Below are 144,179 nucleotides of genomic sequence, written 5' to 3' on the forward strand. Positions count from 1 at the left end.
AGCAGTAAAAACTGCGATACAAAACAAAATCAACCCACACCCTACATACCGCTGGCACTCAGAAAACAGAATTTTGACCACCTGCATGGATTGTCACATCCCAGCAAGCGTGCAATAGGCAGACTCATTGTTGATCATTTTGTTTAGTCAAACTTTAATTCCGACATCCGGAATTGGGTTTCAGCATGTCTTGAGTGCCAAAAATGCAAGGTACAACGACACACAAAATCTCCACCAGGCACATTCAGTTACCCTGATGCACATTTCAATCACATCCACAGTGACATGATCGGACCTCTTGTAATGTGCCAGAATTACCAGTACCTCCTCACAGTAGTTGACCATTTCTCCAGATGGCCAGTAGCAGTACCCATTAGAGATACCTCTGCTAACACTGTAGCAAAGACAGAAGACTTAGAATGTTCTCCAGCAGAAACAGTCTTAGGAACAGCACTTTCTTTACCCGCCCATTTTTTGGCGACACCATACTCAACCTCAAGTCTTTTCATTCAGGAACTATGCCATAAAATGGCCCAGGCAACCCTCACCAACTGTCCACATTCCACAACAGCTCCAGGACTACGAGTTTATTTTCATCTGAAATGATTCCTCTGACACCAACATACCAAGGTCCTAAAACGCTTGGAGAAACACTTCACTACTGAACAAGGGAACCGGAGAGAGTAACATTGGCTCGTCTGGAGAAATCTCCACAGGACACAGAACCCAGCTCAACATATCCAGAAGTCCTCCTAACACAATAATCACACAATCATAACCTGCTCGATCAGAATCAGTGTAAAATCTGGAAGCACCCACTTTTCAAACCAGGCGGACATGTTTAGGAAGGAAGGTTACTTTCCCAGAGAAGTAAAAGTCATATATTTACTTCTCATTGATAATGATCAATTATCCAGGGAAAGGGCCATGTTGCGGTGCGTTTACATCAATGTGTGTATTTTTAATATGCTGGCCATTTTTATTTATAAACATTCTCACAGATGCCGTCTGGTGGCAGACAAACTGAACTACTGACCTTGGGTTACAAATAACAACACCCCCTTTCCCTATTTCGAACTGAAAAGAAAGAAACCTGAATTCAACCTTTTTTTCATTAAACAAGATAGATCCTGAGCTGAATCGAACATTAACATGATAGATTTAAATCTGAAACTCTATTTATTATGATTGATTTGGTGAGGATTTAATTCTTTCATTGTCTTGTTTCTAATAGCAGTGGTTCTTCAAACAGAAAATTTTTCCTCAACAAAATCAGAAAGATTTTCACAAACAGCCCTTTTCAGGGCTAACCTTCCTAAGTTTTTCATCCTCCACTGCCTGCACTCTGCACTCTGAGGTTCCTGCCTACTCCTCCAGCTCCTTCCAGCAACCCTAGTTGCCTCTTGCAGCCTTCCAGCCCTCAGTGCCTCCTGCAGACGTCCAGTGTCAACATCAAGCCATCACAACAAAGCATGCCAACGTCTGGTTACCTGTTCCAGTGCTGGTAGCCATCAAGCTACCCCTTCCCAGTGTCGGTTGATGCCAGACTACACACTATAGAGCCTGCCAACGTCCGGTGACTGATTCCAGTGCCCACTGACATCCAGCTCAGCAGTCCGCTGACACCTACCTTCCAATGCCCACTGACGTACGGCTCCTGATCCTGACAATCCATCTTTTTTTATTTTATGTTTGTTTTTATTTTGCCTGACGATCTCACGTTTTTGGTTGTCAATAAAAAAAGGACTGTTCCCACCGTTCTTTTTGAACTGAAATCTCTGTGTTTTTCATTCTTCTTTGTCTTTGTTGTTGCCTTCTTTTGTCTTGTGTCTAATATTTAATTGTATGGTCAATTGATTTAATCACTGGTCGCTCCCCTCTGCAACACTACTTTCCTTTGAATTTGAGTCACAGTAAACTTGATCAGGATCCCAGTATTTTACATGTCCTTCAAGTCGATGTCTGGATGAAGAGCTCTCTCTCCTCGGTTTTTCCATATTGTCAGACTCGCCACACCCACTTTCTCTATTACTAATGTTTTATCTTATGAACGCATATAAAAATATTAGGCATTAATATCTTTTTTATACTTAAAAAAAAAAATATGTATACAAATCTGTTGTTTACATCTCTGACAACAAAACAATGAAATTAGTAAACAATAAAAATGAGTAATCATTTCTTAAAAGTGATTTATTAAAATCATTATGTAAATTAGATGGATCTCATGTATTGCTTTATTGTGGCCTGTGTTCAACTAATCGCTCCAATAAATTATTAACAATAAGTATTGTGTTTCAGTATTAAATAATCCGATAAGGGTTGATACGCCATAAATCAGACAACAAGTCAGATACATAGACATTCTTCACTTTAATCTTCATTTTTCACATATACGTTGAAACTGTGATGATACTGCATTAAAAAACAAACAGGGTAAAGAAATTGAATTATAATTTTCTCATGAAATGTGTCTATTATACAAATACATTCAAACGTCGTCATGTCCTCTTCTTTTTATCTGTATTCGCATATAAAATGATGTCGATATCAGTTGTATTATTTCGACTACTTTTCTCATCACGATTTTTCTTTTCACATGTTCAACTAATGTAATCTCGGCCTTCTTCATGTTGACTTTTAATTTAATTGATGGAGGTAGATTGTTCTCATTCCGAAAGCCAGTAATTCTAGGTAATGTACTTCAGTGCAATTTATCTTTTTAAAGACTATAATCCAGCTTAGATGATTGGTAATATGAAACATTTCATTTTTTTATATCGTAGATAAAGGATTAACATTTTGTGTAAAAAAGTCTTTTTGGTCTTTTTTGTTAATTTATCTCTTGGAGTTATGATTCTTGGTTTCTTGAATTTTTCGTGTGTATCATGGTAGTTTAAAAAATTGTCGTGTGTATCATGCTAGTTTTAAAAAAAACAATGTTTTAAAAATTAAATTTCAAACAGAAATATCATCATAGAACGATTCCTACATTTATTTTGTTTTGATGCATTCGCTAATTCAAAAGGGATTTTTCTAAATGACAAAAAATGCAAGTAGATATTCATAAAGATAGTCTGGATATTAACATTTTTCCTTTGACGAAAAGAGTCTTTTTTCGTCTTAAACCAGCTTCCAGGAAGCATTAAATTTCCATAATCAAATGAACAATTCTTTTTCTTTAGTCTAAATGAAACTACTGTTGAAGAAAGGACATTATCAAATGAAAGAATGCCAACGTCTCTCCATATAAAATAATTTTTTATTGAAAACTTGTTAAGACAATGCAGAATAAAGTATTGGCAATGATTGAGAGTTCAAAGATTCCAAGAAGGTAAAAGAAGAGCGTTTGTCTCTAACGAACAATGTGTGCTTCAACTGGCGCCAGATGTGTTTCCAGTTGTATAAATGGGATAAGCCTTGTAGATATTTCAAACAAGACTCCACTGTCAGTCACTGGATGAGACCGATCATGGTGTCACAGTTTCCATAGGATGAAGTGGCTGCAAGGAAACACCATAGAGAGTTTACAAACATCAATTAATATAATGCATACCTAAACATCAATTAACTATTACATACATTACAATTTGAGAGTCATATTGCTTAGTGAATACAAAACATGTCATACATCTATCTTTATCTAGCCTCCACCTAAAAAAAAAAAAGAGAAGATGGTCTCATGGCAACAAAATAGATACTATATTACCCCTCCCCCAAAGGAGGGAGTAACATTACTACCACCCCATTAAAAAAAGAGGAGATAATTACTGGAGAAAGAGGCGGTCTTTTCTTTTACTCACATTCATCTCAAATAAGGCATATCGCCACTTAGATGAAAAGTGGCTACTATTTGGGACCATGCTTAGAGAAGATTAACTAGATATTGGTTTATGTTACGTTTAAACTTCTGCATATCAGTTCAGTCAGGGAGCAGGTAGAAGAAAGGGAATTTCAAAGTCTAGCTGTTCAAGGAAAGAAACTATTAGAGTAGAAAGTTTTCCGGCATTTAAGGACCTCAACACTGAAGGAATGTTGCTAAGCGAGTTTGTCAGGGATATGCACGTTGAGTGGTGCAACGAGTTCATCATTCCCTTAAAATACTTGTAAAACAGGCACAGGGATGCAACATTGCGGCGATGGGACAGGGGTTAGAGCTTAGTTGACAAAACGGAACTTATTAGATAGGAGACTCTTTTCTTTTTAACTATATCTAAGAAGGATAGACTAGCGGTAAATGCACTAGCCCAGATGTGGCAACAATTCTCCATGCACGGGCGAATGATGGCTTTGTAGAGGTACAGGATACTCTCGGCTGTGAGTTTTCTAGCATGATAAAGGGAATCCACCTTCTTTGTAGCAGCCTTCGCAATGTTCTCAATGTATTTGTTCCAGTTCATATTGCCTATGAATGTTAAGCTGAGGAGTTTGAAGGAAGAATTCTCAGGCAGGATGTCATTTATCATGGATGTCGATGGTTGGGGAGGCTTCTTGTAATTGCTACAAGAGAGCAGCTTAGTCTTACTAGCATTAAATGTTACCATTCATTTATAGATACTTTCCACTAGAGTCTGGAGATAATTTTCTAAGGATTCTGTCATTGTCTTAGATTTGTGTACATCCGTTCTTCCGTCGTGCATGTTATAGAGCGTTGGATCATCAGCAAATCCACCCATTTCGGACACAATATCATCAGGGAGGCTGTTAATGAATATCATTACATTATTACATTTGGTAAGTGGTATCTGCTAAGTTAAAGTAATGGTTGAATGCTGCATTGCTTGGCAAAAAGAACTTCACTGTATGTTGTTATAGTGTTAAATTCTAGACAATATTAAAAATAATAGTAATAACGCAATACTACATATGATAACCTAAAAGTGATCAAAAGAAAGGTGTCCGTCTCTAAGTGGAAATTAAGTAGTCATGTATGTTTTAGCTGGTACTACACGAGTTTCCAAATGGGATAATCCTTGTAGACATTTCAAACAAAACTCCACTGTCAGTCACTAAATGACATCTATGTGTCATTTAGTGACTGGCAGTGTGCCTAGGATGAAGCAGCTGCAAGGAAAAACCATAGTGTACGAACATACTAATACAATAAACACAAATTAAGTATTACATGCACCACAATTGGAGAGTAATATTGCTTAGTGAATATAACACATACCATTCATCTATCTATAAGTGCTTTCTGCTTGAAAATTCAATTTCATTTACATTTGAAAGTACTCTTCTAAATATTTAACAAGCATTCTTTTCTTGGTGTCTTGCACTTAAGGCCGTTCTTAATGAAGAACCAAGAGAATGGCACATAGAAAAAAGATAGAAATTCCAAATACTCAAGAAATGCGTTACAAATGTTAATTTTGACTTTACATCACTAATCAAAACGGATTCTATTGTTAATGTTTATTGTCTGTGTAATTGTTTCACATACACTTCTTGAGTTTGTAATGGAAAGTCATGTGATCAATATGGCTGCCAAAGTTGTCAAGCAGGTTTTCTGAGCCATGGCCATTTGTTCACTGCCAGTCACAGAGCTAAGTAAACACAGACATATATTGGATGTAAGTACATTTTCATGTATATATTTTATGTATCTGTGAGCTTGGTAATGGGTTCTGTGTGAATGAGTTACACAAACTGTCAATATTCACAGGAAGTAAATAGCGGCAGTTGTATGAACAGGTACAAATATTCCTAATATATATATATATATATATATATATATATATATATATATATATATATATATATATAATCCCTACGTTCACACACACATACATACATATACATATATATATATATATGCACATAAACTAATATTCTTACCAATTCACATGAAATAAGTAATTAGTGTATACGTACATATACATATATATATATATATATATATATATATATATATATATATATATATATATATATATATATATATATATATATCAATACTTGTACAGTTTTCAAAAACAAAATATGTATTTTACCTATTTATAGACAATCACTCTCGCCATGCACGGAATGAATTGATAGAAACAAAAGTCCGATTAAAAGCCAGCAATGTCGACTTGATCTGGCGGAGGAAATGACATTTGGATTACATTGTTTTGTGGGATATCGTTGAAATATTATAAAAAGGGTAAGTTAATGATTTATTTAATTTTTTTATCTTTATTTCTTGTGACTATTGTACATGAATTTAAGTTCTATAAAAATCTTAAATAAGCGAAATTAATAATGAGAACTGGCTGCTTAATTCATGTGTTAATATTTTTGAATTGAAACAACCTTTTTGTATGACCACTTGTGGAAGGGAGACATTTTATTTTGCAGAAAAATAAAACCGAATTTTTAAATTTAAAATCTCTATATACTAATGCTAAATGTTTACCTAACAAACGTTATTATGTAAACTAGTATCTGTATACTATATTAGTACCTACTTCTCTCTCCCTCACTGTCCGAGACTTATATAGTAGGTACTTGGCACTTTGGTCTAAGATCACAATGTTGTATCTGTTCTGTGTTGGGGGATGTTTATATGAGTCAGAGTTTACTTTGACATCATTCTGGTATTTAGGTGTCTGGTGACCATTGCTCCAGTCTCCTTTTTTGTCAGAATAAAGTATGATTCGGCTCAATCAAATAAAGTGCACCATCCCAGGTATTACATTCTCCTTCGAAAGAGGGGATGGTTATTTGCAAGTTGCTTGAGGCGCTCCCACTGCATAATGCCAACAGGTTCATTCTCAGCTATTTTTGCATTCAACCAGAGAGTCTCCCAAGGGAGCTGAGTTGACTATCCTCTCATGTAATAACTTTGTAGCACATTGCACATAAAAGTTCCGGGATGAAATAAAAAATAAAGCTTTATACCAAGATCAAATGCAACTTTTCTCAAATAAAATTTTACAATTAATCTAGTGATGGTATTAATTTTGTATTAATCATTTATTTTTTACAATAATATCGTGGGGTCTGCGTTTATATCAGCCATCCATGAACACATTTTATTTTATCTATAATTTGAAAATGAAAAATTATAGAAATTTAAAAAAAAAGAATAAAAATAGTAATATAAAGGTCCGGGTTACTTACAGGAGTACAGAGACGTCTACATTCACTCTTCAACAATGTCAGAGTGGTGTATTAATTAACTAATATGGGGGAGAGGGATGGGCGTGCAATAAGTAATGCCCCTGACCCACTTCCCATAGCAGTAGAGCAACAAAACTTGGCACAGTTATTAGTCTTTCTCTACATAGGAACCACCCAGAGTTATGCATTTCTCCCATCGTTTGATGCAGCTCTGGAGACTATTTTTGTAGAACACCCCAGGTTGGTCCTCCAACCACAACGTGACTTCAGAAATCAAGGCTGCATCATCTGGGAAACGCTTTCCTTTCAAAAACAACTTCATGGCTGGGAAGAGGTGAAAGTCAGAGGGTGCAAGGTCAGGAGTAGGGAGGATGGATAGGGTTTTCATAACCACACGCCTGTGCTTCTGATCTGGCGACATGTGAATTGTGGACTGGAGCGTTGTCCTGCAGGAGGAGGGTATCTTTGCTGATTTTGCCCCGCCTCTTGATTTTGATAGCTTCCCTTAATTTCTTCAAAAGTGAAGCATAATAGGCTCCTGTAATTGTGGTACCCTTTGCCAGGAAATCTGTCATCACTACTCCGTCCTGGTCCCAGAAGACTGTGAGCATGGCCTTGCCAGCAGAGGGCTGCACCCTTGTGAGTCCAAGTGCTTCCACTGCATTGACTGGGCTTTGGTCTCTGGATCATAGTGATGGACCCAGGTTTCATCCTGTGTAATCAGTTTTGTGAAAAACTTTGACTCATCTTCTTGGCACATCAAATTCATCCTCGAGCACTCAACGTGTTCTCGCTTCTGGAATGGTGTGAGCAACCTGGAAATCTATCCGGCAGACACCTTATGCATATGCAAATGGTCATGAATGATAGTTTCCACAGACCCTCTACTAATCTTGACATCTTGGACTATTTGGTGAATAATAATGCGCCGATCTTCCAAAATGGCAGCCTCAACTTGATGGACAGATGCCTCATCAATGGCAGAAGATGGGGGCTGACCAGGTCTGGGAGCTGTTTCCACAGACTTCCAGCCATGTTTGAATTCACGATGCCAGCGTTTTACAAGATTATATGATGGGGCATTATCACCATAAGTTTCTTTCATTTCATCAAAAGTCTCCTGTGGTGTGCATCCTTTCAAATACAAAAACTGGATCACTGCTCGACATTCAACAGGCTCCATTTCACACCTGACTCAGTTCAAACACCTGTAAAACAGAAACCACAATTAGTTCAGAGCTGTAATTTGCCACATAACCCGTAGAGATGTAAATCATGGCGCATGCAAAATTTCAGCTAAATCAGACAACTGGAAGTGGATCAGGGGCATTACTTATTGCACGCCCTTCGTAGAAATACTTAACTGGACTTTTCTTCTCTTTTTACGGTTTGAATGTGCTGAAAAGAGAAGAAAAATAGTAAAAATAAAACTAATAATACAATTAGAGTTTATCAGCCAAACTTTAAAAAGTAAGAATATATAAACATGTAAGAAAAAAAAACATAATATTTAAAAGGATCATCTAAGAGTAAATAATAGAAAATAATCTTTAGGAAAACTCAATGTAATAAACTAATAATACTACATAGTTACCTATCTCTGTTAATAAATACTGCATTTTTTTCTGTATTTTTTAAGGTTTTAACTTACAAATGTCTGTAGAAATAAAAAACTAATATAAAATTTTATATATATATATATATATATATATGAATATAATTTCATTCGCTGAACAGAGAGGCTTCCTTCGCATGATGCTATACTTAGCATTGTGTGAAGCTCTTTGTTTGTTTGTAAATAAACAAGCAGGTCAAGCACTGTAAAAGCGGTAAGCAAGTCTCTATATAAATGTACATTTGATGAGGTCATTTACAGACACCAATCTCATGGGATGGAGATTAGAACTGCCGACTATCAACTAGATGGTTGTAGTTCTGTCCCTGGTTAGGGATGCGTGCTAGTCTAGCCGCACTGATGAGCTGTGATATAGCGAAACAGTCTGTATGGGGATGACTACACACACACACACACACACACACATACACACACACACACACACACACACACACACACACACACACACACACACACACACACACATATATATATATACATATAATACATTACTTGTTTACATTAGACTTGAAGACGACCATATTGCAGTAAGATGGATTGCAAGCCAGTGGAACAGAGTTTCACAGGTGGGCAGTTCCAGGAAAGCAGCTTTGTTCATGGAATTTAGATTTTGATTTAGGCACAGATAGAGAGAGGGGGAAATTTTTGATAGTGGTTGTAGCTAGAGGAGTGTTTTCGTGAAAGTTTGGCAAATGAGGACCATAGATTGAAGCTCAGACGAGCACTTGCCATGATAATAACGATTGAGCAAAGACAAGTGCACCACATCTCTTCTGTGGAAAAAAAGATGCAGGAAAGGAAAAAGGGCATCACCTATTACATTTCAAATTCAATTTTAAATGTTCTCAAGTCAGGATAGGGTGCTCTGAACAGTTCCTGCCAAAATGTGGCAACAGTACCCCATTTTAGGACTACATAGGGGGAGGATTATGCCAAGAATGAGATACCTTCAGTCAGGATTAAAGATGAGATTTTATGAGCTTTTATGAGACAAGAGCCATTCATATCAATTGGGGCAAAGCGAAGATCAGAGTGTTTATGGTAAAAAGATAAAATGTTGGTTTTTGATGCGTTGAAATTAATCAGCTATCTTTTGCCTCATTACACTACATGTTCAAGGTTGAAGATTATAAAGATTTTGATTAGTGCTGCCATAGATGGTAATACCATCTGTATATATATCAACGAATGAACTTAGAATATTATTTGATAGATCATTGATAAAGATAAGGAAGAAAGTTGTATCTACATAAAATTTTATGTATTTATTTTCAGTATTTACTTCAACAGTGCTCAATACGTAAGTAGAGCTAGGCAGTAAGTTTTAAAAATATATATGGTAATTAAGCATCACAGAATTTTCTGCGTTTCATAAGGAATTGTCAGCCTATTGCATGGAAACAATATTCCTGTGATGCTTAGTTTGGTAGTTAGCCAATCAAATTCTTTATTTTTCACACACCTATTCATTGCACCCAATATTCATGTGTTTATCAGGCAGAGGATCACTTGAACTCTAATTCGACCATTTTTTTGGAGGGGATAGGCCCTTTCTTTTCTTTTTGTTGTAAATTAACCTAGTTTTAATCTGAATGTTTTTTTGTATTTACTTGTTTATTTATAATTAGCAGGGCTACCCGACGTTGCCTGGGCCATATAAAAAAGAATGATGAAGATTTCGCATAGTTTAACGTTTTGGTCGTAATTTTTAGAGAGGTAGCAGTTGGGACCAAGGTTAAGGAATTGTTTTTGTTGTTCATTGGGGGGGGGGTTGGATAAGTTTAAATATTTTTCTTTAGTGTTGGGAAGATAGATGTGTCGTTTGTATATATATATATATATGTGTGTGTGTGTGTGTGTGTGTGTGTGTAAATTTCTATATAACTGTATAATATCTCTCTTTGTCTGTTTTTTTTAACTTTTTCTCAGAAGCTATTGGGTACATCTGGCTGAAAAGTTATATGAACCTTTGTTATGATAAGATGCAGCGAATTAAGTATTATGGTATTGTCGATGCACGGTTAAAGATTGATAGGGATTAGTATTTAATGCAGAAATAAACATAAATTTAACCATATTCAGCCATCTATTTGACATAAAGCATTAACTCTAAGTCAACGGACTATAACATTTTCTCGTTTTCAACAGACTAAAATGTCTAGTATATTAATAATAGTGGTCCATGAGTATTTCTGTTTTAAGATGCTATTGGAGGAAATAAATAGTAAAAATACGTCACTTATAGATAGCTGAAATTCATCGTTTTATTTATTAAATGGCTCTAGTTTTACTGAACTTGTTTTAGAAGTATAATATATATATATATTATATATATTATATATATATATATTATATATATAATATATATATTATATATATATATAATATATATATATATATATATATATATATATATATATATATATATTGTTAAATATGTAGTTTTATTTCGTTCTTCTTTTTACATTGTATGACTGGAAATTTTCGTCAACTCCTTTTTCAATAGAATATGAAATTATGAAATTCATTAAAGAAACACTGTTATTTAAAAAAAAATGTGTAAGAATGACGTTTGATTGTTTAAAATTAATGCCAACCGTTTTATACTTTTTCTTCTTGTGTTAAATGTTTTCGTCTATGTACATTTGAAAATATGCTTAAATAATGATTGTTCACCAATACTTCTGTTGTAAGATGCTAATGTAGGAAATAAATAACACTTATAAAGAAATGCATATTTATTAAAGTATCAACGCTTGGCTCAACTCTCTTCCTGATCTTCATCAATGATATCCCAAATCACATTCTAAGATCTTTTGTTGACATTTACGCAGACGACATTACACCAAAGGCCAGCAATGACCAAGATCTCTTTGAGTTTCTCTTTTTCGACCTTGAGCACATGATGCAATGAGGTAAAAGATGGCTGGCTAATTTTAATGCATCCAAAACCAAGCTTCTATTTTTTCAACACCAACGCTCTGATCCTCATGTAGCCCTAATTGAAATGAATGTCTCTCATCTTGAAGAAGCACTCTGCTTCAACAAGCTTCTGGAACTGACCTTCATCCTAACCTGAAATAGAAAGCTTACATCAAATCTATTACCACGGTCACAGGAAAAATGATTGAATCATTCTATCACTCCAGAAAGTATCTCACTCAAAGCTATACTTTACCTGTATAAGAGCCAAATATGTCCAGAAAGTGAGTACTGTTGCCATATTTGAGCAGCTCTTACTCAGAGCACACTTTCCTGCATTGACAGGGTTCAAAGCCGGCTTGGAAACATAGGTAGTTTCCTTTTCTCCTTCTTGGAACCTATTCCTCATAGAAGAAGCATTGCGAGCCTATCTCTGCTTTATCACTATTTTCATAGCAAATGCTCACATGAGTTTCAATCTTCTGCAAAATATACACAACAAACACTTGTCTAGGTACAACCACTGTCAGCAGTTTCTCCCATCTGTGTCCAAATATAAACGCAACTTCCATGAACAAAGTTTCTTTCCTAGAACTGCGCTCCTGTGGAAATCTGTTTCCAGCTGACTACAACATGGTTGTCTTCATGTCTAATGTAAACAAGTTCTTGTTAATCCGCCCTCTTAATAAATCAAGTTCTGCCCAATTTTTACCACTACCGATCATTACTCTGTTGTCTCACTGACCACCTTACACTCATTAATCCTTATCCTTGAGTGGCCTTCAGGCTTTGATAAGTGGTGATTGACTCTCTTGTAATATACAAATATATAGATAGATAAATAGATAGAGAGAGAGAGTGAAAGAGAGAGAGAGAGAGAGAGATAAGTTATGAAAATATACCATATATATTTTCATAACTTACTACCTAGTTCTACCTATGTATTGAGAACTGTTGAAGTAAATACTGAAAATCAATATATAAAATATCATCTTCTATAATATAAATCTCACCTGTCTGTTTAAATGTATGTATGTATCTTTGTATATCTCCCTCAAACCTTTGACATAGGAAATGGATTTTCACGAGATTGGTATCATTTTGAAGCTCGATCCTTCGGATGACAAATATCGAAAAATTGGCTAAAAACATTAATTCCTTCACCCTCAACTGGGTACTTTTCTACTGGGAGGGGGTCTCTTTTTTCGCCGATATTTTCAAAAGTCATTCCCTCTTTTCGATTGTCTAGCCTTAAATTCAGCCTACGTCACTCCCGGTTTGATGATGGACACAACAGCAAAGACGTCACGTTTTTTTTTTACGTAGGTATCTTTCATTGCTGCGTAAGTTAAACTTTCACACGTTGTCCATGCTAATCTTTCGTTTTCTTCTGATATATTTGCTGCATTCAAAACAAAAAAATGCTTGGACTCCTTCCGGCAGAGAAATTCCGTATTTACGTAATTTCTAGTCCAATAAAACATAACGCGCGTGCGCACACACACACACACACACACACACACACACACACACACACACACACACACACACACACACACACACACACACACAAAAAAAAAACCCTTTTATCCAGTAGACATTTTTTAGGAGTAAAATTCCTTGAATGACATGTATGCCATAGTGTTTTTGTCCCTTAAATATATCTTGTCCAACTTGTCTGTAATTATTTTTAATCCGTTAGTTCGGCCGATATCTGTGATGTCCAAGGGTCGAACGCATTCTCGTATGTTTTGTGGGAGTGACAAAAATACTGTTGGTTGGACCCTGTTTTTCCTTAGGTAAATCCGTGAAGATAGACTAGTTTTGTTTCCAGTCGGTATACATTAGGGTATGCCAAAGAATTGTGAAAAATGGACCGCATGTTTCCGTGACGTCAGATTTGTGTTAACTATACGAACTATGGAAAAGCAGAAGCGACTTAATTATTTTTTAAAACCTTTTTATTTCTTCTTCAAACTGCAATTAATAATTAATCTTTGTTATAATTTTGTTAGGTTTTAAGATTTACACAGTTTAACGATTAATAATATTATAAACATTTGTATATTAAATATGAAATACGGTTTTACTGAATGTTCATTTGGTTACCTACGGAGTTCCATATTTTGTTCGGTAAAAAGAGACAAGCAAAATATGAGAGGGGGCTACAAAATGCTTAATACTTGTGCAATAATATTTTCAAATTGGTTTTAATCTGACGATAAAATAGCTGAAAAGAGTCATGTCTATATTAAAACTTAATATTAAAAAAAAAATTTAAACACAATTAATTAAAAATCTATGTTGCAACGGAACATTTTGAAATAATGGAATTTTAATCGTTTTAATCTTTTAAAAATTAATTATGTTTACGAAGTTTCTTTTTCTTGGCAGTTCAACTGATTATAGTATATATTAATAAAAAAAAACGCTATTTAAAAAAAACATAATAATATTAAGTTTATATCAATTTTTTAATTGCAACTTCAAGGTAAATTTTTGTTCAATACGTGCATTTAAACTTAAAAAAACTAAATATTTTTTACTTATTTGAACTCTTATGTTTCATAATAAATAGAAATTTCGATAGATTTAAATATATTTTGTTCGAATTTCGAAAAAAATAAATAGGGGGGGGGCACGCACTAAAAAAATATTTCCCCTCGTATATTTTACGAAAACTGCATTTTATATGTAATTTCATTCTAAAATGGATTAGTATCGAAAATTTCACGAAAATCTGACCATTAATTGATTTTAGCTAGATTTATTAAATACGGGTATGTTTTCACGTTCGGAATGTCTAATACATGGGAACGTTATTTTAAAGCGCCGATTATGTAAACACGATTTTCGTCTCGCAATTTCATTATTTTCGTTCGATGAAAAAGATTTAAAAAATTATTACTGGTTTATTTTGCCCTTCTTCTTTTAAATGGTACAAAAGTTATACTGATAATATTAATTCATAATAAGGTTACATCGTGTTACATATAGGGTGGGATAATTATGTGGTGAATTTTGGCAGTCCTTAGTGTACATTTCTTTACTCTGCAAGATAGGTGGCTGTTTCGTAAATGACGCCATCTTTCTTTCAATTGTGTTTCAACGTAACTTGAACGGATATAATATCTGTCACACAAAAGAAGATGCTCTGCTACCAATGTTAGTTAGTACACTTAGTACTTCCTACAACGTAGGATAAGCGCGTGTTATTTTGCCGGACGCCATATTGAATATCCACTTGAAACAAGGGACATAACTAAATCTATAGAAAAAAGCCACCAAGTTCGATAACTCCAACTTTAACATGAAGGAAATCCGAAGAAGTAATCCTGATTCGGGCTCCCAAACAGGGAAATTCTCACGAAATAAACGTATATTAGTGTTCCTTGTGCATAAAATGTATATTCATGCATGCATTCTGAAAGGATTTCAAAGCGATGCAGTATTAGTTCAAAAAAAGTGCCAAGCGCAATGTAAATATTAGGGTGTCCAGTTCAATAGAGAGGAATAGTAAAAATAAGGCGAAACTCCATTTATAACTTGAAAAAAAAATCAAGAAATCCGTTCTGTTAATGTACGAATGTCAGGATGCGATACTGAATCCTTTTTAAGGTGTATGTAACAAAACAAATCTAAAGAAAAGAAAAATGCCTCCGTACATATGAATGGCGTGAAGTGTATGAGAAAAACTGCACAGTGTGTAAATATGTTGCATGTATAATTGTGTATCTCTGTTTTCGATGAGTAAAGTAAATGATTCATTTAAGTTGCGGTTTTATATGTGAAAAAAGTAAATTAAAAGTAGGAAAAGTTATAATACGGTATGCAAGAAGAAGTTTTTGTTTGGTTAAACGTATTCAAATGCGCCACTTTGAATGGTTTTTCTGTGTTGGAAAATACAAAGTTCTAATCTGAAGAGCGACTGGTTCTCATGTTAATATGTATGTCGAACTGCTGATTGCCGTTGCTGATTCGAGTTCCGTGGGAGGACTTAATTGAGAGTGGATATTTGCTATTACCTATGTGTGATTATGTATTTGAAAGAGAGAGAGAGAGAGAGGGGGGAGGGGGGAGAGAAAGGGGGGAGAGAGAGTTAAAGAGGATAAATTGTAATATTTTCTAAACTGTGACGAAATATACAGATTCTTGCATGAAAACATGCTACAATATTTGTTGGAAGTGGTAAGTGTCAAAGATATGCAAAGGAAATTTTCCTATAGTGTCGAAAGTGATTTGGAAAAATCGATGTCTTTTTATTAATATAGAGTGATGAAGTGATGAAAAGTAAGATATATGAGGATTGTTCCAAAATTAAAAACTCCAAATGTTGATAAACTATGCAAACGGAAGTGGTGCCATTAAAAAGAGCAACCTTTTGTGTCCCAGGATTTATTTTCTACATAATCACCATCATTCTCAATGCACTTTTACCAGTGATGAACGAAGACTGTGCATCGGCGTATAAAGTTCACTTTGTTATACGAGGGTCGTGCCAAAAGTAAAGTCTCCTAATTTTTTAACTAAAAAGTTGAAGTGGTACAATTAAAATGAGCGACCTGTTCTTCACCACTCTCAATGCACTTCTGCCAGGAATTCAAGGATACATCTCTGCTTCTGACGCACGTCCATGACAGGGGTTGCTTTCTTAGAGTCTTACACCGTCAATTTCTGTCACAGAGAGATGATCAGGCCATGAATGCATACGTTCAGTCCTCATAGCAATGCAATTTGTGATCCTCTCTGATCCATTCGGACAGAATAAAAATATAAGAGGCATTACTTCTGGAACGCCCCGCTTGTGTATATATATATATATATATATATATATATATATATATATATATATATATATATATATATATATATATATTCTCTTCTCTTCTATCTTCTATTCTTCTTCTTCTTCTTCTTCTATCTATATATCTTCTATTCTATTCTATTCTATCTATCTATCTATCTATCTATCCAAATAAAATAAACTCATTTTTCTCGTCTGACTTTGACCTTAATAGACATTTTATGTATATGTACTATGCACAAACTGCATCACGATATCTGAGGTGTGTTATAGGCATATTAGCTATCCACTAACTCGCAGATCGGATCTTCCTATATTATATCTGGTGAGAATTCACTGCCAAAACCGGTTACGATCAATGGAAGTAGTAAAGTCATCTATCTCTAAAAAATTCATACTTCAACCGCCACTCACTTACACCGTCAATGACCATTCACAGGAGACAAATAAAGACGAACGCCGGTTTAGGTGTTCAAAAAACTTGGACTGCAATTTAGGTGAAACGCACCACGCTAACTTTTACGTTGGTTAAAAATAAAAACAAACCAAAAGACTTTACATTTTTTTTACAGTGCAATAAAACTTATGATACTTCAATTCCGTTTTATTTCGCATTCTTCGGCAATTACAACATCGTTTTGTTTGCTTTGTTTTTTTTTTGCGGGGGGCATGTATCTTTCCTCTGTTTTTCGTTTTCTCGATCTTTCCCTTTCTCAAATTTATTTCTTCTCTCTTTCCGTGTTTCCTCTTTTTTCGGCAAGTTCACCATCGTTTCTTTTCATTTTTCTTTCTTTCTTTATTTATTTTTATTTTTATTTTTATAAACTTTCATCTTTTTCTGTTTCTACGAACTTTACATTTTGTTTATTCATTTCTTCTCTCTCTTTCCATTTTCCCTCTTCCTTCGGCAAGTTTAACATCGTTTCTTTCTTTGTAATACAGCCGGATTTTTTAATACTAAAAAAAGTAAATTACATGGAATCATTCCCTCTTCTTCCGTTTATTTGCACTTTGTTTGCTGTCTTTCCAATCTCTTTTATTTTTTTCTCTTTTTTTTTATAAAAACATATCATAGATCATTTCCGTTACATTTCGCTTTGTTCGATGCCTTTCTCTCGATTTTCATCGTTTATTTATTTATTTTTTCAAGTTTTCCCTTAGAGGCGGCACTAGGAACCCATTTTTTTTCATTCTTCTTCCTTTTTGTCCTTCTTTTTTTGGGTTGTAAAAGTCCGTCTCACGTTCGTATATAATAACTTATTTGCTGGGTAGATTTCGGGGTGCTAAAACAGCTGGAATGGGGATTCTTCCATTACACCAACTCGAGCCACAGCAACGCGTGCCAGGGTACAGCTAGTATATATATATATATATATATATATATATATATATATATATATATATATGTTTTTATTTGTTTTTGGTAGCGATACTTTCTTGAATGAATTCAAGTATTTATATGAAAGTGCATTTTTACCTAAATGCGTGTTGGGAATAACTTTCCCTTTGACAAATTTGGTACTCCTTAAATGGGGAGCGGCATCTATATTATTTTTTAGAATATAATTATCCACTGACACGTGTTTCGTCGTCCACGACCCATCAGAGTGGCTGAATCTATATATATACCAAAACCCCTGGCCTTAATGGAGGGGACACTAAAACTTGCTGCTATGGTTTCAAATGATCTGAAATAACAGCAAATGGAGACTGGATTGCAAATGTTTCTCATATGTTATACTCCCCTCCTTTGGAAATAGGGTACAATTATGAATATCTTCAGTATCAAATAATCCTTATACACTATGAAATTTACTTCATGTATGAAAACCAAAGAAGGGAGATATAACATATGACGAATATTTTGAATCAAGTTTCCCCTTACTGTTATTTCAGATCATTTTAAAACATAGCAGAAAGTTTTAGTCTCCCCTCCATCAAGGCCATCGAGATTTTGAACTCATAAAATTACCCAAAATGAGGTATTAGGTTGATGAAAAAATAACGTCACAAAACGACATTATTTTTGCACCAACCTAATATATCTATATATGGGTATATCTATACTCATTAAATTGAATATTGAAATACTCATATCTTTGGATCTTTCGATCAAAACTACATGAAAATTTGCAGGCTTATTAGAAGATTATAATACTATTCTATGATTAAAATTTTATGACAATTGGTTAAAAAATACCTATATTTTCAAGCCAATTAAACATACCCAAATTAGCATACATTTATATATATATATATATATATATATATATATATATATATATATATATATATATATATATATATATTATCCCAGCAAGCCTGCTTTAGTTTTGCTGCTTTGAGATGAATTTTGCTTCGGATTTTTTGCTTGATTGCCTCCCTTGTGGCCTTTTTATGGATATATCTATACTCATAACGAAATTGAATATTGAAATACTCATATCTTTGGTTATATGAGACGAAACTAGAAAAAAATTTGCAGACTTTTTGGAGATTATAATACTATTCTATGGTTAAAATTTGATGACGATTGGTAAAAAAAACAAACTATATTTTCTAACCAATAAAATATGCCCAAATTTGCCTGCATTTTTATACATAGTGTCCTAGTAGATCACCTTTTGTTTTGCTGCTTCTGTTGTCTCAGCTGTGGCCTTGCCAGGCCAGTAATATATATATATATATATATATATATATATATATATATATATATATATATATATATATATAGAGAGAGAGAGAGAGAGAGAGAGAGTGATATTAGTGTTGGAATGATTGCAGGGTGGAGCGATACACTCGTCGCCTTAGAAAAGATGACATGATTCCATTTCCATTTGATGAAAACCAGTTTTGTTGTTGCAGACCATCTAATAGTTGTCCAGTTGTGTACAAATCCCAAGAGCGATAGAAGCTTTCTATCATGTCTGAAAGTGATACAATGATGAACAAGCAAGACTAGTGATGTATCACTGTACAACACATGCTCTCTACCAATCCAAGTTATGACAACAGAACCATTACCAGCAACCTCAAAATGCATGCTGAATTGCCACAAATAACAGAGACGTGCCATAGTTATGATCTTTAGTGTGGTTTTAAATCAGGGCCACATCATGCCACCTCACATCTTTGAAGTCGGTTGAAAGTCAACACTATAGTGTATCTGGATGTGGTGAAGAGTGTGGTGACCCCTGATGCAATCATGTGGCTGCTGACAGCCTCTGGGTGTGGCAGCAGGAGTCAGCATCCGGTAAGTGCATGTTCATTGGCTGATAAGAAGGGCGCGGTGGATACTAGAAAACTGATTGGCTAACTAAAATCTCAATAGATGGTGCATATATAAAAACGACAGGCAACCACAAAATTCGTGCATAAGCCTGAAGAGTCCTAGAGTAGACGAAACGCAGAATATTCAGTGTAACTTAATCGCCATATATATTTTATAACTTACTAACTAGCTCTACCTACATATTGAGCACTTTTGAAGTAAATACTTAAAGTATGCATAAATTTATACTTTCGTATATTAATTTTATGTGAGTAAATGAAGTAGTTATATATATATATATATATATATATGTTTTGCACAATCACGTTGACACACCAGTTTTCACCAGATCACCGAAGTTAAGCAATGTTGAGCCTGGCAAGTACCAGATGAGTGACCATTTGTGAAGGTTAGGCACTGTATGTACCATGCCGAGTCATAGAAATTTCCAGGTTGGTATCTGGGAGTGCATTAATTCATTGGGAGAGATGCATCCCCAGTTTTCATTAAGATATGCATCTAGGAGAAGGAGACTCTGATGTAAAAACCTGCAGTCTACTGTATACTCTGTCCTGTGGCAGTCATCTGCATGGACAAAGGTTAGCAGTAATACCAAAAAGTGTGATTGGTTCTACACAAAGCCTTTACCACTACAAACAAATCATCTGTGAGAGTTTCCGACCAACTTAGTTGTTGTGGTAGAACCTCATACGTCGAAATCGAGAGTTCATCATATATGTATGTGTGTGCGAGTGTTTGTGGGTGTAATACAGGGTGACCCCACAAAAACGTAGGAGATGTCCTTTTCTCCTCCTTGCAACCTCTATCTCACAGAAGAGATGTTGCGAGTTTGTCTCTGATGTATCGTTATTTTCATGGAAAGTGTTCAACTGAGCTTCAATCTATGGTCCCCCCTCGCCAAACTTTCACAAGAAACACTCGTCTAGCTGTAAACACTATCAATAATTTCCCCCACTCTTTATCTGTGCCTAAACCTAAGCGTAGATTCCATAAACAAAGCTTCTTTCTTAGAACTGCACGCCTGTGGAATTGTCTTCCGTTTTCCTGCTTTCCGGCTGACTACAATATGGTTGTGTTCAAGTCTAAAGTAAATAAGTTCTTGATGAGCCGTTCCATATAAGTTATTAAATTTACCAAATTTTCATTACTAATGATTACTATATTGACCAATTTCTACTGTACACTCTTTAACCCTTATCCTTGAGTGGCCTCTGGGCCTTGATAATGTGGTGACGCCTTTGTAAAAAAAAAAAAAAAAAAAACGGGCCCCAACTCTAATTAGGCCTCGTTTCTTAGTGCTTTGTCCGAATGAAATGAAACTTTGGTCATAACTAGTTTGTTATATTCAAAACATCACATCAAAACACAAGGGTATTCGGCCTTTTTTTTCTCCGTTTTACAGCATATGGTCTAGATGGCCTCGATTTAGCTTTTGTTTTTTGTTTTTTGGTCTCCCCTGTATTAGAAAAATGCCTGCTCCATGATAGGTAAAATAAAAGATTTAAACTTAAAACACTCAAAAAAAATCAAATTTGGAGAATACTTATTAATTGAAAATATTTTTTGTTACATTTTCACAAAAGTAGGAGATACCTGAATTTTCATGAATGGCTTCCATTCCTTTTTTGTATAAACTAACTTAAACTAAATATGTTATGCTTCTGAATTTTTGAGATAAGGATTGATTGTTCGTATTATTTGGATTAATTTTGAGTGTGATTTTCCTGTTAAAATTCTGTGCAGATTCCCGAGTTTGACAAAAAGCTTCTCGAGTTTGACAACATATCCCTGAAGATGGTCGGAGGTTACATTGACTAAAACGTTGTGAAAATAACACTGAAGATGAGAACAGTAGCCCAAAGAATCCCAATAATACAAATAAACTAAATATAGCCAACATTTAGACCCATCCTGCCTAACAGTTGTTTTCCAGAAATCATAATAATCTATTAATAAAGTTAAGAGTACATTTTGTACATACAAATATATAAACATATCTGATCCACAACAATGCCTGATCTCATGTGGCCAGAGTATGCAGGCAGTTCCTGGAGGATAAAGCAATTAATACCATTGACTCCCACGTTCACATAAACTAAACCCATTAGAACACATCTGGGAAGTTATGTTTAGATCCATCTGGTATTGCCAGGTTGACCATCAGACTGTCCAGGAGCTCAGTGATGCACCGGTTCAGATCTGGGAGGAGATCCCTAGGACACTATCTGCGTCTCATTAGGAGCATGCCTTGACATTGTTCGGGCATGCGTACAAGCACATGGAGGCCACACAAGCTATTGAGCGTCATTTTAAGTTTCTACAATGACATTTTGGTGAAATGGACCAGTCTGTTTCATCAATTTTTCACTTTTATTTTTGGTGTGTATTTGATTTTTACCCTTACGTAGGCGTTTTCATTTCCATCAAATTATGTGGCATCATTTTGTTATTAATACATCACCTATTTATTATCATGAAAGATATTTGTAGTTTGGTATCGATTAATTTGCGTATCAATGAAATAGCTGCACTGGTGAGAGGACAGAGGTTGAGTGGTTGGCAGCGAAGGATACGAGACGAGATAAAATCGTGCATACGATGTCAATTACTTTTTTCCTAATTAGATTACAATATTCAAAATCATTTTTTCAAAGTTTATATCTGATGTGTTCCTCTAATGTTTTTGAGCAGTGTATATATTAATTTCCAGTTCAAATTTATATTTTTCATAAAACTTTTAAAAACACAGAGTTCTATTAATTTCTACAATGATAAGATAGTTTGTATGTGACATACGGTAATAGGATAATATGACTTATATGGAGTTAAATCATGAGGAAAAAATCTTCTAGTGATGACTGTAAATTTAAAGGAGCAGATTTTTTTTTTTTTTTTTTTTTACATGGACGTCACATTGGAAATTTGATAAAGTGTCATTACTTAAGGGGGCCGTTCATCAGGAATTTGTTTGTGTTGGACTTGAAGACATCCAAGTTGAAGTCGGGGGGGGGAAACAGGCAAGCGGCAGAGAGTTCCACAGGCGTGCAGTTCTAAGAAAGAAGCGTTGTTCATGGAATCTACGTTTTGATTTAGGCATGGATAAAGAGTGGGGAAAATTATTGACAGTGGTTTTAGCTAGTCGGGTGTTTTTCATGAAAGATTGGCGAGGGGACCAGAGAATGGAGCTCAGACGAGCACTTGCCATGAAAATAATGATAAAACAAAGATAGGCTCGCAACGTCTCTTCTGTGGAAGAGAGGTTGCAGGGAAGAAAAAAGGGCATCCCCCACCAAGCCACAAAGTCTATTTTGTACTCTGTCAAGGCAGGATAGGCTGTTTTTAGCAGCTCCTGCCCAGATGTGGCAGCAGTACTCCATCCTTGGACGTATTTGGCTTTTATATAGATAGAGAATTGCATCATTAGTGAGATATCTTCTGGAGCGGTAGAAGGATCCCACCATTTCCCCAGCGACCTTGGCCATAGACTTGATGTATGTATTCCATTTCAGATCAGGAGTTAAGGTCAAACCCAGAAGCTTATCAAAACACGGGGCCTCCCCTAGACGAGAGCCATTCATTTCAATCGAGGCCAGATGGGGATCAGAGCGTTTATGATGTAATGATAGGAGCTTGGTCTTAGATGCATTAAAAGTAGCCAGCCACCTCTTCCCCCACTGTACTACGTGCTCAAGATCTGAGAAGAGAGAATCAGAGAGAACTTTGTCATTTACGGCCTTTGATGTGTTGCCATAGATAGCCGTGTCATCAGCATAGATGTCAATGAATGATTTTAGTATGTGTTTTGGGAGATCATTGATGTAGATCCAGAAGAGAGTTGGTTGAGAAAATATTTCCAGTTATACCGTAGCTGGAAATCTTGTGAAGTAGGTTTTTGTGCCATACCTTATCGAAGGCCTTTGATATGTCTAGAGCAATTGGCCTAGAAATGAAGCCTTTGTTGAGAGATTCGCTAATTCTATGAGATATAACCATTAGCACATCTGCTAGAATGGAAACCATATTGCGTGTCACTAAGAAGGTTTTTTTCTGCTGAGGTGCTTGACTACTTCTCTATTTATTGTGGATTCCAGCAACTCATGACACACAGGAGACTTATTGGTCTGTATTGAGAGGAAGATGACTTTTCACCTGAGTTCTTAAATACAGGGCATACTGATGAGGTTTTCCAGGGTGTTGGAAAGCACTTCTCCTTAAGGCAACACTTAAACAGTTTGTTAAGTATGGGGGCAAGTTCTGGTTGTAGCTTTTTTAACACTATAATTGGAATACCGTCAGGGCCAGTTGCTTTACTGAAATCAAGGTTCTTGATTAGCTTGGCGACCTCATGCACAGATATTTGTATGTTACCTAGCGTGTTGTGTGTGATAGGAGGAAATACGGGGAGTTGATGGCCTTCGTCGCATAGGGTAGAATTTGCTGCAAAGTTCTTGGCAAATAGTTTGGCCTTGTCGGATGCTGACGAGATGACCTCTGGTCCATTGATAATGGTTGGGATAGAACGCACGCTTCTATTCAGGATCCTATTTGCTATTTGCCAGAACTGGTGGGAACCAAGCCACTGCTCAGCTACTTTGGATTTAACAGATTGAGCATATAGCTCTCTTGCATTTTTTATTACTCTTTTACAGTGGTTGCTGGCGGTCCTGAAAGCAGCTTCAGTCTCAGTGCATCTATTACGTTGGTAGCTATGGAAAAAGTGATTTCTGTGCGCGATGGCAGCAGCACATTCAGGGGAGAACCATGGATGGCTGTTAGGTTTTTGTTTGAATTTTTTGGATGGTATGAATTGGTCTATGCCTACAATTAACCATTCTGTCAGGTCTGATACTATAGAGGACACATCCTTTTTAAACATGGAATGGAGAGGGAGATCAGATATGAATGTACGGAAGCTATCCCAGTCAGCCATAGAGTATCGGTATACAGTACGGTGGTGAGGTATGTCGGTAGACTTATTGTATTTCATTTTTATCTAAACAGATACAACGGAGTGGTCGGAGGATCCCAGAGGAGATAGAACGGCACATGAGCATAGCTTAGGGGAAGTGGAGAGAAAAAGGTCTAGAAGGCTTGCGTACTGATAGGTAGTATTGGGCACACGGGTGGGCTCGCGAACAATCTGAGTGAGGTCATAGGCAATGGAAAAATCATGACAGAACCTCCTTTCATCATCAGTATTATTTGAGTGGGTCAGCCATTCCAATTATGAACATTGAAGTCACTGCAAATGTGAATGTTAGCCGTGGGATGAGCAGATGTGGTCAATTTTCTCTGATATGCTATAGATTTCAACAAAGTTTTTCCCTATAGATTTTGCCTTTTGTTTTTGTTAGTATCGGAGCACTAATGATGGCCTTACTAAGGAAAACAGAAGCACATATATAGTGAACTATATATATATGTTAGTATGGGCTGAAACAATTATTTGCTCTCATGAACAATAAATGATTTTTTGATGAATTCATAATGATTTGTGTCTCTGTATATTAAATATATGTATATATATATATATATATATATATATATATATATATATTAAATATATATATATATTAAATATATATATATATATAAACGGTCATCTGCCTGTCTGTCTGTCTCCATATTTTCAAACTCTATCTCCTCCGACACTAAAAGTTGAAGAGCTGTGCTAGGTACCTCAAATTACTGGACTTTTTTACAGGTTGTTGTTTTATGGGTCTTTAGCGGTTAAGATTGTTTTTAAGGGGTCAAAAATGGGTTAAAATTGAAAAAATCGTTAAACATTTTGTACATTCATCTGAGTTCATTTTTAATTTTTAATTTTAATCGGTTTGTATGCATGTCACATTGGTACAGTAGTAATACCACTAGCTTTGAATACTACAGTCTCGGTTTCGATTCTACCTGATGGTACCTAAATACTTCTATTTTTACTTTTGAAATCATGGCTCTATAATAATATATACGAAATCTGGACAAATTAAAATATCATATTTAAGCGTATTTTACATCCCGAGCAAATCCCGGTTACCCCCTCCCCACTAGTGTGTATATATATATATATATATATATATATATATATATATATATATATATATATATATATTGCAGAAAACTTTGATTAAATTCGAAAAATGTCAAAATAGTTTGTTGTTAATATAATGAAAAAAACTTACACATGTTTCACTAGAGAAAACAAAAATAAAAATAACATATGACTTGTACTCTCAGACTCATTATTTTTTCACAGTCGCACATAATGAACATATCTATAACAGACTATGCAAACCACCACGCAAAACAATATAAAAAATCGTATTAAGAAATATAGAAGCATTGATACTATCTCTACAATACAAAGTTGCATCTATACCATACCATATAGCTTTTGCAAAACTATTATATCAGTGAAATGCAGCACACCCTTGACAAGATGCTATATAAACATAAAAGAGTCTTTAAATTTGGTGATGACAAAATGTGCTTTGCATAGGGTTGATAACAGCCACACATTAAATTTTATTTATTATTATTTTAAGGCCACCCTAATCAAAAATATGCATAGTTCTTGATACAGATGTCTCATCAAAGCAACTGTTATTGTGCATTTGAACATTACAATAAAACAGATACTCAGGTTCTTTCAGTTATCTCCATAGTTACCTGAAGCATTTATTATCATTCTTTATTTTCATTGTTTTTGTCTTTATGTCTCAAGCATAAAGTTAAACGTTTTGTAAATGACTTCCAACATTTCTTGTCTGTTGCCATTTCACTTGTGTCGCCTACCAAGATCAGTTCATTATTAACTTATCCCCTCCATGTCTAAAGCAGCCTATCATGTGGCTTTGGTCCATCAACGTTAATATTGGACACACTTTGAAGCATTTCGAATGACTAACGGCAGGCAATATGCCCATACCAATTGAGATGTTAGTCTGCAGCATACCTTCTTGTGGAGGTCTGTTTAGTGAAACCACCATTTTTTTCCATCCAATCTATTACAGCCAGGATCATGTCTTTCTGATGTTTCGTTGTTAACCATAATTCATATGCAGGAGTACAGATCAGACATGTGTGTTGCATGCTATTACTCTCACATGATATGATCCCTGTGTCTTATTGACAGTTGCCTGAAAACTCCCCATGTGGCAGATATATGTCATATTATAATTGTATTAATTTGTCCATCGGAATCAATTGTGTTGCCTAGGTAGGTAAATTTAGTAACTCCTTCAATGCCTGCAACAATTTCTCTTTCCATGGGAGTCTGATTTCAACAGTTGCTGCAAATGAAATTAGCTGCATCTGCTGCATGTAGCACTGGCAGATTGATGCACTTTCAGTGACACCACTTATTGCATGTTCTGCATTAGATGGAGTTCAAGCCAGTTCCAAGCTTACAGATGCTGCATAAGTATTTTCCTTGTGAAACAGATATTTCTTTAGAGTCAGATGTCACATGCTTTATCTTTGTTGTATTAACCCCGAAGCCCCCTCTTTCAAGCACTGATTACTAGGGCTATGACAACAGCATATTCTTTTCATTGTTTTTACTCTCGAGTATATAGCCGACACAGTTAGGCACAATCAACCGAGGATCACATCACTCTATATAAAAAAACATATAAGATATAAAAACATATAAGAATCAAAACAAGGAAAAGAATATGCTGCTGTCATAGTCCTATTGATTACCACCTGTTAGATGTTGTACTCACTTCTGTTACACTGGTTGCACTAATGACGATATTATATACATAGAAGACCTCCCACAGAGTACCATTTTCTACAGGTTTTTAACTTGTTAAGGACAATTTCCTACTGCAAATGCTATTTCTCTTGATAATGCCACCATTTTCTCCTACTCTTCTCTCATGTTTATTTTGCTTCTCCTTTTCTTTCACTGACCTGTTTTCACTTAATGATGTTTGTTTTGTTTCTATTTTTGTTGTTGTTATTGTTTATTTTTCCTTTCGCATTTTCTTTGTAATTGTCCAAGTCTTTCCCAGGGGAAGACGGTCAGAAATTACGTCATGTGATTCACACTGCATCATTCTGCATGCAAAAATACATTCAAAAGATGTTTTGCTCGATTTTTTTTTTTACAAGGACAAATCCCTTTTGTAAATTATGAACTCTGCATGTAAGAATAATGTTCCGCATTTTTTAAAACATGAACTGACAGAGATATTTTCAATTAGCTTTTTTGAGCTGTCCTTAATTAAAAAATCAGTGTGACTAGAATGATTAACATTGTTGTGTGCCACATTTTTGGCTATTAGAGATGATTTTTATGCCACTGTGTATAGTAAAGTCCTATAAAATGGCTACATGTGTTACCACATATGCGTCCTATTTTTTGAAGGGGGTAATGTGGTAAAATTATATGATTTTTCCTATCTATAGTTGGTTTTGTACACGTTTCCCAGTACTCCTTGCTTCTCTTAGTAACCATTGAAAATCACCTTGCATTCTTACAACAACCATTCACTATTGATTTCTCATTGATTTCTGTTAGTTTTCTCTGGATCCTGTTTTGCAATATCCTCTGTAGAATTTCAGTTCTTTTCGTGCCTCCCGTCACTGTCTTTCCATTCTCCTTATTCCTTCATGACTACTTCCTGTGGCATCAACAGAAACTACAGTGTTTTCTGCCTATGTGATTTTTTTTCTATCTACAGGGTGGACTGTTACAATTGTCTCCCTATAAAAGACATGATTCCATTTCCGTTTGATAAAAACTGGTTTTCTTTTATTGTTACAGACCCTCTACTAGTTAGCCAGTTGTGTACAAATCCCAAGAGCGATAATAGCATTCTATCATGTCTGAAAGTGACACAATGTTCAACAGATGAGATCGGAGATGTGCCACTGTACAACTCTTGCTCTCTACCAATTCAAGTTATGACAACAGGACCATTACCAGCACCCTCAAAATGCATTGCTGGATTGCCACGAATAACAGGGATATGCCCAAGGTGATGAAAACAAAGTTTCCGGCTACGATTATGGTCTTTGGTGTGGTTTCAAGTGAGGGCCACATCATGCCACCACACATCTTCGAAGTCGGCTTGAAAGTCGACACCAAAGTGTACCTGGATGTGCTGAAGAGTGTGGTGATCCCCTGGTGCAATCAGGTGGTTGCTTGCAGACCCTGGGTGTGGCAGCAGGAGTCGGCACCGGCCCACAAGTCCAAAGATACCCAGGCTATATTTCCGGATGAGTGCTATGACTTTGCACCCTTCTCTCACTGCCCTCCCCCTTCTTCCCCGGCCTGAACTCGTTGGACTACTTTGTTTGGTCATACGTTGAGAACATCACCAACAACATCAAAGCTCGTATGATCACTACCATCTGCTGAATATTCGCCAACCTCCCGCCGGCACTTGTTGAAAAGGCATGCTCCCAGTTCCAGACCCATATTGAGGCGGTGATTGATTCTAAAGGCGAATACATCGTATACATGTCAACTGTACTACATAATCAAGTTACCTGAATTGATTTTTTCAATAAAAGTTTTAAAATAAAACCAGTGTTTTTTGTTTTTTTTTTAGGGTAACACTATCGTTCCACCCTGTACTCTGATAATTTAAATTTTGTTGGTTTCGTGTAGCGTTCCTTCTGTGTGTCTTTACTTCGTGTGTCATTCCTTCTGTGTGTTTACACAGTGTTATTGTTATTCTATTTCTGTTTGTCTGTTGGTTGGCATTGTCTGGGTATGTGATGTGGTTTCTGCACTGGAAGGTTTAAAGAAAAATATTTCAACTGTTTCCATCCATGCTTCATATGGTGTATATCCTTGCTTTTATTGCTGTATACTTATCCTCATCCGGGTCTCTCTCAGAAATTATTATTATTTCCTGTGACATTTGATGCATTCTCATCTTCATCCGGGTCTTTTCATAGATCTATGATCAGAATGATTTGAATTTATCTACACTGTAAAATTCTACATAAACACACACATATGATGGATCAAGATCTACGTAGGTTGTAAGCACAATTATTTTTGTGTTTTTTTTTTCAGACACGGCCTGACAGATATTTTCCATTAGCTTACTTGAGCCTTTCCTGATTAAAACCAATGTCTTAACTAGAAACTGGAATGATTGATGTTTGCTATTTCAAGATCTTTGTATTTTGATATTTTAAAAAATCTTACCAGATACATTGAAGTCTGCAAATTTTCAAAATGCAGATGATTTACTATCAGGGAATGTTTTATTGAAATAATAGTATGTGAAAACATAATGATATATCTTTATTGTCGGTGGCGGTGAGGAAGCAAAGTACATTCACAGGATTTTGACAGGGTGAGTTTTCTTAAAATAAAATCGCCAACTAAATCACTAAAAAGTAGAATTTCATTTTTTTTTGGAGGGGGTGGGGAGCGCGGCAGAGTCCTCATCTACTTTTATATGTAGATATAATTTTCTTTACAATTTCACAAACTTCTGTTTTTCTTTCCAAGAATTTTCTAAATTCATTGTGAGTTTTCGTCTATATTTTGATTTGTACCATTTTTTTTCTATTTATTCACCATTTTTACCGGTGACATTTTTACCAAGCCATTTTTTTTTCGATGACATTTTTACTGAAATTCGTCACTATCATTTATAAATTTTAATTTCACTGTTAGTTTTTATTCAATAAATATTTATTATTTTATCATTAGTACCCAATTTCTTCTGATTCCAATACTGTTCCAATATCCCAACAAGTTGAGATTTTTTTCTGAATCTTGATTCTGATTCTGATTAATCGTCCCAACACTAGTCTGGACTAAGTCATTTAAAAAGTAAATTGTAGCTTAGTACGTTATTATATTACTAACAACTAAGGTTGGGACAACAGCATATTCTTTTCCTTGTTTTGACTATCGAGTGTGTATCCGTTGATACCGTATGTGCTTTTATATGGAGTGATGTGGTTCTCGGTTAATTAACTGTGTCTGTGTCGGATATATACTCGAGAGTCAAAACAACGAAACGAATATTCTGTTGCCATAGCCCTACTAATAACACAGTACAAAAATAACAAATGAAATCTGGCTAGTCAAAAGTAAAGTTTAATTTGTCAGCTTGAAGGCTATTTGTAAATCTGGTAAGATAACTTTATATGGTAGATTATACATTTAAAAGTATCTAAAAATGATCAGTACTGTTATATAACAACAATATCCTTAATAATAACTAGATAAACATTTCTTAATCTTCGTGATTTAAAATAAAATTATTCAAAATGTGAATATGACATAATGTCTTAAGGAATGACATAATTTTGGTTACAGACGGATAGTAAATAAATGTGAGGACATCAAATCTCAACAGACTTTAAAGAATAAAAACATATCGATTGCTGTCAAAAAATATGTGTGAGAATATACCCTTTATGAGTTCAGAATAGTTTTAATATGAAATTTAAACCATAGTTAAATCACACAACTTTTTATAGATTCTCAGAATCTATAAAAAGTTGTAATTTTTAAATCTCATTAAAATCGAAAGTAAACACGTTTTATGAAGGTCATGATGACATTAAGAATATTTTCACACTGTTTTTTTTTTTTTTTTTTTACTAATCAGTTACCAACTTATCAAAGCTAAAAGCCATCTGAGTATAGTGATTAATGAGAGGGATAGCTTTTCAGTGCATGATGAATTATTAGTGGACGGAAAATAATGAATGGAATTAATAAACCGGTATTTATGCAGAATATAGACGGTACTGTTTTTTAGATATGATTTACAAGTTAAATTAAATTTTTAGGGTGTCTTTTGTTTATTAAATTGTTAGTTGAAAGTACAGAATAGTTAATCCCACTCTCCCCATGTTAAGAATGGGTTTCTAAATAATAGCATTATTATTTCAGCACGGATCATTTTCTACATTTTTCTGTACCAATAAACCTTATAAAGATGGCTTATTAGAAGTATTTATCAACATTAGATTTAAAGATGACCATGTTCTACCCCTCAGGGAAGAAATCTTGTAATTTAATTTTTTATAATTAATGAGTCATCACTTATCAAGGCTAAAAATTATTCATTGATAAAAGTTTATGATGATAAAGTTTAATTAAATCCTCCACTCTAAATAAAAGTTCATGTATGTTTACAACTATCAAGTTGACAAGAAAGTTCCTGCGGTTTTTTACTTTTAAATTCAGATGAATATATCTCGGCTCAAACAAAAATTTACTGATCGAAATAAGCATGATCAGAATCAATACTTTTGCCAATGCCAAACAAGTGTATAATAACATAAAAATCTTTCGTTCTGGCGGCGATGAAGTCACTAAATGCGTTTTTGATATTGCTTGGTTTTTGAAGCATTTCTCATGCAGAAAGTTGTCGAGATGCTTGAAAAAAAAATGGTAGTCGGTAGATGAGAGGTCTGCAAAGTGTGGCAGATGAGGCAGAGTTTCATAGCCTAATTCATTCAACAGACACGGTCAGTTTAGCTACATGCAGTCAGGCATTATCATGGAAGAGAATTGGGCCTTTTCTATTGACTAATGTTGAATGTTGTCGAAATTTCTGATGCATTTCATCCGTTTGTTATGGTTTCGCCTGCATTCATAAAACTATAATGGATGAGAGCAGTCACATTCATAAAACTATAATGGATGAGAGCAGTCACATTCATAAAACTATAATGGATGAGAGCAGTCACATTCATAAAACTATAATGGATGAGAGCAGTCACATTCATAAAACGATAATGGATGAGAGCAGTCACATTCATAAAACTATAATGGATGAGAGCAGTCACATTCATAAAACTATAATGGATGAGAGCAGTCACATTCATAAAACTATAATGGATGAGAGCAGTCACATTCATAAAACTATAATGGATGAGAGCAGTCACATTCATAAAACTATAATGGATGAGAGCAGTAACATTCATAAAACTATAATGGATGAGAGCAGTCACATTCATAAAACTATAATGGATGAGAGCAGTCACATTCATAAAACTATAATGGATGAGAGCAGTCACATTCATAAAACTATAATGGATGAGAGCAGTCACATCCATAAAACTATAATGGATGAGAGCAGTCACATTCATAAAACTATAATGGATGAGAGCAGTCACATTCATAAAAATATAATGGATGAGAGCAGTAACATTCATAAAACTATAATGGATGAGAGCAGTCACATTCATAAAACTATAATGGATGAGAGCAGTCACATTCATAAAAATATAATGGATGAGAGCAGTCAAATTCATAAAACTATAATGGATGAGAGCAGTCACATTCATAAAACTATAATGGATGAGAGCAGTCACATTCATAAAAATATAATGGATGAGAGAAGTCACATTCATAAAACTATAATGGATGAGAGCAGTCACATTCATAAAACTATAATGGATGAGAGCAGTCACATTCATAAAACTATAATGGATGAGAGCAGTCACATTCATAAAACTATAATGGATGAGAGCAGTCACATTCATAAAACTATAATGGATGAGAGCAGTCACATTCATAAAACTATAATGGATGAGAGCAGTCACATTCATGAAACTATAATGGATGAGAGCAGTCACATTCATAAAACTATAATGGATGAGAGCAGTCACATTCATAAAACTATAATGGATGAGAGCGGTCACATTCATAAAATTATAATGGATGAGAGCAGTCACATTCATAAAACTATAATGGATGAGAGCAGTCACATTCATAAAACTATAATGGATGAGAGCAGTAACATTCATAAAACTATAATGGATGAGAGCAGTCACATTCATAAAACTATAATGGATGAGAGCAGTCACATTCATAAAACTATAATGGATGAGAGCAGTCACATTCATAAAACTATAATGGATGAGAGCAGTCACATTCATAAAACTATAATGGATGAGAGCAGTCACATTCATAAAACTATAATGGATGAGAGCAGTCACATTCATAAAACTATAATGGATGAGAGCAGTAACATTCATAAAACTATAATGGATGAGAGCAGTCACATTCATAAAACTATAATGTATGAGAGCAGTAACATTCATAAAACTATAATGGATGAGAGCAGTCACATTCATAAAACTATAATGGATGAGAACAGTCACATTCATAAAACTATAATGGATGAGAGCAGTAACATTCATAAAACTGTAATGGATTAGAGCAGTCACATTCATAAAACTATAATGTATGAGAGCAGTAACATTCATAAAACTATAATGGATGAGAGCAGTAACATTCATAAAACTATAATGGATGAGAGCAGTCACATTCATAAAACTATAATGGATGAGAGCAGTAACATTCATAAAACTATAATGGATGAGAGCGGTCACATTCATAAAACTATAATGGATGAGAGCAGTCACATTCATAAAACTATAATGGATGAGAGCAGTAACATTCATAAAACTATAATGGATGAGAGCAGTAACATTCATAAAACTATAATGGATGAGAGCAGTCACATTCATAAAACTATAATGGATGAGAGCAGTCACATTCATAAAACTATAATGGATGAGAGCAGTAACATTCATAAAACTATAATGGATGAGAGCAGTCACATTCATAAAACTATAATGGATGAGAGCAGTAACATTCATAAAACTATAATGGATGAGAGCGGTCACATTCATAAAACTATAATGGATGAGAGCAGTCACATTCATAAAACTATAATGGATGAGAGCAGTCACATTCATAAAACTATAATGGATGAGAGCAGTAACATTCATAAAACTATAATGGATGAGAGCAGTCACATTCATAAAACTATAATGGATGAGAGCAGTCACATTCATAAAACTATAATGGATGAGAGCAGTCACATTCATAAAACTATAATGGATGCGAGCAGTCACATTCATAAAACTATAATGGATGAGAGCAGTCACATTCATAAAACTATAATGGATGAGAGCAGTCACATTCATAAAACTATAATGGATGAGAACGGTCACAGACCACTAAACAGTCAGCATGAGCTCCTCTTGGTGCAACTCTGGCTTCAGGAAGTGTTGTAGAGTTTCATCAGCATCTAAACACTTAGCATCGTCAGTTGTCATAAATAACTCACTTTTCATCGCAAGTAACAACACGATCGAGAAATGGGTAGTTCTTGTTGCGTAAAAGAAGAGAAGATGACACTTCATAATGGCGTTTCTTTTGGTTGTCGTTCAATTCGTGAGACATCCATTTATCAATTTTTTTTTTGTCTTCTTAATCTATCAAGCGGTTGGAAATCGTTGTATCCATTATGTCGAATTCAGAAGCAAGTTCTAGGACAGATGTGCAGGTATTGACTTCAACTAAGGCTCTTAATTGATCGTTGTCAACATCCGATGGCCAACTACTACAATCATCTCTTGTCGCCGCCATGAAATTTCTTAAACCACCATTGTGCTGTGATGTGCGTTCATAGTGATTTTTGGACCAACTGGTTTATTGATAATGCGAGTTGTTTCTACAGTTTTTCAGTCTAGCTTGAATTGAAATAAGAAAATTTTGTGAATTTGCTTTTTTTCCATCTTGTATTACACATTCTGAAAAGGAGACATAATTATTTTAAAACGATTGCAGTTTAAATGATTAGATGGAGTTAAAAACGCTCTTTAAAATGATATATAAAGTAAAGGTATCATAATGAAAACTTACTTGAAAATACAAAATTAAAAAATCTGCAAGAACCTTCTTGTCAACCTAATGTGTGTGAACATGACAGACTTATTATTTAAAAAGGACCATGTGTACTGTCAATACCCCTAATTATTATGGCAGCTGAAAGGAACTATTTAGCATAACACCATATCTAAGCATGTCACTAAAGCAGGACATATTTCCAAATGTAAGAGAAATAGAGGGAATGTGTGTGTGTGTGAGAGAGAGAGAGAGAGAGAGAGAGAGAGAGAGAGAGAGAGAGAGAGAGAGAGAGAGAGAGAGGCCTCCATTTACTCTACAGAAAAAAAAAATGGATAACCCCAGTAAGGAGACTTGCATGAGAAGTGTATTGTGAAGCAAGGGTTGCATAATCTCTTACCACAACTCTCCTGAATCAGCGCGGCTTGATTCTTGTGGCAGTGAGAATTCCAAGAATATTGGAAAAATGCCTGTTTAAGCCGAAAGCTTTCACACATACAGCACCTGGTCGTCCATTTTAATACTGACTAGTCTTAGTGTTGCTTAACTTTGGTGATATTACAGGAACTGGCATGTCAACGTTATTATGGTGTATATAATATAAACAAAACATGTATAAGTTCTTTAGGATTTTCTTATGAAAAAATATTTCTATGAGGAAGTCGATTTGAACATGCATATTCTACTTTTGTTGTTTATGTACGTATAATGAGGTACTAAAAATACATCAAGTCCGAAAAAAATACTTAGATATTAATAGTTTAAGATAATAATAAGAAGAAATGAGAAAGGAGTTGAATTTTTAGACATTGTTTATGCACTAATTAGAAGGTGGTGATGTTGAAATGGATAATGATTTAGACTGATGACAGTCGGTTTCAAAACACCACGTTTTAATGGAAATAGCTTTAGACAAGGCATGAAGCTATTTGATGTAAGGAGCTACCAAAAACTCTTAAAAGTCAAAAACTAGCCAATGATAAACGTTATATGGAAAGATTCCAGCTCATAAAACAGCCATTTTTCTCCCTTTGTCAGAAACATCGTTCATGGAATGTAAGAACTAAAAGGCAAAATAAGGGAAAGTAAAAGTTACAAAGTCCATCTTCTACTCTCCGCTTATACTTATTGGCAACTTTCATATGGCCCCCCTTGAAAGAACCAGGAAACCCAATGCCAACAGTAGAATTAAGACGAGGGGATTTACTTTCGTATGATATTTGTGCTGATGAACTTAATTTTGTTTTTCTATTTCTTTCTATATTTTCAGGCACATTACAAATTCTATGAATCTCCGAAACCTCAGGCCTTGATCTCATGAAATGGAGTTTTGATAAGATGGCTTCTTTGGGGAATAAAGATCTGAAAACTGCGCCAGTATATCTGGGAAAGAAAAACAATCTTTCCCGCTTGAAGGAAGCAAGTAGTTCCAAAGATGTTGAATTCTTACTCAAAGATATTAAAACGGCCGCTTTAAAAAAAGTCGATTTGATTTCAGAAAGGCAAAACCGCAAAAAATGCCGTAAGGACTCTCACAATAAAAATGGTGGCACTGGACATGAATCGCAAAAAAACTCTCCACCGGTGAATACAGACCAAACCCGTTTTTTAAAACAAAATGGAAATTCTTTTATTTGTAAGAATTCGAATGGGTGCTCGGATAACAAAAAGAAGCACTCAGAAAATGGTACAAAAAATGGAGTTTCGGCGCTTATCAATGAAAAGCAAAATTCTTCAATTTGTGAGAATGTACATGAAAACATTAACCAGACTTCGGAGACTGTAGAAGATTCGTGTCTTCAAAACGGAGAAATAACTTTTTATTCACAGGAAATTATGCACAGCAAGGAAGATGAAAAAGGTCCGAATAATTCAGAAAAAAAGAAAATTGATAATCATGGAATCGATGTGTTGAGAGAAGAGAAAGATTTAAGTACGAATAAAAACTTAACAGATTTAGAAAAATCCGAAATGATGAAAGTGAATGAAATGATTTCTTCTAAGATTGGTAAAAATAGCATCGAAGAAGAGACGACAGGTGAGAATCGCCAACATGTAAAGAGTAAAGTAAAAGATATCGAAGAAATTATTTCAAAAAATAAAATGCTTAAAAATCCTGCAGAAGGACCAGTTCTTTCTGAGAACAGCATCGCCAAAAAGCAACCGGAAATCATTGCAACAATGTCCGACAAGGAACCAACGGACAGTGAAAATGAAGACAAAGATTTCACTTCAAGTATTTCTGAAGAAGAAGATCCTATGGTGGAAGGTATATGTATTATAATAAATGGCAAACGGCTTCCACCTTCATCGGAATTACAACTAGAAAACCTAAGAAACAGTCAAGAGAGACTCACTGTTGCCTGTAAAGACGGAACTGATCTAAACCAATGTGGAGTCTCTGCTTTTGAAAGCATTAAACACACTCTAAATGTCTCAGACTCAGCAGAGTCTGCATTAAACATATCAGATCAAGAATCAATTCAACAGAATTCTACCGACCAATCAAATACTGATATCAAAACCGACATTTTATCCGCCATTTTGGACATGACAAACAAAACTAAAACAGAGAATAGCAAAATTTTAGACGGGTTTGATACGCTGGCAAGAAATAAGAGATCCATCCGGCCGATAATCCATAATTTTCTTGGAGACCTGCGTCATAAACCAGCTAGAACGCAAAGCTTGACTATGAAGTCGGTGACGTTTTCGCAAGATACAGTGTTTAATGAAGATAAAACTAAAAGATATCGAAAGGAACGTGCGAGTCTTCGAAATGTATGTCGTAATCGAATCGGGGGTTTTGAGACTTACGGTAAGATAAATCCTCTGTTTGAAGATGATTCTGACGAAGGCGAAGGCTATGCGAGAGTTAATCCCAAATCATCTTCAGAAAGGAAGGGGAGTTTTATCTATCATGGAGATGATCAAAATAGTTCGGCTGAAAATAGTGACGATGATTCATCCATTGACGTAAGTAATTTCCAATTCTTTATACATTAACTTAATTGTATTGTTTAATGAAAGGCTTTTTGTGTCGTAAAATTTTTAAATTGCTATGATTTGCAAATATATTAGAGTTTATAGCAGTCATATAAGTACTATTTATTTTCTTTGGCGCTAGCATGTTCTCATTTGCGGAGTAATTGATACGTTGTGTGGTTAGAACACTTTTGTGTGGGAGGCACTTCCGCCCAAATATTTTTCTACTCCTTTTTTAATCAGTCAGTTTTTAAACATAAAGTTGGCAAACGTTATATGCTTCTCTCACTAATTTGGGTTATACAAGATGAAAGACTCGGACTCAAACTTAATTTTATAATACATGCATTTCTACTGACTCAACATATTTTTATAGTCTTGTCAACAAAACTCTTTTCTGATCATGTCAGTTGTGTTGATAAAACTATAAATAAAATTGATTTAAATTCGTGTTACTTGGAGTCATTGGCGAGAAGAAAGACTCAACCTCAATCTCACGTGCATTTCTACTGACTCAACATATTTTTATATTCTTATCGACAAAACTCTTTTCCGATCATGTCAGTTGTGTTGATAAAACTATAAATAAAATTGATTTAAATTCGTGTTACTTGGAGTCATCGGTGAGAAAAAAGACTCAACCTCAATCTCACGTGCATTTCTACTGACTCAACGTATTTTTTGTATTCTTGTCAACATAACTCTTTTCTGATCATGTCAGTTGTGTTGATAAAACTATAAATAAAATTGATTTCAATTGTAGAAAAATTAGTTTGTCTTTATAATCAAACTATGGTAACCCGTTTTCTTCATGCCCAGAAGAACAGAGGACAGATATCTATGCAGCAACCCTTTCCAAACAGGACAAGTTAAAACTATATATATTTTACAACAATTTTTTTTAATTAAGGATATAAGTAATTATTAGTAGTCAATTCATCTGATTGTATTGCTTTATGAATGACAGTTGGATAAAAGAGATGTCCACCTTTATTATTCTAAAATTGTTGTAATATGTTGACATTAGTGATGTGACAATTCCAATATTTCCCAACTACCGATTCTGTCCTAAATTCCAGATTCTGATACAATTACCGATTCTTTAAAAAGTCTAAATATTTAGCTGCAGAGTCGCTTTCTTTTTTAGACTATCGTAAAAACCTATGTAATATGTGCATATATTTTTGCAAATGTAAAAATACACTTGCGTAACGTTACCCAGGATATATACATTTTATTATTACTAGTATTTTAAAATCAATGAACAGAATTTTACCATTCGTGCCAGCAATGGAAAATTAAGTTTTGCACAAAAACAAACATAAAATAATTAAAAGAATCGTTTTTAGCAGCGGAAAATAGACACAAAATTTTGCTACTTCAATACCGACTCCGATACCTGAAAAAGTTTTGATTTTTACGATTTCCACTTCTAATTTTGATTAATCATACAATATAAATGAATAAATGCGAACGATTGTTTTCTGTCTACCCTAATCATATGACTAAACATAAACTTTTGTAATGTCATATATATAGTCATCTACAGATTTGTCTATTATTAATTTGCATATTAATTTCATAAAAATAGAATGAAGTCTTTAATATACACTTTTAATTTGTATTGTCATATTTTATTATATTATATGGAATACTTTCGTTGATAGTAAAGCATCTAATGTCGATGGGATGCCGAGAACAGATAATACACTTTGATCTTAGCCAAAAAAGTCAAAGAACCACAAAAATAATGTTTTTATAATTAGGAATTTTGAAACAAATGTAAAAAAAAAACTGGCTTTATTTGTTATTGTATTATCTTTTAATAAGGCGCATAGTGTAGCATCAGTTCTGTTGTCAAAAAATAATCCTTCCAGGAATTTCCTCCTCCGTTGTTATTGAGGTGGTGTTAATCCTCCCAGGCATTACACCCTCCTTTGGGGGGGGGGCGAGAGATAATGCAATATATGTTTTGTTGTCATAAGACCATACTCACATACTCCTTTTTCTGTACTACTTCCTCTATTTATTTTGGAGAGTAATAGTGAACTATTCCATTGTCATATCATTCTCTAAATCATTACCTCCTCCTTTGGAGGTCAGTGTAGTTTATGTTTTCTCGCCATGATATTATCCTCTAAGGTTAGCAAACATTTATAACCGACTAGAGGCAGCATACATTTTTTAAATAAGGTAAATTTATGCCCACAGAGTATAATCCAGTGAATTATAAACATACTTAATAATGAATAGAACCGTATATTATGTTTAAAATCTTTTATTGATACAAACGTTTTCGGTTACACATTTGCAGACATGTTTCGGTCCTAGTAGGAATAACTGGTTTTATTAGGTTATTCATGAGTGTCATAAAACAGCAAGGTTGACCTAATTCCTAAACAATGTGATCTTGCTAGATAGAAGTAATAAAAATTAAAAAAAAAAAAATGAGAAATCAAAAAAAAAGAACAATAACGGAATTAAAATAACTGAACAGTTTTTAATTCAAATAATTGTATTATGAATCAGTTGTGTGATTAGTAATATATTACTTTTTGAAAGAATTATTCTTTCATTTCTTTACATCCATTTCAAACAGTGACATGAAAAGGTTTAGTTTTCATTTAGGATTGAAATATGTCTGTAAGTGCGTACCCAAAAATGTTTGTATAAATAAAATGTTTTATATATATATATCATTTTACCAAGCTATTTGAAATAATTAAAACCCAAAATTTAAATAATAATATTTTTATTTATAAGTTTCTTGTAAACACAAGACAAAACTTTTGCCTTTATTCATATATTAATACACATTGGCATTTGTTCATATATCTGAAAATACACTATGTGGCATACAAATATCTTTGCGTGATGTTGCCAAGCTAATCAAATACCTTAATTCCAGTAAAGTAACTGGCTCTGATCGCATTCCAATTATAGTGCTGAAAAAGCTTCAACCAGAACTAGCTTCCTTACTTACAAAGCTGTTTAAGCATTGTTTTAAGGAGAATTGTTTCCCAACACCCTGAAAAACGTCAACAGTATGTCCCATATTTAAGAATTCAGGTGATCGGTCATCTCCCTCTCAGTACAGACCAATAAATCTCCTGTGCGTCATGAGTAAGTTGCTGGAATCTGTGTTAAATAGAGAAGTATTCAACCACCTCAGCAAAAATAACCTCTTTAGTGACATGCAATATGGTTTCCATTCTGCTAGATCTACAGAAGATGTGCTAACGATTATATCTCATAGAATTAGTGAATCTCTCGATGGAGGTTTCCTTTCTAGGGCAATTGCTCTTGACGTATCAAAGGCCTTTGGTAGAGTATGGCATTAAGGTATACTCCACAAAATCTCCAGCTACGGTATAGCTGAAAATGTCTTCTCAATTATTAAATTATTTCTCTCTGGTAGGTTCATAAGAGTAGTGGTTGATGGGCAGAAATCGGAAGCTCACAGTATTAATGCTGACGTGCCTCAGAGGTCCATCCTGGACCCAACTCTCTTCCTAATCTACATCAATACTCCCAAATCACATCCTAAGATCATTAATAGACATTTATGCTGACAACAGTACCATCTTTGGCCACACTTCAAAGGTCATAAATGACCAAGTCCTCTCTGATTCTCTCTCCTCTGATCTTGAGCATGTAGTACAATGGGGAAAAAGGTGTCTGGCTAATTTTAATGCATCTAAAATCAAGCTTATATCTTTACATCATCAACGGTTTGATCCCCATCTGGCATCAATTGAAATGAGTGGTTCTCTTCTTATGGAGACGCCATGTTTTGACAAGTTTTTGAGTCTGACCTTCACTTCTGATCTTAAATGGAACACGTACATCAAATCAGTTGCCAAGATCGTTCTACTGCTCCAGTAGATATTTCACTGCTGATGCAATTCTCTACCTGTATAAGAGTTAAGTACGTCATGGACAGTTAGAAATAGCTTATCCTGCCTTGACAGAGTTCAAAATAGATTTTGTAGCCTAGTGGTGGATGCTCTTTTCTCTTCCCTGCAACCTGTTTCCTACAGAAGAGACGTTGCAAACTTGTCTTTGTTTTATTATTATTTTCATGGCAAGTACTCATCTGAGCTCCAATCGACAAACTTTCACAAAAAACACTCAGCTAGCTGAAACTACTATCAATAATTTCCCCATTCTTTATTTGTGCCTAAACCTAAACGTAGATTCTATGAACCAAGTTTTTTTTTTTAGAACTGCACGCCTGTGGAACTCTTTTCCGTTTTCCTGCTTTCCAGCTGGTCGTGTTCAAGTCTAACATAAACAAGTTTTTAATGAGCCGTCCCCTTAAGTAATCCAATTTACCAAATTTGTGCTACTAACGATTACTACGATAATGTCCCATTGACTACTATACACTCATTAACCCTTATCCTCGAGTGACTTCTTTGTAAGAAAATATATAAATATTAACTTTTTGATAATTTTTTTGCAAATTTATTTATATTTTAAATAAAATCATAAAGAAAGAAAAAGAATAAAAAATCAATTCACCTGAAAAATGGCATAAATACCATTGCTCAGGCGAATTTATTTTTTTGTAGGTGGACTTTGTTTTTTTTTAACTTATAATTAAAAAACGGATGGTAACTTGTTAAAAATGAAGTCAGTCTCCCTAAAGGCCGGTAAGGGACATTAAGCTGAAACGCAAAACGTTTGTCTGCCTGCGTACGAAGATGAAAGTGTCTTAATGTAGTATTATATCGATAGTAATGTTTTCTAAAAACAAATTCTGAAGATGATTTTAGAATAATCGAAATTAAAAGTTTAATTTGATGGATTCAATTAAAAATAATATAACTTAAAATTAAACTCTACAAAAATGATAAGAACGTGTCATAGTTGTTTTTCACTCTCAAGTTCAAGCGACAAAGATTAAAATAATTCAGGTATTTTATAGCGACCGGGATCAATCTTGATTTTCTCTGATGATTCAATGTCAAACTTAGTTCATTCTTTCTCTTATTATTGCGTCGGATTTTGACCTAGAAATCAGTTCGTCACAAACAATACATTTTTATATTTATCCCTTTTATTCTTTCACACATTTGTTCAGCTTTAGTGGGAATCTTTAGCTCCAGTCGAGAATATCCTATAAATTGCTAAACTTCAATGCAAAAATACCAAATGTGTCTAGAAAATGCAGCTACGATGGAGACAGTAAGTATAGCAAACTAAATCTGCTGTAAAAATAACTGTAAAACTGTCGTTCATCTGAGCCGATAGTTCTTCACTTTTGAACGTCATCATATGATGTTCAAAGTACATACTTACCTTTGCATACACTATAATGAGGTGTTGGTTTATTGTATGTCGTCTACTTAAAAAAAAATGAAATCGCTTCTAACAAAGCATGAATCCACTTGATGTTAGGAGCTAAATAAAGAAACACTTCAAAGTCAAAAACAGCCAACAATAAATGTTATATGAATAGATTTCGAGCCAAAAAACAGCAATTCTTCTCATTTTATCAGAAGCATCGCTCATGGAATGTGAAGATTAAGGGACAAAATAAGGGAAGTGAGAGTTATGGGGTTGCCAAAAGTAAATCCAGGGTCTAGTTGCTAGTCTTCTATTCATAGAGGATCAATCGCGGTTATACTAATTACTGTATTAGCGAAGCCAAGAAAATTACAAGACATTTACTGCATTCTTCTAGCATGTAAAGCAGAAAACTCAGTTAATAATAAAAAGTCAGATATTGGACTATCGTTGTGGCGATAAACGTCATAAGATTTGATGATCAGCAATCTCTGAATCAGACTTGAACGAAGTCAGAACATTCAAAATTGATCTCTCTACATGAATCAGTTAATATTCCATCTTATGGCACAATTGAGGCCAAATTTTGTATCAGAAATATTCACCCTTCACCCCCCCCTCATATATCTGCATTATTCTATGTAGATATATTGAGGATCTGCTTGAAGTAGATCAACTTCATAAACTAAAGGATCATAATGACTGCCATGAAGCTGATGTATTACAGATCATTGTATTGTAATATACCGTTGGTGTTCATACATAATGTTTAAACCTTCGTTAAAAGTTTTCTTCGTTCACGTTATGGCATATGAAATCTTTATATTTTCGTTAAACTTATATTGGCATTTGAACACATAGATTTTCAGTAACCAGATAATGTTCATTATAATATGTTTACAAGTAACGTACATTATTCAGGAACAAACTAACAACTCTCTTCCCTAATCTAACTTCGAGACAAACATGATATCGTCAACTCTCGTTCTCACAAACTGGGGCCCTACTGCATTTGTCAGCACTTGTTAACTTTTTAACGTAACCACATAAACCTTTCCTTTGTCAACACCAGCCATTTGCGGTTGTGTTTGCGACAGGTTTGAAATTAATAATATCTCAAACGAACATGGAGTCCGTTTCTAAATCTATATACTAGCTAAAACTGCTTGTCTGCTAACATAGGGCCCCATTATATAACTATGGAGAGTTAATGAATGATATGAAAACAGTCTCACAGGAAGTGTAACATTTGTGGCAGTACAAATTAGGGTTCTGATTTAGTGTAATGCATTGGGTATTATTTGCTTAAATTTTTTTTTTAATCTTCACCCCAAACAAGGCAAGTGCCACTTTGAAGTACTATCGGGGACAATTTGCGGGGCATTATGAAGGGAGATGAGTAGAAAGATGTTTGTTCACATTACACATGAACTTCTGTATATCAGTACAGTTGAGAAAGCAGTAGATTCAGATTTCCATAGTTTTTAGATGGTAAGTTAAGTGTAATGTTGCTCCAGATGTTAACATTATATTCTCCATTTCTTCGTGGGTTTTAAGGTATTGTTTGAGTAGTTGCAATATCTAATTATATCAGATACTCGTTTATTTACTTTATTTATTTATCTTTTTTTTTCACAAGGGTGTCATATTCAAAGCCATTCAAGGTTAATGAGTCTAAGGTGGCCACTGAGACCACAGCATAGTGAATGCTAGTGATGGAAATAGGTATAATTTAATTATTTAAGGGGTGGCTAAACAAGAACTTGTTTACATTGGACTTGAAGACGACCATAGTTAGCTGGAAAGCAGGCCAGCAGAATATAATGGATAAAGCCATTGATTAACAATAATAAATAAGAATAACATTAATCAACTCGTGGCTCATGGGACAAGAACAATCTAATACATACAGATTCCAATGTTTAGAAAGATGCACCTGAAGAAGGTCGTAAGTTACATTAGTCAAAACTTTGTGAGAATAATACTTATGATGAAATGAAACAGAATAACAAAGATTCTATTTTCTAACATAATGAGCCAGTATAGCGATTTCTAAATGTAAAGACACTTCTAGAGCTTTGATAATTTTTCCTTGTTGATAACAGCTGAAAAATGCATTCTTGATAGTGTAACATCCACGATATTATTTTTTTCACGTTAATAAATGATACTTTACTCACAGCATCCCAATTCCATCCTCCACCATAGTTTTGAATTTTTCTCAGTCTTTTTGAGTTGAATATATAGTTGGCAACCTGTTGGTTTGTGACACTTTTGAAGTGATGGGTTCTGTGTTTTTTACTGCTGCTGTTATAACACTGACCGACTTTTCAAGAAATGCATGTTTGCAATCTGTGGGAGTTAGAGTGTGAGAAAAGAGACAATCGAATGATCTGTTTGACTCAGAGTAGCTGCAATGGCGGTGTCAGAAAGATCAGTTTCTACTGCAAACAATATTGGTTAACCAATAAAATTCAGCAATTATTTCTCAAATTGCTTCTTTGAAGTCATTAAATGTCATTTATGCCACCAGGTTTAGAGGAATTCTTTCAGTCGATAGTCTAATTTTAATAGAAATTTTGAAATCCACTGAGAACAGTATAGAATTATTTTTACTAATCTATTATTGAAGGAACATTTTTTTTTTTACATGGGAGTCACCACTTATCAAGGCCTGAAGGTCACTTGAGGATTAGTGTTAATGAGTGTATGGCAGACACTTAGACAGCAGCATATTAATAACGGTGGAAATGGGATAGAAAATGGATTATTTAGGGAAGATGGCTCAACAAAAACGTTTAAATTGGACTTGAAGACGACTATGTTGTAATCAACTGGAAAGCAAGCCAGTCGAACAGAGTTCCACAGGCGGGCAATTCTAGGAAAGATGCTGTGTTCATAGAATTTGCATTTAGATTTAAGTACATAAATCTGATGGTCATGGTAGCTAGAAGAGTGTTTTTTGTGAAAGTTTTACAGGGGGGGGCATAGATTGAGCTCAGACGAGCACTTGCCATGAAAATAATGATAGAGCGAAGACAGACTCGCAATGTCTCTTCTGTGAGAAAGAGGTTGCAGGAAAGAGAAAAGAACATCACCTACTAGGTTTTGAAGCTGGTTTTGGACTTTGTCAAGACAAGAAAGAGTGCACTAAGCAGCTCCTGCCTAGATGTGGCAACAGTCCTTGATTTCAAGACATATTTGGCTCTTATACAGGCAGAGGATTGCGTCAGGATTTAGAACTGACGCAACCATTTTTCCAGCAACCTTGGCAACAGATTTGATGTATCTTCTATTTCAGATCATGAATTAAGGTAAGACTCAGAAGTTTGTCAAAATAGGGAACCTCTTTTAGACGAGAGTCATTCATATCAAGTGGGGATCAAAACATTTAGGGTGAAAAGATAAACGCTTAGTTTTTGGATGCATTAAAATTTACCGCCATTTTTTATCTCATTGCACCATATGCTCAGGTTCAAAGGAGAGAGACTCAGGCAGATTTTGGTTATTGTTGGCCTTTAAAGTGTTGCCATAAATGGTAATGTCATCTGCATATATGTCGACGAATGAACTTAGAATGTGATTTGGGAGATCAATGATGAAGATGAGGAAGAGAGTTGGGCTCAGAATTGATCCTTGAGGCATGCTAGCATTGATACTTTGAGCTTCAGATTTTTGCCCATCAACGACCGCTTGTATAAATCTATTGGAGATAAAAAAAATTGGTTGAGAAGACATTTCCAGATATTCCATAGCTGGAATTCTTGTGAAATAGACCTTTATGCCATATCCTATCAAATGCCTTTGATATGTCAAAAAAAATCACTGATCCTTTGTGAAATTACAGTCAGTACATCAGTTGTTAATATCGCCGATGGAAACCTTAATGCTTGTCACTGAGTAGGTTATTTTTGCTGAGGTGATTGACAATTTCTCTATTCCAAGTTCTTGATAAGTTTGGACAGATATGTGAATATCGCTCAGATTATTTTTGGTTTTGGGAAGAAATTTGGGAGGTAGGTGGCCCTGTTACTGCAGGATTGATTTTGATGCAAAATTCTTGGCAAAAAGTTTGAGTTTATTAGATCTTAACGAAATCACCTCAGGCCCATTGATGATAGTCAGGATAGAAGACACTAAAAGAGTATCTGACATTCTATTGCAACGAACCAAACAATTCCTTATTATTCATGAGAGAATGGACAATGTGACTATTTTGTTTTTTACATTTTCACCCCAAACAAGGCACATTGCAACTTTGATGTAGGGGGCTACTATTAGGGACACAAGCTACAGGGGCACTATGTGGGGAGTTGGGCAGCAAGATGTCAGTTCACGTTACACTTGAGCTTCTGCATGTCAGTATAGTTGGGGAAGCAGGAACTCGGAAGGGAATTCCAAAGTCTAGTGGTCCTAGGGAAGAAACTACCGGAGTAGAAGGCTCTCTTACATCTAGAGATCTCAACTGTGAAGGGGTAGGATTTTACTGCTTGTCAGGTTTGTTGAGGGCATTTACGTAGAGGGGGTACAAGTACTTGCAGTTCGTCAGAACATTCACCGTTAAAGTACTTGTAGAACAGGCAGAGGGATGCTATATTTCGTCGATATGACAGAGACTGAAGCTTGGATGACAGTTCAGGATCTATCAGGTTAGTGACTCTCTTTTGAACCTTGTCTAGGAGTGAGAAACTAGTAGCATTACAATGTCAACATCCAGAGCAACATTACTCTTGACTTACCATCTAAGAAACTATGAAAATCTGAATGTGAACAAATAATACCTAATGTATTGCACAAAATAAGATCCCTAATCTGTACTGCCACAGATATTACATCTTGTGCAAAACTGTTTTCATATCAGTGCATTTTCACTATGCTCGGAGTTGACTTTGAATACTAGAACCTCTCCTACTATGTCATCACGTTCATTCCACTTATTAAAACTAAAAGATACTTGAGAATGAGATTGGAAGTGATAGATTGTCAGTTGAATAATGAAGAATATTATGAGAAGACCACAAACGATGTATGGAATGGACCAAATAATCAAATGTTCGCTAGATTCATCATTTTCAATCCTTTAATAATATTCTTCATCATTCAACTGATAATATATCCATCTCATTTAAACTTATCCTTGAGTATAAGTGGAGACTTATTAGTAACTTTAAAAAAAAAATGGCCATAATAGATCTGATAGGATTTGAACTCGGCATATTTGATTCCAAAATATGCAACATAATTCATTACACTAGTCATTTGTATGCCTCAGACAGAAATTGCATTTTATTTGTATAGGTTTTCCTTTGAATGCAACAATAAATCCAATATCAGACCAGCTTTTACCATATGATTTTCCATTGTTAACAACAGTGGCTTTCTCTAGAATTATTATTTCTCACACAATAAGAATTCTCACATGAGTCATTATTGGTGATCTCACACCAATAAAAAAAATGGAATTGGAGTGACAGTAAGTTTCTTTAGAATTCTAGTATACTTAACTTTTTTAATCATGATTGCATCTCACTTGATATTCTAATACCATTCGGAACCATTAAGTTCTTATTTATAGAATTCTCTGAATTTCTTGAGTTTTATCTCTTAATTTTGTGTAGTTCATTCTGATTGCTTTGTTTGTATGCCTGTTGTTGCTTCACAAGAGAAAAGAGATGAAATCAACTCAAAAGAAAGAAACAAAAAATATTGCTGTCTCACGTGGCAGTATAACAGAAATAACTATCAAATCAACGTAAACAATACTTTTGATATGACCTGACACAGTACCAAACACCTCTGTCAACACGATCAGGCACGGTCCCAAACAATGCTATTGACATGACCTGACATGATCCCGAACAACTCCATTAATATGACCTCACACAATCCCGTGCAACTTTGTTGACACGGTCCGATATGTTCTCAAACAACTCTGTTGACATGACTCGATACAATCCCGAACAGCCCCATTGACGCAACCTGACATGATGCGAACAATTCCGTTGATACAACTCAACACATTACTAGACCAACTTCAGCAATTACTCACTGAATGACTCCAGCGTCGTTTTATTATAGCCCTTGGACGAACTTATTTTCACTGTGAGTCCGACTAAAACCCTGACACACAATTCTTGATCGCTTCCGTGTATACCCATCACACCTGTGAATAGCAATTCGATTTCTCCATTGAAATTATCCTTTTGCAGTCCTGTCCATACTTTAGTCATCCATGAAGCTGTTTTTTCATTGTTTCTTTTTTTTTACCTTTTTATTTCCATTTATTTACTGCTTTTTATTTAAGCAGTCCTTTTTGCAGCGATAAATCATTGTTCTGTATTTTAAGTTATGAATTTTCCAGTTCTTTAATTGTTTCATCTATACAGTTTTCTATACTATCTTCTTTACTCTTCCCTTTTACATAGAGTCTTTCGATGTTGTCCTTTAAATGCAATGTATTTTGCACGTTCATGAGTTTTCATGAGCGTTCTTTGGTCTTGTTGCTTGAGTTCTTCTTTTGTCTGGAGTATCTTACTAAGGATGCTGTCGACTAGGTATTTATTATTAATCTTTTATTATGTTTCTACCATATAATTTGGTTTCAAGAAGCTTTTTTGTTCTTAGGTATTCTTTTTTAATTTTATGCTGTCCACTTTTCCATATAGATGCATTATTTTCTCCAAGTGCCCTCATTGTCTCTTGGTTGAGCAGTTCTATATACTCTTGTTTCAAATTTTCTCTTTTTCATCACTTTTAGGTTCTAAATTCCATTTGAATGTTAAGTTAAATATTTTAGTTGAATTTATTAGATTTTCTAGTTTTTTCTTTTATGAAAATAGTTTTTGGTTATCCATATACATGAGGTATTATTGCACCTCATGTGTATGTTGCTAAGTGGCTCTATAGCCATGAAAAACGTAGTGGCGATAGAAAGTCTCCCTGAAAAATGTCTCTCTGCATCCTTATCTCAGTCAGTTCCTCTCACCTAGCTGTCAGTTCCAGTCTCCATGTTCCCATTAATTTGTGAATAATTTTGTTCAGATATTTTGTACATTCCTAAGAATTCAATCATCCATGTTTGAGAGTGTGTGTTATAACATTTCTTGTAGTCAATCCATGGTACAGCTATCTTATTTTTCTGCTTTTTAACACATTATGCAATAAGTCCCATGCCTATCTAATAAAGCAACAACTTTTAGGTAAAATTTGACCTTATTCATTGACCTAGTCTCCTTCTATGGTAATACACTGATTCCAACACTTCTCTAACAATTTGATGCCTTTTTTGTAGAACAATTTGTCTTTGGCTTTCCAATATACTCCAGTTTTTTATATCCCTTCTTCATTGGAGTCAAATCTATTTGTTTTGAGGACTGCAAACAGCCAGTAATCACTTGCATCCAGATAAAGAAAATAGAGTAAGTGTGGAAGCAATTAAATATGCTATTCATAAGTTTTGCCATCATTGCAATCGACTTATGACATGATGCATTGTCCTGGTAAAAGTTTTTTCTTCTTCATTTTTTATAAATTTTGACAATTTTTTCCTTTTAAATCAATAATGCTACATAATATTACCTAGTAATGGTTAGTGATGAACAAAATACTTGCACATCAAAAATACTTACCTTGACTGCTGTTGCTTGTATCTTTTGTTGCTTTGGTCGGATTTCACATTCTTCTGTCTGCTCAGCTCATCATTGATTTGACTCTCGAGTAAAGTGGTGGTTCCATGTTTCATCCATTATCACTTATTGATGCAGAATCTCTTTTTTGTTGCATTGAAATAGTTTTGAACAATGCTCTGAATGATTGATGTATTATTGTTTTTGATGGTGAGCAAACGTGGCGCCCATTTTGAACACAATTTTTTCATTGACAAATCTTTATCCAAAACGGTGAATATACTGCTGTCTTTTATCTTGAACTCATCTGCTATCTCACGCAACTATAATGTAGTTATTGATCTCCCAAATCACATTCTAATTTATTGGACGAAATGTGTTTGCCAATTTTTTTAATGTTTTTTTCAGGACATCTGCTGAATTTTGGGTGATTTAAGCATTCAGCATCATTTGTGTCTATACGACTGCATTTAAAGCCAACATATCACTTCTTAACCAATGTTTTTGATGGAGCAGGGTTCGAATTATATTTATCAAGCTGCTGCTTTGCTTAAACAGTATTTTTTTCCCATCAGAAAGCAATGTTTTATCAATATATGAAATTCAGATTTTTCCATTGTTTTGAAAAGTAGCCATCTGAAGATTAGTACTTTATAAAAGTCGTATAGGTTTGTTTTTATTAATAGTGCCATCCGGGATTTATTGAGTGATGTGTTACCTCCTTCAGGATCAAGGTGTCATTCTTGTTCCTTTCTGACATGTTTCTGTTCCTCGGAGAGTAATCCATGGATATCAAGGAAGGTGTTTGCTCAACTCTATTGTTAAAATTTTACTTATGGTTAGTAGGTAGGTTATTGGTCTATAGTTGCATGTGATTCTTCCCGTCTTGCTGTCGTTTTTTTTTTTTTAATTAATTTGGTTCTTCCTTTAATCATCCAATCTGTTTCGTGCATAAATCGTTTTAGGTTGAGTGTTAGTGTTACATATACACCCATAAATGTGTTACAACCAGAATGCATGTATTCCAACGTGGCATTGTGCTTTCTAATTTACCATTTTTTAAAGACTGTTTTCAATTTCCTCTTTCATGTCTTTCAATTATCTCTGTTGTGTTCTATTCGCCTTCTTTATATATTGCCCCAGAATTACTGTATTTCTCTTCAATCTGATTATCCTATGTTTCATTTTCCTCTATTCACGTTTTGGTAAACTTGGATTTATTGTTATTTACTCACTAGGAGCTTTCAGACAAGTCATCAATGGTGATTGCTCACTGGCGATAACAAGGAGACTCCTCATAGTCTGAGTGACAACAAGTCTCCCCAGATTTTCAGCTCTCTCTGCCTGTTTTGATAACCGTTGCAAATCACTTTGTGTTATTGCAACAGTCGTTTACCATTGTTTTCTCACTGGCATCGATCATTGGTCTTCTCTGAAATTTGAGTGGCAATAAGCCTTTTCAAGATTCCAGTACTCTCTGAATCTTTCCAATACTAGCCAGTGCTCATCATCCTCTGTGTTTCCATCCTCCTTAACCCTTTATGACAGTCTTGTGTGGTGCCAGCCGGAGTTTGTGTTACTATATGTATGTGTGTATGACTGAATCGTTCCAGATATCGCATCTAGTTTTTATTCTAGATTAATTGTTTTTTGCTAACCTATATGTTATTAAAGATGTTCTCCTGTGTATATTCAACAATGAAAATTGAATTGAACAGTTTTTTTCTAACAGCTGATACGCCTGTCTTTTGTAATGTCAAATCTACTCCAGGTGAACAAGATCAACAGAATGTTGACCTTGAATCGTTGAATATCCTGAACAATAAAAATTCCATCTGCCTCTGTAATAATCTCTACCCACTCCGTTCTCTCTGTTGTTGCCCCCCCCCCACCTCATATCAATCACTCCTCTTTCTCTCTCTGAGTACATCATGGTTCACACTCTGGGGCAATTTAAACGGTGACAAATAAATCCTTCATTTCATGTTAAGTAAATAAAATCCAAGTTTATTGTTAGTAAATGAAAACACTGATATAGTAAAAAAAAAAAAAAGTGTTTACATAAAAAGATTAGAAATGTCTTGGCGTGGGTTAGGGTCATTGTTTGTTCTAAACTGTGAGTATGCGCAGCTGCAAAATGTTGCCACGAGTGTTAATCTACAGAGTATTTACAAATAAATGAATTCATTGTTTTTATTATTGAGTAGAATTAACACTTCAGTTCTACTACCCTGTGTAGTTGGGGATCATTGTAGCTGCTGGTATCTATAGATCCATGTGTATACGAATGCATGTATATGTCTGTATGTGCGTGTGGGTATAGCTATTATTGTATGTAAAGTTATATGTTTTGGATTGTTTGGATTATTTGAATTATTCAGACTACTGTTCTCATCTTGAGTGTTTTTCTCACAACATTTCAGCCGATGTAACCTCCAACCTTCTTCAGGTGTATCTTGTCACACTCACGAATTTTTCTGTTGAACTTGAGAATCTGCAAGGAATTTCGAAAGAAACCGTTTATTTAATCCACAGGCTAACATGTTCTCGTTCCTTCGGCCATGATTGAGTAGAAGCCTTCAGTAAGTCACAATTGTATTTTTAGTATCGCCCACATTGAGGATTGAATCTTCAACTCCAGAAGAGTATCACTCAAAACTGAAATTTTACTCAGTACTTTACCTATTATGCTACAGATCATCGTGGCCAATTCTAGTATGAATGCAGGCGATACTAAGAATACATGAAACATTGTGAGAATAATACTCAAGATGAGAATAGTAGCTTGAACAATTCAAATAATATAAATTATTGTTGTGTCTACTCACCCATGCACAAGATATGAACTATTCCAAACTGTATAAATAGTCTGAGATATACTGATTCTTGTGGTGTGTGTATACTTTATAGTATGTCATATTGGCATTAAATACTACAACTCTTGTTCTCTGTATATTTTGTTTTGTTCTCAATACCTTTTTTCTAACGGATATTCGTATTCACAACAATTATCAATTCTCATCTAAAAAAATTCAGAAATTTTATGTTTTGCTTGGGTATGTATATGTGAATTGAGATTTTAGTTAAGTATGATTCTATGTTTGAATTGTGCGAAAGGTTGGAACAGTTATATCTACACTGGTGATCTTGCATTCATGAAATATATACTATGTAGACAGCATTTAACTATATATATAGATATGAATATTTAAATGTTGTCTACATACGTATATATTTCACGATTGCGGAATATATATATATATATATATATATATATATATATATATTAGAAATGGTAATTAATAAAAATCTGAAGAAAGTGCTCAATACTATATATATATATGTGTGTGTGTGTGTATTGTATATATATATATATATATATACTTATTTATATATATATGCATTGTGTATATATATACATATTTATATATATATATATATATATATATATGTATTGTGTGTATATATCTATACATATATATATGTGTTTTGTGTTTATATATATATACATATATCTGTATTGTGTGTATATATATATATATATATACATATACATATATCTGTATAGTGTATATATATACATACACTATACAGATATATTTATATATATATATATATATATATATATATATATATATATATATATATATATATATATATATATACGCACAATGCAGATAGACAAACATTAACATCTTGGTAATTAGATACATCTTTTAAATGTGACCGTAAAGAAAGGAAAAGAGAGGAGAAGTCAATTTTCCTTTACACTCGCAATTTAGAAATACATCACGATTTGTTGAAAATCAAGTCGGTCCTTCTAAAGAAAAAAACATTTGAATACAAATACTAAACATAAACAGAACATAAGACAATATTGTGAAACATTTCTATTTGTTACATTAAAACAAAACAATCATTGAATTAAAAAACAATAACAAATAATAGTTAATTAATAAAATGTCCTTTTTCGAAACCAATATGCAAATTAGTTACCCTTGTAACTGACATTAGCAATATATGAAACAGATCGTACCTGTATTGTGTAATATGGTGATACTATATTAGGATGTCTGAAGATATTAGCACCAAACATTCATGTTATTGTTTTTCTCCTTTTCCTTTGCAAAACTCAATCATATTCGTAAAAGTCAAAAATACAGGCAACAATTTTTCTCTACAAAGCAACCAAACCAAAAATAAGAATAAATATTTGAAGATTTAAGAAATTTTTTCAAAATTTTATATCCTAAAAAGTTGATATGCTATAAAACAAGACAATTAAAACAAACTGTTGTGTTAAGTTGAATTAACTTGAAACAGGGCGTTTTACATTTAATGTTAGTGTGAGAAATAGTCCCGAAATTTGCATTTATATATATATATATATATATATATATATATATATATATATATATATATATATATATATATATATAGGTTAAAGAATTGACTTTTGTAAAAACGACATTGCTTGATGAAGTCTCTAGTTATTTATAATTAGTTGACTGAAACATACTCGTGAATGCGTAGTGATACCTAAATTTTTATGTAAAAATGAATAAAAAGTATATCCTGCACTACTTTAGTATTGAGCACTTTTGTATGAACGTCGTTAAGCTCATTGGATGTTTCACCTCTGAATAATATTAATCTTGAATAATTAAATATATATATATATATACTTCAAAGAAGAAAGTAATGCCTCGAAGGATGGTGTCATGACAACAGACAAAATACTACACTGCCCTCACCCTTCTAAAAAAGAATAACATATTCCTCGGGAGGATGGTATCATGACCACGAAACAGATATTACACTACCCGCCCAAAAAGAAGGAGATATGGAAGGATGGTTTCATAACAGCAAAACAGATACTATCCTATCTCCACCTATGAATTGAGCATTGAAAGATAGTGATAGTGTAGTTTCGACTTCAGAGAGATACCAAATCTCCATTAGAAGTAATTGTATATTTTCAGCTTCTGACAGATACCAATTCTCCATTCGTAATAGATATAAATGCATACACATTGGTATATACCAATACTTAGAATCTCAGAAAATATATAATAATACGGATAAAATTCTATAAAGCATTTAATCAGATCGACCCCATAAATGTCCGTTTAACATCGTTTTTAAAGTAATCCATTTCATTCTTAAAAATTTCTATACAAATATTACTTTTAACTTGATTAGATAATTTGTCCCAAAAATATATTATTAATAATACAGTCGATAATACCTGGTATTGTGTTTGCCCTTTGAGGATTGAGCCAGCTTCTTCTTAAGGAGGAAGTTTCTAGGGAATATCAACTTAACAAGCGCCCCTCCCCTGCTGTATGTATATTCTGGTCAGGAGAGATGACATACTACCTTTGGTATTCCCACATGGTTACCCATCTGGTACTGACCAGACACAACATCACTTAATGCCAGTGATCTAACAAGAACTGACATGTCAACGAGATTATGCTGTATAAAAATATATTTCTCTATTAGAAAAATATATGTCCAGTGTGATGAGAGAGATATGAACAATTTAGGTTTCATTGTTCAAAATCTCATGAGGTATTTTGATCTTTGTGTGTCTTTGAAGTATATGATCATTAGGGCTATGACAACAGCATATTCTTTTCATTCTTTTGACTCTCGAGTATATATCTGATACAGTTAGACACAGTTAATCAACTGAGAACCACATCGCTCTATATAAAAGCATATAAGATATCAACGGATGCAGACTCGAGAGTCAAAACAATGAAAAGAATATGCTGTTGTCATGGCCTTAGTGATCATACGGCAATTTTCTCCATTGCATTATGCTAGATCTTTCAAGCTGCAAAGGTTGGGAAGTAGAGAACAATCAAGGCAATATTGCAACGTATGATTCTCCTATTCACACTCGCAGATAGTTGGGTCGGTTCTGTAGCCTCATCTAGCCATAGTAACTTTGATTGACCCATTCTCACATTCAGGCATATTTTGATGGTTTCAGTTAATTCCCCCCTCCCCCCTCTCTCTCTATCTATCTATCTAAATAGTTAAAACTCAGGATTTGTTTTATAATCGAGATCTTTTACTTTTTTATTATTTGGATACCTAGTTTTAATATTATATTCCAATTCCCATATCTAGCTAAAATTGCCCCGGCTTGAATACAATATTCTATTTCAACAATTCTATGCATCATGGGAGACATTCGGAAAGTAACGTTTGTTTAATATCTATTCTCCGTGTTGGTTGACAAAAAAACCTGTTCATTTTTTATTTGCAACAATCTCCTCTTCCCACAATTCCGCATTAAAATACACCACAATGGTTCTCAACTAGAAATTATCTCTTCTTTTCTTCTTCTTCTTCTTCTTCTTCTTCTTCTTTGTGTGTGTGTGTGTGTGTGTGTATGTGTGTGTGTGTGTGTGTGTGTGTGTGTGAGTTCGTTTCCTATGGACTCGAAAACGGCTGGACCGATTTTTTATGAAATTTACACGATTGAACTTTATGACCCTGGCAGTGTTCTTAGATAAGTTTTGTATTGGAATGTTTTTAATAAGTATCGATAATTGATAATTGAAATAATTCGATGAAAGAAGGAACAAGCGATTTTTACCTTACACAGCCTAACATCACAAGTGCATCTGAGAAGTTTTATTATCACACAAGCCGAAAGGCTCAACATATAAAATCAACAGTAGGTTCTTTGATATGACAGAGGTGTGTTCGAAATGAATGTTTCTGTTGAAAGCAAAATTGCACCATGATACTTGACGTTTTCATTTTAAACTTAAATCCAAGCCATTATCACCGCACAAGCAGTAAGGACAGGCATATAAAATCAACAGTATGTTCTTTGATATGACAGGGCCACGTTCCAAATGAATGTTTCTGTTTAGAGACCAATTAAAATATGATACTTGACGTTTTCATTTTAAACTTTAATTCAAGCTATTATATAGAAAAATAATTTTATAGAATCAACAGTTACTTCTCTACAGTGCAATGTAGACTGCAATGTATTGTTAACTAAGTCATTGTGAGAGTCATGTGAGGCTTCCTCCCAGTGCATCGCGATGGGTCCCCAATTAGAGCAAGCAGTCGATCGATTTCATTGAAAAGTAGGTGATTTCACTGATTTCGATGACAATAAAAATATGGGAATGTGAAACATTCGTTGATCTCATTCAATTCCGAGCAACGTCGGGTCACCCTGCTAGTCCTGAAATAAAAGAAAGAAAAATACAATAAAAAATAAATAAAATAAAAAAAAATAATAAAATGTCCAGTTTCTCAAACACAACTTTCACAAATAAATATTCAACAACTTCTTCATGAACAACTGCATCAGAAACAGTGAGTGACTTAGAATACTGATTGAAATACATTGTTTTTTGTTTTTTTTAAATTATATTTTTAAATTCTCTTTTTCCTTTGTTTCAGAAGGCAGTGTTAAATTTCCCATCATATATGCAAAAGTTCCTCCAGAATGATACTAACCTGACAGCAGCTGTTGCCAAAATAACCACAGAAGATAACTTTGAATCTCAAGTCTCTGAAATTCAGAATCATCAGTCAAATGAAAACGCTATGCTTTCTTCAAATTCGTGCGGAAAACCTGAAACTGTAGAAATTCCAAAAATTGTGGTAAGTTTTTACTTATATCATTTTTTGACTAAATCTAACTTAGAATTGTGGCAGGAGGGGAGAAGAGAGAATGTTGATTTCTTTTTTAACACATTAAAAAAATCTGGTACTCTTGCATAATTTGACCCGAATTCTCTGAAATTCTCGTCAAGCATGGATCGGGCGAAATCGGCAATCATCGGTTTAAGCCGAGCGTTGTTAATAACAAACAAACCGGCGGCGGAAAGGGGGGTACAAATGTAAATAATTAAAAATAACAAAAACCTACCTTTAAAGGACTGAAAATATTTTTATTTATTTTATGCTGTTTTTTTTTTTTTTTTTGCAAAATATTTATCAACAGAAATTTTTTTTTCTTTTGGCTTCAAGAAAAGATGACAGTTTTACTTTTTTTTTTTTACCGTAAATTGTTAGGTGTAAGTACAAGTTTTTTTGTTTCGTTTTTTCAAGTCTTTTTTGTTAGTCAAGTTTTTTTTTTTTGTTGGTGAGGAGAGGTTTCCACAGAAATTTTATATATATCTTTTTTCGAGAAAATACCTAAAAATATGTTTACGAAAAGCGTAAATTGTTAGATGAAAGTACAGGAAAAAATTTCGTTTCTTTTTTTTCAAGAAAACTTAATATTTTTATTATTATTATTATTTTTTTACGGCTGTTCATTGCCGGCGGAAGAACTTTCTCGAGACAAGGATATTCTTTTAGGAATCTTTTACTTCGATCGACTGTTGAACGGCCATCGACGTCAAAGAGAGAGGGAGATGGGGGGAAAGGAAATGAAAGGAAGCTCCCGAAGAACCGGGTAGCTTTCGGAAATATGATTTATGATGGAGACAAAAGGCTCGTTTCCGAATTTTTGCCTCCACATAAATTCAAGTAAATATGTACCCAGAAGCTCCCGGTTGGTCCCGCATTCTTGCTTGTTTCGCTGCTTTGCTTCTTTTCACATCCTCTCGATATGGTTCGTTGTTGTCTTCATCGCAGGGTCGACACAACAGATTGACGACAAGGAATCGAAACGACCATCATCCATTTTGTGTAAAATGCATGCTCCTATGCCATAGGAGCTGGCATCGCTTGCAACTATAATTTCATGCTTGGGATTATAATGTGCCAGAAACAAGTCAGACGTTAAAGTCTCTTTAATTTCCCGAAATGCTTCTTCACACTCTTGCGTCCAGACCCATTTTTGGTCTTTCCTTAACAGTTCCTTTAAAGGTGACCTTAGTTTATGCATATTTGACACAAATACATTGTAGTAATTTGCTAAACCAAAGAAACTTTGTAAAGACGCAATATTTTCTGGAGCAGGCATATTCTTTATTGCACTCAGTCTATTTGGATCCGGCCTTCTTCCATGTTTATCGATTATTTGCCCCAAGTATTTTATTTTCTCCATGAAAAATGTACATTTTTCCTGTTTTACTTTAAATCCATAATCCTGGATCCTTTTGAATACTTGGTTTACATGAGCTTTGTGTAGTTCTTTGCTAGCGCTTTTCATTAACACATCATCCAGGTACCCTACTGCGAAATCCAACCCATTTAACATAATATCCATAATTTGCTGAAAAATCGCAGGGGCCACTTTGACCCCAAAAGGAAGTCTGTTAAACTTGTACAATCCCTTATGGGTATTAATACATAGCAGCTTTGAACACTCCTCATCGACTGGAACTTGTAAGTACGCGTCACTGAGGTCGATTTTAGAAAAATATTTCCCTCCACTCAGTTTCGCAAATAGCTCTTCAGGGCTCGGAAGAGGATAATGGTGATCTTGTAATGCCCTGTTTAAGCCTGTCGCGAAGTCGCCGCAAACCCAAATCTCCTTACTCTTCTTTTTGATGTAAACCGTTGGTGCAGCCCACTCACTGTGATCAATTTTTCCGATGACACCCATGTTTTCGAGTCTTTCTAATTCACCGTTATCTGTTCTATAGCGGCGTATGAAACATTTCTTTTCTTTCTGAACACTGGCTGTTCATTTACTTTTACGTCAAATTTTGCTACCGCTTTTGTACACCTTCCCAAACTGCCTGAAAATACGTTTGGGAAATTCTCTTTTAACTCCCTCTTAAGATTTTCTTCCTCCACATTCGAATCTTCAACCTTTTGGCAAAATGAGCTTAAAGGCAGATCCCATAGTCTAAACTTTTCGAACAGATCAGTTCCAAAGAGGTTGTTTGATTTTCGTATGACAAAAATTCTTGCTTTTTCGGCCCTGTTCTGGAAAAAAATATTCGTCAATAATTCTCTTTCGAAGGTAATTTTTTCTCCACTGACGTTTCTCGCCGTTTTATGTGATTTAATCATAGTGGGTCTCCTAAGCCTCTTCCATGGCTGTACATTAATAATGGAAATGTCAGACCCACTATCAAGCTGTAGCCTTACTTTCTTTTTAAACATTTTGACCTGTATATATTTCCGGATATTTTGTTCCTCAAGTTCAATTTTCGTAAGTTTAATGGATGTCTTTCTACCAGATTTTTTTTCTACAATGCGATGTTTTATGCCCTTTCTGGTGGCAGTTGTTACATTGTTTGAATTTTTAGGGACACTCATTGTACCAATGTTTATTTCCACACCTCCAACATGGTCCAAGTGTATCTTTTCCCTGTTTCTTTCTCTGGTTATTTTTTTAAATCGAATTTTTCTTTTGATGGATCTTTTAATATGCGACACTCCGCTTTCCTCTATGTCATGACTGTCTTGTTTCAACGCAATAAACCGGTCACAGTCTTCCGCTAAGTTTTGTAGTTTTACATTCAGTTCATTTTCGATTTTATTTAAAATACGACGTCTGATTTCAGCGTCGTTATTTAAGACTAGCCCTTGCACAAATATTTAACATTTAAAATTATCTGCTGATAATTCCTCCAGTTTAAAATCGTCGCAATGCTTGTTCACTATACTTGCATAAGAAGTGTAGTCGTCTTCCTCTCTTCTAGTAACATTCATACATTTATATCGCATATGGAAAAGAAACGTTTTTGCAGAAAACAGTTCTGTAAGTAGCGTAACTGTTTCTTGGAACCTCAACTCACTGAAATTTTTGGGGAGAATAAAATTTACGAACTTTGTATGCTCGGCTGTTCTCAATTTCCTTAGCAAAAGCCTAACTTTTTTTTGCATCTGACCAGGTACTACAATCCGATATAAAAATATCCTCATATCGTCTATAGTACTGGATGAAAGTGACATCGTCTTCTGGATTATAATTAAAATTTTCAATAGCGGCCCACACAGCTATTTGAGAAAATGTGTTATTATTATCGTCCGCTTTATTAACTGTGTCGCCTCCGGAATTTTTATTTGTTCCTCCTGTGTTTTTATCAATATTTCCTTGAAGCGTTTCTGTAGTTAAAACATTTTTTCTTCAAATGCTTGTTTAAATCTCTCTTCTCTTTCTACTTGTTGTTGGATTTGCTGCTTTTGCAACGCGAGATTTTGCTCTGCCTGGAATTGGAACTATTCCAACAGCGAATCTTTGAATTTTGCATCCATCATACAAATTCAGTTTACAATTTACGCTTGTACTAAAGAAATATTCCTGAGTAAAAAAAAAAATCAACCAAGTTTTCTTTCCCAATTCTTTTGTTTGAAGAACAACAGTTTAGCAGTCCTTTTGTAACTTAATTTGTTGAACGCAATATTTCTAGTCTTACTACAAACAATCCAGCGAAATAACATTTGTTTAACATTTTTTTTTTGCACGCGTTTTTACGTAGCAAAAGTAAAATTCGTCGCTTTAAATATCCGACGAATTCGTATGGGGAACTTTTAGTTTTTTTTATTTTTATTTTTTTTTTACCCTTTTTGCCTTTTGCAAAAATGACTTGATTCTTTACGTGTTTGCTAAGCACAAATGATGTACGCGAATAATTATTTTTCACGGTCTGTCTCTTTTTCTTTTGAGAAAGTCAAGTATGTTTTTGGGTTTTTTTTTTTCAAATCCCGGATGTTATCGAAATAACGATAAGCTTATACGGTATTTGCTAGTTGGTTTTGGACATTTAACTTTGCAGAAGAAAATTCTTACCGTAGGAAAAATGGCTTCTGGTACAGAAAAAATGAACCCTTTTTCCCTTTCTAAAACACTTGGTAAGTGTGTTCAATTATTAAATAATTCACAACATTCGCGTTTTTCGCTGTAGATTTTAGTAGCAAGTTTTTTCCCATCGCCAAATTACTATTGTAGTAATTAATTCACTGTTAATCCTTGCATATCCAAATATCTGTTGAAATGACGAAGGTGTTCTGCCGCAAAGATTTTACGAATCTTTATTCCAATCACTTATGGTGATTCTCTGCAGTGACGGTCGTTTCGATTCCTTGTCGCCAATCTGTTGTGTCGGGGAACAACAGTGAAAATAAGAACAATCAAGTCGAGGTTCGGTTAAGGAACAGGTGTATTAACAATAATGTACAAAGATAGGAAAGCGTGTATATCTGCTGGGCACTCGGCTAGCAGTTGAAGTACAGTCGCATCTCTCTCACCGGTATAACAGTAACGTTCAACACTGCCAAGACAAAGCTCGTTTCCTTTAATAATTACATGAAACCTTACCAACCACCAATAGCTATGGCTAGAGATACTTTATCTGAAAGCACTTCGTTCAAACTCCTTGGCTTAATGTTCACAGGAAACATGAGTTGGAATAGATACATCGAGATTATTGCTAAGGCTGCTGCAAAGAAGGTGGGCTGTCTCTATCATGCTAGAAAGTTACTTACGCCTGAAAGTATCCTGTACCTCTACAAAGCCACCATTCACCCATGTATGGAGTACTGCTGTCACATTTGGGCTGGTGCATCTGCTACTAGTCTCTAATTCCTGGACAGTGCCTAAAAGAGAGTCGCCAACCTAATAGGTCCTGAATTGTCATGTAAACTTCAGCCCCTGTCCCACCGACGAAATGTTGCATCCCTCTGCTTTACAAGTATCTTAATAATGGATGCTCTGACGAACTACAAGCCCTTGTACCCCCTCGACGAAAATACCCCCGACAAACCGACAAGCAGCAAAGTCCCACCCCTATACAGTTGAGATCTCTAGATGTAAAAAAGCCTTTTACTCTAATAGCTTCTTCTCCAGAACTGCAGGACTTTGGAATTCTCTTCCGGTTTCCTGCTTCCCCAACTGTACTGACATGCAGAAGTTCAAGTGTAATGTGAACAGACATCATGCTGCTAAACTCCCTACATAGTGCCCCTGCAACTTAGGTCCCTGATAGTAGCCCCCTACATCAAAGTGACAATGTGCCTTGTTTGGAGTGAAAATGTAATAGAAAAAATAAAAAAATAGGACTTAGACTTGAATCTTTGGGATATACAATCAAAAGTTGGCCCCAATCATCAACAAACTTCTGTATGCCACTGTCGCCCAGTATTTTTCCATTGTTTTAAGTGCATGCTGTTTTTCTTATAAGAAAAAAAGAAATAAAGAAAACAAGAAAGGAAAAGTAAGAATAAAAACAGAATGGAAAACGAAAGAAAAGAAGTACAAGCCCGTTGTCATCTCATTTCCACACGTTCACTACAATATGACACCCGCGATTCATGTTCACAATCCATAGTTCACACGAGAAACTACACATAATGTAAAGAAGCTAATGTGTTAGTGATTTTAATCACCTCCCCCCCCCAAAAAAAAACCCAGAAAATTATTCAATTTTAATAATTATCCAATCTATCTTTCTATCTATCTATCTATATATATAAAAAAAGTGAAAGTGTCTGTGTGTGTGTGTCTGTTTGAGTACATTTCCCTATGCAATAACTCTGTCAATTTTTAGTCTACACACTCAAAATTTGATATATAGGGTACTGAGATTTGGAAAAATCGATGTGCTCGGTTTTCGGCCAGAAATTTTGCGATTAAGGGGTTAAAGTTCAACAATTTGACCTTTGAGAACTCTAACAAACTCCTGCGACAATTTGGGTCTAAACACTTGAAATTTTAGATATAGGTTCCTTGGACATGGATCTAACTTGATAACTTGATTTGAGCCCAAAACAATAAATTTTAAGGGGTCATAATAGGGGTCAAAGTTAAAAAAATTGACCGCTTTTTTTTTTTTTTGCTCAACATACACCTCCAAATAACCGGGCAACGCCGGGCACCGATGCTAGTATATCTATAAAAATGAAAGTGTCTGCCTGTCTGTGTGTGTATCTGTGTGTCTGTGTGTGTACATTTCCCTACGCAATAACTCTGTCAATTTTTAGTCTCCAGACTCGAAATGTGATATACAGGGTACTGAGATTTGTGAAAATCGATGTGATCGGTTTTCGGCCAGAAATTTGGTTGTTAAGGGGTCAAAGTTCAATGATTTGACCTTTGAGAACTCTACCAAACTCCTCCGACAATTTGGGTCTAAACACTTGAAATTTTAGATATAGGTTCCTTGGACATGGATCTAACTTAATAATTTAATTGGAGCCCAAAACAATAAATTTTAAGGGGTCATAATAGGGGTCAAAGCTAAAAAAAATAACAGCTTTTTTTTTTTTTTTTTGCTCAACATACACCTCCAAACACCCGGGCAACGCCGGGCTGACATGCTAGTTTAAGATATTTACTTCACTAGCAATCATAAGGGTGAATATGTCATGTTGACATTAAAGTGGATCAATTTGAATAGAGATTTTACTACTTATTGTCAGAGTATTCATTCAAGAAGAATAAGAAATAAAATTTTCAAATTTAACATCCTATTGGTTTTCCAAATCGTGGATGTCTAAGAAGGTTACGTTTAGGCAAGATTAACACATATATTCAGTAACATTTTTGATGATGATGATGATGATGATGATGATGGTGGTGATGATGATGATGATGATGATGATGATGATGATGATGATGATGATGGTGGTGGTGGTGGTGGTGGTGGTGGTGGTGGTGGTGGTGGTGGTGGTGGTGGTGGTGGTGGTGAAGGTCGTTGTTGCCATCATTGATGGAGTAAGTTCAGGAAAATTCTACCATTATAGGCGTAATTTTTGGATATAATCATTTAAAAAATATGAGGAATACATAGATACCATTGTTTTTATATGAAATTCAGTATTATGATTTCCAAAATTTCGTCCTAAATAAAACAAATATGCAAAATACTGTTAAAAACTCACCGAATATATGTCAGCCTATATCACGGTAACATATATTGAGCGAGTTTTTAACCGTATTTTGTCTAGTTTTTTCTTTATAACTCCTTTTCCCAAACTTACCGTGTCAAAGAGAGAGTCGGCCGCCATTTTAAATTTTCCAATACATCAGTAAACATTTTATGTTTTTCGAGCTGAATAAACATGTTACATTAAATAAAAACACTAAAAACATATCCAGTTTGGTAGAAAAGTAACTTAACTTGCCTTTGATAACATTTATTTGTTATATATTTGTTTTTTGACAACTTTTTCGAATCTATGTGTACAGTAATACAAACTCAGAATAACATTGGCTGTTTGCATTTATCGTAAGTATGATCATTAATAATTAAACCTTGCCAGCTATCCAGTGTTGCTAATGTTATCGGAGGTTTGCACGGTAGTATTTTGTACGGACCAAAGATTTTGGTCACAAAACCAAAACAACTACTACCATCCTCTTCAGCACTATATTAAACCTTCCTCTTCCCTACAGTGTAAAAGACAATTCTCAGTCCTTAACTCTTCCTTACACCTAGTCACCCTGCTTACTAACTCCTTCCCTACCAGCCTGCTGCTACCATCCAAGTAGAGCACGCTGGAGCCTTTTCAACGAGAACGAAGCAGAATTCACTGAGTCGACGTCCAGTACACATGTATTTTGACGACTGTTATACTCATGTCATCTTACCATGTTCGCAGTGTTAACAGAAATTAAAATAATCCTTCAAATTAGTATTTGTGTTGTGTCTTATTCAAACGAGATAACAGCAAATATTACAATCTCTTCTAGAAAGTTTTAGAATAAAAGGTTCTAACACCGGTATGACTTCCCCAGAAAAATAATGCATGATTAATTACCAAAAGTAAAAATTAAATTTTAAAACCTGCAAAAATAGAAAATGGCAAAAATAATAGAGTGCATTATTGTTGCAAAATGAACAGACAGCCGATGCTCAAAATGTATACCCCCCCCCACTTTACTTACCAATAATCAGGAAATTAACTAATTGTAATGAAATTTTCAGATTTTATCAAATGATAATCACGGAATATAATGAACCCATTATTTTTATTTGTAAAGTGGAAATGTATTGTTTTTTAAACAAACCACCTTTACTAAAATTATGGTTTTCAGTAGTAAAAAAAAAAAAAAAAAAGAGTGAATTTATTTTTGCTTTTTTATGAAAATAAAGCATCGTAAATTGTAATAATAAAAAAGAAAAAAAAAATTTCAGGTACATTATGCAAAAATCCCATCGTATTAACGAAATCAATATAACTCAAAGAAAAAGTAATTTTTTCGGATTACTACTTATCATTGAATTACGCATTGCTTATTTAATATTTTCACACACAAAAAAAAAATATTGCAAGAAACATTTCCTGTTTTTTTTAAGATTACATTTTTAGCCTAATTTTTATTTGTAAGATTCTAATATTTCCATTGCCTGAATGAATGTATAATCTTCAGCATAACATAATTTTTATATGATCTTGAAAAATAATTTTTTAAAAAAATGAAAAAATTTAAAAGCAGGAACACAGAAAAATAATTAAATTAAAAAATGGTTAAAATTATACAAACGTTCTCGATAGGAATATACGGACCCACAGCTGAGAAATAAAAAGAAACTCCGTCGGTTTTGCAATCCCTACCTCCTTCCAACTACCTGACATCATTTTCAGACAGCCTTTTAACATTTTGGGCTTGCATAGAATCCATACTTAGACGACTTTGTTTTGTTTTGTTTGCACACAGCACAAATCTCTCACTTTTGGGAACTAATTAAGCTATTCTTTGTATGAACAAGGTGTCTTTTTTTTATTTAACTCAATATCTTAAGGCTTTACTTTACTAATTATCTTTGACATAGACCCAGAAAATAAAGGGATTTTTATAATGAATTTATTTAACAAGAATTTAGTTGAATTTGTCAGCGTCCGAATGTCACCGTGAAAACATTTTTCATTATAACTTTTTTTTTTCACGTGAACAAATATTTTTTTCTTTTTGAAAATTAACCTTAGGCTTTTCTCTGTACTGACCCAAAATTTTGGTTACAAAACCAAAACGACTACTACCATCCTCTTCAGCACTATATTAAACCTTCCTCTTCCCTACAGTGTAAAAGACAATTTTCACTCCTTAACCCTTCCTTACACCTAGTAATCTTGCTTACTGACTCCTCTCCTACCAGCCTGCTGCTACCATCCCAGTAGAGCACGCTGGTGCCTTTTCAACAAGAACGAGTCAGTATTTATTTCAACGATGCTGAATACATTGAGTAGAACTAGGTAGTAAGTTATAAAAATATATATGGCAATTAAGCTACACAGAATATTCCGCGTTTCATTCTCATGAGAATTCGTCAGGCTTATGCGAAGAGTTGTGGTTATTGCACATTTTTATATAAAACATGGTATTGAATTTGCTATATCGCATAAGCCTGACGAATTCTCATGAGGATGAAACGTGGAATATACTGTGTAGCTGCTTAATTGCCATATATATTTTCATAACTGACTACCTAGTTCTACCTATGTTGAAATAAATACTGAAAATTTACGCATAAATATTATCTTCTATATTAATTTATGTGATTAAATGAAGTAGTATATATGAGGATCGTTCTAACACTAAAGTCTATTATTTTTGTAACCCAAAAAGTTGAGCAATTACGAAAACAGGAGTGGTGCCATTAAAATGAGCGACTATTTTTGCTCTATAATTTTTTTTTTTTTTATATATATGGTAGCCACCATTCTCAATGCACTTTTGCCAGGAATTCGCATGTCTGCTTCTAACATAAATTTATGACAATGATTGCTTTCTTAGAGTCTCACACCATCAATATCTGCAATAAAGAGATGAAATTTTCAGATCATGAATGCATAATTTTAGTCAATGTAATTTGCAATCCCTTCTGATCCATTTGAGCGGAATAAAAAAAATAGGAGGTGTTACTTTTGGAACGCCCCTCATATATCATTAATCCTTGGCTTGTGTATCCTTCTCAACAAAATCTGTGGAAGAAAAATTGAAGAATAAATTATTTTCTAAGGTTTTATTCAATAACACAATTAAAAACATTGTTTTATCTTAACAAAATGGCTACCGGATAATCAATATTATTAATATCTTTTGTAGGGGAAAAGAAGTTTAAGACAAAATCTTTAAACCAAAGAAGATGGATTAGAAGAGTAGTGGCCATGTTGTTAGCGTTAATAATGTTGTGTTTGCAAATTATATGAACAAAGAAATATTGAAATGAAATCACGAGCACAATGGATGGAAAAGGCGAAGGAATGACTCAGAAGAAAAAAGAATAAAAGCGAAGGAATGAGAAAAGTTTGAGATACATAAAATTACAGATAAAAAAAAAACAGCTCACATCAACCAATTAACATAAAACAATAGAAAAAAAACTTGAGAAACTCGAATGCGTTTATCAAAAGAAAGAAATAAGAAGAAAACAAAATCATATGAACCAGTTTTTCTGTTGTTTATTTCTTGATTTAAATGTTACTCTATATTATACTAGAAAAATAGCCGTCCCTGGATAGCCTTATGCTATCAAAACTGAGGTATTTATAACTAGGGGTGAGGGACTATTGGAGATTCTGAAAGAAGTAGTCTTGACAGTGAGTAAAAAAGCCTTTAGATTTACATGAGATTTAAACTCCGGTATTGACGTCGTAAAACATACTGTTTTAGTAATGTGCATTCTGACTATTTCTGTTTTTGACAACCAATCGCATGTTTCTATTCACATATAAACAGACAAACGCCATAACTTTTTCATAGTATATAAATAAGAAAGATTAACACAAACTGACATAGAAATATATTCATATTATTTGGATTATTTGAACTACTGTTCTCATCTTGAGTATGATTTTCACAATGTAACTGCCAACCTTCTTCAGGTGTATTGTGCCAAACTCGAGAATCTTTTTGCTGAAATCTGAAATCTGCATGGAATTTTGAAAGAAAACCTTAATTAATTCACGGGGGTATCATGCTCTCATTCCGTCAGCCAATATTGGATAGAAGTCCTAAGTAATTCACAATTGTAGTTTCAGTTTCCCTCACTGATGGTTCTGGACAGTGGTTAGAGTACTTGGTAAAATTCAGATGTAATAGTTACATTCTTTTGAAGGTTCAATCCTCAGTGACTGATGGAAGAAGAGCATGCTACCTCCATGAATTCAATAAAGATTTTCGTTCAAAATTCCCTGCAGATTCAAGAGTTCAGCAGAAAGATTTCCAAGTTCGACAATATACACCTGAAGGTCAACGGGTCAACGGGTGTTGATGTGAACACTAGTCCAAAGAATCCAAATGATATGAATAATCAATCCTCATTTCAAAAATGCAGAAACATGCCACAAGGCTCATTCTTATAAACTTTAAGTTTATTTTTAATTTAAATATTACATATTTTTAGTAGCAATCGTTCTTTCTGTTGAGTAGATATTATTTTCTTCATAACAAGATATACCGAAAAACGTTATACCTGCATTAATAGATTAGTATACAGATATTATTATAATTAGGTACTCATTAGGAGTTCTCACACAGGTCATCATCAGAGATTACTCACTGATAATAATCGGTAGTGTTCCCTGGAGTCTGAGTGACAACAAATCTTTCCAAATTTCAGTACACTCTAGCTTTTTTGAATCTTTGCAAATTATGTGTTATTACAACAGCTGCTTGCTATTGATTTCTTGCTAGCAGCAACCATTAATCATCACTGAGATTTGGATGGGAATAAACCTCCCCACATCACAGTCCTCTTTGCACGCTTTCAGTAGAGGTCTGATTAGTACTTTCCCTCTTCAGTTTTTCCATCCTTCTTGACCCTTTGAAGCTTTGAAGCTATTCACTCAAGATCTTAGTATCTTTTTACTTTTTAATTCATAAAGAAGAGTTTCATTATTTTCAGAAATACATTTAATTAGACTTTCTTCCCCTTTATTTACAACTTCTTCAACTACTTTTCTAGGCAGATATAATCGATTAACATATCTTTCCTAAGCAAAAGCCTCATAAATTGTAAGCATTTTATGTGCTTTTGTGTTCAAACATTTTAATTCATCTACATCTCCAGCCAAGTATTCCAGTGGTATATCGAATGATAGCTATTGCTCTGGCACTGATGGCATATATTGTTTTCCGACTGTGCAGGTGCAATTTAAGAATAATCCTTAGTCTTCTGTTGTACTTGGCTGTGACCTGTATGTCCTTTATCTCATCAACTTTCACTTCAAATATTTGTAACCTCTCTCGCTGTCAACATTCTTTATCAGATTTGTTATCAAAAGTCCAAGGCCTTGCCTCTATTCTTCACAAGAATAACACAGTTGGTGATGCCAAATTCCATCCTTATGTCATTACTAAACAACTTAATCATATTAATTAGGATACTAAGCTGTTCTCATTCCTTTCAAAGATTCATCCATGAATATTAAATGATTTACTGCAGGAAGTCCAATTCCAAGTTCACATCTTGTTTTCATATTCCATAAACGAGGGGTCAATGGAATCAAGCTGATTACAAGAAGCAAAGGGGAAAGACTATTGCCCTGGAAAATCTTTCTCTTAATTTTCACTTTGGCTAATACAATATTACCTGAAGTTAAATTGGTTTCCCAATCTTTCATGCTATTCTTTATAGATGTTTAGATGTTGGGAGCTTTGATTTGAGTACCCATTAATGGGGCACCATGTCAAATTTAGTAGATCTTCATTTGCAGTTTCTTAGAATCATTTTATCGATCAGAATCTGATCCTTGGTGCCTTGTTATTTTTTTCGGCAGTGTTTCTATTCCTCAGGCAGCAAATAGTTTTGGTCCAAATGACCATAGATACTTTCAGACAATATATGGATCAAAAGTTTCCACATAATGGAGAGGCAAATGATTGGTTTAAAGTGTGTCACTTCACCTCCTTTTGTTTTATCTTTCATGGTCAAGACTATAGTGCCTTTTGAGAAGCTACATCTTGTCAAACAGTATTTAACATGGATTCAAGTGTTGGATGAAGAGCTGGAAGGTTTTTGAACCAGTATCCCTGGACTCCGTCAGGTCCAGGCACTTTCCAATTGGAAAGCTTTTTAATCTTCACCTTCAGCATATCGATGGTGACTATTATGTTCATTTATCACTGTATTCTAGAGAACACCTTCCTTTCAATATCTTTGATCCATTCTGCATCATCTTGATGTTTTACTTCCTTTTTCCAAATGCTTTTTCCAGAATACACAAGATTGTATAACGTCTTTCCCTCTTTTAATCCATTCTAGTTATTTAAAAAGAATAAAACAGTTTCCGGTTATTTTCGAACAGTTTATCTGCCGATACCACTCAGTTCTGTCATTGTAACATTTAAATTTGACAGTTTTAACTGCGATACACTGTTTCAATTCTTCAATTACACATTTGAGATATTTTGGTGTTTGTCAAATTTACAGATAAGTCTTTCACAAGCACTCTGACTTTTGAGTTTTTGCCATTTCTGGAAATGTGTACTTAAATCCTTTCTATGTTGTTTTATTTGCCATTTAAACATTTCCGTCATCAGGGCTCTTTCTTTACTTCTTTTTTCCGTTTTTATATTCCGCATAGCTTTGACATAGTATTGCCAGCTGCTTTAATAACTTTAATGCAATGATCTAAATTCTTTACTGATAAAAAATGGCAAGACTTCATTCATTTTCATAGTGACAGATTTAAATCTTTTCCAATTGACAAATCGATGGTTCAGCAACTGTTCTAAATTGCTAGCTCTTAGCTTCTCATCTAACAATCTGAAAATATCAATATCTTGTTTTGTCTTCCCATCAATCATATGTTTTAAGATTGCTTTTGTGGAAAGAGTCTGATTGTTGTAAGTTACAATATTTTCGTTTACAAATTTAGTTGTTTCTTCCACCCTCAATACTTAAGTTTATTGACGCCTATACTCTTGTTACAGAGGGGCGAGAGGTAATGAAGATGCCAATCAGCCATACAACTAATAAAGTAGACACAAGGCAAAGAAGTAATGGCAATAGCAAAGAAAGATGACAAACACAAGTGTTCATTTTAAGATGATCGGATATTGTTTACCAAGAAAACAGTAAAATGTACGGCAATGGATTCAGGATCAGCTAGAGCCAAAATGTGTATCTTGCAAGGTTGACATTCTTGGATCCTTGAGTCAGTAGTCACTAGAATGGATAGCTGGACGTAAGTGGGCACTGGTATGGGTAACTGGACGTCAGTGGGCACTGCAACTAGTAGCTGGCTGTCAGTGGGCACTGGAGCAGGTGCTTGGACTTCAGTAGGCAGAGAATTGCTAGAAGCTGCCAAAGTTATCTGGAAGCTGCAGGAGGTGACTAGAGGCACTGCAGGACTAGGAGTCGCTGGAAGCTGCAGAAACTAGTGTGGCAGGCTATAGGGGGAGAGTTTCAGGAGGCAGGCAGGCAGCAGTAGAGTGTATATTGCATTCTGCTACCCCTGGTCTCCACAACAACAGCATAGACTTGACAAGAGTCAAGACAAGATGGGAGCATTCCTAGCTCCCGAGCTGAATTGAAGATTTGCTGTGAAAGCTATTAATTTTATGGAGAGCCATTTGTGATACAGGCTCTATGACCAGTGATGGTGTCACTAAACAATGGATGACTATATTTAATTTCACGCCGTATTTACAGTTAAGTGTTTTTGGTGTTTATCAATTGTATTTATTTTAATCTAGGTTCGGAATAATAGTCCTTTGTTTTCGTTTAATTTGTGAAAGATGAGATTTTTGTGTTTTCTTTTTGTTGTTTTAAAACAGTCATTATTTCTAGCGCATGTGGTCAAGGCATATTTTGGGAGTGCTGGGTTTCAGATTTTTTTTTTCTGCTGACTTTTTTGGTTTTTTTTTACAATAACAAAAAAGAAGAGTGATTTATGACTGCAACACTTTCATAGTAGTTTTCCTTCTTAAGTTTTCTTTTCAGTTCTTCAATTTCAATAGCAGATAACCATTCATTCGTTCTTATCACTTGAGCTTGGCCTGCAAGTTTTTGCTTTGTTAATTCAAACAGGCTTAGCTCATTCCATCTCTGATGCATTCCTTATTTATATTGCATCTTGGAGGGATCACTTTTCGAATAACATTTTATGACAATTTTATTTAAAGCCTTAATCCAGTTTATTTTAGCAATAGTGTTTCAAGGGTTTCTCTAGATGTCTGCCTGGGAAGTCTTTTTAATTCTCTTGCCAGACATGGGACTTGCACTTGATGCCCTCGTTTTTAGTTTGATAGTTTTGAACACTCATATTGGAATAATACAAGAAATGGTTTGTGTAAGGTTTTTCTTTCTTGCTATTTTTTTTTTTTTTTTTTTTTTTTGAGATACCATTTCAGAATGTCTGACTCAAGCTAAAGACTTAATGTTGACCATGAAACGCCGTTAAACCCTGCCAGCTGTCAACCTGGTATTTAAAACAGCTGATGCTTAACATCCTTAGAGATGTTGTTTCCATTATGGTTTACTGGAGACGTTCTACCATCTATGCCATTTGACCCATGGCTGGATTAATTATAAGCATTTTCACTGTTACTATGATTATTCCTAGTAATTTTTTTTTTGTTTAGAATATTTTTATTCGTTTTTTTTTTAACCTTTTTTCCCCCTCAGTTCCATTTCATCATACTTGTTAAGATGTTAAGATGTTTTTAGTTATGATTTCCTCCACATCACGCCTATTCAAACCGAATATTATTACTATTATTACTATCGTCATTATAATAACAATAATAATATTCATTTCAATATTTTTAGTTATTATTAGTTGTTTTTATAATAATAGTTATTTTTTCTTTTCTATTTTTCAGATAACTAATGCGGATGAAGATGAAGGTCATGTTACGCTTGCTTCCCAAGTACCCGGTTATGATGTTCTTATAAAAAAGACAATAGCAAAACAACAGCATCATTTCTTTATGAAATGTTCAATCACTTTCCTTTTTGTATGTGGGTTGCTTGCTATCATTGCCATCATTGTTTATTTCCTCATCATTAAAAAGTGAACACGATTCTTGGAACGAGACTTTGAAGAAATTTTGTTTTTTTTATATCATGTCAAACTTTGGCATTCATTATTTTGCCTATTTGGTGTTTTGGGCCAAGTTTGATATCCCACATGCGGATATTTTGTTTTCATAGCAGAAAACAACAAAGACACACAAAAAAAAACATAAATGAAATATGCAGACGATAATAAACAATCATGGCTACTTGCAATAACATGACAAAATCTTACATTTGTATTAATCAGACTACTGTTCTCATCTTAAGTGTGATTTTCACAATGTTTCGGTCGATGTAACCTCCAACCTTCTTCAGATATATGTTGTCGAACTCGGGAATATTTCTAGCGAACTTGGGAATTTGGACGGAATTTCGAGCAAAACCCTTTATTTACTTCACGGGGGTAGCATGCTCTTGTTCCGTTATCCACTCATGCATGTTATCCATAACATGCGTACTAGAATTGTCTGCAAGAGCCTGTGGTGTAATGGTTAGAGTACTTGGAAAAATCAATTGTAAAAAGTGATATCCTCCTAAAGGTTGAAGGTTCAGTCCTCAGTGTGGGCGACTGAAAAATACAATTGCAAATTACTTAGGATCTCTACCCAGTCATGGCTAACAAGAGCATGTTACCCCCATGAAGTAAATAAAGGGTTTTGCTTGAAGTTCCAGAAAACTTCCCGAGTTTGACAAGATACACCTGAAGATACACTCAAGATGAGAACAGTAGTCCGATTAATCCAAATAATACGAATAACCAATCCTCATCTCAAAAATTCAGAAACATCAAAATCTAAAAGACAGTGAACCAGAATCTACTATTAATCTTAACCTAAGCAATAAATAAACCTAATTAAAACACACAAACAAAAGGCAATTGGCTTTAAAAATAATGGACAAGGCAGTTTATTTGTAACAAATATGGTTGGATTGCAGAAATGATTATGAATTACAATTCACAATGATTGTATAGGTGATATTTTGTGTATGTGTGTGCAGGATTTTTAACCTAAACATTTGTTCATTAAACTTTTTACCTTATTTTGTCAATATTGAAACAATTAAGTTAGAGTTGTCTGGCCAAAAGAATAATACAGTGTTCTGGTCCAAATCCTGGTCAATCCTGGGTGAGTTGAATCAGCTTCCTTCTTCAGAGGAAGTTTCTAGGGAATATTTAATTCATAAATGTGTATACCTTGCTGAAAGGAAATGGCGATGTTAGTTTCGCAGTTTTTTACAGGCAGATGTAGCCTTCCTTCCAGATACAATATATGGTATTCTGAAATGGTCACTTATCTGGTACTGGCCAGATTCAATGTTGTTTTACTTTCGTGATTTAATGAAAACGGATGTATTAATATAATTATGTGAAAATGCCACAAAATCATTAATAAAATTCACAATCTTTTCTATAATCAAACAATATTTCGTACAAATTCAGTCTTTGCATGACTTGGCCACCAAGTTTCAATCATGAATGTCTAACATTTTATTTTAATGTCGTTTAATGATACGTAGGTACACTTTAATGATCGCCTCATCAGTAGTAGGTGTGAACCTGAATGGGCCTTACACTCATCAGAATATAACTCGCTTGCATTTTATCTGTGAGGTTAGCTAAAAGAATCCCCAAACTCATCTTCAGGTCATCCCACACAAAATCCGGGTAATGCCAAGAGAAAAGTGTCAGTTTAAACATTTTATTTTTTTTATAATTTTGCATGTTGTATCCAGGTGTGTTTATTAATAAATATCAATAAAATAAAAACTGTTTGGCATTGGTGATTAAAACTTCATGGACAAGACAGTTTATTTGTAGAAAATATGGTTGGATTGCAGAAATTATTGTGAATTACAATTCACAACGATTGCATAGGTGATATTTTGTGTATGTGTGTGCATGCATGTATGTGTGTGTAGGATTTTAAACCTAAACATTTGTTTATTAAATTTTTTACCTTATTTTGTCAATACTGAAACAATTAAGTTATTGCTACAGGGTTTTCTGGGCATTTACAGTTTATAATTATTAATTTTGCTAATTTGGTGTTTTTGGCAAAGTGCAAAGTCAAAATTCTAGTTGTTTGTTTCCAATAGTAGAAAGTTACAAAGTGAATCACAAAATAAAAATCAAATGAAGGATGCAGACGATAACAAACATACATTGCTATTTGTTGTTGCACAAAGAAAATATTACCTTCTACCTAACAACAAAGAGTGACTCTGAACCTGCTACGAAGTCTAATTCAATAAATAACATATACAATGAAAATTCTTTACCGACATCAAACTAATCTTTAAAAAAGATCTTGTAAATGACTAACTCATAGAACAAAAATACTTGTAAATATGAATTATTAAAAAAAAAAAAACACTTGTAAAAAAATTTACTTGCCTAAGCAGTAACAGTTTTGCAGAATCAATATAGAAAGCAAAATTTGCTGTTGAAAAAAAAATAGTGAAAACCAACATTTTTGTTTTCAATTATTTCAACTCATTTGTGTCTGGTAAAAAAAGTGTCTATATTATTTGGATTATTTTCATCTTGTTATTTTCACGAAAAAAATGAAAGAAAGAAAGTAAAACTAGAATCTCAAAACAATAGGCCACAAAATATTATTTGATTAATGAATTAAGTTTCTGAATTTTTCAGATGAGGATCGCTTATTCGTACTTGGATTCTTCAGACTACTGTTCTCATCTTGAATGTCATTTTCACAAAGTTTCAGTCGATGTAACCTCCGACCTTCCTATAATGTATCTTGTCAAACTTGGGAATCTTGACAAAATTTCGAGCTCAACTTTGTGGTCACACAATTTTATTGACATAGATATTGTTTTTGAAACAATAATTTGTAAAAAGGATTTGTATAGTTACAGTTTTTATTTTCATTGTTTAAGGAGAAGATGGACCCAATATTTAAATAATTCTATCGATGAAATTACGTTTGAATATGGTAATACCAAATAATATAAATCTTCTATTAAAGGAGATAAGACATTTTTATTTGTATTATTATTCTAAAAAAAAAAAAAAAAATGAAATACGCACAATAAAGGAGAAATGGATCTCAGCAGATTTTTGTAAATGTTTTTATGAAATAAAAATAATCAACAGAATTTGAAAGTAATATTTTCATTTGTCCTGACATAAACATTAGCAAATTTACAATTTTGGGACCTTTAACTTTTGAAGTGTTATGAGCGTATGAAAATTGTAATAGGATTGCAACAATTAAGTCTCTGCATAAGTCTCTCCAGGAAATGATCATTTAGTGCAAAAAAAAAACAAAACAAAAACAATACATATTGTTAACAATTAATCGTATTAGCACGTTTCTGTTGGTTACATCTTTTATTAGTATAGATGACAAGAAGAGATAATGCCTGGGAGGATTGTCTCGTAACCATATTAAAGTGTATCAACATTAACACTGCACACGAATAAAAACGCGCAAGACAAAATTAACATTATAAATGAATGAGCTGTTAGCACGTGCTGAAACAAAATGCCTGTTCCACGCTCACTTTATTTACAAAAACACCGTAAGAGACTGTTACACCCTCTAGTGATAAAAGGCATCAATAGTTTCATCGGAGTGTAAAGGAGATAACCCTGTCCAATATATATATTGATATTACACTTACATCCCTTCAATCTTACTCTGGATCACAAACATTACTCTGGATCACAAACATAGTCTTCAAATTTTTTTGGTGATCTCCGAATACGTCCTGACTTGCGAGAGGGTGGTGATGCTGATTTTCCTACCACTGCTGGAGTCCCTGCAACTTCTTCCATATGCCTGCTCTCAGGTACTAAACTTTCCTCAGGAACTTCAGGTGTGCTGGAAACTTCAGGTGGGCCGGAATTCTCAAGATTCTCTGCAGCGTTATCTGCTTGTATCTCAGGCGTAAGTTCCACTGCTGCCAGTGATGGGAGTTTCACAAGCTGGTCCGCATGTCTCCTTACTAGCCCTCTACTGGTTTCCACTTCAAAATTCACTGCTGGTAATGGTACCTTCAATCCATCGTTGAGTAGATCCATAGTTACGCACAAGTACAGGATCAGTTACTTTAAATTCATGAAGCGGTACCATTACTTTGCTCCCCCTTTCCATTTTATTTTTCACATCCAAAGCCCTGTACGTGTCTGGCTTTGCCAAATGAAATGCCGTTCTTAACTGTCGTTTGAACATCAGCTCAGCAGGAGAAACCCCAGTTGGTGAGTTTGGAGTTACCCTATAAGTGAACAAAAATCTGTTCACCTTGGTTTCAAGTGTTGCCTTGCAGTCCGTTTCCATCCTTTTAAGTGCTTCCTTGAAGGTGCGTACACTGCATTCGGCTTGACCATTTGAGAAAGGATGGTAAGGAGCTGTGAAAATGTGCCGAATTCCATTGGCATTTATGAATGCTTTGAATTCTTCACTTGTAAAATAGGGACCGTTGTCACTCACGATAAATAGTCCATGAGTTGCGAAGATCCTTCTCAATTTCTCAATTGTGGCCATCGTTATGCATATACTTTGAAGGAGCATGTGCCCCAAAAATGGACTTGCATAATCTAAGTGGATTCTCTCCCATGGTGAACTTGGATATTCCCAGCAATGAATGGGAGCCTTGCAAGGGTTGCTTTGATTAAGCATGCAGGTTCCACAAGCTTTACCGGCTCTCTCAATATCTGCATCCAGATTTGGCCACCACACATAGCTGCAAGCAAAGGCCTTCATCCGCACGATCCTTATGTGTGTCTGATGCAATTGCTGCAACACTTTCGTTCTAAGTTTAGCTGGAATTACTCTACTTCCCCATAATACTGCACCATCTTCATGTGTCAACTCTGTCTGCTTGTTGAAATAGGGCTTCATTGCTATGTCTGGAATGCACCTGCTCTAGCCACTCAGGATGTATTCGTACACCCGACTCAAAGTAGGGTCTCTTCTCATCTCCATTCTCACTGCCGCCATAGTCACTGGAGCGTCAATCAAGTTCATCATGTGTATCCTGTTAGTATTTGGTGTGGCATCTTGTTCCTGCGCACTGATTGGAAGACAACACGCAATCTGCATTTCCATTAAGGGACCCGGCACGATACTCCAACAAATATAATTGTAGGCAATCAGAAATATGGCCCAGCATTGAACTCTGGCAGAAGCAAGAGAAGGGAGCAGCTTGTGTTCAGCAAACAACCCCAATAACGGTTTGTGGTCGGTGAACAACATAAAATTATTCCCATACAGGTATTGGTGTAACTTTTTCACTACAAAGACTAGGGCCAGCCCCTCCTTCTCAATGTGCGCATAATTCTGTTCTGCCTCAGACAGCGTTCGTGATATGTAGCATACTGGTTTATCCCTTCCATCTTCCATTTTGTGATCCATTACAGCTCCCAGTCCATAGGGAGATGCATCTACTTGCACTAGAATAGGTCTAAATGAGTCAAAATGAGTTAAAAGTGGAGCATCTTCTTGGTTTTTTCAAAAGCCCTTGTTTGTCCAGCACCCCATACCCAGGGAGTACCCTTCCTCATTAAGCTATGAAGCAGTTCCAGTATTGTTGATAAATTCGGCAAATGACTAGGATAATAGTTAAGTACCCCGAAGTAGGCTCTTAATTCTGTGATGTTTTGTGGCCGAGGTGCCTCTGTCATGGCGGCTACTTTGTCTGAAAGAGGCGCTGTGCCTTCCTTACTAATTCTGAAACCCAAATATGTTACTTAAGGAAGGAGAAACTTGCACTTACTTTTCTTTAATTTTAATCCAGCCTTATCCAGAGCAGCAAATACACTCTGTAAATTCTGTCATCACTACCTGAAACCAAGATGTCATCCACACTCACCTTGCAAAAAGGGATGTTCTTCGCCCTTTTGTCCATCTCCCCTTGAAAAATCCCTGTAGCACTGTGTACCCCAAATTGTAGTCTGGTGGGCTGGTATAATCCTTGGTGGGTGTTTACTGTTACCAGTTCCTGGGTTTCTTCATCCAATTCCAGTTGCTGATAGGCATGGCTCAAGTCGAGCTTGCTAAATTTCTGACCCCCTTTCAAAGTAGCAAATATATCTTCTGTCCAAGGAATGGGGTAGTTGTCACATGGTGATGCTCGGTTTACTGTTTGCTTGTAGTCTTCGCAAATCCGGATGTCCCCATTATCATTTTTGGCAACTGGGACAATGGAGGCAGCACACCTAGAGTACTCCACTCTTTTGTAAATTCCCTGGGTTTCCAGGTGATCTTTCTCCACATCCGCTTTTATGGCATAAGACACTGGTCTTACCCGACAAGATTTGGGACTCACCATCTTATCAATGGGTATTTTCACCTTAAAATCTTTTAAACACCCCATTTCTTCACTGAACAGCGATTCAAATTCTTTAAGAATCTTTTTCAACTTCGAAGGGGAATCTTCCTGGTATAAAGGAAACATGGCTCTCCAATCTAGCTTTACCTTATTTAACCAGGTCTGCTTTCTTCTTGTCTACACTTCCAACGAGTATACTCGACTCGCCTACATTTAAAACATTCTTTGTTTTTAAACTGGCACTTGTCCGCCTGGTGGCCAATGCTTCCACAACAATAACACTCTCGTTTTAATGGCAACCTGTGTATGGACGTTTCACCTGTGCTCCCAACATCAACTTGGAATATTTCCTTGCCGATTCCATGGACACTGCTATTTCAATGGCCTTGTCCAAAGTTAGCATCCTTTCGCCAAGCAAGCGCTCCTGTGTCTTCTCATCTTTCACTCCCACAACCAAATGATCACGTATGTGTTCATTTACTTTTTTTCAAAGTTGCAATCCTTCGACATTTTTCTCAGTGTGGCCACATATTCACTGATGGACTTGCCTTCTCGTCTTTTCCTCGTGTTGAATAAGAAACGTTCATGTATCTCGTTGGGGGCCGGCCTGATGTGTTTCTCCATCAGAATACCCAGTTCTTCAAATGTTTTCTGCTCAGGCCTGTTTTCGGCTAAACCCCTGAGAATAGCATAATATTTTGCCCCAATAACCGACAAAAATATAACACACTTCTTACCTTCATTCAACACATCATTGGCAGTAAAAAAAACTTTACTCTCTTAATATAGTGCGACCATTCTTCTTCTGTACTATTCCATTCTTGAATTGTACCAAGCAACGCCATTTTTATCCGCACCTCAGCAACTTTTACTGGTTTGTTGGGTTGTGGGGGTTCACCGCTTTTATTTTTAAATGGTCTTGTTACTCTTCTGCATTATTCATTCCTCATCGCCAATTAAAGTGTATGAACATTAACACTGCACATGAATAAAAAACGCGCGAGACAAAATTAACATTATAGATAAATGAGCTGTTAGCACGTGCCGAAACAAAATGGCTGTTCCACGCTCGCTGTATTTACAAAAACACTGTAAGAGACTGTTACGCCCTCTAGTGATAAAGGGCATCAATAGTTTCATCGGAGTGTAAGGGAGATAACCCTGTCCAATATATTACACATATAGATATCACACTACCGCTCTACCCCCCCCCAAATGGAGATAATGCCTGAGAGTATAGTATCAGGACAACAGAACTGATATTACACTACCCCCAGTGGCATAGCAAGGAAGAAGGGGGATGCGGTCCACCCCGAGCGGCACATGTCAGAGGGCGGCATTTTGAGAGGGTAAAAAACTAAATAAAAATAAATGAAAGCTAACAAAAAATCCGAAATTTTATGCTGAAAATGTTGTAAAACATCGGGACTTTTAGAGAAATCAGAATCAGAAAAATGTGTCTCTATTTTATGAGCGACACACGTCAGCGGCGGCATTTTGAGAGGTTAAAAATAGTAAATAGATAAAATTAAAAAAAGCTAACAAGAAATCGGAATTTTTTAAAGCGAAACTTTTGGAGGTATCAGAATCAGAAAAATGTGTCCCTATTTTACAAGCAGCCCACGTTAGAGGGCGGCATTTTGAAAGGGTAAAAATAGAAAATAAATGAAATAAAATAAAAGCTAACAAAAATTTGAAATTTTATACCAAAAGTTTGTAAAAAATCGGAACTTTTGGCGGTATTGGAATCGGAAAAATGTGTCCCTATTTTACGAGCGGCACATACCAGGGGGCGGCATTTTGTGGGGATGAAAATAGAAAATTTAAAATAAATAAAAGCTAACAAAAAATTTGAAATTTTATACCGAAATAGTTGTAAAAAAATCGGAACTTTTTGAGGTATCGGAATCGGAAAAATGTGTCCCTATTTTACGAGCGGCAGATGTCAGGGACGACATTTGGAGATGGTAAAAATAGAAAATAGAAAAATAAATAAAAGTTAATAAAAAATCTTAAATTTTATACCGAAAAGTTTGTAAAAAATCGGAACTTTTGGAGGTATCGAAATTGGAAAAATGTGTCCCTAATTTATGATTCCAAAACCGATTGTTTTAAATTTTTAATTTGATTTTTCATTATTGGTACTAATGACAAAGCATCAAAATATGATTTTTATTTTATTTGTAAAACAAAGTTTTAAAAAAAGTTGCATAAATTCTCTAGGTAACCTTTCAAAGAAAGTAGTTGATGTTCCAAAAAATGTTGAAAAATTAAACAAAACATTTTTGTCAAGAAAAATACTTTCAAACATCACTGATAATCAAATGATAAAATGGAAATTAGCAACAGAAAATTACGTAATTTTGGAATTGTAGAAACATTAAGCAAGTACAGAATAAAAATCGACTGTGAACAGATTTTTATGATCGTCATATCGGGAAATATAATTTTAAATGGGAATTAAGCGCTACACCTCAAATACTATTTAAGTGGCTTCGATAGTTTAAGTTTCGAACAATCACAGAGTAATTGATTTTTTTCAAACTATTAACAAAATTTTATAATCACTGACGTATTTATGATTAAACCGAAATTTATTATGATGAATTAATTCTGGTAATAGGATTTTAATTGTTTACTTTTTTTTATTAATATAATAATTGTAAAAGATAATACAAGAAAAATCTCCTTAGAACTCGTACCTAACTTAGAAAATTTGATTTACTTGCTTTCAAACAGGAGTAAATATTTAAAGATATGTATGTTTCTGTGAGAGGTACTTGAATCTTATTTAAAACTATATCATCTTTAAGAATGGTCTGAAACTCTATCATCAATTGACATTTATTCCGTAGATTAGATACTTAATTTTCATACTTTGCCAAATTTAGTTTGCCGGTGTCTAATTTTCCTAAATTTAATTAAATTAAAATAAAAATATAAAAAGTGATGTTTAATGTTTTTGATTCATTTGGGATTTTATCTGTTTTTGCTTTAATTAGCTGGTGGGCTTTGTCCGGTGTCCTTTTGTCCGATCACCCAGGTGTATATATGTATGCACGTATGTTTATATATATATATATGTGTGTGTGCGTGTGTGTATATACTAGTGATGAGACGATTCCAAATTTTCTCCCGATTCCGATTCAATTACCAATTCGGTCTTAAATTCCCGATCCGATACAATTTACCATTCTGATTCTTTTAAATTTCTAAATATTTAATTAGTGATTTGTTTTTTCTTTTTTTTTTTCGAATTACTTTAAACCCTCACGTATTCTCATTTTGCAAAAAGAAATAAAATAATGCACTTCGTGTGTTTGTGGAGTATATTAAATATACGGCGGGGGGGGGGATCTAAATATTTTTTCGAATGTTTTCCTTTTAATTGATTGAAAATAATTAAACAACTAAAGATGCATTTCTCTTTTAAAACAAAGCCGATTTGCATCTGTCATTAGTTGGCAAAATGCTATTTGAATATTTCATAGACAATTGAAAATAATTAGCGATTATTATGCAAAAGAAAACAGTATAGCAACAAAATAGTTAACAAATTCCTCTTTCCATTTTAAACATGAGTATCTAAATAACATAGTTACTATATAGAAAATAATTCTTAACTTAAGAACGGATGTGAATGTGTTCTTAATTATTCTATACGTTCTCTCTACAAAACAATGTTCATGTGTTTACCCTAATCATCAATATTTCCTTGTTATTATTACTAACAATGTTATAGATATGTAGTAGATTGATTTGTTTCAATGCAAAAAAAAAAAAAAAAAAAAAAAAAAACGAAACAAAAAACAAGATACAGATAATTATAATAGAACTACTTTTTACTAATATTGTGATAATTTTAGACTAGCATCCTTGACTAAAAATGATATTTTTCTTCTGTTTTACCCGACTTTCATTTTGTTTCATGCGATTGCATATGTACACCTTGAAAATCTTGCTGGAAAAAGCACGAACAATTTTTAAATTTAAACTTTCATACATTAATTTAACCTAAAATGATGAATAATCATCATTTCCAGGCTACGCTAACATTGTAGAAATGTTCCCTAACTCAAAGTCTGACTGACAAGATTGTAAAACTATGCGTTTTTGGTTGGTGTTCTAAAATGCTACAATGTCTCTGACATGAAAAATCATTTTACGGCCAATTAATATTGAAGCGGATATCACCACCCTAAATTCTTAAATTATTGTTTTGTTTGTTCATCTTTTCACCAAGTTTTCTTAAGGCGTTAATACGTAATCGCCTAAAAAATAGAATCTTGTTTTATTTTTGAAGGGTGACCTAGCCGAGACACTCAATATACTACTACTACTAGTACTACTACTACTACTACTACTACTACTACTTGTAAGTTCTTATATATTATAGGTTTAAATATGAAATAATAATAAAAAGTTATAAAAAATAGTAATTCTTTTTTAATCTATAAAACAGTTTAAATGTATTTAGAACAGATTTTTAGAAATACACTTACCTTTTAATGTTGGCAAAATGTCCATGTCTTTCAGTCGAAACCCAAAGTTTTCACGAATTTACTAATAGCTTCGATTTTATTGCTTCTATACCCAGCCAAGCTTAATTTTACAATCAGACCAGATCGGGTGTGCAGAAATGAATCTCTGAAATCAACTCAAAAGCTCTATTTGTGTCATACACTAACCATTCATTAAATCTCGCTTGTGTACCTGCCGTTTCTGTAGCAGTTCACTTTGTTACATTTTTTGGCATACTGGACCGGTTATTCTTATTCTTTTCTGCATCGCTGAGACGTCGTGATTCAGTTGACCGGTCTAAGTATCAAGCGGACTGTGGAAACTAGATGGAATAATCGAGCAGATGCTGTAAATGTTGTGGTAAAAAATTATTGGAAGTCGTCATTGCCCTAGAACATCTCACAGAAGAAGGAGAAAATGCAACCACAAGATCAGACGCATCTTTAATTCCCAACTCGGTATTATCATCGTTTCTTTTATTTCTAAGCCTTTGGAAAACTATTCTCCTATAAATCAATGATGCCCAGAGGTATCTTCAAGAAAAGGAGCTGGATCTGCAACAAAGTTCTGTCAGGCTGACTGCGTTGAGAGATTGCCTTCCTCAGAATAGAGAAAAGATGGTGGACACTGCAATAGACGAGTAAAAAAAACAACTCTGCTCTGAAATGGGGTAAGCATGGAGCATCGTATCCGCAAAAAGAAATGAATAGGTAGTAAACGATTGACTGATGCAGCACTGGGGTTTGATACTGAGTTGAGACGGGAAATGCTGTCTGCCATAGACAGGTTGACTGAAGAAATATCTTGCAGATTTCAACAAGTTCACAATCTTGTAAGTAAATACGCTTTTCTTACACAGTCAAATTTGCTTTATGATAATTATGATTGTCATCTTGGTGAAGTTGATGAAGGTATAGAAAAAGATTAAATTCTTTGCCAAAAGGAAGAGATTACAGTATTTTGTGAAAGCTTCTGGAAAAGACAAAATCAATTGATCTCTTGAACTTTTGAACTTTATACAGAGATACTACTTTGGGGATTCCGTCCCTAATATTGTGATCTTGTTGCACATTTTCCTTACCCGAGCTATTAGTTGCCAGCTGTGAGCACTCTTTTTCGAAACTGAAACTCATAAAAAACTACCTTCGATCAAAAATGAGCCAGACAAGGCTTACAGACTTGGCAATCCTCTCTATAGAGAGGGAACTTATTGATAGAGTTAATTTTGATAGTTATTGATAACTTTGTTGAAAAAAAGCGCGAAAACTATGTTTGTAAATTTTCAACTGACTTGATACCTTGCGATAGTTCTCTCATAAAAAATAAATTTGTAGCCTTATTTTCAATTCATAAATACATTTATTTAAAAAAAATTTTTAAACTATTTTAAAAAGATTGAAACATTATTGACAACAAAAAATGTCTTAAATTTCATGCTTAACCGAGCGATTACACACACAAGTAAATAAAAATGATTTTATTATTTCTTAACCTTTTCATGCTTTCAAATGTTCTCATTTAAATTTAAAAATTCAAATTTCAAATATTCTCATTTAAATTTATAAAAAATGTTTTCTAAAATGTGTGACTTTCAATTTCTAAAATTTGGCGCTTAAATCGAACGATTACACACAAGGATTTCAAAAAGTGCTGATACAAGACATTTTTTTCTCTTAGAGAGGCTCGGCCTCTTAATAATAACATTATGAAAAAAAGAAAAGAAAACTACACCGGACAATCCTCTCTTTGACACAGCCATGTTATTTAGCGAAAATTCGGACTTTAACAACAAAAAAGTAAATAAAAATAATTTTATCATTTCATAACATTTTCAGGTGTCCAAATGTTCTCATTTAAATTTATTATATTTGTTTGTGTAGCCAATTAATTTAATTTCACATTTTTTTTTAAATTTGAATTATACGTTTTTGTTTTGAAAAAATATTTGGTTTCTTTTGTTTCATATTAACGTTTACATAATTCCCTTCAGTTTACATACTTATTATTATTCAAATTATTGAAAAGAAATTGTTAAATTAAATTAAAATGTAAAAAAGGAGAATTGTGTAAACATTAGTTCAATGAAAATAAATATTTTGAGGGCGTTTTGGAATTTTGAAAGTTTTAACAGGTTGTCATATGGCAGCAGTGGGATGGGGGGAAAACAGATAATCATATGCCAGCGGGAGGGGGGCCAAACCATGTGATTATACGCTAGCAGAAAGGTGCCAGCGGAATGGTAGGGGCAAAAACATGTAATTATATGCCAGCGGGAGGTGGGTGCTGAAAACAGATAATTAGGGGGAAAATTTTACGACCCCCCCCCCGGACAGCAAAAACTGACAATATGCCACTGACTACCCCACACCTCATTTGAATTTAGCATTGAAAGATAGTAATAATATAGTCTGGATAGAGATAGATACTAAATCTCCATTGTGATATGATTAGTGGAACACAAGTTGCAATTTTGCTCATAGTTTGGAATTTAAAAGTAGATTCATAACTTTTTCAAGTGCATTAGTGCTTAATCGAATACAACATGATTTGAACGGGACTTAACCAATTCCATAGTCCTTGACAGTATCCATTAGATCGATTATCTTCCCCCCTCCCACATTTTTAATAGTTTCTTTTAATTTTATCGATTAATTAAATTAATTTTGCCGTATTTTGGACAATTATTAATTACAATTTTTCAGTCCATATTTCTGAATCTCTAGATTAAATATAAAACCCCTAAATAATAAAAGACATAGGTTTTTGTGTAAAATAGGGGCAAATAAATAACGAAGCTTGTTCAAACACTGCACAGAAATGTTAAAAGTTGTATTTAGTGATTAGCTTTAATGTTAAAGTAGAAGTACATGAAGGTTTTGTACTAAATTCATTGCTTTGTCTCTTCAGGGAGTTTCATGCAAAAAAGATACTGATGGCAAGTTTACTTGTTAAGTTAAAGACTGAAAGTAAAAAGCCAAGCGTAAATATTACAAAGATCAAATGATTATATGTTGGAAAGCTCTCAGAAAGAGGAAAGGTCCTCTGCTCAGTTTATGGAAAGGAAGTTGAGTGCAATTCAATTTTCTGTGTAACTTGTAAACATTGCCTACACAAGAAGTGGAATTACTGATAAGTTGAGAGATGATATCTAATTTGTGTGTAAGACAATGGAGACTGCTGATACAGAGAAAGTATTTGGATGACAAGGTTATTGGGGTTAAGAAGTTTTGACTTTGCTAATACAATTGGAGCACATGGACGAGCTGGTGTTAGCGTGATTGCAATAATTTGGATAGAGTAAATTCAGGAAACTTCTGTCATTACTAACCAGCAGAGCATTATCATTGTCAACCAAGAGGAGAGTCTATCAGGCATGTGTACATTAGGGCAGGTCGATTTGAAACTTTTTTCAGAAAATCAACATGGCACTGGTGATGATAGTTGGGATTTGATGTGATAAGAACATATACCTGTAATATATTGGACAGGATTATCTCCCTTGCACTTCAATGAACTACGGATTATCTCCCTTGCACTTCAATGAACTACCACTAGAGGGCGCGACAGTCTTGAAATCTGTTCTTTTTGTAAATAAAAGGACCGGGAGACGATCTTTCCCTACGAGACGTACCGTCTGCCGATCCATCTATAATGTTATTTTGTCTTGTGCATTTTTATTCATTATGCATTGTTAATGTTGATATACATTAATTGGCGACGAAGAACGAATAATGCGGAGGAGTAACAAGACAATTTAAAATTAAAAGCGAACACCCACAACAAATCGAACGAGGAAAAGTTGCCGAGTAGCGGATAAAAATGGCTTTATTAGGCACCATTGGAGAATGGAATAGTGCGGAAGAAGAATGGTCGCACTATATTGAGAGAGTAAAGTTTTTTTTTACTGCCAATGATGTGTTGAATGAAGGTAAGAAACGTGCTATATTTTTGTCGGTTATTGGGGCAAAAAATTATGCTATTCTCAGGGGTTTAGCCGAAAACAGGCCAGAGCAGAAAACATTTGAAGAACTATGTATTCTGATGGAGAGGCACATCAGGCCGGCCCCCAACGAGATACATGAACGTTTCTTATTCAACACGAGAGACAAACAAGAAGGTGAGTCCATTAGTGAATATGTGGCCACACTGAGAAAAATGTCGGAACATTGCAACTTTGAAGAAAAAGTAAATGAACACATACGTGATCATTTGGTTGTGGGAGTGAAAAATGAGAAGATACAGGAGCGCTTGCTGGGCGAAAGAATGCTAACTTTGCACAAGGCCATTGAAATAGCAGTGTCTATGGAATCGGCAAGGAAATATTCCAAGTTGATGTTGGGAGCACAGTCGAGTGGAAGTGAAACGTCCGTACACAGGTTACCATTAAAACGAGAGTGTTATCGTTGTGGAAGCACTGGCCACCAAGCGGACAAGTGCCAGTTTAAAAACAAGGAATGTTTTAAATGCAGGCGAATAGGGCATACTCGTCGGAAGTGTAGGCAAGAAGAGAGCAGGCCTCCTAATGCCGCAAAACAAGGTAGGGAAAGCAGGATGGTGAACAATGTGGAGGAAAATTGTTGTGAAGAAATGGAAATAAATATGGAAAGGCTAGACTTGCACACAGTTGCTAACCTGCGGACACCACCAGTATTAGTGGAACTGCTAATTAATCAAGAGAAAGTGGTCATGGAAGTGGACACTGGAGCTGCATGCACAGTAATGAGCCTAGAAAAATTCAATAAAATTGGCCAAGTTCGTGATCTAAAGGAAAGCCATGTCAAGTTGAGAACGTACACTGGTGAATTAGTGAAACCACATGGGACCACAGACGTGGAAGTAATCCAGGAAGGGTTAAAGCATCGACTACCTTTGCTGGTGGTGAAAGGTAATATACCGACACTGCTTGGCCGCAACTGGTTGAATAAGGTAAAGCTGGATTGGAGAAGCATGTTTCCTTTATACCAGGAAGATTCCCCTTCGAGGTTGGAAAGGCTTTTAAAAGAATTTGATTCGCTGTTCAGTGAAGAAATGGGGTGTTTAAAGGATTTTAAGGTCAAAATACCCATTGATAAAACGGTGAGTCCCAAATTTTGTCGGGCAAGATCAGTACCTTATGCCATAAAAGCGGATGTGGAAAAGGAGCTAGATCGCCTGGAAACCCAGGGAATTTACAAAAGAGTGGAATACTCTAGGTGGGCTGCCCCATTGTACCGGTTGCCAAAAATAATAATGAAGGCATCCGGATCTGTGGAGATTACAAACAAACAGTAAACCGGGCATCACCATGTGACTATTACCCTCTTCCTCGGACAGAAGATATATTTGCTACTTTGAAAGGGGGTCAAAAATTTAGCAAGCTCGACTTGAGCCATGCCTATCAGCAGCTGGAATTGGATGCAGAAACCCAGGAACTGCTAACAGTAAACACTCACCAAGGATTATACCAGCCCACCAGACTACAATTTGGGGTACACAGTGCTACAGGGATTTTTCAAAGGGAGATGGTCAAAAGATTGAAGAACATTCCTTTTTGTAAGGTGCGTGTGGATGACATCCTGGTTTCAGGTAGTGATGACAGTAGTCATCTGAAGAATTTATACAGTGTATTTGCTGCTCTAGATATGGCCGGATTAAAATTAAAGAGAAGTAAGTGCAAGTTTTTCCTTCCTGAAGTGACATATCTGGGTTTCAGAATTAGTAAGGAAGGCATAGCGCCTCTTCCAGACAAAGTAGCCGCCATGACAGAGGCACCTCGACTGCAAAACATCACAGAATTAAGAGCCTACCTAGGGGCACTTAACTATTATCATAGTCATTTGCCAAACTTATCAACTATACTTGAACCGCTTCATAACTTAATGATGAAGGGTGCTCCCTGGGTATGGGGTGCTGGACAAACAAGGGCTTTTGAAGAAACAAAGAAAATGCTGTGTTCTGCACCTCTTTTAACTCATTTTGATCCATCTAGACCGATTCTGGTGCAAGTAGATGCTTCTCCCTATGGACTGGGAGCTGTAATGGCTCACAAAATGGAAGATGGAAGGGAGAAACCAGTATGCTACGTATCACGAACGCTGTCTGAGGCAGAACGGAATTATGCACACATTGAGAAGGAGGGGCTGGCCCTAGTCTTTGCGGTGAAAAAGTTGCACCAATATCTGTATGGGAATAATTTTACGTTGTTCACTGACCACAAACCGTTATTGGGGTTGTTTGCTGAAAACAAGCCGATCCCTTCTCTTGCTGCTGCCAGAGTTCAACGCTGGGCCATATTTCTGGCTGCCTATAATTACAGGTTGGATTATCGTGCCGGGTCCCTTAATGGAAATGCAGATTGCCTCAGTCGTCTTCCAATCAGTGTGCAGGAGCAAGATGTCACACCTAATTCTAACAGGATACACATGATGAACTTGGTTGATGCTCCAGTGACTGTGGCGGCAGTAAGATTGGAGACAAGAAGAGACCCTACTTTGAGTCGGGTGTACGAATACATCCTGAATGGCTAGAGTAGGTGTATTCCAGACATGGCAATGAAGCCCTACTTCAACAAACGGACAGAGTTGACATGTGAAGATGGTACCGTATTATGGGGGAGTAGAGTAGTAATTCCGGCTATACTCAGAACAAAAGTGTTGCAGCAATTACATCAGACACACATAGGGATCGTGCGAATGAAGTCCCTTGCTCGCAGCTATGTGTGGTGGCCAAATCTTGATGCAGATATTGAGAGAGCCGGTAAAGCTTGTGGAACCTGCATACATTATCAAAGCAACCCCGGCAAGGCTCCCATTCATTGCTGGGAATATCCAAGTTCACCATGGGAGAGAGTCCACTTAGATTATGCGGGTCCATTTTTGGAGCACATGTTTTTGATAGTAGTGGATGCTCATTCAAAGTGGACTGAAGTTTGCATTACAAAATCATCTTCTGCTATGACCACAATTGAAAAATTGAGAGGGATCTTCGCAACTCATGGACTACCGGTATTAATTGTGAGTGACAACGGTCCCTGTTTTACAAGTGAAGAATTCAAAGCATTCATGAATGCTAATGAAATTCGGCACATTTTCACAGCTCCTTACCATCCTTCCTCGAATGGACTAGCAGAACGCAGTGTACGCACCTTCAAGGAAGCGTTTAAAAGGATGAATACAGACGGCAAGGCAACACTTGAAACCAAGGTGAACCGATTTTTATTCACTTATAGGATAACTCCAAACTCATCAACTGGGGTTTCTCCTGCCGAGCTGATGTTCAAACAGCAGTTACGAACAGCGTTTCATTTGGCAAAGCCAGACACGTACAAGGCTATGGATGTAAAAAATAAAATGGAAAGGGGGAGCAAGGTAATGGTGCCGCTCCGTGAATTTAAAGTAGCCGATCCTGTGCTTGTGCGTACCTATGGATCTACTCAGCGATGGATTGAAGGTACCATTACCAGACAGTTGGGAGCAGTGAATTTTGAAGTGGAAACCGGTAGAGGGCTAGTAAGGAGGCATGTGGACCAGCTTGTGAAACTCTCATCACCAGTAGCAGTGGAACTTACGCCTGAGATACAAGCAGATAATGCTGCAAAGAATCTTGAGAGTTTCGGCACACCTGAAGTTTCCAGCACACCCGACAGTCCTGAGGAAAGTTTAATACCTGAGAGCAGGCATATGGAAGAGGTTGCAGAGACTCCAGCAGTGGTAGAAAAATCGGCATCACCACCCTCTCGCAAGTCAGGGCGTATTCGGAGACACCAAAAAAATTTGAAGACTATGTTCGTGATCCAGAGTAAGATTGAAGGGATGTAATATATTGGACAGGATTATCTCCCTTGCACTTCAATGAACTACGGATTATCTCCCTTGCACTTCAATGAACTACCACTAGAGGGCGCGACAGTCTTGAAATTTGTTCTTTTGTAAATAAAAGGACCGGGAGACGATCTTTCCCTACGAGACGTACCGTCTGCCGATCCATCTATAATGTTATTTTGTCTTGTGCATTTTTATTCATTATGCATTGTTAATGTTGATATACATTAATACCAAAAATTAGATTCCTATCTTGAACAGAAAATTGAGCATTTGATTTTAAAAAACGTGTAGAAAAATGCTGAAAAATCCTTCATTTTCATAGCATTTTTCACAACACTGCCTTTGAAATTTCACAATTTTTATAAAATATTCGATTAAAATTGATATATTTATATGAAATACATTGAAAGAAAAGTATATACATGAATTATAATTTTAATTATAAATCACACCTAGCAAAATATCTCAACTTTACTGCATTGATTAAACAAAAATTGTAAAAAAAAAGCTAATTAACAACTAAGTCTTTTATTTCACAATTCAAAAAGATATGTGAAGATGTATTTCACAATATAACAACTTGATACAAGTTACAGAACCATGTATTTTAATTTTTTATTAAACGCAATAATATAAACTGTTATAATAGAACTAAATTTTTTTGTATACTTTCCTTTCAAAGAAAATGAAGGTCTAATTTGCTGGCACAATGACTTTGTAATAATGTGTCTATGTCTTGCTTCCTGCCCATATACAACTTTTTGAAAAAAAATCAATCAAATTTGACCAGTGTGTGGCTACAAAATTGATAGCAGTAATCTTTTAATTTTTTTTTTTGAGTTGTTCACTATTTCTGGAAAAAACAACACAAAAAAAATTATTTGAAAACACTTATTTTTTTTTATATTTTTGCGATGTAATATGAATAAAACTAACTATTGTTTGGATAAATTAAGAAAACTAATAAAATTTAATGGATAAATATTTATTTACCTAATGAACAAACATTTGGATGATAAATTTGACCAAAATGTTTAATTTATCATAGTGTTTGAGGATAGACTCTAGTCCATAAACACATTAATCTTGTGGCTTATGTTAGCCATCTTGCTTGATTCAAGGGCCCAATTTTCTAAGTTAAATTCTCCACAAGAAATGCCAACAGCATACTCAAAAAGTAGCCTCTGGTCTTCACACTTAAATTACTTGTTTCTTCTGCTGTCAGATAATGATGATCGGGAGGGATACTAATTTTTTAGAATTCTACTTGAAACAAATCTTGATAATTATTGATACAAAGTTTCCCCAAAGGACCAGTAAATGTTGTTAGGCTTTTTGTTGTTTCATCAATTAATTTAAAAATTGCTGTAAATGGCAGTTCTTCTAGTGGAACCTGAAAATTGGAAAATTTGCATGTTTAATAATAAAGCCAGATTACATAATAAATACCAATATATTATTTTATTTTCCACAAAAAAGTAACATAATTGCAGGTGAATCTATAAAATTAATTTTACCTCCTTCTTAGAAGGACAAGTGCAGATTATGCGCCTTGTTTGACAATTTTCTGTCTTGCACTTTACTGCAAAGTCATCACATCTCAAAACAGAAAGTTTACAGCTACAAGAAAATATATCAAACAGTCTGTCTTGCAGTTCCTTCATTCTTTTCACTTTGTTGCAAGAGATTTCCTGTCAATCTGTTTGGCCCTCTTATAGCAAAATATATTGACCTTCTCTCCTATATAATGTTACCTTAACAAGAGCAATTGTGGATTGACTGCTTGCCGAATACTAATTATTTCCTTGGCAATTAACTTAGAAATTTCACTATTTTTTAAGTGGGGATAACTGTTTTCGAGGAAATAACTAAACTGAGTGACTTGTCGTGAAGTTGGGGGTACTGTTTCATCCAAATGACAAGGTGGACCAGCAAATTTTGTGGACCACGGGTTAAAACTGAACGTTGTGCTTTTACTGACATTCTAATCCGAACAGTAAAATAAATAAATGGATTATAACTGAAGGAAACTGTATTAGGCTATCTTCCAGTTTTATACGTAAGAAAATAAGTGCTAGTTATAAGAAATAATGAAAAACTTTGTAAAGTTGAATTAGATGTATTGAAGAGAGAGGATCAACCAAAATCAGAGGCATAATAGTGTTTAGTTTAGACATTTTTAGCAGATTTTAGCTCCGCCTTTGATAACATGAATTTATCCATAAAGAGATTTATTCTTGCTGTAGCTGTGCCATTTTAAACGAGTGTTTAGTGTTTAGAGTTTGAAAAACCAGTGCTTGTGCATCTATGTTACTATGCTAATTTTAATAGTATTTTCAAGTTAAATTTAATTTTTATAAAATTTTTGTTTATCAAATTTTTAGGTGAAAGTACAGAATAGTTACAAATACAACCTCCTTCCCATATTAAGAATGGCTTTCTAAATAACGAAGTTATTTTAGCACAATAACATAGATGTACACATAACGAAAAACCTTTAAAGGAGTTTCCTTATTTACTTATATTAATCTTTGTGGGTTATCTGATTTTAAAACTATAATTTTAGAAGAAAAACACTGCTTAAAAACAATTACTCCCTAAAAAGAAATTAAAATTTGACACTAATTGTCTGCAAAGTATTTTTATTAAGTAGAAAAACTTGAAAATTTACGTGGTTATGTTTCCTAAAGAATGTGTAGAATAAAATTGTATGGACTATTTTTTGTTGTTGTTTTAATATAAAACTGGAGTATTACCATATTTTAATAAAAATTTCAAATAGAATTTGATGTGAAATATTAGGTTGGTGCAAAAATAATGCTTTTGACATTCAAATGAACGTCAAAAAATGACATTGTTTTTGTGTCAACCTAATAGAAAAACAAATTAAAAAAGATAAAACTGTGACCCGATGGGAACCGGACGATGCCGAGTGACCTTGCTAGTCGACACGAATTCAGAGGAATTTGCACGGCTGAATTCTAATGATGATGATGGTTTGATATTGTTTAAACAGAAACGTCTATGGGATTTTGTCAGAAAGAGAAAAAAAACAAATGATAATTGTTCTTATCTTATTGCTGTTATATATCTGTTAACAACGAAAAGGTTGTTTTAAAAACCTCTGTTAATAGGTATGAAGGATGGAGGGTCAAGGGCAGGGGTCGCCGCCAAGCATTGTTCGACTTGGGGTGACTAATGACGCCTAATTGGTAATAAGTAAAAACCTCAGTGCAGGTGGGGGTTGAGGTTGAGGTTTGGTAGAGATAAGCTCTAAGAGAAAGAAAGAAAGGTGTTTGTAACCACTCTCTGAAGGAGAGGTGGGGAAAAAGGGGTCAGATTTAGAAAAAGGATTTCTAAACAGCAGAGGAGTCGTAGCCAGAAAACTGAGCAGCTGGGCTTGTCCAGCGCTCCCGATTTGGGGAGCCCTTCAGGACCTGATGTTATGATGGGAACTAGCCTGTGTTAATGGGAACTCTGTGACTTTACTGGTCTGGTTTTACATCGTTCAATGCTATAGTCAGTTGCCTCAAATTAGACAGTAGTTGTTATGAAAACAATAGTTTGTTACTGTTATAACCCGGAGTTCTGTTTGTTGTGGTGAGGACTCTTGATTTTTCAGCAAGCCGCAAGGACCAGCGGAGTGATTGATGTACCCGAAGACTCCCTACACATGGAAAGAAAGACGATTCGATCGAGAGGAAAAGCGCCCTTATATGCAAACACAGTGGGTAAGGACGATCAACAGGCCAACTTGTAACGAGACAAGGTACGATCAAGGGACACCTGTCATATCGGTATCGGGATCGTACATTGTTATAAAACAAATATGTTTAAATTCACTGCAGACACTTGAAATATAATAACAGACTAGAACTGAGATCTCCCTTTATCCTTTGACCCCCTCATTACAAGCAAATCAGAGCAACGACAATACACAAATTCCAATAATAAAAATATATATATATATATATATGAATACTAAAAATGAAAAAATACATATATATATAAATTGAAGTATATAGAATTAATAAATAATAAGGGTACGCATAGCAACAGCAAGATAGAACATATAAACAATAAAATATATATATATATATATATATATATATATATATATATATATATATATATAAATTAAAAGTATATGTAATCCTAGAAAAAAAAATTGCATGTAACAAACATGAAAAAAAATAAATAAATAGAAACACAGAAAATAAAGTAAATACCCATACATAAAGTGTGAAATAATATTGTAGCCACTAAGGATATAGATATATGTATATATATATATATATATATAAAATATATGCAGGCCAGGAAAATAAAACATATTTATAGCAAGTCAATACAACTTCCTAAAGAGAAAAAATTAAATAAAAAGAAAGTAAAAGAAATTAAGTTCGACAGAGTTATCTCCCTTACGCTATAATTCACTGAATATAGTATACATATGGTATGTACGTATGGTATACGCACATTTTTGTGTGTATGTGTATTTATGTACGGGCGTTTGTGCATGTGTAGTAGATATATATAGTATGTATATATTTACTAAACTTTAGCAAGATAAAAAAAAAAAGAAAAGAAAGACACAAATAATAAAGTTAAACAGAATTATCTCCCTTACACTATAATTTACCCGGTACTGCATATTTCAATAAAAATATATAAGTGCCTATATACGTAAACAAGGACAGAGTATTATAGCTACAAAATAAAACAAATAAAAAACATAAATGCATAAAAGAATAAGCCCGAATTACCTTCTTAACACACGAACACAGATACATAAAAGATAAAACAAAACAAAGAAAACAAAAAAAAAAACTATAAACAAAAGAACACAAAATAAAAGCATCAACAACAGCATCGAAAAAAAAAAAAATTTAATATTTAATACAAACTAGTATAAAACATATATATATGTATAATAATAATAATAATAATAATAATATATGTATAATAATAATAATAATAATACATTAAAAAGAGATAAAATAAGGCCTTACACTGTTATCTTCTCCCCCCTCTCACACAATAGATCATGAATCTTCACTGCGATACTATTATTGTAAAGAATGAAACCCCTTGTCAGCATAATAATAATAATGATAATAACAATAATAAATTATACAATATTATATAAAATAAAAGAAAAATAATATATATATATATATATATATATATATATATATATATAACCAAAGCTTACAACAGAAATAATAAAAAAAATAAATAAGTAAAATAAAATTACCCCCAACTGACCCTGACCTTTTTCTGCAGTCCTGTCACATTCTCTTCCGCCATCTTAAATCTACTTTCGTCTTCTATTTTGAAAAAGAGAGGTCCCTTTCTCTCAAAAGTAATCAAAGTTTCATACCACCCACGGACTTTACATACACCGGACATACCAGCAACTTGGTTATAAATAATTATACATTGAGGTGAAGAATGATACACGAATAAACGGCTAGGCACTCCTCTACTCAAGCATACCCATCTACATTTGTTTGTTTTTCAATTCTTTACTTTCATGATTCCAGTCTTTCTCCACATTGTTTTTGGCTTTTAAAAAAATTCTATATATTTATCAACAATGCTTCAAGCAAACTACTACCTACTCTTATAATAATATATATTTTAAACAAGTCTTTTTCGTTTTTCCTTTCGAAATAAGTAACCCAAATCGTAATGTTTTGAAATTAAATAATAAACAAACCTTAATTTTCAATATCAATAATGAGCGTGTTTTGCGATGGTGAAATCTAAAATGTTTCCACCCAAAAAAGTTCCTGAAATGAAAAAGCGAACTTTGGTCAATATTATTTAAAAAACATAATTTTGCCTTTACACTTAATATTTATTATATATTATAATTCATTATCCTCACTCATTTTATTTAAACATGTAGTTCAAAAATTATTCTAAATAATGATTCTATTTTCTTAACAGATTGTTTTGACGATTGGGCGTTCTTGATAATTCACCGAAAAACTTTTAATCACTTCAATTTTTCAACTTTTAAAGTCATTTTCTCAAGCAAAGATAACGATTTTGAGAAAAATATTTTGTGTAGGTCTTTTCTATGTCAAACCGCACCTATCATCACCATTGCCTCACCAGGGTTCCAAAATCGACCTGCCCTAGTGTACATGGGGAGAAATGATATAAGAATGATACGATAGACAAACTTAGATCTGATGACCTCAGAAAAATATTACATCTGTACTGTACAGGGTGATGTGTACAAAACAGGAGACTTTGTTGATATTGTTGCATTGAAAGAATGGAGGAGAGTTCTTGGGTTAGTTGATCTAGAACAGGAGATAGAAGGTTCAATAAGCATGGGTAGGCAAAGAAAAAAAATGGGTTGAAGTGCTTAGTATGGACTGAAAAGAAAATGGAATGAATAAAGACCCGGTCAAAAAGGGTTAGTTTGAATGTCAATTTCTAAAAACTGTCAAATGCCAGAATGTAAAATGGACGTTAAACCAAATATAGTCATGGTTCATTACAAAATTAACACTGATCCTCAAGAAAAAAGTTTGTGTATAGAGTCCTTATTTCAGAGTTTAGTTTCATAAATTACTATTTTCCAAGATCTTGAAGAGAAATTAACCCACAAAAAATATTGCTATAAGATTTTTAGGACACTTGTGCTTTTCCGTAGTCGAGAATGAAAATGACACTTTGGCCTATTTTCTAGTTCTGGCTATGAATGGATAGGACATATCTCTTTATGGCCACTCTACCAAGATATACCATTGCTGTGGAAATGTATGTTTTTATTCAGTGCAACACACATTTCCCTTTATTTTTCTTTTAGAATAACATGCATTTTTTTACTGTTATGGGAATAATTGTACTCTCCGTAAATGATTCATTGCTGGATTTTCTTGTGTACTCTTTATGTACTACATCTCTTGCAACTGTCTTTTCATGTTTGTCCTAAACAATCTGTTAATAAACTAAATAATTTTGTTATATCACTGTTTCTTAATAGTCTTTTGCTTTCTAGCACGTCACATTTGTTGATGCAACAAATGATAGCGACCCATTTGCACTGTGAATAATTATTTTTTCTCCACATGTTGATCAATATAATCCTTAACCTTTTTCAAGTGCAACATTTTGAACCTGGGGATATTTGTGCCAAACTCAGGAACCTAAACAGAATTTCAAACTGAACCATTTAAATGGTTTTTAAAGACAATTAGTGAAAATTGAACTTTGCGAAAAAGAAACCGAAGAGTAACAGAATATTTTCTGAAAACTAAAAATCTTTGGCCAATTTAGCAAAACCTAATCTTCACTAATTGTCTTTGCAAACTGTTTTCATTAATAAATTTTTGATTTATCGTTTTTCATAATTTTTGGATATTTTCATTACTGTTACATAACAATTCATTAGATACCATTGATTTCACTTGAAATTCAATATTTCAATTTTCACCACAATAACGAAGGACCATTTTTAAAATTTCTTTTTAAATAATAAACACATTCCAAAAGAAAAATTAAAATACAAATGTGAATATTTTTATCAAGATTTTATTGCAGAAAATAGAATTGAAATTTTTTTTTTTCTTTTTTTTTCATATTTTTTTTTTTTTAGAAAATAAATGTTTCCAATTTTTCTTCCTAAATCAGCAGTACAGCACAACACGATGATACAACACAAAAGAAATCACGGAAAGTAAAAAAAATTTTTAATTCTAAAAAAAAAAAAAACTAAATAATAAAAAAAACACACACACACAAAATATTTAAACACAGAAAAACTGCTGAAAGGAAAAAAAATTCAATGAGATAAAATTAAAATTTCATCTTAGGAAATCTTTAAAATTTAAAGAGAAGCTACAGCCCAACCTTATTAACACATCTTTGATTCTTAATTGATATTTGTTTAAATTATTTTTTAAATTTTATTTCAATCATTTTAATTCAAGTTTTAAGAGATAGGAGTTTTACAAATTTATAGAAATATATTACATTTGTACACACTGTTGACCTATTGTTGTTTGCATATCTTTCGAAAAATATCGCAAGAATTCATTTGGAAAAAAAAAAAAAAAAGAAAACCCTCCAGATAGACATTTTGATATTTCTGACAATTTACTTTTCAACCACAAATATATTAAACTAGCAGTATTAACTTGGTGTTGCCTGTGTACATATATATTGCTAGTCATAAATAATTTCAAATATCATTACGTTTACAATTTTTGCTTTTAAAAGAAAAGTTAACAATAAGATTTGCAATATGAGATCAAGTAATTTAAAAAAAAAAAAACAACTTTTAGCACTGTGGTGTTTTCTTAAAAAATACTTGTTCTTATAGATGTAAAATAGCAAACAGCTTTAATAAATCGAAACAAATTCGTTTGTTTTATATCTTAAAAATAATTATGTAAATGTTTAAACCTTTTTATATACACTCTTCAGAGATATTTTATTTAATTTTATTTTATAAAACAAAATCTTTAAAAATGAATTTCGTTTCTTTAAGTTTTAATATATTTCAATTATTTTATGCATCTAGTGACACCAGACAGAATCGAAAGGTAAATTTCAATGACATTATTAGCTTCTTTGGAAAATTTAGCCCTTATTGAAACTTATTTGAATGTTGATTTCTATAACGCATAAACAAACATTTTTATGTATGAATAATAGTAAAAATAAAAAACATTAACTAAAACAATTTGTGTGTCACTAAATCTTTTGTTTGAAGCTAAAATCCTATGTAATGATAGACATACTTTTATTTGGCAAAATTATGAAATTTTTTTTAATCTTTTAACAACTTGTAACAAACCCAGAGACTGCATGGATTCCCTTTCATCCCTAAAAATGTATATGTCATTGGTTATTACATCTGGTGGTTAGTCAGATTATAAGCAAAATTATACACAGTGTCATCATAACATGGTGGCTTATGTCACGATGGACCTAGAATCTTTCATTATTTAGTTAGATGATTTTTGTCAAATCTGTTTTATTTTTTAGTAGCACTCTAAACCCAAACAACATTCTTCACAACAAAACCACTTTGAAACTGCAATTCTATCATCTGTTGAAAGACAAAAATTTAATTTTTTTTTAAACGAAGAAACTGTTCTGTTCATCTATCACTCACTTTTAATGAGCAATTGTAATGGAGAAAGATCTTTAAAGTGTTATGAGATAAGGTGATCAAAGACAATAAATATAGCAATTTGCGGCAGTTACGGCCTCCAAAATCATAATGTATACTTCTGCACCATACTATTGCTAATACACTTTGTGTGAATTATACCACTGGTTTTGATTATTACCGGCCTGCAAAGCCATAACAAAATGAATCAAAAATGAATAAAAAAAAAAATCACCAAAGGCAATAGAGACCAAATAAGCGAATATTTATGACCATGAACATTTGTTTGAAACCGATATTCCTGATATCCTAAATGAGTTCTTATGATACACAAAAGCAAATATACAACTACAGTATGCCCTGGCGTTGTCTGGAATGCAGTGAAGTCATTCTAATTTTTATTTGCTTGCATATTTTTAAAAACTTATACAAAAAAAGAGCAAAAATTGCTGAAAGAGACAACTTATTTGACATTCTTCAATGAAAAATATGAGTTTTTCCCCTTGCTGATTTTGATTAATCAGCTAGAATTAAAAACTTTCCATATTGCCAGTTAGCCGAGCAGTACTATATAAATTGTAGCAGATCACATTATTATAGTGCCAATAATAAATGTTACTATTGGTACTAACTGGAAAATCGCTAGTTAGAAGCCAAGTTTGATATATCAGCTCCAATGTTATCTAGGTCCAACTTTTAAAATCTCACAAGATATATAATATATATATATATATATTAGAATATTTGAATAAATGTATTAATAAAAAAAAAATTAATGATAAAACTAAATTATTTTTTTTTTAACACGCCTGCCCTGATATGCAAGACTAGTTTCACTCAAGCCTACTTTGGTATGTTGCATGCAATAATTGATTTAAACAATACCGGTGGTTTTGCTAATTTTTCTACCTAAACTTTCAACCAGTACTGCTGAATTGTTTTATTGAGTAATTTCAACATTTTAAAAAATTTTTTTATAAAGATTTAGAATAAAAACGAGAAAAATATAAAAAAAAAAACATGCATTGATAAAAAGGTTTTAGGAATTACATGAAATATTGAAAAGAAATGCAAAGAATGTTTTATGCGTTTCAAATGAATAAAACAAATTGATTCCCATTAAAGTTTAACAGAAAATGATATATTTACGTCAGAGTTTACTAAAGTTTCTGTGCTCAAGCATAAGTGGGTTGTTTTCACTTCTGATGCAAAGGGAAGCAACTCTAGTCGATTTTATTTCAATAAAAACAAAACGCATTTTTTCAACTTAATTCTACTCAGTTTTGAAATCACACATTAAATACAATTTAAAAATAACTTTATTCAAAAGCAAATAATTATTCAAAAAATCGCCGTCTTCATAAGCATCTTGGTCATAAAACAAAAAGAACAGAATTCAATTTACAAACACACAAGTTTAATTTTTTAAAATGTTATTTTACATACTTTTCATTTCTATAAAAAAACAGGCTGAACTTCTAGTAACTTCAAATTCTTTTAAATATCTCATTTGAAAGCACCCAATACAGTCCATGTAATCAATTCTTTCTATCATAATCACAAACTGGCCAATATTAAAAAAAAAAAAAGAAAAAAAAAAAGCTATTTAAATTTACATTTTGATAATTATATCAAAAATGTAAATTTAAATCGCAAACAAGTACTTGCTCTATAAATAAATCACAATATTTATGGGAATGAGCGATCAAATTGTCTTTTCTCTATAAAAAGTGTCCATTATTTGTTATGTCAATTTAAAATTTATATAAATTTTAAATATTCATATCAACATTATTTGACAGAAAAAAGTTATTAAAGATTTTAATCCCGAGACGTATCCAAAAGTTAAGAATAATTGAATTTCAACAAGGGTCGTTGATAGTGCGCAATCAAAGAGAGCAAATTATATTTTATTATTCTTTATGTAAATAAATCATATCTTACTATGATGTGCAGACCGTTTCAATCATATCTGATATCATCAGGCAAGAAAAATTAAAAAGGTTCCAGACCTTTTCAAATTTGGAGGAGAGGAGAAAACTTTAATTTTGCTTCATGCCAGTCATGGCATTTTTTCTCTCCTCAAAATTTGAAAAAGTTTGGAACCTTTTTAATTTTTTTTGCCTGATGAAATTAAATATGATTGAAACTGTCTGCACATCGTAGCAGGATATGACTGTATTTACATAAAGAATAATAAAATATAATCTGACTAGCTGAATAATATAATGCCTCTTGATATAACATATCCAGGGACTTCTTCCATCAACACCAAAGCCAACAGAGTGGAAGCTATTTTTGAAATGGTTTTTCCCTGCTGACAGCAGTATATTGCTGGTCCTGAACAGCCCTAGGAGGTTCACCCTCCAAAGCTTTGCATTCTATTCTTGAGCAGGGGTTAGTTTATTGCTACTTGCTTGAGGCACCCCAACCAGGGAATGCTGAAAAACTGCCCAGGCATATTTTGCAAGCCAGTGCATTTCCTTTAGGGCATTGGCTGTTCAATCCCACTTTCTGACCCTTGTGTCACATCTTCCCACTGTAGGAGGGAAATAAATAACCTGATATAAATTAAAAGAGCACGCAATCAAAGTTGGAATCAGAAAAAAATCTTGTTATTTTTTTGGATGAAATATTGTTTAATCAATGAATTATACGTGTTATGAGGCTTAAAATAATTAAAACAAACTTTGTTGACTGAGTAATCAAAAAGAAAAAGTTTCTTACATTGCGAATCACAATATATAAAAGTTTAAATAAATATTTAATTTTTGTTCCCTCCCCTCACCTACATTGCAGGACGATATTGTTATTTGCACATTTCAGACTGTTATTTTCATCATCACACCTACGCAGGAAACACCATAGAATTAGTGAGTATGCACTCAAATGTCACCTGAAACTGCTCTAGCCAGAAACGGACATGACATCACATAACATCTCAAAAAGAGAGAAGGGCAAGAAAGGTAGGATAATTTGTTGGGAAACTTTGGAGTGAACAACATATGTAAAGAATGAGTCAATTGTAATTAAGTCTACTGTTAGATGAGAATAAAATTCCATCTAAAGATATTTCCATACCTTGAATTATATTGAATGGAGATTATCTTCCATTGGCAAGAAACATTGAAACAGAGTTGTCTGCTCTTGAGACAGACATAACATTATGGGGTGGATTCAAGATGGATGCTATTAACATGGTTTCATAACCGTGTTGTGAAACCATGTTAATAGCATCCATCTTGAATTTTTAAATCTAATATCATCGTAGTTGATTCATCCATTGTATCACGTTTTAAATAGATCGTTTGAAATTGTTATTTCCTAAGAATTGTTTTCGTCCATTTTATTTCTACATTATTTAATCTCGACACTTACAAAATGATGAAAATTGTAATAATGATGCCTACCTTTGCAGATTGTCCTCAAGGGGTAATATTTACTTTAAATGGATCTTTGAGAGAGAGCATAAATTTCACCTCCAAAATTTGGGGGGTATTTATCTAGTTTATGACTTAGTCTTTGGCAATTTTGTGTTGGCATCTTCAGGTAGGTTACAGAAGATATCAATCAGCTGGCAGAAGATGACAAATTTTAATGAAAGTATGAAATTCATTAAATCAAGAAAAAAAATGTTTAAACCAAAAGTAACATTTAACATGCTATGTCAATATGTAAATAGAAAGCCATTCTTAACATGATGAAGGGGGGAGAAGAATGCCATTTTGAATTAATCATCTGGCAGTCTTCACTTCGGCATCTTCCAGCTGTTTAGGTATTCTGCCTAAAGATGCCAATGTGAGGTTGCTGGAGATTAGATTGTGCATTGGACATGTACCATTTTTTGGAACTTCTGATAGTAATGAGAAAAAAATGAAAGAGCTTTGATTATATAGTTTCAAAATTGGAATTGATTTTTCTCATTCTAAGAGCCATATTTGAAGAGTTAAACCCCATGAAATTCTATACAGATTTAAGCTAAGAACTTGAGTAATGCAATCTATTTCTGCACACATTTTACCTCATCAGTATGTTTTGGATTGTTTTGAAGCATTTTAGAATGTGGTCACTTACAGGTTCCAAATAATTCATCAGTATGAACCATATCCTAGGATGAGTATCCTAGCTAAAGCGCAACACCTCCCCTTCCCTCTACAAAATGTGCCCTAATTTTGGTTGTGAGGACTCTTAAGTTCAGAAATAACCTGGGTGTTGTTTAAAAGATAGACATTGTCTTTAAGATAACCCTAAGGATAAATATCTGACAGGAGAAGTTATGATTCGGTATGTATGAAGCTCATTCAAGGTTACACCTTATACTGATGAGACTATCACGAAAGTCACATGTCAGTAAACTGTAATAAAACAAAAACTGTTGAACATTCATAACGGAAACTTGGTGGACAAGTAAGGCATAAACTAAAGTTTATTTGCATGAAATATGGTTAGATTGCAGAAAGCATTGTTAACTTTACTAATGATGACTCTGGTGGAATTTTTTTTTTTTTAGGTCGGAGTACTATCGTTATCCATAAGCATTCTTAACAGTCAGCATTTGGTTCATTGAATGCAATTTTTAATGGTTTTTAACTTGAAATACATTTTATTGACCTAACCATTGGATTTATATTTCCCTAACTAAAAGTTGCATCCAACTAGACATGCGGTCTGCCATTACTCCCGCTAGCTATTCAAGCTATATTTAACAATACAGTTCAATTTCACTGAAACTGTTTAAAATCTATCCTACATGGTACAAGCCATCCAATCAAACATCATTTTTTCATGTGGAACTCTATCTGATCCTAAGATCATCTCCCATCAATAATACTGCATAATCCACTGCACCTGGGAATTCGTATACCTGCACTTCACTTCAAAAGTATATTACTGCTAAGTAATATACAGCAATTAAACAAATTGTTGCCGAAAAAAATAAAGAGAAGGTTTTGAAGATATGTTTAAAAAAAATAAATAAAATTGATAAATTTACTTTTAAAAATTTGTCTGAATAATTATCACCAATAATTCTCCATTTTATCAGTTCCAATATTTTAAAGACTTACAAATTGTCCATAAATTTTAAAATTTTCATTTAAGTTATGATTTTTTTTTGCAATATGGCAACACCAAACACCTGAATTTGTTTTTATTTTACCATTCTCTCCCTCTCTTTATACACACACACATTATATATATATATATATATATATATATATATATATATAAAATGTAGATACATTTTATAAGGAGACATATTTTATGCACAGATTTTCAGTATTTACTTCAACAGTACTCAATATGTGAATAGAGTTAGGTAGTAAGTTATAGAAATATATGTATGCCAATTAAACTGCATAGAATTTTCTGCATTTCATCCTTGTAAGGATTGGTCAGGCTAAAATGCGTGGAATTGATGTAATCAGGTGTTTTTATATATGGTATTAATCTTTATGAGGATGAAACAAGGAAAATTCTGTATAGTTTAATTGCAATACATATTTTTATATCCTACTATATGTTATATATTAAGTTGCTTTTATTTTTTTTCTATTATTGTTTGTACATATAATATTACTAAAGAAGCAATTATTTAGTTCACAGACCTGGAATTAAGCAAAGAATACTGCAAAGTAAAAAAGGAGACATGTACAGGATTTGAACCTGTAATTCAGAAAAGCATGGGCGCCATCTTGGGTCACTTGACTAATGAGTTTATGTCCAGAGAAAGATGAAATTGCACAAATAACTCATCTCCTAAGTTTCGCAACAAATCTTCCAGCCGTGTTGACTAAAGAATCACTTATTTAGTAATGTGAGTGCAACAATAACATAAAAATAGCAGCTTAATACATATAACATACTGTCCGAAATAAATTTCCAATATATATATATATATTATATATACACATACACACACATACACTTCAAAGTCCATAAAACATTGAGGAGTCTATATTCCAAACCCTTTTAAAAAAGTTTCCTAGAGTCTTTCAAGTTGTGTTGATTGATTTCAAAGACAAATTTTCACCGCAGAATGTTGATGTTGTCCATCAAATCGGCTGCATCAGGATAAAGTACTTTATCAACAAACATGTCAGAACCAGGAATCACAGGAATATTGTCAAACAATAATTGGTGGAAGCACAACGACACCGTCACTGGTTTGTAGCCGTGTTCATAGCATCTCTTTAGGTATGCATCATAGTAGCCTTTTCCTCGGCCAAGTCGAGCACCGGCCAAGGAGAAGGCCAAGCCAGGCATGATGATTAAATCCAAACCACCTGAAAAGCAAAAAATTTAATCAAATTACATTTCAGTATTTTTTTATGACGTGTTTAGCAAATTCACCATGTAAAAATAAGAATATATGTAAATTTAAAAAAAAAAAGAAAAGAAGAAGAAGAAGCAATCAGATTTGAAATGGAATAAGAAAAAGTAAAAGAATTTTGAAGGTAAACAGATGCATGCACTTGTGTGTTGCAAGAGATGAGAAAAGAGGAAGGTAAAATAGACAGGTTGTCTGCTTCTTTTTCTGTCTTCCTTAACATCACTAGAGAGAGAGAGAGAGAGAGAGAGAGAGAGAGTATTTATTGTGGCCTACAATTTGAATAGTTTTCTTTCTTTTTTTTTGTAAGAGGAGGTGAAGGTGAGAGTGTAGTGATATGAGAAGGCATGGGAAAAGAAAGGAGAAAAATGAAATTAGAACAGCAAAGCAGACTACACTGTGTTTTAGCAAAGAGTTTTTGGCTTTGAACTCGCAGCGTTGTGGAATAGTGATCAGAGAAAAATGATGGCTTAATAATAAAAAAACAGTTAAGAAAAATATGCTTGAGAAAGAAAAATACAATGTTGGTTGAAAAACTATACAAACAGATAAGTGAACTTTGAACTTTTAACAAATATTAATTTTATGGAGGATGTTGACTCTGAGAAAAGAAACTTATTATTTTAACTGAATCATACTCCTGTTGCATTCCAGCATTAAATTGTTCAGTTTAACTTTTATCATGTGTTCTCATCTTGTGCATTTTATTGTAGACATTAGAGAATTTAGGGAGCATACCTCCTTCAAGCAAAACTCTGGCAAAATAAAAATGTTCAATTGTGTTGGTTATTGATAATAGTTTCAGCCACATTATTTACTACTTTTTGCTTTTTATTGTTTCTATTGATTTTTTTATAGACTGTTTATCATTGTTTTTGTTATATTTTATCATTGCTATTTGTTTATTTATGTTTTATTTATTACTATCTATATGTAGCAGGTGTTGTCAGTCTTTATTTTCATTTAATTTCAAGCAAGACCTTCCTTTTTGCTTTTTATCAAATTATTATTTTAAATAGTATTCCCATAGGTACATTTACTTACAGCATACTTTGATCATTAAATTATCATGAATTAATTGAACCAAATTGTTACAAAACTATAACCAATTTTGTTAAGACATGTTTTAACTTTTTATAAAACTGCAAATAATTTCTAAAACTTTCAATTTTTTAATACATGGGTTTAGCTGTTTTACAGCATATCAGCCCTTCTCAGGTTCAAGTATGTTGGCAAAAGTTTTTATGCTTCAAATTATTTATTTCTATTATCAAATATTTATTTGCTTAGTTTGGTTGTTTTGTGTAGAATTTTTTTGGTTTTTGTAGAATACGACTGAATTTTGCAAAAGGAAAGAAAAAAAAACAATAACATCAATGTTTAGTGTATTTAAGTCAGGAAGCCAATATTTTCTGACAGACTAGTAGCATCAGATTTAATATATGTGGATTTGTTAAAAATATTTACGTAAAAACATAACTTTCTATTTGACAGTCTAAAGGCTTCCAAATTCCTTTCAAATTTCCGGGGGTCACAAAGTAATCCATTCTCTTTTTTCCAACTAATGAAAAATGATTAAAATGGCCAACTTGTTTACAAAGAAATTGAAATGTATTCTGGTGGATTAATTTTGTAATTAAATTATTTACTACTAGGCCTCTTGATTCCTTGGGTGAACATAGGGCCGCAATGACTCTCCTCCAATGGACCCAGTTCTGGCTGGTCCTCTTCAGTTCAGCCCATGTCATTCCAGCAGCCCTGCTTCTTTTCCATGTCTGCCTCGGGCAACCAATTGCCTTGCAGGTTCCATTCAAGGGCCTGCCTGGTGATTTTGGATGCAGGCTTCTGCAAGGTGTGGCCAATCCAGTTCCATTTTCGTCTTTTGATCTCTATCTCCATTGGAGTTTGGTTGGTTTTGTCCCACAGTTGTTCATTGGAGATAGTCTCTGGCCATCTGATGTTTAGGGTGTTTCTGAGACATATGTTGGTGAATGTCTGGAGTTTGTAGGTGTTGGTCACTCTCCATGTTTCTGAGCCATACAGTAGAACTGACTTCACATTGGTGCTGAAAATTTGGATTTTATTCCGGAGTGAGAGAGTTGTTGTTCTCCAGATTAGTCTTAAGATGCTGAATGCGTGTCTGGTTTTGCTTATCCGGCGCTTGATGTCCTCATCTGTTCCTCCATCCCTGCTGACAACATTGCCCAGGTACACAAACTTGTCAACCTCTCTAATGTTCTCTTGTTGTAGTTGCACTGGATCTTGCCTTCTGTTATTTACCCTCATGACCTCTGTCTTCCCGATGTTGATCTGGAGTCCAGTCTTTTCAGCTTCCTCTGCCACATGACATAACTTCTCCTGCACATCTTGAAACCTGTATGGAAGGAGGCTGATGTCATCTGCACAGTCCAGGTCCTCCACCTGTTTTGTAAAATTTCACTGGATACTCGTCCTCTGTCCTGCCGTGGATCATTTCATGACCATGTCGACCACCACCAGAAATATTGGTGAGAGCAGGCAACCTTGACGGACGCCAGTTTGTATGGTGAAAGGTTCCATCAGTTTCCCGTCATGGATCACTTGACAGGTGGCACCCTCGTACATCTGTTGTATGATAGTGACAAACTTTGGAGGAAAGCCATAGTGATTCAACAGTCTCCAGATTATGCATGGTTATGATGTGGTCCATGCATGAGTGGTCCTGTCGGAAGCCAGCCTGTTCGTTCCAAAGTGTCTTGTCTAAGGCGATCTTCAGCTTCTTGAGAATGATTCTGCTCAGTATTACTTTTGATTGTTTTTTTTTTCAACTTTTAGAATTATAAGTAACTAGCAATACTTGTGGTCCGGCATTGCTCAGGAAAATTGTGAAAACTAAGAATTGCAGAAGTAAAAGAACACCAGAAATAAAAGAACTGGAAAAACTCTTCACTCCAAATGCTAAGCCTTTTATCCACAATATAAAAATCTTCATAAATAAAACTACATATTATACCAATATGAAAACAATAAAGATAAATGGCACAACTTTATAAATATACAGATAGCATTAAGATTAACTAAGAGATAGAAGTGCAAAATCAGTAACAAGGCCGAGAGAAAGGAGTACTGATTATGAGGTGGATGGAGGGAAGGTGGTAACTCTTTATTATGTAGTAGTAAACATTTTACTATGTTTATTTTTTTTTTTAATAAGATCTTTAAAATTAAATATTTTTTTTAGTATATTACACCTTTGCATTTTTTATCAAAGAATAGTAAATAAAAAAGGTGTAAGATAGTTGCAAGAAAGGCACATGAGAAGTGACGCCAATTACAAATTGGTACCAAGAAAAAATAAAAAGATTTTATGCCTCTTTTCTAAACACTCAGTATCATGTGAGGATCAAGAGTAAGTGGGAAAGTAGTGGCACTCTCCCATGCATCTGTGTGTAGTAGCGAATGAAAACGGAACTTTTGGATCACCCTTGCTAACAGTGGATCCATAAACTTGCCTTGAAATGGGTATTCCTGCTGTTAACTCATAAAGCAATCAGAATTCTTAAATTCCTCTTTTGGTAATTAAATTTTATGGCCATTCCTGTAACAATGTGAATTATCATTAAAAATAAAATTGATAGTTTTTGCATTTGCAATACTTTTTGTACCAGCCGAAGATACGTCCTCGACAATCAGTCCAACAGTGGATTTGTTGCTGTCGGGCTGGGGTATGGTTCTGCTGAGCCATCAAAGTTCGATCCTCCCACGCTTTACTTTCTCTCTCAGAAGGAATTGGTTTTTTCCGAATCACCTGGGGTGCCTCTACTAGGGAATGCCGATATAGAGTTGCTCAGGCATTTTCTGTAGGCCAGAGCACACTTCATCTTGTGTGCTGGCTTTTCAAAACCTCACCTGACCTTGTGTCTAACTTTCTGCAGAAAATATAAATAAAAATCCTTTTTTATATCTAAATGAAAATTTGTGGAGATATACAAAACAATCAAAATTAGTGGACAATTGTATTTTGTTAGAAAAGAGTGTTAAAAATGGCAAACATTGGAATAACGTTTAAGATGTATCTAATTTTCATAACATAAGGTGAGTTCTTTTAAAGCTGTGAAAAGTCCATTTTCCACACTTAAAATGGTGATTAAATTTTATATAAAATCGATCTGTCACGTCTACCATTTGAAAAGGGAAGTTTTTCCAAAATTAATAATGGATATTGTCGCAGACATAACAAGTAAGACATTTGTATCCAATACAACTGAAAATATATATATATATATATATATATATATATATATATATATGTATGTACTTATTAATTTGTAAATCGCCACTTGTTTTCATCTCCTTTCACCAACAACGACAATATTTCATTCCTCGCATTGTGATAATCTTCTAAATCTCTACTACATATATATATATATATATATATATACTAGCATGGATGCCCGGCATTGCCCGGGTGTTCGGAGGTGTGTGCTGAGCAAAAAAAGAAAAAAAAGAAAGTGGTAGTAGGAAGGCAGGCTCGAACCCGTACCGCGAAGGAGGAAAAGAATGGGAAAAAACGTGAAGTCTTTGCTGTTACAACCACCGCCAAACCGGAAGTGACGTATGTTTAAATTAAGCCTAGACAATTGAAAAGAGAGGATGACTTTAAAAAATATCAGCAAAAAAAGCAATCCCTCCCTGTAGAAAAGTACCCAGTTGATGGTGAAGAAATTAATGTTTTTAGCCAATTTTTGGTATTTGTCGTCTGAAGGGTCGAGCTTCAAAACGATACTGATCTTGTGAAAATCCGCCGCCTCTGTCGAAAGTTTTAGGCAGACATGCAAACATACATACATAGATTTATATATTAGTAGCTCAAATTTTCGACCCAAACTGATTAAAAAGCTTGCCCTATCTCTAAATACCCTTTATGTATGATTTCAAATGTGTAGACCAGAAATTGTCGGAGTAATTTGGTAGAGACCGCAGCGGTCAAATTTTTTTAAACTTTGACCCCTATTATGATCCCTTAACATTTATTGTTTTGGGCTCAAATCAAGTTATTAAGTTATATCCATGTCCAAGGAGCTATATCTAAAATTTCAAGCATTTATACCCAAAATTGGCAGAGGAGTTTGGTAGAGTTCTTAAAGGTCAAATCGTTGAACGTTGACTCCCTAACAGATAAATTTCTGGCCGAAAATGGATTACAAAGATTTTCCCAAATTTCAATACCCGTTATATAAAATTTCAAGTCTGTAGACTGAAAATTAACAGAGTTATTGCGTGAGGAAATGTACACACATACACACAGACAAACACTTTCACTTTTATAGATATATAGATAGATATATATAAACTGTGTCAATCGCTTTATTGCAAGATTCGTAAGATATCAATATTTTACTAAATATACGTCACAACAAAATGAAAATTATATGACCAGACAATAGCTTTAAGGTTAGTTATTTCCAAAATTTTTATTAAAATCCATGCGATATTCACAAAGTTATGACATTTTATTCTTTATCGAAGAATTTCCACTGTCCATCACTTTATTGCAGATCTCTTAAAATGTTGTTTTAGGCCAAAAATACAATGTCTTGTGAACTTTACTTTTTATTATATTTTTCTGTCAAAGAATAATAAACAAAAACATATCCTAAGTATAAGCCTCATATAAATTAATTATTTATCAACATATCTACCATTTTTTTAAATAACTTAAAACAACCTTTTGTCCCCTGAGGAAGTCAATTGTTTGAGCTTAAAAGGGAGTTATAGCTCTAGCAACATCGACTATGTTCCTCCACAAGGCATCCTTGGAAGTAAATTGCTCTCCTCCCTCATAAACTCCTCTTTTTAATATTGACTAGAGATATTCATTGGCATTAAAGTCTAGAGAACACGGTGGTCAGGTCATGAGAGTTTCCCCAACGAATCTCATAGATTCAAGGAAAACTGCAGTTTCCCCAAGCAGAATGGTATAGTACATTGTCATGTATAAAAATCATCTGAAAGCGACGTGATAATAGTAGGTCATCTAGCCATGTCGATAAATGATTATCCAAAACGGCTGTATACACATTGCTTGTAAGTTTCACACCCTCTGGCACTCGGCATGGTCCATCCAACTTATCCCCAATGATTCCTGCCCAAAACATGATGCCTCCACTTCCTTTTTGGCGATGAACTCTGTAAGGGGTCGGAGTTCCGTTCGGGTTTCAAGCTTTGGTACATCTATCCGGACCGTCAAGAGAAAATAGGACCTGTTGGAAATCCATTTCTGTGTCCAATTTGTTTTTCCCTATGTTGTTTTCTCAATGGATGCCTTTGAAGAGGTTTGATGTTCCTTGCAGTCACATTTAACACATTGTATCCGACCTGCCTGGATCTTGGAGCGATTCCAGCTTTTTCAAAAACGGAAGCACTGGTGCTGTTTGTCTTTCAGATCGGGATATTCAGAAAACTTGTAGGGAAGTCATCCCTACAAGTTTTCTGAATATTACAATCTGAAAGATTTCTCCTGGTGCCCTTATTTTTCTGGATTTGGTGTTCGGTCAAGTGATCCCTTTCCAGCTCTGTGGCTAAATCTTTGATGGACAATCCTTCTGCGAGTCCAGTAACTATCCTTTGCCTTTCGATAACCTTTAATCGCCTGATTTTTTGGCATTTTAAGAGATCTGCAATAAAGCGATGGACAGTATAATTTCCTTGATAATAAATAAAATGCCATAACTTCGTGAATATGGCATGAATTTGAATAAAATTTTGAGAAATAACTAACCTTAAAGTAACCCTTTGATGGTACAATTTTCATTTTTTTTCTGACATATATTTAGTAAAATATTGATATTTTACTAATCTGCAATAAAGCGATTGACACAGTATATATATATATATATATATATATATATATATATATACTAGCAAAAGTATCTGTCGTTGACTGGGTTCAGAAACAGCTAACAGAAAATGGACTCTGATTTATGAAAGTATGACAGGTTATGAAAAGCAAGGGTTGTAAAGAGATAGCTTCGAATTTGGGGGTATCAAAACCAAAGTAAAATATGATGAAAGTAAAAATAAAATAGATAAATCCCATAATTTATTATACCATACCTGTTCACACTGAAACACTTATCACAATATTTTGTGGATCTATATTGAAAAACCTTGTTAAACTTTGTGACATATTTCCATTCTATGGAGGTCAGGTGCGAACGAACACCCCATAATTTTATTATACCATATTTCTTCAAATTGAAACATAATTATCAAAGTATACTTACGCAAATAGATATGAAAAGTCTTTATTAAAGTTTATGCCTATTTCCATTCTATGGAGGGCAGGCACGAACGCAGACCCTACAATTTTATTATACCATCCCTATTTAAGTTAAAACATACTTATCAAAGTATTCTTATGTACATCTATATCAAAAACACTTGTAAACGTTTTTTTTTATTTTTTATTTCCATACTATGTTGACCAGGCGCGAACGCAGACCCCACAATTTTAATGAACCACCGTTCTGCCAGATCAAACATACCCATTCCTGTGTCTCAATACATCTGCTATCATTATATGTAATCAGTTTTTTTAAAATAGTCAACCATATAGGAGCCAATTCGTGACCAGACACACACACAGCTTTATATTATAGATATATATTCATTTTACACAATAAAAGGATTAATCTTCTCCACACTCAGAAAATTCTCACCTGTTTCCAAAGCATCGGGCCGAATATCATCATCACTTGGCTGTTTAATATTCCATTTGGTTAATGGAAGGTTCTCGTAATCCTCAAGAGATCGTAATGGCACCATCTTCATACTTGGTCCAGAATAGTGAGGAATGAAGCAAGTCTTCTTACTTCTTACGATGTGCTTCAAAATCTGGTCTGTCGCTACTTCCTCATCCATACTTAAATAAATGGAAATGCGGTTACTGTCTTGGAATTCTGGAAGGCTTAGCAACTGAAAAAGAAATTAAACAAAAAAACAATCGTTAAAATAGATCTATATTACCAGATAGAGCACAGAATTTCGTGTCTTCCCTCCATGGGAAAATAACTGGTACTGACGAATAACAGAAAATCGATATTAGCATTGCTCTTTTTATCATCCCATCTGGCAATAATGCAACCTCGTGCACAAACCACATTACCAGAAGATATCACTTTCAGATTGAACTCCAACATGGTTAAACAATATTTCTTTCACTGTTCCATTTTTATCTGTACTTCTTACAGTCTTATTAAATACTTATATACTTATCAGCAATGCTTTAAGAAAACTACCATACCTTTGTTATATTTGCATTGTTACTGTGTAAAATCTTAGCAATTTTTCATTCTTCTATTTCAACATGCATACCTGTGATTCAAGATAAATAAAGCCTTATTAATTGGTTTTCATACGTCTTCAGTGTTCAATTTATTCATCTAGAATCTAATCCAAAATGGACCAATTTCTGAAGCCACAGTGTTTCTATGGTTACCCTTCAGTGCCTGATTCTGCAGACCATTGGACACTAACTAGCAAACTAGACTTTCTTACCAATTACATTTCTCATCCAGTGCACGAATAGCAAATTGTGACTCATATGAATCAGCCATCACTAAACTCCAGTCTGAAGCCCTCTGATAGAATATTTCAATTAAAAGACAAATATGAACAGGTAAAATTATAGAAGAATAAAAAGGCGTATCAAATGATGTATAGGTTGTTTAAACAGTTACATTAAATTTAGCTTGAATCTGCAGTTTTTGAAAAAATTACAAGTCCGGACTTTCTTTTGGCCGCCTGTGTACATTGCTATTCACATGTAACTTTGACAATATGACAAATGGTAAAAATCTTCTTGTAGACTGTGGCGCTACAGCACATGTTATCACCAAGGAATCTGATTTCATTAATTTGGATTCAAACTTTAATCCACAGAATCATTTTGTCGAACTTGCCGACGGTAGTCAAATAAATGATATAGTCTTGAAAAGAGACAATGCTAAAATATCACTAAAAAAATAATAAAGGCGAAATTTGTAACTGTATTCTAAAAAAATGTTTTTTGATACCGACATTTAAGCAAGGCATATTTTCTGTACAGGCCGCCATTAAACAAGGCGCGAATATAAAGTTTGGCCAAAACAAGTAAAAATTGAGATACCCAAATGGAACTGTATTTGACATGAAAGAAACTGGCTGACTATATTATTTAAAAAGTATGGTTCCCTCAAAAACTGCCTGTCACGACTTGGAAACCTGGCAGAAAATTGTGAGACACTGCAATACAGCTGATATTAAAAAATTACCAAATGTAGTCGAAGGCATGAAAATAATACCTTTAAACGATCTCCCAAATTGTGATGTTTGTGCACAGGGAAAAATGGCGAAATATATTAGCAAAACACCAGACAGAAAGGCTACAAAAATTCTCACTTGTGCACTGTGACTTGGCAGGCCCGAAAAGCTCGATGGGAAGAGATAATTTAAGATATACATTGAATTTTATTGATGATTATTCAAGATAATTATGGTTTATTTTCTAAAAAACAAATCCTTATTTAAACGCTCCAATTGACTGTGAGAGTTAGATTTATCCCCCTCCCCGAGGGATTTAAAATCAAAAATAAAAATTTTGTATGGAAACTGAATCGCTGTACAGTCTAAAACAAAGCACTCACAATTGGAATTTAACACTCCATAATTATTTAATAGAACAAGAATTCAAGTAATGTCCTGTAGACGTGTGCCTATATACTAAAAATATAGGTAATAAATTGTTGATTTTGGTTTTTTGGGTTGACGATATATTACTCGTTTCAAATTGTGACAACACTTTAAAAGATGTTAAAAATAAATTAAATAAAAGATTAAAAATGGCCGATCTTGGACTATTGTAATCGTTCCTCAGTATAAAGTTTACCTGTGAAAATGAAACTATAACAATGAACCAATCTCGGTACATTGAAAAAATCTTGCTGAAATTTGGAATGTGAGACTGCAAACCACGTATAACTCCTGTTGAGATTGATATAAATAAGAATATAGAGACCGAAACTAAATTAATAGATCAGGGCTCTACATTGGGAGTGAAACAATCGCATTTGTGAGTGATTTTTCAAAGTGGCGACTAGAAATAATGAAACACTTATCTTTTGGCGATTGTATTTCTTTCACTGACAATCTTCCAAAGCTCACTAATGAGTGAAAAATATCTTTCTGCCTTTTTTTTTTAATAAAACGAACAAAGTTAAATTATTTAAACAATAAAAGTTTAATAGAGCAATATACTCTTCTTTTAACGAAAGCTGTTTTAAAAAACATTTGAAAAAATTAGAATGTTTATACCTTCAAGTATCAACATAAAACGTGTTGTATATTTAGAATCACACTTATTTAAAAATATACAGAAAAAACTTTATTATGTAAATAATCATCACAGAACGAAGATGTCATATTCGAAAAAAATCATGGGTTTGGCTAGTAACTTTTCTATTTGGCTAGTAAACAAAAATATTTAGTTGTCAAAGGTCAACTAAAGATAAATTTGTCCATAGAGACCTGTAGATGATCGATTATACAGAGAAATTATTGGAAGCCTAATCTATTTAATTCATTTGATGACTGCCACTAGGCCTGATATATGTTATACTGTAACAAAGCTATCTCAAAACTTATCAAAACCGACAATTAAGGACTTAACTCGTGCAAAACAAGTCCTTCATCTAAAAGGAACCAAGACACAATCTTTAATATTTAAAAAGTTGATATGTCCCCTAAATTCAGAAGGATTTTCAGATTCAGATTGGGGTAACTGAGGATCGAAAAAGTATAATGGGATACTGTTTTAGGCTGTCAAAGACTGAACCTATGGTCTCCTGGAAAACTAAAAAACAACAAATTGTTGCCCTTTTTACATGTGGAGCAGAGTTTGTGGCACTTACACACTCAGAATAGGAGGCAATTTTTCTAAATACCCTTCTAAAGTCTATTTTAAAACCAGATCTAAGTAAAAAACCAGTAGTAATTCATTGTAACAATCAGAATAGTATCTTATTAGCAAATAATTTTATGATTCATCAAAGGTCGAAGCATAGTGATATCAGATATCATTTCATAAGGGATGAAATAAGTAAAAAATCTATTTCTCTTAGTTATGTAACATCTGAGAATAATATAGCCGATATTTTCAATAAACCTATAAAAAGGATAAAATTAAAACATTTTATGGCCAAACTTTTTGGAATTAAATCATGAATAAATCTAGTTTCAGAAACCCAAAATGAGAAGTTGAAACCACACGAAAGGGAAAAAGAAATGATAATAATAGATTGTAAATTGGCTCAGGTATGACGATAAACTACGATCAATTCTTTTTTCTCTCTTGTTTTCCTAACCAAATTAACCAACTAACATATCTAACAGAATGTTTGGAGTTTTTGTTTAACAAAAAAAAGTGTACATCTGTATTTAAATGTATATATTTGAAAAGTGTGTATATCTATAATGTATATGTATATATTTGAAAAGTGTGTATATCTATAATGTATATGTATATATTTGAAAAGTGTGTATATCTATAATGTATATGTATATATTTGAAAAGTGTGTATATCTATAATGTATATGTATATATTTGAAAAGTGTGTATATCTATAATGTATATGTATATATTTGAAAAGTGTGTATATCTATAATGTATATGTATATATTTGAAAAGTGTGTATATCTATAATGTATATGTATATATTTGAAAAGTGTGTATATCTATAATGTATATGTATATATTTGAAAAGTGTGTATATCTATAATGTATATGTATATATTTGAAAAGTGTGTATATCTATAATGTATATGTATATATTTGAAAAGTGTGTATATCTATGTATATGTATATATTTGAAAAGTGTGTATATCTATGTATATGTATATATTTGAAAAGTGTGTATATCTATGTATATGTATATATTTGAAAAGTGTGTATATCTATGTATATGTATATATTTGAAAAGTGTGTATATCTATGTATATGTATATATTTGAAAAGTGTGTATATCTATGTATATGTATATATTTGAAAAGTGTGTATATCTATGTATATGTATATATTTGAAAAGTGTGTATATCTATGTATATGTATATATTTGAAAAGTGTGTATATCTATGTATATGTATATATTTGAAAAGTGTGTATATCTATGTATATGTATATATTTGAAAAGCGTGTATATCTATGTATATGTATATATTTGAAAAGTGTGTATATCTATGTATATGTATATATTTGAAAAGTGTGTACATCTGTAATGTATATGTATATATTTGAATTTTTTTTTTTCCCCCTTTTTTTTTCTTTTTTTTTTTTTTTTTAATATTTTTCTTCCTTTGAAGATTGTAATGCTGGGTATGGGGCAGCCAAACCAGCTGCTAACATTGCCCCGCTTTTTTATTGAAGCCAACCGAGAGCTCTTTTTAGTATCCTCGCTGTTCCGTTAAGTGCAATTGTCTGAATCTCTTTTGCACTTGGTTCACCAGGAATTTTAGTTAGGTAGGACTTCAGATGTATAATTGTATGACTATATATATATGAATTTGAAAAGTATGCATCACTGTCAAACCACCACCTTGAAACGACTGAATCATGACTGCATTGATTCTTTGCCACCATCTTTGTTATTAAGAATTATTCAACACTCAAGATCGTGACTGCATTGATTCTTCGCCAATTTGATTTATTGCCGCCATCTTTGTTCAACATAATGTCTCAACACTTAACATGTATAATCCTGGAGGCTCTAGTGGATACTGGTAGTTCAGAAAGCTATATATCATCAAACATCATCCATAAGTACAATTGGCCGACACAAACTTCTCACAGGAAGATATAAATGGCATCCAGCCTTATATGCGACATTAGCATATAAAGGGTTTACCTACCTGCGTTTCAAACTTTCAGTCCTTTCTTCTCTTTGTTCAGATGTCTTACTTGGCCACAACTTTCTCAAACTACATTCAAAAGGTAGAAATGCCCTTTTGGGGGTCACAAAGATCCTTTCTCCGTATGCACCGTAATGGCATCCCATCTTGTTTCTCTATCACTATTCAAACATTTATTGCCTGGTCACAAGCCTATTGCCACAAAATCCAGAAGACACTCATTGATCCATCAGCAGTTTATGCAATTCATGAACTTCTAAAAGATGGTGTTATCAAACTCTTGCTCTGCCTGGAGAGCACAGGTTCTAGTAACCACTAATGATCGACACAAATATCTTGTCATTGACTATAGTCAGACCATCAACCGGTTCACGTACGTTGGTGCTTATCTTTTACCAAGAATTAATGAACTAGTAAAAAAAAAAAAAAAAATTGCTTGCTATTCCGTTTTTACTACCCTGGACTTGAAAAAGAGAAGAAATTCACAACTTTCGAAGCCTGTGAAAATCTATATCAATTCTGCTGTATCCATTTGGCATAACAAACAGTGTATCATGTTTCCAATAATTGGTAGACAATCTAATAAAATGCAAGACGGTTGCCAACACTTTGACGTATGTTAATAACATCACAATATGCGGCCATAATATGATGGAATGTGATGAAAACCTTAATCGTTTCTTAGATGTTACCAGTAAGTACGACATAAGTTTTGATGAGAACAAAAGCATTATGTGAACTGAGAGTGTGTGTTATTTGGAGTTGTAAAACCAGATTCTGAATGCTTCCATGTTTTGAGATATCTAACTCCACCATAAGACGCTAAATCACAATAGCGAGTTGTCGGAATGTTTTCATATTATGCTCAATGGATTCCTCATTTCTCAGATAAAAAATTCTATGGCTAGCACAGAACCAATTCTTCCCTCTATCTGAATCCTACTTATCAGATTTCATCAATCTCAAAGAAGAACTCGAGCATGCTTCACTTACGAAAATTGATCCCAACATACGCCTTACCATAGAAACTGATGCTTCACACCTGGCCGCCACTCATTCAGAATGGCCACCCAGTTGCTTTCTTTTCCCAATCTCTTTCAGTCAGCAAGCAATATTACTCTTCAATTGAAAAAGAAGCACATGCCATCATCGAAGCAGTACGTAAATGGTGTCATTACCATATCGGTTCTGCCTTTAAACTAATTACAGACCAATGCTCCGTAGTTTTTATGCATGACCTGAAACACCTAAGCAAAATAAAGAATGAGAAAGCAGAATGCTGCAGAATCAAACTATCATTCATCACATTTGATGTAATATACCAGCCAGGGAAAGATAATGCAGCCGCAGACACACTTTCTCGAGCAGTTTGCTCCTTGACTAATTCAACCAGTTTACAAGACGTACACGTTTTATTGTGTAATGCAGTCATCATACGAATGCCTCATTTTGTACGTCTGCGTAACCTCCCTTACTCCATTAAGGATGTTTGAAGAACTATTGGTAACTGTTCAGTCTGTGCAGAATTAAAACCACAATTTTTTGATCCCACTAATTTTAAGCTTGTCAAAGCAACACAACCATCTGAATGCTTGTGTTGACTTTAAAGGTCCGCTGCTATCTAATAGTCGAAACAAATATCCATTAACAATTATCGACAAATAGTCACACTTTCCCTTTGCGTTTTCTTGTCAAGATATGTCCTCACAAACAGTCATAAATTATTTTTGTCAACTATTTTTGCTGTTTGACATGCCTTCCTTTATTCACTCTGACAGAGGTCCATCATTCCTTTCAACAGAACTAACAGATCTTTTGCATAGAAAGGGAATAACAAGCCGTACAACTGCCTAGAACCTGCAGGGAAATGGCCAAGTAGAGGAACTAAATGCTACATTATAGAAAACGATATTGCTGGCATTGAGGTCGCAAAGACTACCAATTTTTCATTGGAAATCAGTTTGCGCAATGCCTTTAAGGATCATGGAAATTAATAGACTGTCTCTCATAACTTTGCCAGACATTTTTAATGAATTTGCTGTTGTTTTGGCCTTTATAATATAATCTGTAATTACTCTGCTTCTGTACATTTTAAAGATGTCAGTTCAGTATATAAAGAGACAATTTTGGGTTTTCCTTTCGATAAATAATGCTCTGTTAATATGTTCAATGCTTTGCAACAATAGTCCAAAGCTTCTTGCACTACCAGAGATAGACTTTTGTCATCTAAGCACTATAATAATTTTGCAAAGAGAGTTGCATTCTTTTCAATAAACTAAGAGTTGTTTCTGTTTTCAGGTTGTGCCTTGTTACCTTGTGTGACTTTTGGATTCGTAAATATTCTAAAAATTTTACTTGCTACAGTTTGAATTTGAATTCTGATCCATAATCATGTTTAATTTCAGAAGAATTTCTAATGGGTAGCTATTCCATACAAGTCTTGGATATGAAGAATTTTCAGTGGGTCGCTGTTCTGTACAGATTCTGGAATTTATAATTTTGCAAAGCCAAAGAGCCAAAGATCTCGTGTTGACATGAGAAAATTATGTGCTGGAATGCTAAAAGATTCAATTTTTATGGAGCAATTCTGGTTTCTGGCTCATTGATAACAGAACGTGAATTAATTTGATTTGTCCATTCCTATCGGCAGTGTTTATACATAGAATCTCCAAACTTTCAGCGAGCATACCCCATTAGATAGCAAAAATATTGCAACACTATTTTAAAAAATGATAATGTTGGAAAAAAATAAATTGAAAGTAAAAATACTAAAAGGTCAATTTCATACTATCTGAATTTCTTTTATCTTCTTCTTCTTCTTCTTTAACCCCCCCCACACACACGCACTTGTGGTCGTGCTGAGGTGAACTTTGTTTTAGGAAGAGATTTTATATAATGCGAAACATCAACAAATAACAAACATTAAAAAAGCTGCCAACAATGTTAATTGGGATTTCCTTTTTGAAAGGAAATTGACATTTTTCCAAACAGTTAACAATAAATATGTCAAATTGCTACTGAAACAATGTACATACATATAAATATTAAATGCATCAGTGTCAAACTAAGCCAACAATAAAAATGGTGATAGCTATAGCTGAGGAAATCCGACAGAATAAAGATCCAACATTAGGTAACATAAGCGATGACATAGATAGTAACTATGATATTAATGACTCTTTGAAATACAAGGTAGAGCAAAAATAATGCTATAGATTAAATCATGTCCGACCTCTTAAAAATATATTTAATGCTTTGTATTCTTTCAGATATTAGCAACTCAACCTTTTGGAATTTGTGTGAACAGTTAGTCTCTATTAATATAAGTATTAAGTCATGTACGTGTATATGTTTATATATCTATATGTACAAGATACATTTCTAAATTAATTACCAATTTTTATGAATTTTTTAACACAGTTGCTAGGCATAAATAATGTAGGCTATATTTAGTTTAATACAAAAGGGGCAAAGAGAAAGTGGGCTCCCGCCATGAAAAGTCACATATATCTGACTTTTGTGAAATTTTAACAATAGGTATTAGACATCAATTAATAAATTTACCCCAAAGTTCAATTTTTGCGTAGTATTTTAAAGGCCATAATATGGGCACAATCTCCCATTTGAAATTTCAAATATTTCTGATTTGCATTCAATTTGATCCAATAAACACTAATTGGGCAAGATTCCCTGTGTTTTTATCCTTAAACCTCTTAAACTTAAATTTTAGACATTTTCTTGAATTAAAATCATTACATGATTTTAATTCTAATTGCAATAACGGTTTTAGTCATAAGGTTTAGTAGTAGAATTACATTTAGATTTAAATCTCCATAAGGGGGACATAAAATTGGTACAAACTGTTCTGTTTGGGAAATTCATTTTATCCATCCTGGAATGGGTATTCTTCTAGTTGTATATAAATAAAAATTACTTGTACATCAGAACATAAGACAAGAAATCACAATCAGGAAACATCCAACATGATTGCGAGGTCTGCTACCAGCCAGAGAAGGGAGGAAAGAGAGGGAAGAGTTGCTGATTTCGCTTTTTATGTAATCGGTCACGTGATTGAGAGTTGGCCTCCAGTTGGATAAATCAGGAAGAAAATTGATTTCAAATCTTGAGCCGCAAGATCTAGCTCCTGTCTGTGATTGTAGCAATCTTGACTGCTACAGTATAGTTAAGTTTGGGTGATGTGGTGATGCATGGTTGAATAAAGAAAATGTTACATTATCCAAAACACTTTATTCAAACACATACCACCAAGCACATAGCACATTGACCTTCATATACAATTTCTATTTCCACAGAAATCCCACACTGGGTTAATACCAACAAAATAATAAAGAAAAGTCTTGCTCTAAAGATATATTTTACAGTGAAAGTCTCAGCATATTAAATAGAAATAATAAAAAATAGCATATTTTTAGTTTCAATTTTTATTATAAAAACTCATACATACATGATGCTTCATCAAATGTGAACATTTCTTTATTCAGGTATTTAACATTTTTTTAAACCGACACTGTTTCAACTCAATCTCACCAACACTAAATCATGACCATCAGAGTCAAATCTCACACGTTTAGTTTGAGACAAGAGAAAATCTATTTTATCTATTGTCTGATAATATTATTTTATTTTTGTTGAACAAAAGGATTTAACTCATCAAAAGTTAATATACATCATTTTATAACTATCGCACAGTATCTATCTAACCAAAATTGACAGGTTGCAGTGAAGACGAAAGAGGAAATAGATGAAAAAGGACTTTTTTTTTATTGAGTCATCACTTATGAAAACTAAAAGTCACTTGAGAATAAGGATTAAAGATGTGGATAGATTATCATTGAATGATGAAGAATATTATGAGAGGAATGAAACTGATGAATGGAATAAACACAATTTGATTACTTATGAGGATTGTTTATGACGAGTATTTGTTGACATTGAAGTGGAATACGACCATGTAGACTGTGGAAAAAAAGTAGCCCTATGGTAATGTGTTTTACAGATAAAAAACTTTTTTCATGGAAATTCTATTTGATATTAAGCACACAGAGGAAGAAAGGAAAGTTTTTTCCACTTAGAGTTCTTGCTGTAAATGTCTTATAAGAAGGAAGCAAAGACTGAAGCTCAGTCAAGCAGCTTCCATGGAAATAACAATAGATCAGCAATGCCAGCTATGAAAAATGGAAAAAAAATTCATTATTTCCAACTAGACTGCAAAATTGATTTGAATTTTGTCAAGGCAAGAAAGTGTGCTCTAAGTGGCACAGATATTGAAATTCCATCTTATGAAATATCCAACTTTTATACTTTGTAGTGGATCGCATTAGAAGTCAGTTACATTCTGAAGCTGTAGAACTGACCCAACTATTTTTTCCAATGACCAGATTTTAATATAAGGATTTCATTTTAGATCTGGAGTGAAAGTCAGTGCTAGGAGCTTATCAAAACAATGAGCTTCCTTAGGAAAAAGGCCTATTTATTTCGATTGGCTGCAAAACAACGATTTGAGCATTGGTGATGAAAGGAGAGAAGCTTGGTTTTACAGCTACTTTATCCCCCCCCCTGCACCACATCAGAAGAAGATCAGAAGAGAGAATCAGCAAAATCTTGATCACAATTGTTCTTTGATGTGCTGCCACTGACAGTTGTGTCATCTGTATCGATGTCAGAAAATGATCTCAATTATTTGGAAGATTATTGATGAATACCAGGAAAAGTGCTCGGCCCAGAATATATCAGAGACATGCCAGCATTGATATGTTTCTAACATCTTGCAATCAACAACTACTTTTATAGACCTTCCAAAGAGAAAGGATTCGATGGATTGCAAGCCATTGCTAGATATTTCATAGATAGCAAGTTTGTGAAGCAATCCCTTGTGCCAGATATCATCATAAACCTTTGATATGTGGAGGACTATTGCTCTAAAAACAAAACTCCCCATTAAGAGATTCACCAATTCTATATGATATTACAGTTAGTGCAGTTAACCTTGCAGTACAAAATCCACATTGCTAGTCACTAAGTAGATTGATTTTGCTGAAGTGTTTGACAACTTCTTGATTGATCACAGATTCAAACATACTCAAAGAGACTGAGGTATTAAATACTGGTCACCAATATTTTTAAATAATGGGCAAACAATATTTCCCAAGAAGGTGGAAAACTTTGACAACTAAACTGTAATTGGTATTGATTTACTGTATGAATGTACCATTTCTTTTAATGAGAAAATAAAGGTTCATCCCTGGGACATGGAATGCACAGATGAGAAGAATAAAATAAAAATCCTTAGATTTATATCAACCAAGGATGCTAAACGCACACAGAGCAGTATCTCTGATAATCTATATTATATGTTAGCATATTTTTATCTGTTCATTTCTTGTAGCAATCGCATGTTTTGATGTAATGGCTTCTCTTCATGTAAATTGAAACTAAACACTAAATAACTGACGTATCAGCCAATAAGAATGGCTTGGCATATGAATATAGTTCATTGGACTAGTTCTTTGAAATATGCCCACACAAATGTTTTTCCTGCTAGGAGTCAGTTAGGTAAGGTAAGTTTTTGTTTAATGCCACATTAACACTATAGGTCATTTCATGCCATGAAATGTGAAGAAAGTATTCTTCATTGAGTCTTTAGGTGATAAATTGTTTTTAATTAAGATTTCGTATTTCTAAGTCTTTTTTCCAGGTTTTTTTCCCCCTTTCAAATGTGTTCTAAAAGTTTCATTTTTCTTAGAAAATCTAATATTTTATAAGGTTTTCCAAATATTGCTTGAAGGTTTTGTTCTTTGAAATATTTCACACAAATATTTTCATATTTTCTGCATTCCGTGTCTATTAATATGTGTTTAATGGTTAGTGGATGTTGACAGGTTCTACATTGAGGGATACCTTCTGCTTTCAGAAGGTATTCATGAGTTAGTCTTGAATGACCAATTCAAATTCTGGTAAATATAATGTCTAATTTTCGTATTGGTATTATAGTCCTATCTTGTCCAACATTCGGTTGTATTTCTCTAAGTTTGTTGTTTAGTTGTTCATTCCATAGTTTTTGCCATTTTTGATTTTTATGTAGGAGTTTATTTTATTTTTCCTATCTGTGTATGGTATTTTTATGTTTGATGGAGTCAGGTTTGTTGCGTCCTTAGCCAGTTTGTCAGCTTCTGAATTTCCTTTTATGCCAACATGACTCGGTATCCATGCTAATATTATCGTTTTATTTTCCTTTACTTGGTGTTGGTATATTTCCATAATTTCCAGGATATACGGAGGATTTATATCCCTTTCTTTCAATGCCATTAAGCTGGACATGGAGTTACTGAAGATAAGGAATTTATTCTCGCTAGACTCTTGGACTATTTCTAGAGCCATCTTAATAGCCTGTAACTCTGCGGTGTATATAGAGGCACCATCCAGTAATCGGACTTGCTTGTGTGTGTTATGCATTTTTTGTTGCTGCTCCTAGTCTTTCAGTTATTTTTGAACCATCTGTATAGATGGTTTTGCATGTGGAGTATTTATCCCTAAGTTCTAGGAATTTGTTTTGATAGGTTTGATAGTTAGTCTGTTTTTTAGCTGTTTTAATAGTCATGTCAATATATGGTTCTGTGATTGTCCATGGTGGAGTATTATTAATTGTGTAAGTTTGTATATTTTTTGGTTCTTCGTATCCTTCTGTAATAGCCTTTTTAAGGCGATATCTCAGAGGTTTAATAGCTGTAGGTCTGCTGGTATAGAAATGTTCATACATTGATGTATATATTTTTTCATGAGCAGGATTTTCTGGTAGACTTTTCAGTGTATATTAGAGCGAGAGTTTTTCCCATCTCAGGTGGAGAGGGAGTTCATTAGCTTCTGTGTGCAGGCTTTGAATAGGTGATGTTTGGAAGGCTCCTAAACAGAGTCTGAGTGCTTGGTTTTGTATGGGCTTGAGTTTGGGAGTCAGAGTGATATTATACAATGAATCAGACGTGTTAAGGCTGGTTTTATTGAACTCAACAACCCAGAATAAAGTCTGCTAGCAAACGTAGCACGTTTATTTTTTTTATAAAGATTACTATTATCAGTCTTTAATCGTTTTTCAGTGGAGTAAAAATTAAAGGTATTTTCTGTTACATAAACAATCTATTCTAATGCTAAACTTCACCTTTTCTGTCCTCGGTCAGTGGAGAAGAGGTCCTTCATGATCGAGACAATTTTTATTTTTGTTCCTATTCAGAGTGCTCCCTTTTTAAGGAACTGGGTTTTCCCCACATAAATAACCAACCTTGTGTTCAACTCTACCCTCGTAGGGAAGCAAATAAATAGGACCAATACTGTTTCTTTTGTAAACCAGATGGACTTTCTATCCGTTTCAAAAATGGAGTCAGAAGAACCAACAACTTCAATTAAAACTTTATTTATGGTGGTCACAAATACTCAATCACCTTCAACCTTATCTACTGAATTAACCATTATAGGCTAAAAAACTACAAGGTTGCATTCCATCAAATTTGGCAAGAAGCCTCGTTGAGATTTTAGGTGTTTTTTTTGTAAACTGGGATTGAGATTTTACCGCACATCAACCCTACAAGTCATTTAACGATATTCGATGTATTTATAAAATAATCATTTGATAAGTTCAGGAAAATTATTTAATTGTTTCTCCGGTTTCTCTTTAGAATTTGAAAGTGTTTGTTTTTTCAGGTCATCTATTAAAGCACATTTTTTAACAACATGGTGAGATGTTCTAAAAAAAAAAAAAAAAAAAAAAAAAAAATCAAATCTAAATGATTATGTACTACATGCTGACAATTTAGCCATAGCAAATTACTGTTATCAAAGAACATCAGATCCATAAATCAAATTTCAACTGTGACCAAACTTTTCAAAATCAAGGCCAAGGTCATACAATATGAACCAAGTAACAAGTCTCCAAAATGAATAGAACAGAAGTTATCACTAGAAGTATGAATTTCACCTTTTCCATGCTCTTGACTTAGAAATGATTTAATTTGGAGATATCTACATTAGACCATGACTGATATTTTAACCAAGTTTACTAATGATTAGGCAAGCAATGTGGATGCTAGGCTGCAGAGAAACAAACCAACACAATGACAAACCAATATAATGACAAACCAACAAACTTAAATGAAAGCATAATCTCCTTAGCGAAAGTAATGAAACATTAGATTCAAAAACTGAACATGAATTGGAAGTCCAGCTTATATAATATAGTTTTCAGTAGAAGGATATTTAAAAGATAATTAAAAGAGTAAAATATGTACTCTCCCATGAATGCAAGTAGATAAAGAAAAAAAGAAAACTCTTCTGATTATTCCATAAATTAAGCAATTTGACCCGAAGATAAAAGTACAGAAAAAAAAAAACAGACAAAAAAGAATATCTGAAATATTAAACAGAGCAAAGAAAAAACTTAAAGAAAAAAACTTAAAGAAAAAAACTTAAAGAAAAAAAATGCAATAAATCTCTATAGAAGCTGTAATATCTACCAAAAACATCATGATGGAATTAAATAGATGCTCTTCAAGAATGCAAGGTTTACACCCCCACCTCCTAAAGACAAGAAAATTATTGGAAGCAGAATCTATGCTGTCAAGTATGAACCAAATGCTGAAAAGCAATCTAAAGTTAGATATGGAGCTGAAGAATTTTCTCAACAAGAAAATGTAGATTAAAACAAGAAACATTTTTACATACAAGATTGCATCAGAATGTTGAGGCAAATAGCAATACAAGATGATGTTAGTGTACATCAAATAGATTTTAAAACCGTATATCATAATGCTAATATTGACTGCAAATATATATATATATATATATATATATATATATATTATATATATATATATATATAGAACAGGTAAAAGATCTTTCTACAAACAAAATGTTTATTTTAGGAATATGTTGAATGCTGAAGGTGATCGTGAGGTTAGCGCTACCATCAAAGTAAAATCGGCATGGAGTAAGATTTGTAAACTGCTGCCAGTTCTGACACCGAGAGGTATCCCTCTCACTACAAGAGAAAGAGTAAATAGCAACTATGTTGGAGACTACCATCCAATTCTGATTTTAATGCAATGAGAGAGCAATAATCAGATTGATATGTAAAACCAGATCAGACCCGGCAAATTCATTCTGATATGTAGTTGGCAAGACTAAATATATGAAAGTGTGACAATCAGTTGGCTATGTTACTTGGTCATGTTGAGAGAAATGACTCTTAGATTTGAACATTCAGAGTAGAACTTGGGTGGAATCAATCCTCAAGACTGCTAAACAATGAAATGGATGATGAGGGTGGTAATAAAATAAAAATGCTGAATTCTTTGTATAGATTAAAATAAAACGAAAGAAATAAAAATAGTTTTACATAAATTTTTGTAACTGTCATCAAATGATTATTGCATAGAGAGAAGAAATTAGAACACACAAATATCACAATGATTAAATTATCCACTCAAGTTATTATTATTATTATTATTATTATTATAGTTATCCCAAAATTTTAAAATGGAAGGAAAAAAAAAACATCCATAAGTACCTGGTGTGGTATTAGACCTAGTCAGGCTATGCCAGCTTCCTCTGAAGGAGGAAGTTTACAGGGAATATTAGATTCATAAGCAATCCCAAGCCGCGTGTATATCCCAGTCATAGAAAGATGACATACGCCACTTAGCATTCCTAAATTAGCAAATAATTTTAATAATCACCCAACATCTAAGCATTTGGAAATGAAATATATCAAATTCAAACAAAAAATAATGTATATCTACTTGATATAAACTTAAATGATAATGTTGCAGATAGGTTTACTAAACCAGTGAATAAAATTAAACTTTAACACTTTTAGCAAGATGTTAAATATGATTAAAATAAAATTAAAGAAAATAAGAAAAATTCATATTTATTAAATTTTTTAAATATGAGTAAAATTTCATGTTATGAAGGGGGGGATGTACAATACATTGATGTGTGTGTGTGTGTGTGTGTGTGTGTGTGTGTGTGTGTGTGTGTGTGTGTAAGCTTCAGTTTATTACTAGAAAAACGCAGCAGCAGTTTACATTGAACTTGTTATCGTATTTACAAAGGCATACATATTTTCTGAAAATAAATCGCTTCACACATCCGCATTGTTTGGATTCTTTGGATTACTGTTCTCATTTTGAATGCCATTTTCACAACGTTTCAGTTAATGTGATCTTCTTCAGATTATCTTGTTGAACTCCAGAATCTTTCTCTTGAATTCAGAAATCTTTCTGACAGAAAGATATCGAAGAATCCAAATAATATGAATGATCAAATGTCATCTCAAAACACAACTTCACGTTTTACATTTTTCATTCATTTGATTTAAAGTTTTCATTTCATTTCCATCTGCATCAGAATACAATGAATAGATCACAACATTGCTAACATATACCATTTTGAAAAAACACAAGTTTCTCCACTCAACTCCAATGTTTCCTAACAACTAAATGTATCAAATCAGAACAATTAAAATTTTTTATAATTTCACAGATCAATTTATACCGGGAGTTTCAATCAAACTCAGCTCTAGCAATGCGTAACACCTACATGTGTTGGAGGAATCTTTTTTTTTTAATATGCATTGTCACTGGTTATCCCACCTGATTACTAAACTGACCTTCCATCAAACTTGATCTCATAGAAGTAAGGAGATGGAGGTAGCAAAAAGCAGCAGAGAAAAATCTGATGCAATATAATTTTCTGTAAAATAATACATACTGATGCAATCGTTTTCATACACACAAATTTGATTTAACTGAAGAAGTTGGTTTATTAAATAAAAAAAAGAAGATTATAAACAAAATATAACAATTATACAAGTTTCCCAAAAAGTATGGGGCAAAAATAAAAATTGCTTCAATGCTTATAAGGTCTATGCCAAAAACATTAAAAACAAAAATAAGGGAAATGATGATAAAAAATATCAATCTATATAAATGTCAGTGTGTGTGTTTTAACAGAAAGGAGAATTTGATAAAAACTAAAAATATATATGTAAAATTTATTGGGGAAGAAAATAGAAGTTGTCCCAAATCTTTACATACCCCTTTAAGGAAGCTATGAAAACAGAATCTCTTAAAACTTCAAATATATCCTATTTTGATGAAATTTAAATTATATGTAGAAAATTCTCCAGGGATGACAATGGAAGTGATCCTGAATCTTTCTGTGCCCGTCTGAGGAAGATGGAGGGGGGGGGGCAGAATGCTTTAAAACTTAAAATGGGATTTAAACCATTTGTAGAAGACACTAAATCAGAGAGTTTTCCAATACCACAGCTTCTTCCGACTATTATTAGTAGCAAAACACCAACCAATAATAATAAAAAAAATGTATATAGTGTTATAAGCATAGTTCCATGATTCAGATTATTTCATGGTTCTTGTCCTATTGCAATGGTTAAATATCGTCCTGTGATGCAGTTGAATAAACCAGACCTGCGACGATATACATTCACATGACCCACAATCTCCTTTTGCATCGTGTTCTGCAGCCCTGAACGTGCTGCCTCAGAATTATGTAAATGAACATGTATCACTATCACATTTTCGGAGTTCTGTATTGTCTAACTATTGTGATATTCCCAAGTTTTATGCATTCTCTAATTAGCTTAAAAGCTTTTGTCTATTGCTAACGGTTTTTATGACCATGGCTTAATAAAGGGGGGTAGTGGAAAAGGGTATAATGTTCCACTGTTCCTCATTCAATCTTGAGCTATGTTGGGTCTTCTTTCAATTTCTGCACTTATATATTGTAAAAAGCCAAACTAAACGGTTGATCATTTAATTTCAGAATCGAGGCCACATCATATTTTTTGTTTCACTTACAGAGATTTTCAGACCTTTTAGCCAAGATGAAAATGTATCTGTTCTATAAGGTTTCAGGAGGCTATTCTTCCAAACATTATCCCCTTCTTTACGAAAGGATGGTTTATTACTGATCACCTGAACGCCCTCACTGGGTGATACTGACGGATCCGATCATGGTCAATTTTGCACCGTTTCAGGGCGCTTCCTTTTTGGGTAAAGAGAAAAGTTGGATTCCCCATTATAAGCTGGCCTTGTGTCTAGCCTTGCTGTAATGTATGTGCGTGTGAGGGAATAGTAGGTAACCGTTTTTTCATTTATAGATGATGGGAGGGGGGAGGTAAATTCTATTATTAAAAAAAAAATCAACAACTCTATTCTAAAAAAAAAAAGTTTATAAACTTATTAATATAAGAGTGCTGTCTGTGTAAGGCAAAAAAATAATTAAAAAGTAAATAAATAATCGATGCGGCCTCTATTCCAAAATTCAAAGAATTTCGATGATGCTTAAAGTGACGAGATCACATTAACAAATATGAACAAATAAAACCAGTAGAAAAAAAAAAAGAAAAAAAAAGGTGCTAATGCACTTACTGATCCGGATCCGCGCTATTTTCTTTTTTAAATCGTATTTCTAAGTTTAAAGTTTTATGATATGTTTTTTTATTCAATTGTAAGGTTAAAGTACAGAATAGGTACAAAACACCCTCCCCATGTTAAGAATGGCTTTTAAATAATAACGTTATTATTTCAGCACGGATCAATAAGTGCATGAGTACCAAAAAAACAAACAAACAAACAAAACAATGTCTGTCCTTGTTTTTTTCTTTCGTTGTTGGTTTTGTTTTATTTTCAATATATATAGTTTGAATTTAAAAAATTAAAAAAAGAACTGTTGGTTTGACTTAGTGAAGTTACAGTTAAGATAAAGCATGAAAGTATTACATAAGACGACACATTAAAAAGGACAAACAATGTTAAAAGGATAGTGTGGAAATTTTTCTCCACTGAAAGGTAGAGGTTAACAGGGATTTTGCAATAATGGTTTGTTGTGACCTGTGACTAGGTAAAAATTGTAGAACCTTGTCGGTCTGGTAATAAGGGTAACGATTCAATTTCGTTCCCAAACTGAAATCACAACCAAAATTCAGTTCCCTCCATCATTTTTATAATCCAGTTAGCCAATCAAATAAGTTAAACGTAACAACGACCAATATAAAAAGAGTCATCACCCACACAAAAGGTTTCTGCTGCCACTCTTTCTGAGAGTCGCAGGTAAGTTTTTCAAGTTTTCTCAATAATAGAAAGCAATATAACTAAAATAAATTTAAAAAATACTTCGCAATAATAAAGTAATAAAAAATAAAATTAATAAATACGGTAACTATACTAATTTTATTGACTCCCGTCCCATCATGATTTTTTTTTTAGTTTTCCGCTAACCCTAAGTCGAAGTTGCAACGGTCTAAAATATATAGGGGGAGGGGAATACATGGAACCAGTGAAAGCACAGAAATCAGCAAATTAAATTTATGAATATTCTTTTGATAAACTTTATAATTGAGCAAATTAAGGTCACATATGAAATAAAAACTGACTCTAAGTTGGTTCTGTGTTTAGGTTTCAAAATAGAAAAAAAAGGACTTAAAATTAGTTTAAGGGGACCGCAACAAATTAAATTTACTATAAAATGTTCTTTATTATTATATAATTATTATATGAATCGAAAATAAAGCTAAATATTTTTTACAAGATTTTTCAGTCGTAAACATGAGAGAGAGAATTGCATTCTGAGAGTGCATGATGATGCACTTGCTTCAAACAGGAAAAAATAAATAAATAAATAAATAAAGGGTCCGACGGACCTGAACGAGCTCCATCCCCCCGTAAAACGAATTTCTTTTCAGGTTTTCTCATTTTTTTTTCTGCGGAATATCGTCAATTTTCATATTAACGGAATAAAATTTTTTAAAAAGTTTATTTAATGAATTTTAACGTGGAGATCATTTTTCAATTCTGACGTTCTATTAAATTGATACCCCACTTTGCGGTCGTTCTTCCTTCTAGATTTTCCTTGAATAAATTACTAGCATTTCAGCCCGGCGTTGCCCGGGGGTTTAGAGGTGTATGTTGAGCAAAAAAAAAAGTGGTAGTAGGAAGGCAGGCTCGAACCCGTACCGCAAAGGAGGAAAAGAACGGGAAAGAAACCTGACGTATTTGCTGTTACGACCACGGCCAAACCGGAAGTGACGTAGGTTTAAATTAAGGCTACACAATCGAAAAAGGAGAGGAAGATGACTTTCGAAAATATCGGCGAAAAAAAGCGACCCCCCCCCTGTAGAAAAGTGCCCAGTTGAAGGCAAAGAAATTAATGTTTTTAGCCAATTTTTCGATATTTGTCGTCTGAAGGATCGAGCTTCAAAAGTTTTGAATCAAAACGATACTGATCTTGTGAAAATCCGTCGCCTCTGTCGAAAGTTTCAAGCAGACATACAAATATATATTTATATATTGGTAACTAAAAATTTTCGACCCAAACCGATTAAAAAACTTGCCCTATCTCTGAATACCCTTTATGTAAAATTTCAAATGTTTAGATCAGAAATTCTGAGTAATTTGGTAGAGACCGTAGGCAGAGGTCAAAATTTTGTTTTTAACTTTGACCCTTTAACATTTATTGTTTTGGGCTCAAATCAAGTTATTAAGTTAGATCCATGTCCAAACAACCTATATCTAAAATTTCAATGGTTTATACCCAAAATTGGCGGAGGAGTTTGGTAGAGTTCTCAAAAGTCGTTGAACTTTGACCCCTTAACAGCCAAATTTCTGCCCGAAAACGGATTAAAATTTTTTCCCAAATCTCAATACCCTGTATATCAAATTTCGAGTTTGCAGACTGAAAATTGACAGTTATTTCGTAGGGAAATGTACACAGACAGACAGACAGGCACACTTTCACAGATATATAGATTTCGGTTATTACAATTTCTTTTCATTCATCCTATAACTTTTTTACACCAATAGCGGACACGTGACATCTTAATAAGCAGAATTTTGCTGATTGACCGCAAAGTGGGGTATCAATTTAATAAAACGTTATAAATGAAAAGTGATCCCCCACGTTAAAAGTGATTAAATAAACTTAAAAAAAAAAATTTTTCTGCTAATATGAAAGTTAAGTGTCATCAACGATAATCCGCAGGAAAAAAAAAAAAAAAAAAAGAAAGAAAAGGTGAACAGGAATTAATTTTACGGCTCGTTCAGGCCCGCCAAGGGTCCCTTTTCAATTATCTCGAATCTCTTCAAAGATTAGAAATGAGTTCGGGAAACTTAAGGTCTTCTGAGGATTAGGAGGAGAAATCATCTAAAAAAAAATAAATAAAAGTAATTTTATTTATATAATAAAAAAAAAAAATCACTCGTCTCCAATCGGGAGTTTTTTTGGGGTTTTTTTTTTGTTTTTTTTTTTGACTTTTTGTCATCCCTAAATTCGAATGGAAGCCCCTTAAAAAAAAAACGGTAAATTTATACAAATACCGTGACAGCGAATTAGTAGAAAAAAATGTACCCTAACCCTAACCCAGTTTTCAGATTCGTGTTCAGCACACCGAAACGTAACAGAATACTACGTAAAAGATTTTACTAATTCGCTGTCACGGTGTTTGTATAATAATACCAAAAAAACTTCCTTAACCAAAGTCCGAGTATTCTACCACCACCATTAACGGCACCAGAATACATAAGGGAAAACCGATTTATAAACTGGAGTGATTCTAAAAAAAAAAAAAAAAAAAACTCACTGAAAACTTATTTCGAGAGTGATCGATCCGCGCTATTTTTTAAACCGTATTTCCAAGTTTGATTAAAGTTTTATGTTTTTTTATTTATTCAATTGTAAGGTTGAAGTATAGAATAGGTACAAAACACCCTCCCCTTCCCATGTTAAGAATGGCTTTTAAATACTGCACTAGTACCCTTATTTCTTAGAGATAAATCAGAACCCATAAAATATACGAGAAAAGCAGCAACTAAAGTATACTTACTTTTAATTAAAATAAGATTCTCAGTTTCGCAGGAGAATAATTAATTCTGTTGTTTTTAAACATGAAAAAGAAATTAATTTATTTAATTTTTTAAATAATTATAGCCTCCAAAACTACCGGTCATAATTAGAATTAATGGACATTTAGCTATTAAAAAAAGAAAGAAAAGGTACTTTCACTTTAGGAAAACAAGTATCGTGCAGTACTGCAGTATCTCGTAGAAAAACAAAACAAAAAATAAATAAAAACGTACAAAACAAATATAATAAGAAAGCGATCGATTTAATCGTAAAAAAAAATTAACAAAAAAAACAAACCTTCGTAATTTTATGAATGACCAAACTGCCGTGAATGAATGAATGTAGTGAGTAAAAAGTAGTAAGTGTATCTTCACTGTGATGTACTCGCAACTTACACATAGCGAAAAATATTCGAAGATTCATTTGCATGTAAGCTTTCAAAAATCGTACATTAAAAAAAAAAGGTCGAGATGAGAACATTCTAATTATGAGGAAAATAAATCGATTCAACAAAAAAAACAACAAAAACCGTCTTTGTCATAACAAGAAAGAAATCTTTTGTTTCTAAGTTTAACTTGAAAAAAAAAAAAACAAACAAAAAAAGGTTATTAATATATATATGTATTAAAAACATCTCGGTTGTAAATAAGACCAAATAAAACTGCCCATTTTGTAAAGAAAAACTAAAAAGTAATAATAAAGAGAATTTCATTAATAATTTTGAAGGGGGTGGTGCTGGTGCTACAGGCAATAGATTACAACACCGCTTTTCCTTATTAATTCAGGAATGGCCAAGCAAGGTGGTTATATTTTTTTTTTTAAAGAGAGAAAAAGGAACACGTTTTCTGGATTTCAAAACAATTATAACTTACCTTTTTCGATATTATATCCGATTGTTGATTTTTATCAGATTCAGACAACGAAGATAAAATATTTTTACATTTTTTACGTAGAACCGCTTTTGCCGTCTGAATGGTTGTTGAAGCCATTTTTTAATTTTTTTTTTTTAATTATTTACAAGGAAGAATTAAACGAAACTAAGTTATCTCCCTTGACGACGACGGATTAACCAGTCAAGCATCGTTACGTTTTTGCTTTTGTTTTAGACTTCGCATGAGTCAAACCTTTTTTTTTTTTTTTTTTTTTACGGCACTGCGCTTAATTTTTTGTTAAAGTGTTGTAACTTTTTAACAATAAATAAACAGCCCAACCTCATCAGCCCATGATCAGTGCACCAAGAGCTGATCTTGCATAGCCTATGAAGACCAACTCCTGGAGCAACTGAAATGTATCAGAATTTTTTTTTTGGGGGGGGGGGAATTTTTGACACCCCTAACACGATACTGCGAATAAAAAAAAAAAAAAAAAAAAAAAAAAAATCGTAATTTCTCTTTTTAAAGTGGGTTGTTTATTTTCTTTATGCAATATACTTTCAAAATAAACTATTAAAGTTGTTTAAAAAATAATAGAAATATTATTTTTTATTAAAAAAAAAAACAAAAAAAGTGTTTTTTTTTTAATTTACCTGTAAAGTCCAAAGTGTAAAACTGTTTTTTTAAAAACCACGTTGATTTTTTTTTTTTAATTGGAAGCCTATGTTCTGCTTATATTGTCCAGTAAGTAATGGACGCTGACGACAATTTTTTCTATTTTATTCAATGTTTTCTTTTTTTTTTTTTTAGATATTTAAAAAAAAAAATTTCACTCGATAAAGAAGAATGAAAATATAATAAAGTAAAAATTTATGTATTTCTTTGAGAAAAGAAAAAAAATTCCTCGAGTGTTTTTTTTTTTAAAAGGCAAAAACTTATAAGTAAAATTTGACTATTTTTAAACTATGGGAACACATATTTCTTCACACACAAGGCTAGACGGCTAACGTGAACGTGTGGTTTTTACTGCCTTCTGTCCATCCGTAGTTCTAAACAAGGACAAATGGTTACTTTCGTTTTTTCGATAAAGACGTAAAAATGATTGCGTAATCGCGCTTTTTTCAAGCAATTGTTTAAAAAATTCTTTTATTTAAAAAATAAACGGAATTTAAAATATAATATGGATAAATTCTGAACCATGAAGAATGGAACTAAACATTCAATAGTATTTTTTATAGGTAAGTGATTTTTTCGAACTTATATTGATTTTTTATAACCAAAGTAAGTAAAATTTCGTTGATTTTCTTCAAATCTTTAAAAAAAAACGATTTAAAAAACAAATATTGCATAATTTGCTATTAAACCTGTTATTTTTTTTAAAATTTGGTCTTTGCTCATTTAATTGAAAAAAAAATAGGGTTTGAATTACATTTTTCAAGTAGTTATAAGCTTGTAAAGATAGGAGGTCTAATTATTCAATTATTTTTCACACATTCTTAAGATCGGTTTCTGACACTGCTACTGAAATGCTCGTAACCTTTTTTTTTATAGCAACAATAACAAAAAGTATTTATTTGCATTATTTACACCGTTGGGTGTAGGTTGGCTAAATTCAAAACAATAGCCGATTAAAGAAAGGAATTAGTAAAGAAAGTAAAAAGGTTTCGGGGCTGCTGAAAGTCTACGAACAGTTTATTTTCAGGCGAAGATAGCAAGTTCTTAGGTGTCCAGTGGACAAAAGCATGAGAGAGGAAAGGGGGAGGTCTTTCTTTGTTGCTTCTTGGAAACTCTCTGCTTCTGTCTGCGATTCCCAAAGGAGCTGAAGTAGTCCTTCAAGGATGGGTGAAATTAATATGCTCTGGAAGCTGATTGGTTTTCGTTGACCTATTCACCCTATAGTGGGCGTTCTCCAAGAGGAAACATTTATTTAACGCTATCTAGACAAGATATAACGCAAGGTCAGAAAATAATATTTGAAATTAGCGCCCTAGAGGAAACGCCCTGTGGCTAAATAAAAATTGCCAGAGCAGCCCTGTCACATTCCATCGGTAGTGGTGCCTCAGCCAATTAGCGTTAAACTATTCCTTTTTATAGGGTGAGAAGGTAAATACTGAGAAGGTGAACATCTTTAGCAACAAAGTTTACCCTTCAGTGCTTCAAATAAAAATGCTTGAAATTGTTTCTGCACATATAGCTTGACACATACACTCTTCAGAATTATTAAAAACAAATAAAAAACATTTTAAGCAAATTAGATGCATTTCTCTGAATTTATCAAATTTGCTGTTTTAATCCACCTCGAATGCATAAAAAGTCAAGCCAAATTTTTCCTGAAATAAAAAGTTAGAGCATGACATTTGTCCATGACAAAGCTCACATCTACTTTGCATCAGCTTCTTCGCCTCTCTGTCGGACGTTGAAAAAGCTAAATAATACAGTTTTCAACTCATGCGCACACAGTCTTTGTTGATTTTCTTCAAATCTTTTTTTAAAGAAAACCGATTAAAAAAAAAAAAACAAATATTGCATGATTTTCTATTAAACCTGTTATTTTTTTAAAATTTGGTCATACACACTCTGACACTAAAACACACCCACACATACACACACAACTCATTAACTTTTTCACATTTTTGTCTGCTCATTGGAAACAAATATATAACTCCTAACATTTCCCGGTAAACGTTCTACAATGAAAACAAATGATCATTGACTCTTAGTAATAACTTTTAATCAAATGTAATTTGTGTAATTCAATGGGGAAGTTTTGTTTACAATTTTTCAGACCAGTGGATAATGCACAGCCCTTAAATTATCGACTCAGGATTTCAGCTAATGTTCTGAAAGGACTTTAAAAATATGAATGAACATTCTGTTTTCCTATCTGTAAACTTTCGTTTTAAGCATATAAAAATATCTCTTTTGTAAACTTATGTTTTGATACTCCTTATTTTGTTTGTGTTTATCATATAACATTTCTCTCACGCTATCACTTTTGAGTATTACTTAAAAACGTTTTCCTTAAAAATGTCTCCCTAAAATTGACTCTCACCTAAAATCTGAAAATTGGAACCCTAAAAATGGTATGCAAACCTCTTAGAGCTGCAACGAACAAGCCATCCTCGAAAATAGCTTAGACTCAAGCAGTTTTATTTTGACATCAAGTAAAAAATAAATGTTAGTATTTATGACTGCTACATCACCCCCTACTTAGATGGGAAGCTGACAAAGAAAAAGAGCTTTTGGTGAATGTAACAGTTGGAAAGAAAAAAAAAAAGAGAACAAAAAAAAAAATTACCAATTCAGTTGACAGAATTTTTTATTTTTTAATGCTGTTGCTTTATAGTAAAAAAAGTTTTTTTATGGAAATTGCTTTTTTTGCTTTTCAGTGAGAAGTATTTTATGTAGGAACAGAAATTGCCCAATGTTAATGTCTTTCATGTGTTGCAGTATGCGTTATTTGTTTACAAACATTACAGAATTCAAACATGTCTTTTGCAAAAGTGTAGGCATTAAGACACGTTCTCTAAGACACAAAAGAAGTGTGATGAAAAATTACTGGCTGCTCCTGTTACATTCTGTAACAAAAAAAACAAAAAAAAAAAATTGTAAAAATTTTACAACTGTCTCAAATCACCCACGCACTTTGGCATTAAATGTCTTTGTTCTAACATTGGACAAAACAAAAAAAAAAAAAAAACTGACCATAATTTTTTAAACTCTTCATTTGTGTTTGCCATTTCTTTGTTATTACCTTGCTGTCTTGTGTCTACTTTCTTAGTTGTATGGCCAATCACCATCCAACGATTGGCCCTGCAACACATGTAAAGGTGCAATAGAGTACAACAACTCAAAACGTTTATTCTATATATATGGAATCTTATACAGTTTTTTGAAGCAATGTACTCATGTGTGGTGGTGATGTGTCTTTTGAACGTGTATGAAACTTTACAGGTGCAAGAGTTGGTTAATGCAACATGTATGTACAAGGAATATGAGTCTTTTATGTTATTGTGTCCAGAAAAGCTCATTTTATCCTATCAATAGATAGATTTTTTCCCACCAATATCAAGGGCTAGTAGTTTGTCAGTGCATGAAAGCTATATGCACCAGTATAAGATAGAATGAGAGGGGTTTCATAGCATCCTTTCTAAGAAAAGCATGATCCCATGACAAAATATCTTTTTGAACTGAAAATTTGATGGTCTGCTGCCTTGA

General features: G+C 33.7%; 2 protein-coding genes and 1 long non-coding RNA gene across 3 annotated transcripts; 1 reads left to right on the forward strand and 2 right to left on the reverse strand.

The window, feature by feature from the left end:
- Nucleotides 1-2,423: 2,423 nt before the first annotated feature.
- Nucleotides 2,424-53,121, reverse strand: LOC145292043 (uncharacterized). Its single transcript, XR_013869538.1, has 3 exons — nucleotides 51,298-53,121; nucleotides 8,469-8,502; nucleotides 2,424-3,503 (listed from the first exon to the last, which is right to left on the reverse strand). It is a non-coding gene; the product is annotated as an uncharacterized LOC145292043 (long non-coding RNA).
- Nucleotides 6,010-78,405, forward strand: LOC145292042 (uncharacterized). Its single transcript, XM_080138067.1, has 4 exons — nucleotides 6,010-6,145; nucleotides 36,663-38,368; nucleotides 58,735-58,938; nucleotides 74,957-78,405. Exons 2-4 carry the CDS (start codon nucleotides 36,710-36,712, stop codon nucleotides 75,149-75,151), a joined length of 2,058 nt encoding a protein of 685 aa, XP_079994193.1. The 5' UTR covers nucleotides 6,010-6,145; nucleotides 36,663-36,709; the 3' UTR covers nucleotides 75,152-78,405.
- Nucleotides 78,406-101,308: 22,903 nt separating this feature from the next.
- On the reverse strand, nucleotides 101,309-140,359 carry LOC145292044 (5-formyltetrahydrofolate cyclo-ligase-like). The gene is made up of 3 exons (XM_080138069.1): nucleotides 139,962-140,359; nucleotides 116,940-117,195; nucleotides 101,309-109,195 (listed from the first exon to the last, which is right to left on the reverse strand). Exons 1-3 carry the CDS (start codon nucleotides 140,076-140,078, stop codon nucleotides 108,939-108,941), a joined length of 630 nt encoding a protein of 209 aa, XP_079994195.1. The 5' UTR covers nucleotides 140,079-140,359; the 3' UTR covers nucleotides 101,309-108,938.
- Between the last annotated feature and the right edge of the window lie 3,820 nt (nucleotides 140,360-144,179).

Source organism: Euprymna scolopes, chromosome 13, assembly GCF_053919585.1.
Source record: "Euprymna scolopes isolate OS-2025 chromosome 13, ASM5391958v1, whole genome shotgun sequence".
NCBI lineage: Eukaryota > Metazoa > Mollusca > Cephalopoda > Sepiida > Sepiolidae > Euprymna > Euprymna scolopes.

Excerpts from the sequence above, each read along its gene's own strand:
- LOC145292042 (XM_080138067.1), top strand. The coding sequence starts at position 36,710 with ATGAAATGGAGTTTTGATAAGATGGCTTCTTTGGGGAATAAAGATCTG. Across the intron at positions 38,369-58,734 it reads ACGATGATTCATCCATTGAC|AAGGCAGTGTTAAATTTCCC; the intron begins GTAAGTAATTTC and ends CCTTTGTTTCAG. Across the intron at positions 58,939-74,956 it reads TAGAAATTCCAAAAATTGTG|ATAACTAATGCGGATGAAGA; the intron begins GTAAGTTTTTAC and ends TCTATTTTTCAG.
- LOC145292044 (XM_080138069.1), bottom strand. The coding sequence starts at position 140,078 with ATGGCTTCAACAACCATTCAGACGGCAAAAGCGGTTCTACGTAAAAAA. Across the intron at positions 117,196-139,961 it reads CGGATATAATATCGAAAAAG|TTGCTAAGCCTTCCAGAATT; the intron begins GTAAGTTATAAT and ends TTTCTTTTTCAG. Across the intron at positions 109,196-116,939 it reads GCCCGATGCTTTGGAAACAG|GTGGTTTGGATTTAATCATC; the intron begins GTGAGAATTTTC and ends TTTGCTTTTCAG.